This window comes from Saccoglossus kowalevskii, chromosome 11, assembly GCF_978046115.1.
Source record: "Saccoglossus kowalevskii chromosome 11, keSacKowa6.1, whole genome shotgun sequence".
Taxonomy (NCBI): Eukaryota; Metazoa; Hemichordata; class Enteropneusta; family Harrimaniidae; genus Saccoglossus; species Saccoglossus kowalevskii.
In genome coordinates this window covers 3,133,092-3,254,987 of record NC_140651.1, presented here as the reverse complement: position 1 = coordinate 3,254,987, position 121,896 = coordinate 3,133,092, and the positions used below count along the sequence as shown (strand labels likewise).

Genomic DNA, 121,896 nt, shown 5'->3' with positions numbered 1-121,896 from the left:
AAGCCAAACTAGTTTCCAGGGAAAAAAATTGTCATAGCTCTATGCCTAAATGGCGGCCATTATGTGCAAAATGGGTTCAAATATTTTAATTTGGAGAAGCTTCAGTTAAGAAACAGTACTGCAGACCTCACAATTTCACACACAAAATTTGAAATTTTTTTTTAAGCTAACCTGTATTAAAACTGCTACCTTACACATATATTCATGTATGCATGTGCAATATAACAAATTCAAAGAGTGTTCGGTAATATTTATTTTAAGTGTTTATTATCTTATTGCAAGATTCATGATAAACTTGTAATAACAATTCATGTGAGTATAATTTATTATGTATACTTCTGTTTACATATGCAGAATGCACGTCCATCAAATGGGGTGGGATCAAGTCCACTTACAAATATCAGCGCTGAGCGCTAAACTTACATGTAATCAAAAGCTGATTTGTCTAAAATCTAATACAGAGCTGTGATTGGCTGTTTGTTTGTTTTGCCTCATCAAAAATAAAGAATTGACAATGTGGTTATTTTCACTGGAATACAAGGCATTGACACCAGAAATCAAAATGGATGTGCTGGTTCTTATAATAATAATCAAAAATAAACACAAAGAACAGTTATGTTTGTCTTTCTTTCCCCTCCATACATATCACCAAAATGTTTTAGAGTAAGACGAAACAACCTGCATCAATGACCCATTACATTCTATGCATACAGGTACATTTTCATGGTAACACTATGTTTCAACAAAATAAGCAACATAAGAGGTTAACATTTAGAAGTAATTCTACGGAAAAAAAAAAAAAACGTTGGTGATAGTGCATTTTTAAAAAAAGCACCCCAAAATAAAGACACTTTGCCAGATTTTTCGGTCACAAACAAACCCAAAATGTCCTTTTGCCCCACGTCAGGGTAAGTGACAGCACCACTGGGTGATAATGACAACACCAGGATGACAGCGACAAGACCAGGGTGACACTGACATGACCAGTATGACAGTGACAACACCAGGGTGACAGTGACATGACCAGGATGACAGTGACAACACCAGGGTGACAGTGACATGACCAGGATGACAGTGTCTACACCAGGGTGACAGTGACAAGACCAGGTGATAGTGACAAGACAAGGGTGACAGTGACAACACCAGGTGATAGTGGCAAGACAAGGGTGACAGTGACAACACCAGGGTGACAGTGACAACACCAGGTGATAGTGGCAAGACAAGGGTGACAGTGACAACACCAGGGTGACAGTGACAACACCAGTGACAAAACCTGGCCATTTATGCTAGTGTTATCTTTATCAATGTGATAACACAGGGGATGAATGGTCTGATGGTATTACAAAACAATTTTTGTTTTGCTTATAATTACTCATACCTCATAATTACTTGTATGTAATAAAATGACATATGGCACAGTATGAACACAGTGGTTGCATGTTAAGAATGACAAAAGACAATTTTCCTAGCTACTCTGGAATTTACAAAATGAATACAATGTTTCACATGAATGTAGTAGATAGTAGATCTATGAAATATTAATCACTGAAGTGTTCATCAGAACTGGAATATTCAGGGCTACTGTTATCAAAATACTGTTGGAATGATGCATCTATTTCCATGATGGTGTCCTCCGGCAAGAGATCACTGAACTGTGCAAGAATGTCAATGTCTTCAAAACTTTCAGAACAAATAAAGAGTATTTCTCCGGCATGTTGTACGGAAAATACAGGAAGATTATCAATGACATAATCAAGTGTGAAAATGTACTGAGAGTGCTCAATAACACTATCAATTAAAATATCTGTGAATCCTGTACAAGCTCCGATTGTTGTAAATGTTGGTGTAGATTTGGACACTAATTTTAACTGATGCTCTTTTAAGCACAGTTTGAGTGCACATTTCTCATTATCACTTACAGTTCTAACTGTCTCCTTCTTTGCATTCTCAGGTGTAGTTCTTTCAAAGAAAGGTAGCTCAGTTGAACATTGCTCTCCTCCACATTTACAGTGCTGATGACAAAAACTGCAGCAATTGTGTCCAGGATTCATGGACTGTGTTGTACTTTCAAAATGGGTCAGAATGTTGGTACGAACACAACCAGGTTTCTTTAATAGTACCTTGATTGCCTCACTGCATCTTACTGTTTGTTGGCCTGAATAATAAACAATGGCATCCGCACTCTTACCATCTCTACCAGCTCGGCCAATTTGCTGTAATAACTCCTCTATTGAATTAGGGGGACCATAATTGACAACGCGTCTAATTCCTGGAAAGTTTAAACCCATTCCAAGAGCGGTGGTTGCTAAAACAACCCTGCAAACTCCATCACTTGACAATGAATCAATCACTCGTTGCTTTTGTTTGGGTTTTGTTTTACTGTGATAGATCCCGACCAAAGCTTTACAATGATCATCAGTTAAAGCCTTTCCCTTCAACAAACTCATGATGTATGCATACAGAAGACCAACACTTTTTATTGATTTGCAATATATCAAAGTAGTTGGAGTGTTCACACCAAACTGTTTTACCTCTTCTATAAGCCAATTAAAGAAGTTCATTCTGTCATTAGAAACTTTCATGACTGAAAGGCGAATATTAGGCCGATCTGGACTAGCATAGATTACAACCTTGTCAGAGCGTAGTTGAAAAATTTTATGTATTTTTCTCCTTGTTGTGCTATCAGCTGTCGCAGTTAAAGCTACAAGAGGTGTACCTATGAAAAATAGAAGAGATTCAGTCAATGAGAATCAAATGAAATTAATTATTTAAATTACTTTCTAAAATTGTGTTTAATTTTCTGTACTTTTCCTGATTTAAATACAAAAAATCAGAGTGATTCACCAATTACAAGTTGAGTAGTACTAAAAAAAAACAATAACAAAATTTGAACGATTTGGTTTTAGATTTGTGTTTATAGATTTTTAGATTTGACCATTTATATGTCTCAATTATGTTAATTCTGACTTGTAAAAATGGCCCGAAGGTCCACTACATTGAAGGTCTATATTACATTGAAAATACAGATGGGGGGGGGGGGTCATTAATGGAGTTATGATGCTCCATAGTACAGCTGAACATGAACACAATAAATATAACTATTTCAAATCAAAACTTGTTAATACATGGCTTCCTTTAAAATCTGTGTTGACCTGATTTTTGTATTACTGAAACAAGTGTTCAGTCAGTAAAAGTAAGAATACCATTAAAGTCAATAAGGACAAATTACCTTCTTTACAATGTGATCTGAGTTCTCCTAATCGACCAAATGCTTCTCTGAAAGCACTTTTACCAGGCTTATCAGCCTCACCCCTGGAAGGCAAGAAACGCATGATTAGTTGTCGTTTATGGAAAACTAGAATAATTTACCTGCAACAACCCAATCTACAATACTTACAATTTGACAAATCGTGATAATAACACTACTACTACTACACATTGTATTAACACTGTGTATTACAGCAGAATGATCTCACACAATCATTTTCAATACACACATCGGGTGAGAGAAGTGTTTATGACAACCTCAATAAATATCTGATTTTTTTAAAGAGTACATGCGCGAGAATTTTAACGCACCAGTTAACACACTAAAGAGGAATAATTATAACGTACCATTTTGGGACCTGGTGAACTTCGTCACTCACAATTGCGAAGACGCGGTCACGGAGTATCGAGATGACATCTAGCCATTTGGCGTCTAACCACGTTTCCGCATTGGCAAACAACAATGAGTAGTTCCCCTCAATAATTCTATGTTCGGCTTTCACTGTCAGTGTACTGGAAGTAACTCCAAGTTTCGTTGCCGCATTCACCTGATCCTCAATTAGCGCAACTAGCGGTGAAATTACCAGTATTATTGGGTTTGGATCTAACCCTAGTTCTTTGATGACAAGTGGAAGAATTTGGAAAATAAGCGATTTTCCGAAACCAGTCGGCAAAAAAGCGACAGTATCTTTCCTGTTACATATAGCTTCGATTGCGGACAATTGTTCTTCTTTGATAGAGTTGATGCCATCGATGTGTTTTAAGACACTGTCCACTGCTGACGCGACAATTTCCTTAGAAATCATTTTGATTTGATTTATGGATGGCGAGCACCGACACTCCGATCCGATGAACTAATCAAAACTAAAATGGCGCGTGTCACGTGACTTTGTTTACTAAAGATAGCGTGGGCGTTTGATTGACACTCAACTCATTAGTATTCCACCAATCACAGCTATATCTACTTTCTGGATGTGCGCAGTCAAATTGTATAGGAGACAAGCTGGAGTCTCGTGTGGCGATAGCGATAACACCGGGACGAATGGTCTGGGGTAGAAAATTGAAGATATCAACATGAAATGAACAAACCTAAGAGAGGTCTACCCAAGGTACATATACACCAAGTATCAAAGCATTCAGGCTTGTAGTTTTCAAGAAGAAGTCGAAAAAGTAAAACATTGACACGGACGACGACGGACAATCACTCATATGATAAGCTCCGCTTGACAAAGTGGACAGCGGAGCTAAAAAAACTGCCGAAAAAACGCCGGGCGATTTCATAGTCCGTTGCAGATTACTCGACCGACCGTCCATACACGTGTTGTCACTGTACATCCGCCATGTTGAATCGCAGAAGATCGGCAAAATCTTCGGCACAGATCTAGAAGCAGTACCTACACACGAATTGGTGACGTCATAAAATACATGACCTTCAATCGGGGTCGTTTCCTCGGTATATACGAATTGGTATATACAAATTACAATAAAGATACTTAAGACATTACACATAAGGTAAAACAAATCACGTGACAATATAATGATAATAACGGTAATAAATCCTAGCTTAACAGTTGAACAGAACGCTCATACAGTCAGTCGGGTGACGCCGAGGGTCACGAACTGTGTTGCAAAATGGCCGTGTGGTTGAAACTGGGTCATGGCGTTACGGGTGAGGAAGACATCATTAAACACTCAAAATCACAATAAAACGGGGAACTGGTTGCATATTACGGCGTAGCCAACATGGGAAATAAAAAAACGCCCAATACAAACGACATGGGTTCGAATCACACTAGATACACACTCACCAGAACCGAAGCAATCAGAAACCAGCAATCGTTTTGGCTTTTCCGTTCAACTCATCGGAACACTGGAGTAGTTAGAAAAATGAACACCACTTAACGACCAACGTCGTGGCGTGGTACACAAGCGTGCCATCAAAATAAAACAAAATTAGCTTGAAAAGACAGTGGGTTCGAGTCCCGCTCAGAGCTACCGTAAAAACGTAAATCAAATAAACTGAAATCTCTCAAACCGTAAACAAGTAAACAAAGAACGTCGCAAAAAAATAATAAACCTCACAAAACTCCACCATACAAAACTGAATGAATAAATAATAAAATAACTAACGTCTTAAACTGGACGACGCGCAATTTGTTCAACAGTTTCCAGATTGTGACAAGAGATAAACAAGACCCAAGTCAAGGTAAGTTTTGTTAAAATGTCGATGGCGTTCCCTATATTACGAAAACAATTCAGGCAACAGACGAATATCTTCTGTGGTGTTGTGGAATTTATACCGTGTCTGCGGAATTGTTGATTGAGGGTTCGAAGCCAGCAGTTAACATTTTGTTAGAAAGTTTCACAATTAAATCAAATATCCAATGATACCAGTATATTTATTTCATTATTTTAACAACTTGCAATGGTGGAAGTTGGTCAAACACGAGTTCTTACACCTAAATAAGTATCAAATATTTGTCGACACATTTATTCTCTCAACCTTGTAGAGGTGGAAATTAATTAAACAACAGGTATTTACTCACAAATATAATGGTCAATATTTGTCCATACATTCATTCTGTCAATTTAAGAACTTGTAATTGTTGGAATTAATCAAATGAGAGTTGTCTACACCAAAATAAGTTTCAAATACTTGTCCACACATTTATTCTCTCAATTTAACAACTTGTAATGGTGTAAAATAATTAAACGAGAGCTGTAGACACCAAAATAAGTCTAAAATATTTGTCCATACATTTATTCTCTCACGTTAACAACTTGTAATGGTGTAAAATAATTAAACGAGAGTTGTCTACACCAAAATAAGTCTAAAATATTTGTCCGCACATTTATTCTCTCAATTTAACAACTTGTAATGGTGTAAAATAATTAAACGATAGCTGTCTACACCAAAATAAGTCTAAAATATTTGTCCATACATTTATTCTCTCAATTTAACAACTTGGAATTGTGTAAAATAATTAAACGAGAGCTGTCTACACCAAAATAAGTCTAAAATATTTGTCCGCACATTTATTCTTTCAATTTAACAACCTGTAATTGTGGGAATTAATCAAACGTGAGTTGTTTACATCAAACTAAGTATTTAATATTTGTTGAGACATTTATTCTCTCAATTTAACAACTTGTAGTGGTGTAAAATAATTAAACGAGAGTTGTCTACACCAAAAGTAATCTCAAATATTTGTCCACACATTTATTGTCACAATTTAACCACTTGTTAATAGTGGAAATTACTTAAATGCGACTTGTTTAATCAGTTGACATCAATGCAACTTACTGTAAATGGGGTAATTATTCACTGGGTTTTAATTTAGCTTATTTCGCTGACTGGAAAATGCGCTAAATTAAAACACAGTGAATATGTACAATTTAGCATAGAACACATTATCTAAATGACGAAACCGTGAATTTAAAACCCACTTAATATGCCTGAAATGGTAAATCAGTGAAAATTAAACCCAATGAAAATTAGTCATTTTACAGTACCCGCAGACAGTGCACAACAGAGTATCATTATTGAGCAATTATAAACAGGAACGTGTCTTGGCATTAGGGTTAGGGTCGGGTCAGGTATGGGCAACGGAATTATTAACAGGAACGTGTCTTGACATTAGGGTTAGGGTCGGGTCAGGTATGGGCAACGCAAATGGCAAACACCCAATTGGCAAGATGTACACTAACGGGTTATGACATGCATATAGTTTACACAAGTAAAAACACAAAATTGGCAATTTTTTTGGACAATTGTAACTCAATAATAGAAATATGTTGTATTTCTATATATATACACACTATATAGTCTTATCAAATGCAAACACATCCAGTTAATCCATTGTGGTCTTGTGGGTCAGTTCTTTACATAGTGATCAGGAGGACCTGGGTTCAATTCCCTTGCCTGCCCATCTTTTTCTCGCAAACACCATTTGGCAATAAAGCTAAATATGACAACAAATTATTTAATTTGCATGACTACCCACATAGCTCAGTTGATTTGTACTATGTCAGCAATGTGAGCGATCGCTGGTTCGAATCCAGTATGTTTAGTTAGATTTTTGAATGCTAGTGAAGACAGTGCTCCTATGAGTAGGACTTAAATCCAAACTCCTGTGTGAAGACACTCGTGGTACAGTGGACAAGACAGTGCGCTGAGAACTCAAAGATCGCAAGTTCGAATCACGGATTGGACACTCCTACAAAAGACATGAAAGACGTTAAAAACATAAACAGCGGTTTCAAAAACTCAAGTCAGGAAAACAGAACACAAGAATACTACCCCACATGGAAGCCAGTCGAAGTCGTCGAAGAACGAACACAGTCGAAGAACGAACTCTGTTGACAGCTGTGGGTCACGTGCAACAACAGACACGAGGAGCATGGCTGCTCTCCAAATGGGTCCCTTCTTTTGTATTGACCCCCTAAGGATTGCTAATCCCCCTTTCTAACTCTTCCCCCAAAAATAATATATCGCCCCTTTTAAAATGTATTGAGCCACAAATTAATGAATATTCATGAGCACAGAAACTGCTACGTCATGAATAAATTAGCATAATTTTAAAAAATTTGCATAAAGTGTAGGTACTCCTTCTGGAGCTCTGCCAAATCTTCATTACAACTAACAGTTTAAGGTAGCGAGAAGGGAAATTTTCACTTTTTTCTTGATTTTTCACAAATTGATAAAACGGTTACTTTAGACCTTGATACATCACCCCAGGTTTACAAAAGATCGAAATTGCGAAATAACGTTGCTCAAATTAGTGTTTTAAAACACTAGCAGAAAAGACTGCAACTGGCTTTTCGTGGATATTTGCATAGTGTTTATCTTTGAAAGGGTTTAATTGATAACATCTTATCTGTATACTCTGTTGTTGACGATTCTGATATAACGGGTGATAAGCTTCTTGTCGCAAACAATGCGTGTTTATCTAACGTCCATTGTCAGCATCATTGTCAGTCGAGACTTCGTCGGAGAAACATAGTCATACAGTACTCATTTCGCCCAACCTTCCGCTTTTACATCGACCGCTTATCGCTTAATTTCCGACCACGCGGTCTTGTCCGACCGGAAACCGACCGCATTTTAATCGCGTTTTGTTTTCGCTCGCTCGCTCATTGAAAACATTGACCGCTCGCCCAAACACTGATCACTGGCACATAGGTGGTCGAAATGGTGGTTTTGATAGTAAAGTGTGAACATACAACTAGTATTAACTATTATTACATTCTGAACGACACTTCAAATCTAATAGTTGTATTACACCTGTATCGTGAAAGCAACTGAACTGGGACCTCTTGTTACGTGTTTTGAGTGCTTGTTCTAGATGTAATATTTTTTTTTAATGAGACAGTTACGTGAAAAAAGCCTAGGTAACTCCTTTTGAGAGAGCAGAGAAACGAGGAAATGTTAGTGATTAATTCCAAAAATAACGACACCGAATCCACATCGGTCCACGTCTGGTAAAATTTGACATTGAATTTTTAAAATTAAGTCACGATCATTGAACGAGTTCGGTCTATACCGTATACGTACCATAAAAGTGTTCCCACAACAAATATTTTCGACTAAAAACGGCCATATGCCCTGAAAGAATCGAACAGAGCTTGACATGTATGAATAATTTATTGGGCTTAAAAGAAAAACGTGTCAAATTTAGTTATAGCCATAACTTTTTTTAGCGCGGAAGTTGCCAACAAATGTAAAAAAAAATCGTGAATTTCATAGATTCGAATAAAATAAAGCAAGCGATTGATAAGGATGATTATTAATATTTTCCCCGATGCTCTTCGAATTTTTATTTTTATTTCAAGGTAAGAAATGGCTAGTTGAAGTTGCATTGTCTTCAATGCGGTTGTTTCACCGCGAACAACTCTAGCTCTGTTTTTGCATGGTTTAGTTTTGCGATGTAAAATAAAATATATATTAAAATAATAATACTTGTTTAATTATTTGGGGTTTCAGCCCACAAATTACGGACATGATCCCCATGAATTACGGTCAATGTTTTTCTTCTCTCGGCTGATTGTCACGGTGTTGATCGACGCTCTTCCTAAACTCAGCCTGAGTATGGAGAAACCAACGGGGATCGACATTCCAAACAAACAATCGAAATTATCAACGAAAGACGAGATTTTTCTAGATATTTACAAACATACTGTCATGACAAACATATGTAAAATTAACAAATACACAAAGAGGTGTAATATTAGGTTTTATTTTAGGCTTAGAAATATTTTCTTTCACTCGCCCATGCATGTAACTGCCATTTAGATTTACGGTCCTTCAGCATCGGGGGGAAACAACAATAGTTATACAAAACACATTGCGAAGACTCAACAATCAGGAAAGAAACCTCAGACAACCATGTCGTACTTGTGTTGAAATACATTTTGTATTTCACGTCAGAATATTGTTTAAAATAAAATATTCAGTCCAGGCCAAATCGAGGTCAAAGGGTCAGGTTGCGTGCATATAATTATAGATAGTTAAAACAAAAAGTATTTGAACTTTTGTCAGCTGTTCAACATCTATAAAAACAGAAAGACAATTATAAGACAATGTGAACCTCGGAAATTATTCTGTTAGTCCGAATTTTAAATGCGCGCGAGCGAGCAGGTGGGCGGTGATATTTCAGGGTTTGCGCGGTCGAAAATAAAGCGGAAATTGTCCGGTCGAATTCAACAAGCGGTCGCAAAAGCGAGAGAAAAAGGTGATTGGAAAGCGGAAGCGGGCGGGAGGTTGTGCGAAAGGAGTACTGTAACTTTGCACAACTTTCTTTTAAATCGTTTTATTTTCCAAGTCAATATTCTATTTTACTAATACATTTTGTTTCTAACGCAATGGCGAAGAAAAGAAAGAAAGCGTTGACAGACGAGGCAAAGAAAAATCTGCCACTCAGTGTCGCACTCTGACACAGCAATTTTTTTCAAACAACGGCCATTTTGTTTCACCATGAAAACCGTTTTATTAGATGTCTTATCAGAGACACTTGAAGGATTAGCTTGTTTGTAAACTGCCAGCGTGTACAGTGGGACAGTAATGTTTGTCAGAGGATTATCCTTCGTTGTTCGTTTGCATAACAATGGAAAACCCGAACGTTCCTGAGTACGGACTCAAATGCCAGCAGTTTTCTTCATTTTTCACGCTCGAGCTTGAAATTATTCATTATCTGACACTCTTTATGAGTTCTATGATATCAGTGGTTAATATGTTTGGCCATTTTTAGTGTATATTTATAATAATGCAGCAAATCTACAGTGTTTTATTAACCAAAACTGTTTTTCGCGTTTTTCTCGAGTTGAAGTTTTGATCGAGTACGACTCATTGGGACCGCCGCCAAATCAAGTGCGTTCGGACTAGGACATTCAAACTCGCAGTTATCGTTCAAAAGATAATGATGGTGCGAAATATGTCTGGGTTTTTAAAGAAAATGCTTTGTCACAGAATAATAGTCTGTTAAAGGTGCCAAGTATGAAATAATTTAAGGACAAAAAAACAAACCTGCATAGAAATCGGAATAATAGCTCTTTTGATTATCGGAGACGCATTTCAATGGGCTTGATTACGGACAATGCATGACGTAAATTTCACCAGGAAATTCCGCAGTGTGCTCTCGCAATCGCGTACTTAGTCATTTTTACAAGGTTCGCCATTTTTGATGTCACGTGGTAATTATGTAAACAATGACTGTCCAGTTTGTGCGAACGTGTACCTCTATACTTAGTCTTTTGATATATATAACCTAAATTACTGTTCTGAACGAGACAACAGACAGAGAATGTTTTATTTAAAAACGTCACAAAACCCTTCTCGCTACCTTAATGCTCACAACATAAAAAATACGAATACAATCATAGGCAACCTACTATTATATAATGAATAAATTGATCGATACAGGAACACCCCCCCCCCCGAGTTGTGGATATTTCGGAAATCGCGACACAAGCAACAGACCGGATAACGATTTACCGTAGTTGAAAACTATGTCCCCCATGTACAATAATTTGACAGTTTACTAACTAGTTTCGTAGATTGGAGACAATTGTTTGCTTTTTTGGCTTTTCACAAGAATATAAAGCTGGCAATCATAATATTCACGTCCGTATGTCACGGAATGTACACCAATCGTACCCCAATATACATTCAATTTTGTTGAAACTGGAGAACTTACCTTTGCAAACACGTCTCTTATGCCGCCTTCTTGAAGTTCTTGAAATCAAATAAAGTTACTAGTTCTTCTATTTGTAAAAACACTACAACACACCAGATTATTGCTGGGATTCGACTTTCTATTGAAAAAGTTAGGACACATGTCGGTGCTGTGTCCTGGGTCGTTGCAGGTATCGCATGTGACAGCAACACACCCTGAGATAATGGAACAATACAGTTGATTGTCACGTGGTGACCAATCGACTTTAATGTTATGATTGATCAAGAGAGCAGCGGCTCTAGCAGAGAACGCCCGGTGGTACTGGTAAAAAGCATAACCTTTGAAATGCGAGTTCATTTCAACAATATCCCGCTCATACGCGTCCAATTCGGGGCGTCGATCTTTATAGACAGAGCACATTATGTTCTTGTAAATTGAGAAAGCCAGAATAAACTCGGAGATTGTCAATGATCGGGAAAGTCTATTATCGTGTGCCGGTCTTAAGGTGAAGGCATCATCGCCGATGACAACATGACGTTGTGTATCGTTACTGCTGTATCCAGGAATTAGCAAGCATGCTAAATTAATATCCTTACCTTGGATAATATCTCATCGCACGGCCTGTGAGACTAACTCAACGTAGGGTAGATTCTCTGAGTAAACACCAGGGGTATGAAGCAAGTCATTTTCAAAACCACCGCTCGGTTGTTGTCTGTGTGTCGTTCCTGTGGGAGCTGCTGGTGACGTCACTGCTACTGATGGCGATGATGTTGGTGCGTGTGACGTCACTGCTACTGGTGCTTGCGTCGCTGTGGACGCTGTTAGGTTTGCAATCTGTTGACCTTGTGTTGCAACACTTCTAGCTAAGTCGGCTATGGACGATTGTAGACTTAAAAACATGTCAGCAGTGACCGCCTGGCAGTTTTGAGGCGATATACTAGTATTCTGTATGGTAGTTACTGGATTGACAGTGTCGGTCGCCGTATTGGATATTGGTATGATATCCAGTTGTTGTTGAACCGCTAGATCGTCTAGTGCAGAGCTTGTACTGTTGTTGGTCGACGCACGGGTGCTCGATCGCGTTGTCGGTGGAGTATACGGTGTGATGCGAGGTCTCCCTTTTCCTCTTGGCGCCATAGCGAAATACTTAGAAAGTAGATTGTCACTTACAGTCAATTAGACACGAAACAAAGGCCGGGTCACGAAGTTGTAAAACTTTCTTTGTTCACGCTCTCGCAAGCAATTAGTCCAAGTAATTGTATAAGCTAACCAGTTTCACAACCGTTCAGGCAAAACTGAATAGTCTCTAGCTTGTGTCGATCACAGTAACGAATTGTGATGTAAATAAAGTTGAAGTTACACAAAATATAGAATATATTAGCCGACAAGAACATTCACGCAAACGAGTTGCATCAAAGAATGAATGACACGATTATGAATGGGCTAAAACAAAGGAGAGACGCTATGCAAGATAGCGCTGATTGGCTAATAGAATTACAATGATTGGCTAAAAAAGGAGCCCTGTGAGTGGTCAAAATTAATGCAAACTGATTGGTTAACTCAAAAAGGTGTGAATCCTTGAATTGCATCAAGCGCAGGGGCCGTGTCTTTACAAACCAGGTCTGTGCCAACACAAACCAAAAAGTAACTAGTGAATGAGACCACTGAGCCGAACAGAATACATGTATGAACAGTACTATAATAAATTGCACGCAATGGAGAAATCACGTGTCGTATTAACAGCAGCGTTACTCACAGATCTAATCTACTGTAAAATATTTTATTTCAGCTGGATTATCATTCGCTGAAAAGACTTTTTCTGGGTGTTTTGAATTTATTTTCATTGATTTTCGACAAGTTGACTGTAAAATATAAGAAAAGGGTATATTCGCTGGATTTTATTTTAACTGAAACATTCCTTCAGCGAAAATAGCAAAAAAATGTTGCAAGCAAAAATAAAGTATTTTACAGTAATTAATTTATTCTGAGCATGCGCAGACGTTCTGTCAATGTTGCCGGGAGAGGTAATTTTTGATGAAAATCTTGAAAAAGACCCACTTGGGATTTTCAGATCTGGAAAAAAAATTACGTGCATACTCAGCAGAGACATGTTCATCAACCTGCCAAGTTTCACTGATATCTGCTGTAGAATTTCTGAGAAAATGTTGGAGACGGAAAAATGGACATACCGGTAACCTGAATTATAAAGTCCCCTTTTCAGGCTGTGCCTGAACAGGGACTAATAATTGTAATCAATATGTACCTTATTTACAGACTGTATGGGGGCACCTTTATTCAAGAGTAACCGTACTGTCTCTGTACGCCCAGCCATGGCTGCAAGATGTAATGGTGTGTCTTTATCCTGTGTGTAATTCAAAATAAATATATGTAATACAATATTAGTAGTTTATAAATGATTCAAGATAGACTATACATTTTAAATGTCATATTTCATACCTTATTGGTGGCCTCTATATTTGCAGATTCATCAAGTAACAACTGAATTGTTTTTGTACGTCCCCAAAAGGCAGCTTCATGCAGTGGTGTGCTGCCAGCCTACACACAAGAAAAGTAAATCAGTATTCATGTATACCATTATTAAAGACAATGATATGTAACCCAGAGACTTCATGTGTATGCACCTAACAATAAATAATGAAATTAGTATTCTGCCTTATCACTGAGCAAGTTTCATAGTATCAACTTACAACTCTTTATATATTGAATGAATGATAATTTATTGCATCACTTTGGAAAATACATTTCCATATGCATTACCTCATTGCAGGAATTGACACCGTTGCTTAGCAATGTATGAATAATCTTGGTACATCCTCCCAATGAAGCTCTATGTAGTGAAGTATCACCATGCTGGAATGTAAAAAACAACTTTCAAGACTGTAAACAGTTTTTGGTGATCAGCAGATAATATAGTCTTCTTGTCTACAATAGACAAGACATCAATCCCTTAATCTATCAAGTACAGTTGCGGAATTTGTTGTGTATTTTATCTAATCCAAAAATAATTAATATTTTAGATACACTCTAGTATAATCACTGCATATCCGAACAGCTAACACAATTATAGTTCAGTAACCTGTGATAATTGCAAGAATTTGTCACAACTAACTATTCTTGCAAATTTCAATTTGGAAACCTGTAACGAAATAAACTAATCTGATATTCTTACACCATTGATACTTTTCACTACCAAATAGATATACCCTGTATGTACCTTATTAATACAGTCAGTCCTTGCACCTTGATTCAGTAGTATCTGTGCTGTCTCTTCATATCCTCCCATTAAAGCTTTATTCAGTGGAGTATCACCAGCCTGCAACAAATACACACAAAATCTACAAAGACTTCTAAGCCAAAATCACCTGGTATCAAATTAAATCGGCATTCCTGAGAAAAGGGTTAATGTGGAGATGTTTTTTGGGACAATGTCAATCAATTATAAGTCATCAAATCATAAATATTTGGTTTCTCTTGACTTTCAAGTTTGAACAGAACAAGGCATGTCAAAGACAATGGAGACTATAACCTTGCATCTGACTTGGACTAAAAATACATATTAATTGACTCAACATGATCAAATAGATAAATAGAAATCTGCTCTAGGATATCAACAAATCAGTCCAAACACACTATAGTTCAGAAATACATAGTTGACACATACTAGTTACTAACCATGTTAACTGACTCCAAATCAGCAGTTCTCTCTAACAGTTTCTTCACAATAGTATTCAGTCCATATTGCGCTGCTACATGCAGTACAGTGTTGTGACGCTGTCAAAAAAATAATAATATTTTGTATAGCACGACATGGCACTGATTGCTAGCTTTGTATAATATAAAAAACAAAACTAAAATCAGTTAAACTTTGCAAAGCACATAATTATCCCAAAATCTGCTTTAAATTTTTCAGATTTTGCAAACAGCTTGACATGAGATAACAAATATGCAAATTAGCTACTTAATATACACTAATGCAATGTATTACCCTAAAACTAATCTTGTCTGTAAATTACCCCGAGGTACATATGTATTAAATTTGCACAAAATTCGGTCAGATGTTTTTGAGATTTTGCAGGCTGAATTCAGCTAATTAATATGCATGGACTTTGCTCCAAAACTAACCGCGTGCATTATCCCAATGTACATTGGTACCAAATTCAAACAAAATCTGAAATGATATAATTTATATTATTATTATTATTATTATTTTATTTCCATTTCTCTAAAGAAATATACCCCACTAACCTGGGGGAACAGGTTACAATGCGAAAGTTACAGGCGTGACTTTAATCGCCTCAATAAAATAAAGTATTATATATATACACATACACACACATATACAACTCATCTATTGGAGAACTCACACTAACAAATTATATCTAATCTGAAAAGCTGTGTATACAAATCTTGCATGGTTATCCTGAGAAAAAATATATGTAAGTTTACGGATAGGCGAAAGGAACTCGAATTGTGGTTCAATGTGGTTAATTTGATCAAAAAGCGGTTTTCGAATATGGTTATATGCTGGACATACTACCAGAAAGTGAGTTTCATCTTCAACAGCATCTATACATATTTGGCAGGTTCTATTTTCCACTGGAGTTCCATAATATCTATCGGTCTCAATGTGTAACTTATGATTAGAGCACCGGAGTTTAGTTAAAGCTTGTCTGTACAGGGGAACACGAACGATATCCAAATAACTCTCATAAAAAATATTTGTTTTAAATTGACGAAACGTTCGTAACTTATTTCTACTGTTTGGGGATCTACGAACATCGTCAAATAAAGCATCTTTCCAACTTTTGAAATAAAAATCTCTCTTTCTTTCCAATTAACAACGTTGTTTCATCGATAATTTGGGAGATAAACCTATTCTCCCAAACAGTATGCATATTGTGTTTAATTAATAATTTCTTAATAGCTAAAGCAAAACATGGTTTTCCTATCTGTGCCATTTTTTCAGACTCTCTATAGGCTTTGTAAACGAGTCGATTAGATGACATTTTCAGAATACGTTTCCAAAATTTGATACGGATTAGATTTCTGCCAATACTAAGTGGATATCGTCCGAGTTCACCCATAACTGCACTATTGGTTGTATTTTGCCCCACACCTAATATATATTTACACCACTTTAACTGAACATTTTCAATTGGTTTACAATACCGATTTCCTATAACTGCCGCTCCATAGTTTAAAATTGGTTTAATTTTTGAATCAAATATTTTTTGAAGTAATTTTGGTGAAATCTTGTTACCAATTCCTTTCCTGACCGCGTACGCTGCCTTTGAAGCTTTTCCGGCCAAAATTGCACATGCCAACTTAAATGAACCATTTTCGGCAAAGACAACGCCTAGATATGTATAATTTACAACAATATCAATTTGATTTCCAATGTCAAATGCTTTTTTATAGTCTACAAAACAAATGTATAATCTCTTTCTAGTGGCTCTATATTTCTCAATTAGCGTTGACAGAATAAAAATATTATCTTCAGTGCTGTGATTTGTCCGGAAGCCTGCCTGATTATCACTGAGAATATTATTTGTATCAAGCCATTTCACTATTCTTTCGTTAATAATAATTGTAAAAAGCTTACCGAAACAACTCAATAGGGATAAGATCTTGATTACTATTTATATGCAAATTAGCTACTTAATATGAATGAGGACATGGCCTAAACTTGACAGTCTGCATATTACCCCAAGGTACCTATGTACTTAATTTGATAAAAATCCGCTCAGTTTTTGAGATTTCGTTTACACAGACACATGGAAATACCAAACTCATTACCCCTTTTTGCACTTCACACATATGGGATATAATAAGTCAGAATTTGAAGCAAACGACAACGCGTGTGAATTATGAGGTTTAATGTAAATTTTGACTGCAATCAGTCAATGTATGTCAGAGATTAGAACATAAGATATCTATTAAAAAGTTGCCTATTGATAATCTAGATTAAATAACAAATGAATGAATGAATAGATGGATACAAACTAATGATGCACAATCTATTCATTGTAGGGCAAAAGTGATAGTCTGAAACAATACATATAAACAATAGTAATATATTTAAAGATTTTGCTGGAAAAATAGTGGCTACAAGCATTTTGAAATATGGTTCCACACATGTCAACATACCTGATTTTAGTCTTTCTCAATAACTAAATTTGCCAGCAGTTGGCCATGTTTGATCTCATGACAACATTATTGTGTGTGTATGTATGCCATAATGTACTGTCTATGTATAATGTTTGAAGTGAATTGCTCAAAATCTTCATAAATTGATTGTAACTGGCAGATGACCATCGACCATGAGTTTTAATCATATGACTGGAATATGCCAGCCTGCAGCCCCAATCCGAAATGAGTTACTAGAGTACTGTGCTGGATCAAGGCCAATTCTACCAAGCAAATGTCTCAATCCTGGTTATTGCAGTACCCACTGGTATAACTAAGAGAGGGTCACGTTTACTGGGTCTGATGCCCTGATGTGTGGCTAAATACCAGCTTGTTACTGCAACTGGACAAATATGCTTGTTATTTTATGCTCATTATTAAACAGTGACAACACAACACTTTTCCTGAAGGGTTCAACTTTTGAAGCTTTCAACTTTAACTGAACATGTATATCTGACATAAAAATGACATCTTCTATACAAAGCTGCACCTCCTGTGGGTCAAAATGACCCTTGCTGATAGTAAACTCTCCATAACTAAAAAAAACAAAGAAGGCCAGAATGATGGCTGCTTCCAACATTAAGTCAGTGAATTGTGAACAAAAAACCTGTTTCAATAATTGTGCAAGTCCTAATAAAATGTTTGCTGTGACTGGAAGTCTGGTTCTGGTAGCCACCACTTGTTGCTTTTTAATGGCTGAAAGCGTGACAGTGCGTCAGCTATGCCATTGTAAAATAGTGTTGCATGCAATGGACGGCAATGCAAGATCTGTGAACTAATAACAGTGACACTATAACAATTCTTTGCAAGTCATGAGATGTGATGCCAAATTTCATCTTCTCGGATACATAGTGCATATTTGTAGTCATCTCCAATTGTGCATTGTAGGCAATAACCATTGCACTATTTAATGGATTAGGCTTGCGTTAGTTGGTTGTTGAGGAATTTTGTTGACTGCATGAGACTGATTCCCTGATTACCAGTGATACATCCTCCATAGCATTGGAGGGTGTTTTGTTGTTATTTTTAAAGCAAGAAATTGTATCAGTCACGATGATTAAGGTCTTTCTTTTCATTGTTAGTGGTAGATTAATACCTGAAGAGTGTAGTTGTAAGTGATTGTTCAGTTGGCTGGGTTGTCAATATCTAACTCTGTGCCACGTTTTCAGTTTGCACATGTTATCAATACAGTCATGGCTAGTCTCCGTTGTATTAATTTGCTCACCCATTTTATTTTTTGCTGCAGTTGGTTTACAAGTTCTCTGTTGTCCAACTAGGTCTGACATCACAGAACATGGTATCGGCTCAAAAATTGTTATTGATTTTTTGATGGAAGCCGAGAAAGCAGTTTCTCCAGACCCGATAAATGGCGGCAACTGAAGTCTTTTAATATGTGCAAGTAAAACTGTCACATGCTCTATTAGAGCAAGACCTGGTATGATCGTGTCTGTTATAAATTTCATGCATTAAATACATGCCTTGCATAAAACATATACAACACAAGGACTAGTAGCACAATCCCTCTATGATATCTATGATCAAGAGATTTCGGCTGTACAATGCAATTAATTATTGAAACAAAAACATAGTTGACTTGCATGTATTAAATCATGTATTTAATGAGGTTTGAAAGAAATTGGTCAATACATGTCCAAGAAATAACTCTTGCACACATGGAGTCTGAAATGTAAATTACCATAAATGATTCTAAATTGTCGTTATTTTGTTACAACAATTAAACTGACGACAGGAAGTAACAATACTTACAATATCACGGCAATCTTTATCATATCCTTTTTCCACCATTAACTTCACAATACTAGTTTGTCCATTCTGGGCAGCCCAAGCAAGTATCTTAAGTTTGTACATATGGAATTGAGAAAAGGAGAATGGTAAGGTGTGCATTCTCATAATCTGTGCCGTTTATACTCTCAATACATTATATTTTCCTTTCTTCTGGTCAATGCAAAAAATTACAGTTATATTAAACTAACTTCATCTGCAAGTTGGATAATTATACAAAAGTAATCATATAATAAGAAGTAATTTTCCACTACTATCTCAAAAGCATTTCTGAATCAATGAATCTTAGTATATAGATGCTCTGGAACAATGTTTTGCTCTGGGACAGGTTTTGGGGTAAAATCTGTACATAGTAATTATCTAATTTGTATATAATTAGCCAATTTCCGGCTTTTTAATGATACCTCAAGAACCACTCAACAAAATTCAATAGAACATATATGATTTGAGTCAGTGCACAGACCTGATTGGTTGAAATTTGTGCACATTAATTGCCTAATTTGCATGATAATTACCAAATGTTTAGATTTCCCACCAATATTATGTAGAACCACTAATCAGATTACAGTGCAAATTGGTACATGATAGGCGACTGTGGGATAACTTTTGTACGGGTTTCGTTTAGGGTAAAATTTTGTGTTAATTACCTAATTTACATAAATTAAGCAATTTATAGAGGTCCCACTGATATCATTTATATGCATAACTAATATCTAGTAGTGCTATAATGAAGGAATTGCAAAAGAGATATTACTAACATATCACATATATGGTTATAAAACCTCATTATTATGCATGACTGTATTAAGTCCTACTGCAGAGAGTGACCAGCATGTAAATTGTAGGCATACGACAAGATGATAACTGAATAGTCATGTGACCTCGATATTATGCACAATTGTCATATCTTTATAAGTACTGTAATAGATAGGGACATGAAAATAGTGCTATACTTAAGATTGATCTTATCTTAATATGATGTATTAAAATATTATTACACGTTTGCTTGTAGTTATATTTGTAAATGCTGTATTTGTTCTAATAGAAGTAAATGTAAATGACAAAGCCAAGTCAATGATCCAAATAAGATACATTTCAATGATTCGATCTGTCTGCAATAAAGGAAATTTTTGCTTCATGTGTAATGAATTTTGCTTTGTGAACAATTGTTATGTTTTCCCTTCATGTAGACTATAAGGTGTAAAATATAATTTACTGATAAGTGGACACATGTAACTTACAACATCACAGATATCTTTTTTTTTTTTCTCTTTACACAATTTTATTTCATTTGATTACAAACAATACAGTAAACATTAATTACATAATACAAAACGACAAAGACAAGCAAACAAGAGTAAAAAAATAAAACAAAAACAAAATAATTGCTAATACACTGAAATCAAAAAAATTTACACACTATCAGAGATAATAGACCACTTCCGTAAATGTAATTCCAATTTGTTTTTAGATATAGCTATATGCTTTTCAATCTCGGATGCTTCAGTTACCACTTTATGAAAATATACATCACTCGGTAGACTCTTACTCATTTTACAATTATAAATATATTGCTTCCCTAAAAGTACCAAATAATTCGCCAACACTGAAAAATCAGTACAACCTAAAATTATCTGCCTGAGGGAAAGAGCATCTGGACCAAGGATGTTTTTAAATACATCACTAAAGGCAAACCAAAATTTTTTTGTATATTTACAATAATAAAAAAGATGGTAAGTAGTTTCCGTTTCCTGATGACAGAACGAACAATTCGGACTACTAACCTTTGATGATTTCATTTTAAAAAGATCATAATTAGTAAACAAAATTTTATGTAGTAACTTAAATTGAAATTCTCTTGATTTCGTGTCAATTGCTGTCCTAAATGGTAAAACATAATATTTAGACATTTCAGCAAAATTGAGTTTAAAATCTTTTATAAAATACTCTGAACTATTTGGATGAATAGTCTTTGCACGAAGAAAGTTATTTTTTATACAATTTTTACTTAGCACAGATGCCAGTATATTCTTACCATCAATACAAATATTTGGCACTGAATCGTACGAAAACCTTCGGATAGGATAGGAAACATGTGACCAAGCTTCCCTCGTGGTTTTTTTAATTGCATTAAAAACACAACCCACAAGATATATTTCAAGTCTGGTTAGGTTACATGTATGTTTAGCAGATAAGACAGCAATACTAACGGGTGTGTTATTTGGAAATAAATCACCAATGCAACTGATACCCTTATTGGCTATTGTAGGGAAAAACACAGATTTGTTATCAATTAGGATATCCTTGTTGTTCCAAATTATATGATGTGATATTTGATTTTTAATATCTAAATTTTGAAGAGTAGACCAAGCTACCAAGGCTTCACGATAAAATTCAGACAGGTTGATTTTCAAATATTCAAGTCCGTAGTTACAACTAAAGGCTTTAACCTTTTTAAGAATAATTTTTTCCATGCATGGGTCACTGAAGGGTCAAAGTACCTTTTCAACCACATTATACGAAATGTATCGTACATTGTAAAGATATCAGGGGCTTTCAAGCCACCTTCTCCTATGTCTGCAATCATAACATTGCGGGCCACCCGGTCATGACCTTGCCAAATAAAATTGAAACACTTTCTATTTACCTCAAGTAAAACTTTCTTTGGTACAGAGACCATTCTCATAAGATACACAAACTTTGATATAGCAAAGCTCTTCACAATCTGTATTCAACCAATTAAAGTTAAATTTCTTTGCTTCCACAGATTCAAGGTTAACTGTAAATTTTCCATTGGCTTGGCGTAATTTAAAGTAGCAGCCCAATTTGTATCATAGGAAACATAAACACCAACAATCTTGATTGGCTCCTTAGGCCATTTAATACCAAAAGGTGTGTCTTTTCGACCTTTCCAGGGCCCAAGCCAAAGGGCTTCAGTTTTTTCTGTGTTTACTTTTAACCCTGATACTTTTTGGAAGCAATTCAAAAGCTTAAACAAATGTATTACAGAACATTCATCTTGCAGGAAACATGATAGGTCATCAGCAAATGTTACATCTGTTACAAGTTCATCACCCAACTTAATACCTTGAATATTTGGATTTGCCCGCATGGAGATTAAAAACACTTCCAGCGCCAGAATAAACAATGTAGGGGACAAAGGGTCCCCCTGTCTGACCCCCTTCTGAACTTTAAAATAACCCGTGGTAAAACCATTATTGATAATCGAACTTTCCACGTTACAGTAATACGATTTCACCCAACGAATCAATGATGGACCAAAATTAAAAGTTTTCAGGCAATCAAACAAAAAAGGCCACTCTAAAGAATCGAAAGCCTTCTCAAAATCAATGGCAACTAAAATACCTGGGATATTATTCTCATCAGTACTAAGGAGTACCTCCTCAATTAACCTAATTAAATCAGTGACGTCCCTCCCCTTAACGAAAGCTGATTGTGTATAGTGAATAAGTTTTGGTAAAAACTTTTCCATCCGCTTTGCAATACAAAGAGAACCAATTTTAGCATCTACATTGATTAGCGATATTGGCCGCCAATTTTTAATATATTGTTTGTCTTTACCCTTTTTCTCGATCAAAGTGATTATACTCTGGCGCTGGGAGTTTGACAGACAGCCATGGTCATAGGCATAGTTAATGGAATTAAGTACATAAGAACTAATAATAGACCAAAAAGCAATATAAAATTCTACTGGGAGACCATCGTTTCCAGGTGTCCTGCCTTTTGACATGGACAACAGGGAACGGTGCGCCTCCCCGAGTGAAATATGACCTTCACACTCACTCATTTCATCATTCGAAAGTTTTGGTATGGTTAACCCCGAAAAGGAATTTACGTCCAAAGTTGTATTTGTGTGATTTGAACTGTAAAGGGTGGCATAATATTTTTTCAATTCGGCCAAAATTTCAGATTTAGATTGTTTTAAATTATTGTCGGAGCCTATAATTCTCGTTATATGAGATCTATGTTGATTTCGTTTTTCCAGTCCCAGAAAAAACTTTGTGCTCTTCTCTCCCTCTTCCACCCATTGGGCCCTTGACCGAACAATTAAACCCTTTACAGCATAATCATACAGTGAATCAAGTTCCGCTTTAATGTCGTTTAAATATTCAATATTTTTAGAGGTGGGATTCAAGCCACATAAAATATCAAGATCATTCAATTTATGTTCCAATTCTTCGATTTTTGAACGACGTTGTCGTGCTTTTTGTTTACTACATGTATATTGAATATAGTAAATTTGCGTATTTCATACTTCAAGAGATCCCAAAGAAGCCCCTTATCACCTATGTTACTATAATTTTTTTCCCATTCAACAAAACGTTCGCTAAATTGGTTATGATAATTGTTGTCATCTAAAAGACTGCAGTTGAATTTCCAAAAGGAAGGTCCACGTGGTGAATCATGTGGATCTAAAACAAGGGCAACAGCCGAATGGTTGCTAAATGAAACTGGGCTGAAGTCGACAGAGTCAACAATGTTTTGTATGTGGTCAGATATAAGAAAATAATCAATCCTACTGGCAATAGGTGTGGTCCCACCTCTCCTCCAAGTAAAACGTCGAGTATCCATATTGCGGATACGCCATATATCTACCAAGTCATGTTTTTCTAGCAAATTTGAAAATGATTTCTTAGATTTAACCCAAGTATGGGGGTTGCCTCCCTGACGGTCAATGTTAATATCGTATGTAAAATTAAAATCGCCCCCAATGATAATCTGAGTGTCGGGATCATAATCTAAGTTGTCGATACACGACTGAATATGTTCCAGAAAAGAACAGTGTGACTTTTCGTCATTTGGGGCGTAAATATTAAGCAACAAGAAAGGGCTATTTTCAATTAACGTATGTATAAGAACAAAATGACCATCGGGGTTGATGACAGTGTTTTTAACATCAAAGTCTATATCACGAATAACAGTAATACTACTATACTACTATTAGTACCATGTGAAAAGAAACCCTGACCTCTAAGTTGCGACGACCAACTATACTGATCTGTGGAGAAACTATGGGTCTCCTGGAGGAAAATAATATTCACTTGTTTTCTATTTAGCCAATTCCATACTTTCTTTCTTTTGACGAGATTTCTTATACCATTGACGTTTAACGTCACAATTTTAATTTTTGGTACCATGAGATAACTTGTAGTCTCTTATACAAAACAGTGCAAATAACATAATTAAAAATAAACTACAGTACATAAAACATATAAATATGACTATAAAATAGACGAAAGACAAAAACAACAAAACGTACGAACAAAAAAGCTTACATCTGCTTGCAAATCTTTCGATTTGTCTACCTCTATCACAAATATAATGCATCCAGTCGCCACGAACGGGCTTTCAAAACACAGACTGGAGGCCCAGTAAAACAATGCAAGAAAATATCAAAAGAAAAAAAAAACAGGTGCATAGAACCGAACAATGAAAAGATAACAGCAATGAAGCGAATGCTCTCAAAACAGCTAATTAGCATTTCGTCAACGGGAATTGATTTGCATATTAAATAAAAGACATGTTTGGGATATTTGTAACTGTGACATACTCAAAATACAACTCACAATATGATAATTACAAAAGGCAAAAAACAATATTTTAACTTTTATATTCCCTACCATTAATATATAAAGTTCCGTTTTTGAATACTGGCTTGTCACCGCGATTATATGCTTCTAACATAATCGGCCGTAGGGCTTTCTTTTTCACATAGTCCGCTTTGCACAAGTCATCAACGGCGAAAATTTGCGTTCCCTCCAAGGCTTTGCGAGACATTTTCTTCACTTTAAACTTCTGAGGTCTAAGTACAAATTTAGCAATGATATGACGAGGCTTCGAACCACCTGTACTGCCAACGCGATGTGCATTTTCAATTGCAGGCTCACTAATTTGAAAGTGATCCTTTAGTAACTCAGTAATTACGTTCACACAATTTTCATGTTGATTTTCCCTAATACCACCGAAATGCAAATTGTACGATCTTGAATATCTCTCACCTTTAAGAAGCTCGTCTTGTAATTCCGATATAGTAGCCAAACTTTGTTGGTGTTGTTCCTCTAATCGCTGTACTCTCTCCAATAAGGCATTAACTTGGTCAGTCGTGCATTTCACCGATTCTTCATTAAATTCCAAGGCCTTTTCTAAATCCTTACATCTATTTTCAACCAAGTTGACTCGTTCTAATTGCGCATGTTGCTCGTTTGCAAAATCGTCAATTTTCTTTTCTAAACGCAGCATTGTCTGACGCACGAATTGTTCAAATGTGCTTTTCTGCCCACCTGCACTAGTGTCGTCTTCATTCCTCTCCATTGTAGTTACGTAATCGTCCATGCTGACAATGTCGCCTTGCTTACCGGATTTCTTTCTTGAACCTCTTGTGCTTCGCCCAGTCATAATTAAAGTTTACGAATGATGTTATTAAGTCGTACTGCATTTAACCGTGAAATAATTTGTGTATTGCGGGACTTAAGCCGTCTTACTCCGTGTAGAAAGTGATTGCTGTTGAGAGCAAGTAACTGCGTGCTACTCCATGTTCTATGTCACTCATTAACATAACTACCCGGTCACAGTAATCTTTACGGCAGCCTTTTTTAATTAGAAATTTCAGAATGTAAACAATCTGAGATACAACTCCACTATTCTCATCATCAGCAAAATTAAGTATCTTTGTGTAAAACAAAAAGGGAATAGATAAGACTAAAAAATATAACTTCAGTTTGAATCAAATTCACTTCTGGCTGATCACAATGTAGTACAATACTTGGATTAACAAGCCATGTATGGCACAGTCCTAGTTAGTTATTAAATTTAAGATATATAGTTTTGTTTATAGTAACATAGTTGGAACATAAACATGTCAGAGATATGGATCCAGAAGCTGATGCTCGATTATGATGATTTTTTAACATTCAGTCAGCGAGTACTGAGAAATACAATGTATTGCTCTGGAACAGTTTAATTAAAACAAAATAGCCACCGATCGACCATTTTGAATACATCAAACATGATTTATATTGAATATATAAAATTTGAACTTAATCAGTGAAAGCATGTCAGAGAAATGGTATTCACTAAAACAAAATGGCCGCCAGTTGGCCATTTTGAATCCGATCTGAAAAATAAAATGACATGCATCAAGGTCCTATAATGACCAATGTATGTACCAAGTTTGAACAAAATCCATCCATAAACGCTAATAAGATCCAGTTCTGGAATGCCAGAAATGCTTGATTTTTGATGATTTTTTAGCACAAAAATGGCTGCCATTTGGCCATTTTGATGTACATATGTATAATATTATGTATGTGTGAAGTTTTATTAAGATTGGTCCAGATATGTCTAAGATACAGGTCTGGACGGACGGACGGACGCACGCACGCACGCATGAACGGACGGACGGATGCACAAAGGTCAAAACATAAGTCCCTGTTTTCGGACTGTGTCCGAACAGGGACTAACAAAATAGTAAGAGGTATGAAACCATGCAAATTACATGAGCTCGTCTGTTTTTGTAAAATACTAGACAGTGCAAAGACACGCAAGTGTGATGAAGTTGGATTTTGTTGGCATCTGATGATGAAATCAAAAGGAAATGGCTGGTGAAATGAGTACAATGAAGTGAAACATTGTTTCAAACAAGTAGCGTTAGACCAAGAATCTCAAAGATGGAGCTACTTCACAATGCCTTGAATATTGCCTGTGCCAATCACAAACGAGAATAGATAATGAACACTTCTGTACCCCTCGCTAATGAAAAAAATCTTTTGTCTTCTATTGACTTCCTTTTCAGTCCGTCTTTGAGAATAGCGTCATATATAAAACATTGTACTGCATTTCGATGGCGCAGAATGACAGCCCAACTAGAGGGCAATTTCAATAAAAAAAAACTGTAAAATTAATAGAACAAGAATGGAAACATTGTTTAAACTTCGTAAAAATTGATCTGGATTGTGTCCTGAAAAAAATAGTTTGTACGCGAATTAAGAGAGCGGAATGGTTTGTTTCCAATATTTTGTATTTTTATCCTGATTGAGTTGATAAACAGGTTTGAAAATCATTGCTGTAACTTCTTTTTGAACCCAGAATGGGTCACAGTATGAATTTTCTCAATGGTGCAGAATGAGGGGCGCAGAAGACAGCTCTGAATGATGGCACAACTAGGGGGCGCACAATGCTCATTTTGGGAAATGTGCCAGTGCATTCTGGTGGTATAGATTTCAAGTGTCACGCATAAATCTTTTATTCTATTCTCTTACAATCTCATTATTCTATCCATTTTGAGTGTTTTTAAATTAAGTAAATAGAATCAACTCAATATGGTACTGTGGGGAGTTCATTATTGTCATTATGATATACCATCAGTTTGTATTAAATGTTTACTATCATCGCCATATTGTTCGGAACACCAAAACAACAACCGTGTCAGCTAAGTTGCTGACTTAGGCAGAGGGTTTTCAACCCGCCTATTCACATAGTTCATACATTTTGTACTCACCATAAACTCCGTAGACTATAGGCATTATTCTGTGATTCAGCCAATGACGGAAAGACAAATCTAGGTCAGGGGAAGCTCCATCCTCCGGGGCGGCAATGTTGCCAGCCGGGGGATGACAATTGTTGTGGATCGTGTCCTGGGATTTGATTAATGGCGAGGAACCAGATTTGTGTCTTTAGCATGACTTGATTTCCCATAAAGGTGGCACACCGGTCTGAGAAGGACAGGGCCCCTAGTTCAGTCCGATGCCTACCTGAGGCACAGGCTAGTAGGAAGACTGTTTTCCACATCAAATATTTGAGTGGTGCTAATTGGAGAGGCACAAAGGGCGGTCCTGCTTAGAGCGGACAACACAACTGACAAGTCCCAAATGGGTGGCTCTCTTGTTCGGGGTCCAAACCTCTGATTATAGACAGCAGTAAACAGTCTCCTTAATAGTAGGACAACCTGCTAGCCTTGTCCCCGGAGAATTCTCAATGGTGGGTGACAAGGCTGACCTAAAGCCAACGATCCCTGAATAGGACAAGCCCATTTCGTCAAACAAATGGACGAAGAGTCAGCAACCTATTCAACAGAGGGATGGTATGGATCAATCTCTCTTCCACTACACCAATCGGTGTACGCTCGCCATTTCTAGTCGTAGGCTGTGTTGATGGGATCCCTGTTCGCCCTGACCAGGACGTTGGCAGCCAGCTCAGAAAAAAACTGAGTGCGAGGAAGGGTCCACAAAGAGACCCGCAACGGGCCCCATAGGAGGAAAGCCTTCAGGGGCACAGCCTCGCTGCAGCCGGTAAAATTGGGTAAAAACACCCCTGAAAAAACTGACTGTGAGGATGCCCTCCGATCAGCGGGGGAGACCGAGAAAAATATTGGTACCTCCACCGTCGGGCCTCTTACTCGACGTCCTGGTACATGAAGTACCGGTAGCCGAGCGCGAGGACTTTCCACTCATGCCAAACACGCAACTCACTTTAACCGATTTGTTTACTGGACGCGCGACCTTGCTGCGACGCGGTCAGTCTCAGCGATTTTGATGGCTCTGAAAGAAAATCTCAGGCCTCAGAACTCCAGTGAAAAAAGACGCTTTCACGCAAAAACCCCGAAACCCGCACGTAGCTACGATAAAGTATCTCGGATGCGGGTTCTATGTTGGTAACTTCTGAATATAACCACTGCACGATCGACTCGAAACACGAGGAGACCGGAAAGAAAACGGCAGCGAGCCCTGGTGCTGTCATTACATCTATATATTGCTAAAAACATTGAAAATAAAAGACGACTTGCATGAGGGAAACGAATTACAGTTGTAAAAGGTGCCGCCATGAAAACCAACTGGTTACAAAGTGGCGCCGGATTTTGATTTCTTTGCTGTGAAAAATACTACACACAAAGGGGAAAACGACACGAGGGTAAAAAAGACAAGTAAAACTTATCCTACCAGCTACCATGTCAGATGCCGAGCAGCGGCAACAACCCAAGCTATATATCCGGACAGGAAAAAAGCAGGCGATCCAGCAGAGCTCGCTAGATTTCATCTACACTCGAGGCGGAGAGAAATTAAGAGTGAAGGACGGCTACCTGTGGAGCTGCCAGGTGGCCTCTGTCACGTGGGTTTGTGATGTAAGGGGTAAAAGAATCTTGAGGTCATGGGGCTTCCCCTGACCTGGATTCTACCTCTCCGTCACCGGCAGAATCGCTGATTAATGCCTACAGTTCAAAATAGTCATTTTGACTGAGTGGAGTCTATGATGGGTATGAACTATGTGAATAGGCGGGTTCGGAGAACCCTCGCCTAAATCTGTACCAGTACCTACAGATACAATTTTATTGCTAGAGCACTTGTCAGGCCAACCCATTAGCGCTGATCATATTAGAAAATGGACAGCTAGTGATCCATTTCATTCCAGAGTGCTGTCATTTGTTAAAAGGGGTTGGTCAAATGAATTTAAAATCGCTGATTAATGCCTACAGTTCAAAATAGTCATTTTGACTGACCGGAGTCTATGGTAGGTAATTGAACGTGGTGAATTTTGGTTTATTAGGCAATGGTAACCTACTCAATGCATCAGCATTACCATTATCTAGGCCTCTACGGAATTCCAAATTATAATCGTACGCTGCAAGAGCAATTGCCCAACGCTGCACTCTAGCACTGGCCATACTAGGCAAGGCTTTGTGTTCATGAAACAATGAAACTAAAGGCTTATGGTCAGTGACCAATGTAAAATGTAATCCAAAAACATAATTATGAAAATGTTTAACTCCAAACATGATAGCTAAACTCTCTCTATCAATCTGAGCATAGTTTTTTTCAGCATCATTCAAGGTTCTAGAGGCAAAAGCAATAGGATGCTCAGAACCATCATCATTTCGATGTGCTAAAACCGCACCAATGCCATAAGGCGAAGCATCACATGACAATACAATATGTTTATATGGGTCATAGTGTACAAGAACACCACTTGAAATCAGTAATTTCTTAGCATTTTTAAATGATTGCTCTTGTGGCTGCGACCAATGCCATGACACACCCTTACGTAGTAATTTATATAAGGGCGCCAACACTGAGGACAAATTCTTTAGGAATTTCCCATAAAAATTGATTCCACCGAAGAAAGACTTCAATGTGTGGACGTCAGTTGGTCTTGGTGCATCCACAAAAGCCCTAACCTTATCCTTAGAAGGATGGATACCCGTTGAGTCTATCTCATGACCCAAATAGGTTACACTTGGTTTAAAAAATAACATTTATCAAACTTAATCTTAAGACCCTTATCATGCAATCTTTTCAAAATTTTCTCAAGGTTTTCTTTGTGCTCTTGATCAGAGACAGCTGTAATGAGTATATCATCTATATATACAGTAACATGTGGTATATCTCTTAACAAATTATACATATGTCGTTGAAAAATTCCGGGAGCCATTTTCACTCCATAAGGAACTCTATTATACATGAACAAACCACGATGAGTGTTGATGACACAATATTTCTTGGAGTCATCTTCCAGCAGCATTTGCTGATAGGCATTATTCAAATCCAATTTTGTAAAGGTTTTACCACCAGCCAAATTTGCAAGTAAGCTATCAATTTTGGGTAATGGGAATGTGTAAGATTCAGCTACCGGATTAATAGTAACTTTATAATCCCCACAAATGCGAACACCCCCAGATGGTTATGACACTACAACAATAGGTGTTGCCCACTCAGAATTCTGTACTGGTGTGAGAGTACCATTCTCTACAAGCCTGTCTAACTCTGAATCAGTGGCTTCTCTCAGCGCAAAAGCTAAGGGACGTGCCTTAAAAAATTTAGGTTTCACATCACTCTTTACATAAATCTTGGCACTATCTCCATTATAACTACCCAAACCTGGTGTAAAAACATCATTATAAATGTACTTCTGTTTTACTCTATGCAAGTAACTATCATGATCACTAAACTCTACCTTGACTTGGTGTACCAATTTTTTCCAGTCTAACTGAATAATTTGAAGCCAATTTCTACCTAGCAAATTCTGCCCTGTACCTGATACAACAATCACCGGTAATGTGAAGTGTTGACCATTATAATCAACCTCCACCTTAACGACACCATCGACATCCAGTGTTTCACCAGTGTAAGTCTTTAAAATTACATCAACTTTCTGCAACCCCTGCCTTAATTCAGGGTTAAATCTACATATAATTTTTTAAATTCCTGTGCATTTAACAAAGTAAAGCTTGCACCTGTATCAATTTCTAAATCAACTGATTGACCTTCAATATTCATTTTACACATAAAAGGATCAACTCTACCCAGATTAGCTCTATTGAGATTTCCTTCACAATAATTGATCTCATTAAAACTATAATAGTCATCTTCATCAAAATCATTTCCCTCCAAAACCTCATTGTCAATGTTTTCAACTTGGTGAGTACTACCACTTTTAGTTGTTGACTTGACTTGTTTTCTGCTGCCAGTATAGCTTCGTCCACGACCTCTCCCACGAAATGTTTTTGTAGTGTCTGCTTCTTGATTTGGACGCTTTTCATTCCTGCACTTACGCGAAATATGTCCTTTCTGTTGACAATTGTAGCAAGTCTTGTCCTTATAGGTACAGTTGTATGGTTGGTGATTACCATCACACCTCCAACATGGTTTTGCTATTGTTGTATAGGTTTTATGTATGGTAGGGGAGTCCTTCATATCGGACACATCTTTCTTTGCGCATTCTGCAGCTATTGCCACTTCATAAACTCTTTTGAATGACAAAATTTCTCCTGTTTTTGGCTCAATGGACAGCAGTTTAGATTGTATGCGCTCATCATTAATACCAACTATTAATTGATCACGTAGCATCTGATCCTGGGGTTCTTCAGACAGAGAGTTAAAATTACAGTGTTCTGTTAACGATTTCAAGGAAGCCACATAATCAGCTATACTTTCACCATTTCGTCGGTTGCGTTTGTGAAATTTCAGTCGTGCAACAGTTTCTGACGGTTTTGGGTCGTGATGCTTGGTTAACAGCTTGCACAACTCGGTGAACGATAACTTGCCTGGTTCTTTTGGTTTGCACAAATTTCGCAAAAGTTTGTACGCCTTAGGACCTATTATGGCAATTAACACAGATCTCTTCACATCTGGCTCTACTATTTTGTTAGCTACGAAATAATGTTCCAATCTTTCACTGTATTCCGTCCATGATTCAAGTTCTAGGTTGAATTCGCTAACGTTTCCGATTAGCGCCATTCTGAATACGTAATTAGGTATATCGTTTTAGCAACGGAAGTTCACGTGAATAATTCTTAGATACTCACTTACTATTTTAACTCACACAGAGTTGTAGTTATAAGGTCACGAAGTCCGATACCTCCTGTTGTAGTATTTCACACAGAAAATGCAGTAACCATCAAATTTACGAAGCACACAGCTTGGCCTTTTTGACACACAGTCTGCAGTACAACAACCGTCCGTGGAAATTTTTTTTCGATTTTTCACCTTAAGGTCATTCCTGTTATCCTCGTCACCATTTATGTAGTAACCGAGTGTTTGCCTATCCACCACCGCAAAGATCCACACAGGAAAAACGGCAATTAACACGTTAAATCAGTTTTATTCTGTGGAACTGCAGACTACAACTTGGCAAGCTTTGCCACCATTACAAACTCAAAGGTGGTCATGTGACCACTAACAAAAGAACATCTAGCCTACTAAATATAGATACGAAGTTATCACAATCACAACAATTGCAGGAAAGTTGGAACTCTGCATCAACATCCCAAAGACGAAACTCATGAAGATAAATCCAAAAAACATCCAGCCACTCACCGTCAACAACTAACTAGTGGAAGAGGTATCTAAGTTCATCTACTTGGGCAAAAAGATGTCTGCTAATGGAGACAGTGAGGAAGATGTCGATGCCAAGGTGTCCAAGGCCAACCAAGTATTTGGAATGCTCTGGAGTGCCTGAAGGTCCAGAAAACTGAGCCACATCACTCAGCTATGGATCTTCAGAAATAATGTCTTGAGTGTGCTGCTTTATGGGTGCGAGTCTTGGAAGATGACCACAGTCACTTGGGGGCTGAAAATCAATAAATACTAATTTTCAAAAAAAAAATCATCCGCTATACGTATATAAATATTTATATACGTATAGCGGATGATTTTTATTGAAAATTAGCATTTATTGATTTTCAGCACCCAAGTGACTGTGAAGATGACCCAGAGGATCTCCAAGAAATTGGACACCTTCCAAACAAAGTGTCTGAGGAGCTTCGAGACCTAGGCGTCATATGGGCGACTGCAAGACAGAAGACAGCAGACCGGAACTCCTGGAGGACCCTAGCGACAGCCCCATGTGCCAGCCAGGGTGCTAAGTAGTAAGTACAGTACAGTTCTCGCGGAAGCTTTGGCTTTTGTGGCATCATTGTCGCCTACGCATGGCTTCATTGTCGCATCAGCTTCACGTCATTGAAAATTGAAGCTGTGTTCGCCTCTCTTATTTTGTGGCATCATCGTGGCCTCAGCTTCGCAGTCTCATGGCATCAACATGGCATCAGCTTCAAAGTATTGTGACATGAGTATGACCTCATTATTTTCACATGGAAAGGCAGTAGAGAAAAACACATGTACAGAAGTTCGATATGTAATCTATTTGAAATTCAAAGCGGTAAGGGGAATAAAATAATATGACCAAGATTAAAATGAAATTTTAAACAGATATCTTGTTTAATTATTTAATGTGGCGAGTATTGGGTACCAAAAACTATGTGAAGTACATTGCAATCTGCAAGGTGACGAGTGTCATATTGACAGCAAGGAAAATCGTGATAAATCACACTTTGCAATCGTCGTTCGGAAACAACACAATTTGCTATACGAAATGAAACTGTTCTTGTTATAAAATTACCTTATTTTCGTTCATTTTATTTGCTGATAAGAGAACAGATTCAGATTCCTCGTTTTGGTGGTATTTTTCTGTGTTTCGTTTAGTTTTAGTCAAGTCCGATCCCATGCCCGGACTACTAATACATGCAAAACACACGTACGCCGCCTGGTGCATCGGCGTTGTCGCCTGCCATCTTGATACAAAGTTCCAAAACAAGTGCGTACATTTCCAACTATGATTGGATGGTTGTGGTGGCGTCGGTCTGGTAAAATTGTACATCCAATTTTCAAAATTAAGTGACCTGAGTAAAGTATTCTCACAAAAAATATTTTCGAATAAAAACGAGCCACAGGCCTGGTAAAAAATCGAATAGCACTTGACATGCAGAAATAATTTATTGGGCTTCAGAAAAAAAGTGTTCATTTAGTTGTAGCCGTAAATATTTGGTGACCAGTCGAACAATTTGAAACTCATTATACACACGGAAGTCCTTCGATACTGAATATCATCGACCCCCAATCTGGTTTACCTTATTTCCCAACTTGCAAAACTGATTTGTATCTCAGCCCAGTTTTTCTTTTTTTGAACTGAGGTCAAATCCCAGCCGTTTGTCAAAATATACCGATGTTTTTCAGTGAATGATTGTGAAGCCTGTCACAGCACAGTGAATCGACCCTGGAGATTGGACGGTACGACGACCCTTCAATTAGCGTCAAATATGCTTTGTTACAACATCATTGATTTGCTGAAAGTCACCTGATCGGAGCACGACCTGGGTCACAGGACCATATTTGTCCGTATTATCAACGGGACTTTGCGAGAGAAACACACCCACATTTTCAACCATTTTTAGCGCGGAAGTTGCCAACAAATGTCGAAAAACTTGTGATTTTATGGATTTGAATAAAATAAAGCTAGCATGAGAAGTCAACAGTACTGTTGCCTCCTGAGAAACTTCATCTTCAAACACTGCAATCTCTGAAGTGCGTTTTTAAACTAGTATTATAAAAACTCTATCATTCTGTTCTAATAGCTGAAACATATTCCTGTGAGTTTTCATTTGTCGAATGAACTGTTTGTCAAATACAGAATACATATATTTTGGAATAATTTTCTTTTTAAAATGTGGATGAAATGTTTTGCTTTTAATGTATTTTTTATGTATTGTTTTTGATTTGATAACTTTTGACTAAACAGATTTTCTATTAGCTTCAGATCTTGATCAAAGTTTGGCACCCAGTTCATAGCAGTGCTTACCGGTATATTGATTTTCTGACATCTTGTTTTCTGTAAAGATTTTATTGGTAGGTTTGCAAATGTGTATCAGACTGTGCAATCTCTCCATGAGTTGGTTTTGAAACCCAGTATGGGATTCTGAGATACATTACCAAGGATATTATTACAAGATAAATCATTTGCTTCATTGAACACATACAACAATGCATATTTCCACTGAGATCAGTGACCTTTGATGTGTATCACCAGTGATCAGTCAAGTAGAAACAGTCAAAATATTTTATCAGATTTTCTCAATTTTTGCATGATATTTTCATACAGGACATCTGTTGTTCAAACTCAGGGAAGACTTTATACTGATGAATAAGGTGACCAAGTTTGATAAAGTTTGGAATAGAATTAGTAAAGTTATTATGCACACAATAACAATTATTAACGACGACGACGACAACGACGACGACGACGACAACGCCGGACAAAATTTTCCCCTTAATATACCTTTCCCTTCCATCTTTGATGGTACGGGCAAGGTAATAATAAAAACTGCAATCTTTTACTTGTCTTATTACAAATATACTACTAAGAATATGAAGGCTTAGCAGCATACATCGGAGGCGACAGTAGGCTGAATCCCGGCTGTTTATTGTATCACATTTTGCAGTACGTTGATCGTCGAACTTCAGTCTACTCAGATCTAAAAATCGGGATATATTCATATTACAAGATTATAGTGTATAATTGTTTTGTATTTTTTATGACAGATCGTCGTCTACTCAGATCTAAAAATCGGGAGTCAGACCCGTTTTCTTGAGTAAATAAATGGTCGCGATGACGGATTGAAAGGAAAAGTAAACTATAAGACTTGAAACAGAAGTCAGAGTTAAATCTGGATTAAAAGTTGTCCTCTCTTCCCCTACTATCTTACGTGCACTGAACTTCCATGGACGTTTCGGCAACATATACATCTTATATCTTATCGTTCACGTCCTTGGAGTATGTAATTATTTATAAGTTAACAAAATGTCATATTAAAACAAATAACACCAAAGTTCTCAGATATATTCGAACATGAGAATAAAATAAATATGAAAGTTACAAGCAAAGTTACATCCGAATATTCATCACGTAAACAATACATTATTAATATTACCTGTTAAAGTGTGCAAGTAACAACTATTTACTATGATGTTCGATGTCATGATTGACAGTCAACGCGTGAACGTACAGCTAATAATTCAGCAAGATCAATCAAACACACCTTTGACAATAACATGTTAGTGAGAAGTAGCGAATGGTGGGGTGTTTAAAAGTTACATGCGAGTATTCATCACCAAGTACATTGAAACTATTGTGATAGGGGAATTATCGTCTTGTCTCTCTATCGCGTCCCCTTGAGGTACGGGATCGGAAAGTCACTTAAACCTTACAGTCAAATAGACACACACAACGAAATACGCATCAACTCTCGTCTTTAGTCGGTCAGTCGAGTACTCGAGTAACGGTGATCTCTTACCGGTTTGCAACGCAGCCAAAATGAAAAAGCATGATCATTTGAACACTGCTATTACAAGACTGGTAGGAGGTAATAAATTTAGGGCGAAAGTGTTCACAATTAGTGAAGGTATGACCTGCCTGTCAAGTATGTACAAAATCACAGGAGTTAAAAACCGTTGCTGGTGAAATTATCTCGCAAATGAAAATAGACATAAAAAACAGTAAATTTATGCCCACACTCAAGCTGAGTAGAATTAGCTATGTCTGAGGTGTTGTGTTGGAGGTGATACATTTGGCGCGTAGCTATCCAAAAAACAACATTTTTGGCTGTTACTATGGCAACGGTGGCCCAATAATTTTTTCCTAATAACTATGGTGAAGCGAAATCGACCAAGCCAAAAGAATCACTGAAGAATTAATGCGTGAAAACACTGGAAATCGCGATTTAAGAGCAATCCTAGCGGAGCGGATCGCATAGATGATGTAGATGTATTTTCCATGCATTATTTTGTGTCAAATAAAATATACTATACTATACTATGTCTCACTTGCAACGCACGAGTTATTATTGAATAAATATAAATACACCATACATGCAATGTAGAATAGTTATTGTTATTTTGATATTACAACTTGGATACGCAGAAATGGACCTCCATCCTTGATTACTCGAAGTTCCCTTTACGTTTGTCGTCAATTACCACGAATTGGATGTAACGTGCATGAATAAATAGGCCGCCGATATGTGTTAATGTATATGATAAGCACCTGGAATGCGTCAGTGAAGATATTTGATGAGTATACACAATAGGACGTCATGTCTTGTATTATAATTGACAAATACACCAATAAATGGGGACTGGATGTGAACACGATGAAATCAAAAATTCTAATATTCTCAAAAAACAGCCACAAAACAGATGTATCATCATTCAGATATGGTGACACTACAATGGACAAAACTGACAAATTCACGTACCTGGGTGCAACTTTTAGCTCAAATGGATCCTTAATCAACACCATGGACAGACTCTCGGATAAAGCAAGGAAAACAGAGTATATGCTATCAAACATTTACAAGAACAATACAAACAACGTTAAGCTTAAGACAAAACTATTTGAAACAGTCCAACTGCCAATACTTCTCTATGCATCTGAAATATGGGGAATAACAATTAAACCAGACAAGTGGGACAAAACTGAAACTGAAAAATACCACATAAAATACTGTAGACACATTCTAAATGTCAACAATAGAACAAGCACAATTGGTTGTAGACTTGAACTCGGGAGATTACCATTAATCTCAAATACAGCTACAATCTGTTAAATATTACCAAAGTATTAGGAACAATGGTCCTATCAGTTACACATACCATGCAGTTAGGGAACTTGAACAACATTGTTATAAAGACTCGTGGATTGAAGGCATACACAAAATTAGGGACATTTACAATATAGACCCTATTACCATATCAAAAGTCATTCTTAGAGAAAACTAAGAACCACTACACAGATTCATGGATTAGTGATATTAATAGAACAGATTCTAAGCTTAGAACATAGAGCCTCCTTAAAAATGATATCAGTACATCACCCTATCTGCATTTATTACATAATAGAGAAGACATCAAAGTAATGTCACACTTGAGATTGAGCTGCCATAAACTTCAAATTGAAGTTGGCAGACATAAAAGGCCGAAAATACCAGCAGAAAAAAGAATCTGTAAAAAATGCACTTCATCAGAAATTGAAGATGAAATACATTTTGTAACAGGGTGTGATTTTTATAATACTGAAAGAGAAATACTTTATACAGAATTCACAAATGTACTCCCCACTTTTCAATCAGAAAACATTATAAACAAATTCAAAACTGTTATTAATACAAAAGAACATAAATTAATTAAGCATGTGACTAAATGCTTAAAACTTTGTTTCAAGAAACATGACACATAGACATGTACTTATCATACATAATTGTATATCACCACACTATCTCAGGCTAATTTGCCATTTTAAACTGGATTTATCTTAATTTTCTTTAACTTTTAAATTTATTACATAACAGCCTAAATGATTTGTTAACTTTCATTATGGTGTAATAAATGAAATTATTATTATTATTATTATATAAACAGGTTGAAGTTTTATCCATGTAGCGCTAGTAAACCTTATAAAATGGGTGACACCTTTGCCATGTTTAAGTATGAAAGCCATATCGATTAAAGTTACTTTGTGAAAAAATCTCCTCAGCTTGGATGTTAGACTGTTACGATGTTATATGGAATTGATCTAAAACTTATCAACATACACTTAATTGACACTAATGACACAGGAGATGTTTTATTAAAAATAACAATGAGAGAAAAAAGATTGCTAGTTACAGAAATATTCAATACGATGGTACATATGTATCACAGGAATTGTTCCCCGAACCAACCAGTGCCGTCCCATCAGTTCGTCTTATTGGCCACGTAAAATCTATTGTTTACAGAGGTGTGAATATTTCATTTCTTGTGAGTGGTTACTATTATGCAAACTGATATGCTGTATTAGCATATCAGAACGGATAAAATAACCCTCTGTAGGGAACAGAGTCATCACTTTGATCGATTTATCGACAAGAGAGCCTCGCAACGCAACTGACCAGCCGTACATTACTCTATCAAGAGCATATCTATCAAGAATACTTTTATATCTCTGCACCGGTTTTTTATTCTATTTATTTATAATTACAGTGTTTTGATCTCAGTATATTACTGTACTAAATTTTCAATTCCACATTATTTATAGGATATCGCATTACTGCATCACTGTTTTTATATATTATTATTGGACGGTACTGCACTACTTGTATCTAGTCCATTTCACAGGTTGCTATACTTGACAAGATGAATACTAGACACCAAAGAACACGTCGTCCTGTGATTATTAAATGTCCATGTGTCAAATGTGGGCAGGAAGTTACAGCTAGGCAACAAGCGATGGAGTGCGATTGTGGTCGCTGGCAACATCGAAAGTGTGCAACTGGTAAGTTTTGTTATTGTCTCCTCATATCAGTTCTAGTCTTGTATACTAGTATATCAGTTACATGTGAATGTATATTTGAATGTATATATGTAATTTTTGGTTATTGTATATATTTATGCTTTATTCTAGGCATTACAGCAGCTTTTTACTCAGAAGCTATGAGACAAGGTACCAGTTTTGATTGGAAATGCACTCCTTGCATGATATCTGAAATACCACAGCCCGATAATGACGAGAGATCGATGATTGCATCGCCAACAAGCAATTCAGGAGATGATGTAAGTGTACTATTTTTAAATTGTTAATTTTCTTTTCTGTCTACTATGTTGTATTGATATATCTAACACTGTAACAGACGTGTTCCAACCACCACATATAACCATCTCATTTTTTTGCAGAATGAAGTAATGGAGTCTACAAGACTAACAAATACTAGTTCGCCCCAACATCATGAACCAATGATGGTATCCATACATGTAGATGCGGATAACTACGCAGTCGGTAACGTTGAGCCTGTGAATGAACTGTCAACGGGAGACCCGCCCACTGAATCATACAGGTCTGACTATGCCGATGTACCAATCGCATATACTAATGATGTAAGTGTATTATTTAAATTGTTAACTTTATTACCACCGTTTACAACATTGTATGGATATATCTGACACTATAACAATAGTGTTCACATATACCACATATAACCAACTTATAATCATATTTTTTGCAGAATGAAGTACTCGAGTCCACAAGACTGACAAATGTAAGCTCGCCCCAACAACATGGACCAGTCAACATATCTCTGTATGCGAATAATTATGCAATGGATAACGTTGAACGTGTAGAAGAGTTGTCAATTGGAGAGTCACCAATCAAATCCGACATATCAGACTGCACTGATGCACCCGTCACGTATGCTATTGTTGAAGGTTAAACAAAAAGAATGAAACCAAAGCTATATAGACTCTAGTGGTTACACATACACAATGAAAAGAAAGACAAACAAAGGAATAATGTGGACGTAAGTTATAAAATATATTTGTGAGCCAAGTTTAATACTATTATAATATAGTGATTATGTCGGCTAACTATAATTCTTTTTTTCTTATTTATAGTTGTCCTAAGCGAAATAAACAAATGTATTGTTTGGCATCAGTGGTTCAGCGAGGAGGAGATTTTAAACGTGGTGCACACGACCACCTTCACCCAGGACTTCCCGGTCAAGCAACTGAGGCAAAGGTATATTCGAGTATCAAATCCAACGTTTCAGAAAAAGTGTTTGAACCAGCGGGCGAAATTGTGGAGGATGCAATTAGAGAATTCGTAGGAGAAGAACCAGTGCCAACATTACCGTCGTTTGATTATCTAACAAGAACTACAAATAGATTCAGACAGAAGATGCGCCCAGACGAGCCATCACATCTCATGGATTTCGAAATAAACGAGGATTTCCTTCCGCCAGGTAATATACACAAACTTGTCATAAAACAACGATTCACATTATTATATATAAATATACATTTTAATAGTGCTTAATCACGAAGACCACTTACTCATTTTTCTTATGCTTTACAGATTTCATCCACAAAGATGTCGTGAGGAGGAACTCCGGGAAACGTCATTTTGTATTTGCAACGCAACAGCAATTAGATTTTTTGGCAAGGGGTAAAAGATGGTACATCGATGGAACTTTTAAACTGGTGAAGGCGCCGTTCACCCAGCTAGTCAGTATTCCTTGTTTTATGAAAAAAGACGAAGTAACTAAACAGATTCGTGTCATCTTGCATCAAAACCTAGCACACATGTGTTTGACATTGACCATAAATGTCACAACGCTATACATGTATGTATATTCACACTTCTCCTATTTGTTATCTTTTGTAGATTCCTCTATGCTTTGCACTCATGTCGGGCAAAAGCAAATCAGACTATAAGGCTGTCATGAGAGCAGTCAAAGAATTATTGCCGGCGGACATCTTATTAAAAGAAATTATGGCCGACTATGAAGAGGCAATATGGAAGGCAGCCAGGGATGTGTTTGATGGAGTCAAAATAAAAGGTTGTTCTTTCCACTGGAGACAGGCTTTATACCGCAAAGTTCAAGCAGTTGGGCTCCACCAGAGCTACATGAAAAAGGATGCTACTTACAAATTGTTAAGACAGGTGCTTGCACTGCCATACCTACCAGAAGAACTAATCCTCGATATGTTTGAGAAGCTCAAGGAGAAAGCCACCACGGACAAACTTAAAGAGGTGAGAATAAATACAATACAATATATCCAGCTAGTATATAGAATTGTTAATAATTACATTCACAGTATAGCCGATCCTATGTTCATCTATTAATAAATATTTCCAATCTCTTTCACAGGTATTCAATTACGTTGATCGACAATGGATTCGTTCATCTGTGATGCCTCCCTCCACATGGAATTGTTACCTTCAAACTGTAAGAACTAACAATGATTTGGAGGGCTGGCACTCGCGTTTGAACAAACGAGGAAAGAAAGCCAATTTACCATTCTATCTGCTTGTGTCACTTCTACACAAAGAGGCCACGTACATCACAATTCAAGCGAAATTGGTATCAGAGAAGAAACTACAAAGACATCAGAAAAAAAAATATGTGGAGGTAGAAGCAAAAATATTCAAAGCGTGGGGAGAATTTAAAGACAACGAAATTTCAGCCGATAAACTTCTCCGAACAGCGGCTTCATTATACGGCAATGCACCAGTCACCAACTGACTTGGAACGATAAGTACATATTTGGGATGAATTGACTTTGAAACGAATCGATAATATCCAATAAAACCGGAAAGCCTTGAACAAACTGTTTTAAAATTCATTGAAACACAAATACCATATAATACCGTACGATTCACGATCTAATTATAATAACACAGTGACAATCAAAGGTTAATACACGTGTCGGTATCACTTTTTTGAAGAATTAGTTGACCATTACCCACAATCTTTTTAAACATTTCACAAAAAATTTAACCGCAGAACCCCATAGTATAATTGTAGATGTATTGTAATGTATTTCCGTATGTTAATGGACAGTGAATCTTTGTAATTTGTAAATGTATCTTTTACTGTTATTTACTGTCTTGTACAAGTTTTAGTGACTTCAATATTTTGTCTGTGTTGTGTTAATAAATAAACTATTGTCTCAAATCAACCTCAAGTAATCCTTTTATGGTTTGCACCGGCATGTGACATCCCATTAGCACACTTTCCTAGGTGCGTCTACATATAAAGACGTCGTTTCAACGGTTCTTACCTTCAGTGCCTATTCAAATCGTCACTTAGATGTGAACAATAAAATCAAGCTCGGATTTCCCGTCTTTATATATTTAACATAAACTATTACACTATGGGCGCGAATGACCCTATTGACGCTGCAGGCCGGCATTCTTTCAACACAGTCTGTGCTTCGGACAGCGCTTCTTGTGACGACACAACGAATTGACCTACAAGCTCGGTGAAACAATATTGGAGGCGATGTTTGTGAGCATATCTCAATTTAAACCGTAGATCAGTAGGTTGAGGTTGTTTCATTACAATATACAAATAAGTATGGTGGTGCTGGGACGAATCGACTTGTGGGACGAATGTGAATTGGGACGAATCGACTTGTGGGACGAATGTGAATTGGGACGAATCGACTTGTGGGACGAATGTGAATTGGGACGAATTGACTGGGAATCTTATAGATAGTTAAAACAAAAAATATTTGAACTTTTGACGGTTGTTCAACATCTATGCACGGTTACTAAACCAGTAACCGTGATCTATGAAAACCAGAAAATTGTTAGTAGTCCGAATTTTTGCACAGTCGGAAATTCAACAAGCGATCACAAAAGCGAGTGATTGAAAAGCGGAAGCGGGCTAGAGGTTGGGCGAAATGAGTTCTGTACTTCTTTGTTTGATGAAGCGATGCTGATGCCACATTGTCGCCATAATGAGGCCACAGTGAAGCGAAGCGATAACTGCCTAACTTTTTAATGTCGCGACATCGATGCGATGCTGAAGCCATAACAATGCCATAATGATGCGATGCTGAAGCGAAGGTGAAGCTGAAGTGAAGCCAAAGCTTCCGCGAGAACTGTATCGGGGGAAATAGCATTATTATAAATTGTTGATTACATGTAGATTGTTAATAGTGTAAGGGTCAGTACTTCCAATAGGACATTATCATATCTATGGGAATGGTTCATAGGCTAATATTACCACATAAATGTGTCTGCATTGACTGTGGTATTTACTATGTTCACATGACCAATGCCAATTCTCAGTCACAGTATTGCAAGAAATTAGGACTCACAGCAGGAATGGATTCAGCTGGACATGCAGTTCAATATTAAAAGCATGCAAATTTGTGTTTTGTTTAGTAATTTCAGTGATAAAACAATAACAAATATTATTGAAGACATGCACTGTAATAATGAACTGATGACTTGAATTAGAAACTTACAATATCACGGACATCTTTATCGAAACTATTTTCTACTAGTAATGATACAATACCAGTGTATCCATTCTGGAAAGCCCTCGTCATTATCTGTGCAAAAAAAACAACGTAAGAATAAACATTTTGTCAATTACTTGAATTACTGTCCTTCAACAGACGGCGTAAAATAACAATAGTCCAGACATGTTTTGCAAATGCAAATGAAGAGAGAGAACTCAAATCAATTGTCCTCACATTGGCATTTGGGGACTACATAATATAGAAAGCCCAAGGTTATCAAGGAAATTTCATTTAAACAAAAAACAAACTGGCATGCATATAAAAAATAATTTTCTTGCCATTAAACCCAAAACTAATCAGGTCTGTGCATTGTCGCATAGAACATCTATGTACCAAGATTCATTGAAATGGGATAATTAGTACTTATGATATCAGTGTAAATGCCAAAAATTAACTAATTATGCAAATTAGTTGATTAATATGCACACATTTTTACCTACAATTAATCAGGTTGGATTGTTCTAGAGCATTTATAACCCAAGTTTCATCAAAATCCAATGAATGTTTGTCTAGATACATGTATCAGTGGAGCAGTCATGTAACAGCTAATAATTAGCTAATTAACATGCAAACCAGGTAATTAAAATTGGATTTCAAGCAAAACCTAATCAAATCTGCACATTAGCTTAGAGCATCTATAAAACCAAGTTTCATTAAAAACCAACATATGGTTCTTGAGATATCAGTGGAATGGACAGACAGACACACACACACACACACACACACACATACTCACATTTCTATATGCTCCGAGGACTTCATGGGATTAACTTTTAATATAGTTGCGATATGAACTCAATTAAAACGGGAATCAAAAACAAAAGGCCAACATATATCTATGAAATTATGTATAATGAATATATACAAGCAGCCTATCGGCTGAGATAGCTCCGCTGTTAGCAATGCACATTTCAATTAAAGAACTGAAGACATCATTAGAAAATGAACAATATGTATAGTATCAAAGCAATCTGACTTACAGTTTTTAACAAGAAGTCAAAAATATCACTTTCTACCAAAAATGACAAAAATATTCACCAAAATTAGAGAATTAAAGATATCATTATGAAATGAACAAATCTGAGAAAGGTCTACATGTAGTACCTATATATGTAATATCAAAGCAATTGAACTTTTGGTTTTTAAGAAGAAGTCGAAAATATCACTTTTTACCAAAAATTACAAAAATATTCACCAAAATCAGAGAATTGAAGATATCATCACAAAATGAACAAATCTGAGAGTGGTCCACATGTAGTACCTATATATGTAATATCAAAGCAATCGGACTTGCGGTTTTTAACAAGAAGTCGAAAATATCACTTTTTACCAAAAATGACAAAAATAATCACCAAAATTAGAGAATTGAAGATATCATCACGAAATGAACAAATCTGAGAGAGGTCCACATGTAGTACCTATATATGTAGTATCAAAGCAATTGGACTTGCGGTTTTTAACAAGAAGTCGAAAATATCACTTTTTACCAAAAATGACAAAATATTCACCAAAATTAGAGAATTGAAGATATAAAGATGAAATGAACAAACCTCAGAGAGGTCTACCCAAGGTACATATACACCAAGTATCAAAGCATTCAGGCTAGTAGTTTTCAAGAAGAAGTCGAAAAAGTAAAACATTGACACGGACGACGACGGATGATGACGGACAATCACTCATATGATAAGCTCCACTCGACAAAGTCGACAGCGGAGCTAAAAATCTGAACATAATTGGTCAAAGAATGTCAGAGATATGACCCAAGAACTGCATTTATTAAAACAAGATGTCTGCCAGTCAGCCATTTTGAATTTGATCTGAAAAACAAAATGACATGCACCAGACAGCCATGTCTCAAGTATGTACCGAGTTTGAACACAATACATCCATAAATGACCAAGATTTGGTTCCGGAATGCCAAAAATGCTTGATTCTTTATTTTTTAGCATAAAAATGGCCACCGCATTCATTTGGCCATCTTGAATCAGATTGTGAAAGAAATTGATATGCATAATGCATGATGTACGTGTGAAGTTTGAATTTAATTGGTCCAGGTTTGTCTAAGATATAGGTCCAGACATGCATAAATAGGTCAATCCATAAGTCCTCGTTTTCAGACTGCATCTGAACGAGAACTAACAAGCAGTCTATCTCTTGATAGAGCTCTGCTGTTTACAATGCTCTATCAAATTTTAGGTCAAGTATGTCAAAGAAATAGATGAAGACAGAAAGCGATCAAAGAAAACTAATTAAAACTGTGTGCCAAGAGCATTGGAAAAACATTAAGTTAATTCAAAATTTAAGATTAGCCCTTCAAACAAGAAGCCTGGCTACTAACATCTGTCTTCTATTTGAGATGCACAACATGAAAACAATGAGATCCACACTATCAAATTTCATAAATTTAAGCTTACATCTGTGGTTCATAATCTAATTCCAGAGCACCTCTGACAAATTCAATTCAAATCTGATTTTTTGAAAAATCAGAAATGGGCTAATAATAATTAGATAAACAATAAACTAATCATGTCTTTGGATTAACCCAACGAACCAAATAAGTTATTATGCAAATTAATGAATTATTATGCATAAATTCAGGTCTGTGCATTGTTTCAGTGCGCACATGTACAATGCATCATTATAATCATTATAATGCATCATTATAATGTGATGATTAAGCCGAAAAAAAAGTGTTGGAAAGCTGAAAAGTAAATTATTAATTATTCAGGTCTGTACATATTCCTAGAGCACCTATGTACAAAGTTGCATTGTAATGTAATGATTAGTACTTGAAATCAATCAGTCAAAGCTTGTCAGAAATATGGAATTGGATATGACAAACTATTCGGGTTGTACAAACCCGTTTGTTTAGCACAAACATGTGCTTCTTACTGCCTTGAGACACCAACTTGCGATCGTAGTACCAGCTCAGAGCTCAGACAGGACATACATGTAGAATCCGTTTCTGACGATCTTTTGTGCCCACTGAGTTAGTGAGGCGAGGGATGACGACCGATTACGAGTCACACCCTGGGATTTGATTCTTGGCAAGAAGCCCATCCGAGTCTACAAAATAACTTGTGAGTTCATGAAGAAGGAACATCTGTTACTGAAAGACAGTGCCTCTATCTCTGAACGCCGCCTATCTGACGCCAGAGCCAAAAGTAAAATGTTTTCATAATGACATACTTCATGTCCGCCTTATCCATAGGCTCAAAGGGGGGGGCGGTGTCGTAACGCTGCCAGGACCAACAACAAGTCCCAGTCTGGAGGATATGTTAGCCCCTTGGCGTACGGCCTCTTCGAGCAGAAAGGCAAACAGTAGTAGCCTAACTGAACTCAAGGCCAGTTTCAGTTCAGCAGACAAAATAGGAACAAAACTGACCAATATCCAAGAATCATCGATATTGATTTTCTCTGATCAAATAAATACAAGGAAAAATTGGCTACCTCGCTAATAGAGAGACGAAGATGATCAATCTCCCTTCCATTACACCAATTGATGTAGAGTCTCTAACTGGGCTCATACAACTGTCTGGTGCCGTCCGACTGTGCTGAAAGTGAGGAACTTTGATAACTCTGCCGAAAAGCCTTGTGCTTGCATGAGTTTGTCGACAACCTCTACGCGTGAAGATGGAACATGGGGCTGATCGGGAGAATACCGTCCGGCTGGAACAACAGATCTGGAAAACCGTGCACAGTTTCTGCAACACTTGGTGCACTAGTAGGAAGGATGGAAAGGTGCAAGCGTCCAGGGGACACGTACGTCAGAAGCTTCGCATTCCGGTGAATGGCAAACAGGGGACAATCCCAGAGACGAATAAAAAGCGTTCACTACCCACTGGGGGATCTGCCACTCAGTGTTCTAAAACTGAATACGTCTCGAGAGGGCGTCTGCGGCACTGTTGCATATCCTCGGAAGGTGGCGAGTCATAGCTTCACTTGGTTCCAGGCACCAAAAAAGATCTGCAACTCCAACCAATAGATGTGGCCGACCATGTATGCGGGCCGCCACGTCATTTGGACTACAAGATCCATCAGATGGCTGCCCCACCCTTGGAGCGACGCATCCGTAATGAGAGTGAGAGTAGTCAGATCTAGGGGCACTCCCCTCTCCAAGTTCCAAGCGTCCTTCCACTAAGGGAGGGCCACCAGGACAAGTGAACTCTGAACATCAGGTTTCGCATGTGGGACTAGCGGTCCAACAAGCACGTCTGAATCAAATGAGGCTGGAGAGCTGCTGGCGAAACTAGATGACAAACTGAAGTCATACTGCCAATAAGGCGTATCAGCTCGCGCATAGATGCTGATCCGTTGACCGGAGTTGGCTGTCGAGCTCCACAAAGGAATTGGTCCGCGTCTGAGAGGGGAGAACAAGCCCTTATTCAGTTTCAAACTGCATACCCAGAAAAAAGCTATGTTGTAATATTTATTGCACTTGCTTCGCTGACACCTTCCTGTCTCGGTTGTGCCCTAACCCGCCAAGAAGGCTGTGGACCCATTGTTGGTTTGCGTAGCCCCGATGGGGTATCATCCCCAAATGAAAGGCATGGGCCAGGACCGACCCAATCCAGGATCAGAGGTCAAGAAACTGAGAGAAATCTAAAACTACTCACTAACGAGGAGTCTTGTCCTGGGATACAACCAATCAGGTGACTCTTTAGGGACTAGCTGCCAGAGAGTAGACCCCCCCAAATTTAGGGAGGCTTACTAAAGCCGGTCGCCTGAACAATAAAATAGCACAGACAGAAGCCAGGCTCTGGTGCCGGTTAAATGACCCTGCAACATGGCCTTCCCGATGCAGGTAACCCACCTAAACAAAGGCATGAGTACCAGGATCGGGCGGGGAACCCTTCAAGAAGGCTGTGGCACTGCACGAGTAACCCAAATCAGGGATCTGTTGACGGTTTCCATAGCCCTGATGGGGTATCACCCCCCAACGGGAGACATGGGACAGGACCGAACCGAACCAATTTCTTAAAGGGGAACGTACCGCTCAATCCCTTGGATTGCACCAAAGAATCATGGGACACTATTGTTTATGTTGTTTACAATGTTAATCTATCTTTTGTTATCCATTGTTATTTTAATCCAGAAAGTAAATTTGTTGTAAAATTAATCTTAACTGGAAGGTGCCCCTTTAACCGTATAATGGTAAGGGTCAGCTGGGTTCCGGCTGGTTGGATAGCCTGTGCTTGTCCCAACAAAGAAGGGGCAAGAGATGAGGCACCGGCACATAGAACGACACATACCAGCTTTTTTTTGCAATCGCTTGCCCTCAGTTTCAACCATACTCAAAGTGCTACCCCGACCGAAAATGCCACATATCGCAAATTCCGTCAAGGCAAAATCCTGATTCCTGTTTGCGACTATAACAGAAATGACAACACATACATGTATGTTTTGGGTCCCAAACTTGCAGCTCTAAGTGGCAAGATGAACGTATTTTGTGTGCCGATTTTAGTCGGCACGATCTTAGTCTTTTAATGATTAAAGCATAAAGCAATAAAAAAAAAGACAAGAAATGAGAATGTGAAAAAAAAAAAAAAAGAGTAAATTCACCCCGCCAAAAAAGGAATCAAAGCGAATTCAATGTGAGCTGACTATCGCCAAACACTAGATTTCCAGGAAAGCGCAGTTACCAAACTGTAATCTGCGACTTTTGTTCATTACATGTTTGCGGAGATAAAATATTCCGAACCACGCGAAAAAAAAGAAGAAGAATTGGAAACTGGCAGGCCTCAGGTGAGTGATCGCCCTGAGGGTGACCACTATGGCAAAGCCTTTTTCTTAGAGAATGCTACTCTAGGGTGTTTCCTTTGGACCCGGGTATATTCTCTTGTAGTTTCCGTTTGAGGCTGTAATCTGTCATTAAGCCTAACAAGTAATAAATGAAATTCATTATTTATACGAATTTTCTGGTTGGTGAAGTAGTAAACTGCCTGGTGCCTTTTTTAAATCTGAATTCAAAAACTCTAATTATGACATGGCATAGCCCTGAATCATTAGTTGGTCATTTTGATTAAATTAAATCACAAAAGAAACTATGTTGTGTGGTTAGGCACATTGGTTTTCCTGTTTGGCAGGTTTGAAAAAAATTGCAGGTCATGCAGGTTAGGTACACTAGTTTTCCACATTATCCAAGTTTGAAAACCATGCTTTCTAGGACATGGTTGTAAGTTAGGCAGGTTACACCCATATTAGCTTTTAGTGTTTGACAGGTTTGAAAAAATGTATATCTGAAAAAAGTATCACACATGAAACAGCACCATCTTGGTAACTACAGTTGACAATTAATGTGACAAGTTTTCTTAACCAGGGTAAACACATGTATATATGCCATAAGTTTACTTTGAAATAAAACACACATGTACATATGCCATAAGTTTACTTTGAAATTATACAACTAATTTTGTGTCCATACAGACAAAATATAAACAAGTTCCTCTCACAGTTAAACCCATATCTTTATGTGGCCATTTCTGGACAAGTACTGACAAACACATTTCATGGTAGACTTATGTTTATGGTTACAACTATTTGCATATTCACAACCATCTTACAGTAGTTACATCAACAGTGTGTTCAAGTGGTGTACAGTTTCAGCAGCATTTTCTGACTTGTCATACTATATAAATCTTTTTTCTAAAATGGCCAAATCATCCACTACTAGAGGCAGAGGTCATAAACACCATATGCTCCTTAAACTGTACAGAGTCCAGAGAGAGGAAATGCAACTACAAGACCACCTCAGAGATATGGAAAGAGCCATGGTCAAATAATTTCATCATTGAATATGCTACATGTACATGTACATGTACTCTGGAAAATGCAATTTCAGCCACAGGAATTCTGAATTCGTGAGCTGTGCACACTACAAATCTAATGAACTGGACAGTTCAGGAAAATCACCAAAAACTATTAGATAATAGCATAATCTTACCGCCAACTCTGAGCAAGAAAGTGGCGATAAATTTGGACAAGCTGAACAGTCAACTACCAAGGGGAGCTGAACTTGGCAATGCTACCATGACCTCCAATACTGCAGAGGAAGTACCCTTAAGATTTCAATCTCGGAGCTGTTGTGTCATAAATGTGACCTCACAGGTTGTCTCCGTCTTACCATCCAAAACATGGATTTGCGAAATAGGGTACATGTGTGCATGCATCCGTCTCTTGTCATTATCAAATATACCTGGGCCTGATGTTACTTAAAATTGGTACAAAGATATTTTAAGACAATAAAACATACAAGTTACATCAATTTGTTTTTTGGGTGATAATTAACCAACTGGAAGCCATTTTTGCCTCACAAAATATGTCGCTACAAGTGGGTAATGACATTAGCCATAGTGCATGTGTTACTGATAAAACATCACTTTGTTTTAATTATGTCACCAAGAAGACATGTGTGACGGTAATACCAAGTATAAATGAACAAGAAATGGAAGACAAGTTGACAATTTATGGTGTTTTAGAAGAACAGTCAGTTAAACTTTCCAAACCAATTTTAAATCAAATCACAGCAGAAACCACCCGATTATTGATGATATACAGTGTAATGTTAAAATTCAGCACTTTCATTGAAATGCTAAAATAATATGTCTGATTTTATCACTGTACCTATCTAAAGAAAATTATTCTAGGAATGTATGAGAGATGATGTTGGAAACAGACACATAGACAAGACAAAATTAATACACAAGACCCTGATTATAGAATTGACCAATTCAATACAATTGGATGCACCAGTACAAATAAACAACTTGGTACACATGCAATATAATACAGTTGTAATCAATATGTACCTTATTTACAGAGTGTATGCAGGCACCTTTATTCAAGAGTATCTGTACTGTCACTGTACGCCCAGCCATGGCTGCAAGATGTAATGGTGTGTCTTCATCCTGTGTGTAATTCAAAATAAACAATACACATTATTGTCATGATTGTCTTGAATTTATGTATGAATAGCTCTGATACTTGGTTAGTAAAAGCTCTTTAAATACCTTTGCTGACTTGGTTGCAGAATGGTTTCAACAGTGGTAGCAAAACGACTTTGCTACTTGGTTAGCTAGCAGCAAATTCTGTTTCATTCGTTGTTTTGAGGCATTCATACATAAATGCAATAGTTGTTTATAAATGATTCAAGTTACAATACATATTTCTAATAAAATTCATGTACATGTACTAACCTTGTTAATAGATTCCAAATCATTATCAGTTCTCTCCAATAGTTTTTGCACAATACTGGTCAGTCCCCTTTGTGCTGCCAAATGCAATACTGTATTCTGATGCTGTAATGAGAAAATATTTTACAATTTTAGTTCATTAGACATGACATAGCTGCAGTAATGGAGGACAAGATCAGAAAGGAACAGGAAGGTTTCAGAAAAGGCACGTCTTGCACTGACCAGATATTTGTATTGAGACAGATCCTTGAACAGACAATAGAATGGAAAGCATGCCTCTACATTGACTTTGAAAAAGCCATTGATAGCATACACAGAGAAGCATTGTGAAAAATTCTACGAAGGTATGAAATCTCTGCCAAGATGGTCAACATCATCAAGATCCTGTACGAAGGTTTCAAGTGTCGGGTGATCTGTGGAAACAAACTGACAGACGATCTCTCTGTGGAAACTGTGGATCTCCAAGAAAATTGGACATCTTCAAAACAAAGTGTCTGAGGAGGATTAAAGGTGTATATTGGCCAAACACCATCAACAATATGGACTTGCTGGAATGGGCTGAGCAGACAAGACTTTCAAAAGTTGTTGGGGAGAGAAGATGGCGCTGGTTAGGACATGTGCTAAGAATGCCCCCGGATGCCCTTCCCATAATGGCCCTTACCTGGAATCCCCAAGGAAAGAGGAGACGAGGACGACCCCAAGGAGACCTGGAGAAGTTTTACAGAAAAGGAGCTTCGAGACCTAGGCCTCACGTGGGCGACAGAAGACTGGAACTCCTGGAGGACCCTAGCGACAGCCCCATGTGCCAGCCAGGGTGCTAAGTAGTAAGTAGTAGTAGTAGTATCGGGGGAAATAGCATTATTATAAAATTGTTGATTACATGTAGATTATAAATAGTGTAAGGGCCAGTACATCCCATAGGACATTATCATATCTTTGGAAATGGTACATAGGCTAATATTACTACATAACTGTGTCTGCATTGACTGTGGTATTTACTATGTTCACATGACCAATGCCAATTCTCAGTCACAGTATTGCAAGAAAGTAGGACTCACAGCAGGAATGGATTCAGCTGGACATGCAGTTCAATAATAAAAGCATGCAAATTTGTGTTTTGTTTAGTAATTTCAGTGATAAAACAATAACAAATATTATTGAAGGCATGCACTGTAATAATGAACTGATGACTTGAATTAGAAACTTACACTATCACGAATATCTTTATCGAAACCATTTTCTACTAGTAATAATACAATACCAGTGTACCCATTCTGGAAAGCCCTCGACATTATCTGTGCAAGAAAAAAAACACGCAAGAATAAACATTTTGTCAATTACTTGAATTACTGTCCTTCAACAGACGGCGTGAAATAACAATAGTCCAGACATGTTTACAAAAGCAAATGAATGGAGAGAACATAATTTGGGGACTACATAATATAGAAAGCCCAAGGTAATCAAGGAAATTTCATTTAAACAAAAAACAAACTGGCATGCATATGAAAATCATTTTCTTGCCTTGTACCAAATTTAAACCAAATTGCAATGTGAACAAGCCATGCATGGCACAGTCCTCGTTACTTATCACATTTAAGAGATATACATGTAGTTTTGTTTATAGTAATATAGTTGGAACATAAACATATCAGAGATATGGATCCAGTAGCTGATGCTTGATTATGATGTTTTTTTTAACATAAAAATGTTTCACATTCAGTCATCTTGTATCTGATTATTTGTCCATAATGAGATATTGTTCAGGAAAACCATTAATAAAAACAAAAGGCCACCGGACGGCCATTTTATATACATCTGTATATGACATTATGTATAATGAATTCATAAAATATGAACATACCGGTAATTGGTCAAAGAATGTCATAGATATGACCCTAGAACTGCATTCATTAAAACAAGATGGCTGCCAGTCAGCAATTTTGAATCCGAAGAACAAAATGAAATGCTCCAGAAAGCCATAATGTCTCATGTATGTACCAAGTTTGAACACAATACATCCATAAATGACCAAGATTTGGTTCCGGAATGCCAGATTTTTTTATTTTTTAGCATAAAAATGACCACCGCATTCATTAAAACAAAATGGCTGCCATTTGGCCATCTTGAATCAGATTGTGAAAGAAATTGATATGCATAATGCATGATGTACGTGTGAAGTTTGAATTTAATTGGTCCAGGTTTGTCTAAGATATAGGTCCAGACATGCATAAATAGGTCAATCCATAAGTCCTCGTTTTCAGACTGCGTCTGAACGAGAACTAACAAGCAGTCTATCTCTTGATAGAGCTCTGCTGTTTACAATGCTCTATCAAATTTTAGGTCAAGTATGTCAAAGAAATAGATGAAGACAGAAAGCGATCAAAGAAAACTAATTAAAACTGTGTGCCAAGAGCATTGGAAAAACATTAAAGTTAATTCAAAATTTAAGTTTAGCCCTTCAAACAAGAAGCTTAGCTACTAATATTTGTCTGCTATTTAAGATGTACAACATGAAAACAATGAGATCCACACTATCAAATTTCATAAATTTAAGCTTACATCTGTGGTTCATAATCTAATTCCAGAGCACCTCTGACAAATTCAATTCAAATCTGATTTTTTGAAAAATCAGAAATAGGCTAATAATAATTAGATAAACAATAAACTAATCATGTCTTTGGATTAACCCAACGAACCAAATAAGTTATTATGCAAATTAATGAATTATTATGCATAAATTCAGGTCTGTGCATTGTTTCAGTGCGCACATGTACAATGCATCATTATAATGTGATGATTAAGCCGAAAAAAAAGTGTTGGAAAGCTGAAAAGTAAATTATTAATTATTCAGGTCTGTACATATTCCTAGAGCACCTATGTACAAAGTTTCATTGTAATGTAATGATTAGTACTTGAAATCAATCAGTCAAAGCATGTCAGAAATATGGAATTGGATATGACAAACTATTCGGGTTGTACAAACCCGTTTGTTTAGCACAAACATGTGCTTCTTGCTGCCTTGAGACACCAACTTGCGATCGTAGTACCAGCTCAGAGCTCAGACAGGACATACATGTAGAATCCGTTTCTGACGATCTTTTGTGCCCACTGAGTTAGTGAGGCGAGGGATGACGACCGGTTACGAGTCACACCCTGGGATTTGATTCTTGGCAAGAAGCCCATCCGAGTCTACAAAATAACTTGTGAGTTCATGAAGAAGGAACATCTGTTACTGAAAGACAGAGCCTCTATCTCTGAACGCCGCCTATCTGACGCCAGAGCCAAAAGTAAAATGTTTTCATAATGACATACTTCATGTCTGCCTTATCCATAGGCTCAAGGGGGGGTGTCGTAACGCTGCCAGGACCAACGACAAGTCCCAGTCTGGAGGATATGTTAGCCCCTTGGCGTACGGCCTCTTCGAGCAGAAAGGCAAACAGTAGTAGCCTAACTGAACTCAAGGCCAGTTTCAGTTCAGCAGACAAAATAGGAACAAAACAGACCAATATTCAAGAATCATCGATATTGATTTTCTCTGATCAAATAAATACAAGGAAAAATTGGCTACCTCGCTAATAGAGAGACGAAGATGATCAATCTCCCTTCCATTACACCAATTGATGTAGAGTCTCTAACTGGGCTCATACAACTGTCTGGTGCCGTCCGATTGTGCTGAAAGCGAGGAACTTTGATAACTCTGCCGAAAAGCCTTGTGCTTGCATGAGTTTGTCGACAGCCTCTACGCGTGAAGATGGAACATGGGGCTGATCGGGAGAGTACCGTCCGGCTGGAACAACAGATCTGGAAAACCGTGCACAGTTTCTGCAACACTTGGTGCACTAGTAGGAAGGATGGAAAGGTGCAAGCGTCCAGGGGACACGTACGTCAGAAGCTTCGCATTCCGGTGAATGGCAAACAGATCTATCCGGGGACAATCCCAGAGACGAATAAAAAGCGTTCACTACCCACTGGGGGATCTGCCACTCAGTGTTCTAAAACTGAATACGTCTCGAGAGGGCGTCTGCGGCACTGTTGCATATCCTCGGAAGGTGGCGAGTCATAGCTTCACTTGGTTCCAGGCACCAAAAAAGATCTGCAACTCCAACCAATAGATGTGGCCGACCATGTATGCGGGCCGCCACGTCATTTGGACTACAAGATCCATCAGATGGCTGCCCCACCCTTGGAGCGACGCATCCGTAATGAGAGTGAAAGTAGTCAGATCTAGGGGCACTCCCCTCTCCAAGTTCCAAGCGTCCTTCCACTAAGGGAGGGCCACCAGGACAAGTGAACTCTGAACATCAGGTTTCGCATGTGGGACTAGCGGTCCAACAAGCATGTCTGAATCAAATGAGGCTGGAGAGCTGCTGACGAAACTAGATGACAAACTGAAGTCATACTGCCAATAAGGCATATCAGCTCGCGCATAGATGCTGATCCGTTGACCGGAGTTGGCTGTCGAGCTCCACAAAGGAATTGGTCCGCGCCTGAGAGGGGAGAACAAGCCCTTAGGGGTGATCTCATATTCAAACATGCGGGTCAAACCTACAAAAACCCAAACCGCCCTAAACTGCCCGAACAAAACCCAGTTTTGCGGTTCGTAAGTTTAAACAATAGACAGTGCGGTTCAGGACGATCGCACGAATTTGCATAAAAACTGCGGTTCGAACCGATCTCATTCACACCTCATTCAAGCTGTTGTTTATTTTTAGGATTGACAGAGTTTACATTGCTTTTTGAAGACTAGATAGTTGTCTCTAAAATGTGTCGATTTATTGGTGTATAGTAGTCATTTTACCGTGTGCCTTGCCTAAAAAAACACTCTTGTATATCGGTGAACAGCATGCTGAATAAATTATTTTGTTTTGATAAACTGTTAAGCTCGAGTCGCAAGTTGAGCAGAGGATGTGAATCAGACTTTTCATTGGGCTGGACAATTGATATGTGTCTCTGACAGCTAATAAGTATCAAAAGACGAACATTTGTTGATACAAAGTTGCACTTGAGACTTACGCTACTGTGTTCAAGCCTTTACTACTGTTGCGCGTTCAATTTTCAAACAGTTCTTTCAGGAGTGCGGCATCGCAAAATCCGAAAAAACAAATGCAGCGTACGCCATGAAAATTTATTTTGATTTGCTGCACATCGGTTATTTGCAGTTTTTCTTATTCAATTTCCAGTGACACGAAGTATCAAAACAGAAAATTAAATTAAATGGACTCGCGCTGATTATTTACGGCTATTCATCTGCAGACGAACCCCGACCTCTGAAAATACCTTATTCATAGAGTGCTTTGTACCTAAGACAGTCGCCCAAGGCGACACAGTGCACGTTGCGATATCGCAATCGATGCATGCTGGGTGACAAGGGGGAATTCTGATTGAGGTAACCTAGATGGCTGCGTTGAGTGCATGATTTTCTGCGGGGTTTAAAACAATATCTCGCTGCCTACTTCGCCCACAGCCCCTCAAGGCACTGTGCTTCGATGTATTTTCTAAAATAATCGTTTATTTTTAATTAATCGGGGGTTCGAAATGTGTGCATTTTGTCACAAAAAAGTAAGATATCGGCAGCGGTAAATACCCGTGTTACGGTGGTCGTAGCGCCGGAGTCGTAGCATTAGCCCCGACTTTAGTTTTGACACAGTGATAGAGGGACTGTGGTTTTGAGATGCCTTCGTAGAAAACAATGTTGCCATTATCGATTTAATACTTTCATCATATTTTGATAACTGGCAGTCTCACAGACTTTACAAACTTAACCACAAAATGTGTTCTATGAATTTATGAACTGACATGGACACAAAACTGACCATACTTGTTGCGGACAAAATGTACAAGTTCGCTCCATGGATAAACATATTTTACTGACTATGCCAAATATATATATAACGTAAGTAATTTATATAACGTAAGAAGCTGCTCATTAAAATTCTAGTGCATCTTTTCCCTGTTCTGTTTCAAACATTAATTTACCATATATATCACAATAGAGAGAGAGGGTTTATGGTATCACTTGATTCACATTTAATGACAAAATATAACAAACCATCACGTCTGTAATTAATTCCAGATAAATTGAATAACAATTGTAGTGACTTGTACCAAAATGTAAGTTGTGGGAAACTGATTATTATTACCAATCACAGAAATAAATGAATATAATTTTCATCACACTTATAAATGACATGATGTAAATAGATTTGTGAAACAAATGCAAGTTTGTTTTTATTAGCATTTACATGTACAAGTATTGCAAAGAAAAAAAATCGCTGCTCTAATTCTTAACACTTCACCATAGTATACATCTTATTTTTTTTCCTACTGAAACCAGGCTCCTTAGCATGGACAAAGAGGTCAAATTCCTTAGCCCGTGCTAAGAAAACGTGTGTGAGCACTTAGCACGGGCTAAGGAATGCTAAGTACGGGTTAAATCTGACCCGAATTTAAGACGCGGTCTAGACCTTAGCACGGGCTAACTAAGTATGCGCGAACGCTTAGCCCAGGGCTAAGCGCCCTCTGCGGCGACCTTTGGGTGTAAAAATTGTCCCATGTTCGTATAACGACACTATTCCACCAGTCATTACTCCGCGCTCGCTTCCACACTAATCGGGTCACTGTAGTAGAGCGTACAGCATGCAGCAGCTCCAATCGTAGACAAAATAAATTTGGTTCGCTGTCTATGACATGCATTAATAAAACTCTGTATTCTGTTACGCCCGTTGTATACTGTTTATGTGCATCCAAATAAGTTGGGTCCGTCTCCTCTCGTGTTCCTGTGCACGTCGCTTCAAAATTAGAACGAAACCCGGGAACGAAACATGCCAGCAGCAGAAATAGAACCTCGCGCATGTCATCCATTTTTCGTTCGTAAATAGCGGCTTACCAAAGGTCACCGACTAATGGCACCCCTTAGCCCGTGCTAACGACTGGCCCTCCCTGTGCGTGGACGCAATTGGGTCTAGCCAAATATGCTAGATAAGCCTAAATCAGCTTAAATCTTAGCCCGTACTTCGTGTAACGTGAACACAACTATTATTGTAAGAAAAACCTAGGTTTCCCTAGGTGTGTCTTCTTTGTTCTCTGTTGTTTGTTTTCAGTGGGGGCGTTAATGGGCAGTTAATCCTGAGGTTAGGTTCAAACCTACTACTAATTTGCATATTTTAGGTCTAGTAGGTCTGAATAGGGCAGGTCGGGTAAACCCAGGTTTGACCCAGGTGTTTGAATATGAGATCACCCCTTATTCAGTTTCAAACTGCATACCCAGAAAAAAGCTATGTTGTGGGACAGTATGGGATTGGACTTATTTAATATTTATTGCACTTGCTTCGCTGACACCTTCCTGTCTCGGTTGTGCCCTAACCCGCCAAGAAGGCAGTGGACCCATTGTTGGTTTGCGTAGCTCCGATGGGGTATCATCCCCAAACGAAAGGCATGGGACAGGACCGACCCAATCCAGGATCAGGGGTCAAGAAACTGAGAGAAGTCTAAACTACTCACTAACGAGGAGTCTTGTCCTGGGATACAACCAATCAGGTGACTCTTTAGGGACTAGCTGCCAGAGAGTAGACCCCCCCAAATTTAGGGAGGCTTACTAAAGCCGGTCGCCTGAACAATAAAATAGCCCAGACCGAAGCCAGGCTCTGGTGCCGGTCAAATGACCCTGCAACATGGCCTTCCCGATCCAGGTAACCCACCTAAACAAAGGCATGAGTACCAGGATCGGGCAGGGGACCCATCAAGAAGGCTGTGGCACTGCACGAGTAACCCAAATCAGGGACCTGTTGACAGTTTGCATAGTCCTGATGGGGTATCACCCCCAAACGGGAGACATGGGACAGGACCGAACCAATTTCTTAACCGTATAATGGTAAGGGTCAGCTGGGTTCTCGCTGGTTGGATAGCCTGTGCTTGTCCCAACAAAGAAGAGATGAGGCACCGGCACATAGAACGACACATACCAGCTTTTTTTTGCTATCGCTTGTCCTCAGTTTCAACCCTACTCAAAGTGCTACCCCGACTGAGAATGCCACATATCGCAAATTCTGTTGAGGCAAAATCCGGAGTCCTGTTTGCAACTATAAGAATCAAAGAAAGCTTAGAAAGAACTCCCATGTGCTGAAAGTATTGGAGACACATTAAATATAATTTGAAATTACTTTGCTGAAAATTATGCAAATCAGAAAATTAACATGAACAGATTTGATTGTAAAACTAATGAGGTCTGCGCAATGTAACAAAAACTCTATGTACCAAGTTTAATTGAAATGTGATTAGAACCAAAAAATTATGAATTATTATGCTAATTGGGGAAATAATATGAACAGAGTTTTACCCCAAACTAATTAGGTTTGTACATTGTCCTAGAGCATCTTTGTACTAAGTTTCATTAAAATGGAAATTAGTACTTTAGATATCAGTGTGAAAGCTTAAAATTGGTTAATTATGCAAATTGGGTAATTAATATGTACAGATTTTAACCCACAATTATCCAGGTCTGTCTATTGTCCTACAGCATCCATGTATAAACATTCATTGATATGTGATGATTACCGTAAAGACCCGCAAATAAGCGCCACCCTCAATTAAGAGCCACTCAGTGAAAATTTGTTACATTTGACCCTCCATTAAGAGCCACCAAGAGTTGAGTGGTTTTGTCAATAAGAACCCAGAACTAAGTGCCAGCCACCCGGTTGTTTACAATCAGGCAGACACCGAGCTTATCGTGCCTCACTTCCACCTGCATTGTTTATTGCCGCACAGAAGGTGTGAGACAAATAAAGATTATCCCCATAACTTGCCTGATGTCCTGTGTAATTGAGAACGGAAGAATGATAGACGAAAGAAATGCACTGAGAGCGTGAATGTGACTGTCAACTTGTCCATTTTATATTTCTGACACACAATCGACCAATTCACAAACTATTCATAGTAACTACTAGTATGTTTTTTGCCAAAACACCGAAGGACACGTTGAGATATTCAATATCAATGTTGTCTTTATAACCAAGTAAAGAACGTCACGATTTTAGAACGCCTTTATCGGAAAATCGGAGGTATCGAAAATACATTCTCACAGACGGACCGGAACAGGAAGTCGGCAGAAAACAAAAGATTTTTTCCTTAGTGTGGGGGGAATTTGGTTAGCGTGGGGGAAAACAGAGGTGTTAATCCGGTCATGGCAACGTTTGACGGATCGTGACGTAGCTCCGACTGTGAGAATGTAATGATTACGCAGCCCACTTTCGCTGATCGTGATTTTTGGTTATTTTTTGCATTTTATTTGAGACGTTCATTTTTGGATGATTCGAGACAAAATGTTCAGGGAAGTAACAAAATAACTGGCATTAGTTTGGAGAGGACTCTTGCCGAAAATAATCAAAATTGAAGTCGAATGGATTAGTTCCACAAACTTGTGCCATCAACTTGTATTACAGCAAAGTGAAGTCTACGTGACCCGCCTGACCCAAATATTTAAATTAGCTATTTGTGAGAATTGAAAATAATCTGAACTTGTACCAATCAGAAAATGCCTTGTAACAGGCCTGGGCTTTCGTGAATGATTTCGTCTCTCCGATTGGTCACAGGAAATTATTTTTAATACATGTAATTGTTACTTTCTCGGTATTGTTTCGTATTTGGTTATATAGGGGTGGGGCTATAGTTTGACCGTGTTTGCGTGGACTGTGAAGTACGTGAATATCATTATAAGCTGGCTTGATTATGAAACGGGAAATATAAACCAAAGCTGTACTGTCAGACGTCTAGCGCAATTAAAACAATGCCCAAGTACCCAAGCTGTACAAATCTATAGAAAAACGTGTTTTTATTTATTGTTTTTGCCATAAATACAAGTAATTGGGCATCATTTTTATCATTCGTTCCATGCTTCCTTTGCAAGTATGTCCTCTCCTGTCGCTGCTGCTCAGATCAATTCTATCCGAAACTATTTTATATTGTCACCAAATCAACCACCACGCCAGCCACAGCCACGCAAGTTATTCCCAGTTTTCAAGAAAAAAGTTTGCCGTACCAAACTTGGTAAACAATTGTACAAGTGATTCGAGTGTTGGGTCAGACACTGAGAGAGCTACCAAATCCGACTTCAGGCATCGCTACGCATTGTCAGTGAAACGTGACTTCAGGCATTGCTACACATTGTCGATGAAACGTCGAATCGTTGTATTTATTTGACATTTGTTATTCCCATAACAGTATTTTTACAGAATAAATTAATTGCAATGATACATCATTAATAATTACTTGTCTGTTTTGGTTGTGTGTGTGTTTGCCTATCCCCTTCCCTATTTCACAATGAAAAAGTTTGATGACCCTGGTTTAAGAGCCACTGGCTACAGGGTTGTCAACATGTTACCTCAAATAAGCACCACCCAGAAATGAAAGTGTTACAAAGTGGCTCTTATTTGAGGGTTTTTACGGGAGTACCTGAGATATCAGTGTGAAATTTGGAAATTGGTTAATTATGCAAATTAGGTGATTAATATGCACAAATATTTACCAAAAACTAATTGGGTCTCTGCATAATTTTAGATTCATTGAAATGTGATGATTAGTACTTTAGATATCAGTAGAAAAGCTGAAAATTAATTATGCAAATTAGGTAATTAATATGCACAATTATTTACCCTGAAACTAATCAGGTCTCTGCATAGTCCTAAAGGATCTATGTACCAAGTTTCATTGATATGCAATGATTAGTACTTGAGATACCCGTGGAAAAGCTGAAAATTAACTAATTATGCAAATTAGGTGATTAATATGCACAAATATTTATCTGAAACAATCAATCTCTGCATAGTCCTTGAGTATGTAAGTACCAAGTTTCATTAAAATGTAATGCTCACTACTTATATCAAAAGCTGAAAATTAATTAATTATGCAAATTAGGTAATTACATGTACTGATATTACCATAAAAACTATCAGGTCTGTGCAGTGTCATATGACATTTATGTACCAAGTTTCATTGAAATGTGATGATTAGTACTTGAGATATCAGTGGAAAAACCGAAAATTGACTAATCATTATGCAAATTAGGTAATTAGTATCCACGGATTATTACCAAAAACTAATCAAAACCTAGCATTAGTTCAGAAAATCTATGTACCAAGTTTCATCAAAATCCAATGAGTGGTTGTTTAGATATCAGTGGAACAGTCATGGAACCACTAAAAAATAGCTAATTATCATGCAAATTAGGTAATTAATATGCACGAATTTTTACCAAAAACTAATCAAATCTGCGCATATGTTCAGAGCATCTATGTACTAAGTTTCATCAAAATCCAATGAGTGGTTCTTTAGATATCAGTGGAACAGTCATAGAACAGCTAAAAATTAGCTAATTATCATGCAAATTAGGTAATTAACGAGCATGGATTTTAACCAAAACCTAATCAAAACCTAGCATTAGTTCAGAGCATCTATGTACCAAGTTTCATCAAAATCCAATGAGTGGTTTTTTAGATATCAGTGGAACAGTCATGGAACAGCTAAAAATTAGCTAATTATCATGCAAATTAGGTAATTAACGAGCATGGATTTTTTCCCATTTTGTGCTTCGCACATGGGAGTCAAAAATGACAACACATATGTTTTGGGTCCCAAACTTGCAGCTCTAAGTGGCAAGATGAAAGTATCTTATGTGCTGATTTTAGTTGGCACGATCTTAGTCTTTTAATGATTACAGCATAAAGCAATCAAAAAAAAGACAAGAAATGAGAACGTGAAAAAAAAAGAGTAAATTCACCCCGCCAAAAAAGGAATCAAAGCGAATTCAAACAAAGCTGGCGATCGCCAAACACTAGATTTCTAGGAAAGCCCAGTTACCAAACTGTAATCTGCCTCTTTTGTCCATTACATGTTTGCAGAGAAAAAATATTCCGAACCACGCGAAAAAAAAAAAAGAATTGGAAACTGGCAGGCCTCAGGTGCGTGATCGCCCTGGGGGTGACCACTATGGCGAAGCCTTTTTCTTAGAGAATGCTACTCTAGGGTGTTTCCTTTGGACCCGGGTATATTCTCTTGTAGTTTCCGTTTGAGGCTGTAATCTGTAATTAAGCCTAACGAGTAATAAATGAAATTTATTATTTATACAAATTTTCTGGTTGGTGAAGTAGTAAACTGCCTGGTGCCTTTTTTTAATCTGAATTCAAAAACTCTAATTATGACATGGCATAGCCCTGAATCACCAGTTGGTCATTTTGATTAAATTAAATCACAAAAGAAACTATCTTATGTGGTTAGGCACATTGGTTTTCCTGTTTGGCAGGTTTGAAAAAAATTGCAGGTCATGCAGGTTAGGCACACTAGTTTTCAACATTTTCCAAGTTTGAAAACCATGCTTTCTGGGACATGGTTGTAAGTTAGGCAGGTTACACCCATATTAGCTTTTAGTGTTTGGCAGGTTTGAAAAAATGTACGTCTGACAAAAGTATTACACATGAAACAGCACCATCTTGGTAACTACAGTGACAATTAATGTGACAAGTTAACCAGGGTACACACATGTATATATGCCATAAGTTTACTTTGAAATTATACAACTAATTTTGTGTCCATACAGACAAAATATAAACAAGTTCCTCTAACAGTTAAACTCATATCTTTATCTGGCCATTTCTGGACAAGTAGTGGACAAGCATATTTCATGAGAGTCTAATGTTTATGGTTACAACTATTTGCATATTCACAACCATCTTACAGTAGCTACATCAACTGTGTCTTCAAGTGGTGTACAGTTTCAGCAGCATTTTCTGACTTGTCATACTATATAAATATTCTTTCTAAAATGGCCAAATCATCCACTACTAGAGGCAGAGGTCATAAACACCATATGCTCCTTAAACTGTACAGAGTCCAGAGAGAGGAAATGCAACTACAAGACCACCTCAGAGATATGGAAAGAGCCATGGTCAAATAATTTCATCATTGAATATGCTACATGTACATGTACATGTACTCTGGAAAATGCAATTTCAGCCACAGGAATTCTGAATTCGTGAGCTGTGGACACTACAAATCTAATGAACTGGACAGTTCAGGAAATTCACCAAAAACTATTAGATATTGGCATAATCTTACCGCCAACTCTGAGCAAGAAAGAGGCAATAAATTTGGACAAGCTGAGCAGTCAACTACCAAGGGGCACTGAACTTGGCAATGCTACCATGACCTCCAATACTGCAGAGGAAGTACCCTTAGATTTCAAAATCAGAGCTGTTGTGCCATAAATGTGACCTCACAGGTAGTCTCCGTCTTACCATTCAAAACATGGATTTGCGAAACAGGGTACATCTGTGCATGCATCAGTCTCCTGTCATTCTCAAATATACCTGGGCCTGATGTTACTCAAAATTGGTACAAAGACATTTTAAGACAATAAAACATACCAGTTACATCAATTTGTTTTTCCATTCGGTGATAATTAACCAACTGGAAGCCATTTTTGTCTCACAAAATATGTCGCTACAAGTGGGTAATGACATTAGCCATAGTGCATGTGTTACTGATAAAACATTTTGTTTTAATTATGCCACCAAGAAGACATACGTGACGGTAATACCAAGTATAAATGAACAAGAAATGGAAGACATGTTGACAATTTATGATGTTTTTAGAAGAACAGTCAGTTAAACTTTCCAAACCAATTTTAAATCAAATCACAGCAGGAACCAACCACAAGAAAGTTGTTGATGATATAATGTTGAAATTGAGCAATTTCATAGAAATGCTAAAATAAAGCGTCTGATCTTGTCACCTATCTAAAGAAAATTATTCTAGGAATGTATGAGAGATGATGTTGGAAACAGACACATAGACAAGACAAAATTAATACACAAGACCCTGATTATAGAATTGACCAATTCAATATAATTGGATGCACCAGTACAAATAAATAACTTGGTACACATGCAATATAATACAGTTGTAATCAATATGTACCTTATTTACAGAGTGTATGCAGGCACCTTTATTCAAGAGTATCTGTACTGTCACTGTACGCCCAGCCATGGCTGCAAGATGTAATGGTGTGTCTTCATCCTGTGTGTAATTCAAAATAAACAATGCACATTATTGTCATGATTGTCTTGAATTTATGTACGAATAGCTCCGATACTTGGTTTGAAAAAGCTCTTTAAATACCTTTGCTGACTTGGTTGCAGAATGGTTTCCACAGTGGTGGCAAAACAACTTTGCTACTTGGTTAGCTAGCAACAAATTCGGTTTCATTCGTTGTTTTGAGGCATTCATACATAAATGCAATAGTTGTCAATAAATGATTGAAGTTACAATACATATTTCTAATATAATTCATGTATATGTACTAACCTTGTTAATAGATTCCAAATCATTATCAGTTCTCTCCAATAGTTTTTGCACAATACTGGTCAGTCCACTTTGTGCTGCCAAATGCAATACTGTATTCTGATGCTGTAATGAGAAAACATTTTACATTTTAGTTCATTAGACATGACATAGCTGCAGTAATGGAGGACAAGACCAGAAAGGAACAGGCAGGTTTCAGAAAAGGCACGTCTTGCACTGACCAGATATTTGTACTGAGACAGATCCTTGAACAGACCATAGAATGGAAAGCAAGCCTCGGCATCTGTTCATTGACTTTAAAAAAGCCTTTGATAGCATACACAGAGAAGCATTGTTGACAATTCTAAGAAGATATGGAATCCCTGCCAAGATGGTCAACATCATCAAGATCCCGTACGAAGGTTTCAAGTGTCAGGTGATCTATGGAAACCAACTGACAAATGATCTCTCTATGGAAACTGGTGTCAAGCAAGGCTGCGTCCTTTTGCCATTCCTGTTTAAACTGGCAATGGATTGGCTAATGAAGGCAACAACAGATGGGCAGAGAACTAGAATCAAATGGACGCTAACATTGACGTGAGAGGACCTTGACTTCTCTCTTGCCGACACATCAACCAGCAGGAGAAGGCAAACAAGATCACAACAATTGCAGGAAAGTTGGGACTCTGCATCAACATCCCAAAGACGAAACTCAAAAATCCAAAAAACATCCAGCCAATCACCGTCAACAACTAACTAGTGAAAGAGGTATCTGAGTTCATCTACTTGAGCAAAAAGATGTCTGCTAATGGAGACAGTGAGGTAGATGTCGATGCCAAGGTGTCCAAGGCCAACCAAGTATTTGGAATGCTCTGGAGTGCCTGAAGGTCCAGAAAGCTGAGCAACATCACTCAGCTACGGATCTTCAGAAATAATGTCTTGAGTGTGCTGCTTTATGGGTGCGAGTCTTGGAAGATGACCCAGAGGATCTCCAAGAAATTGGACACCTTCCAAACAAAGTGTCTGAGAAGCTTTGAGACCTAGGCCTCACATGGGCGACTGCAAGACCGGAACTCCTGGAGGACCCTAGCGACAGCCCCATGTGCCAGCCAGGGCGCTAAGTAGTAAGTTGTAGTAGTAGTATCGGGGGGAAATAGCATTATTATAAATTGTTGATTACATGTAGATTGTTAATGGTGTAAGGGTCAGTACATCCTATAGAACATTATATCTATGGGAATGGTTCATAGGCTAATATTACCACATAAATGTGTCTGCATTGACTGTGGTATTTACTATGTTCACATGACCATTTCCAATTCTCAGTCACAGTATTGCAAGAAATTAGGACTCACAGCAGGAATGGATTCAGCTGGACATGCAATTCAATATTAAAAGCATGCAAATTTGTGTTTTGTTTAGTAATTTCAGTGATAAAACAATAACAAATGCCTATGCAAATTAGTTGATTATTATGCACACATTTTTACCTACAATTAATCAGGTTGGATTGTTCTAGAGCATCTATAACCCAAGTTTCATCAAAATCCAATGAATGTTTGTCTAGATACATGTATCAGTGGAGCAGTCATGAAACAGCTAAAAATTAGCTAATTAGCATGCAAACCAGGTAATTAAAATTGGATTTCAAGCAAAACCTAATCAAATCTGCACATTAGCCTAGAGCATCTATAAAACCAAGTTTCATTAAAAACCAACATATGGTTCTTGAGATATCAGTAGAACGGACAGACGCGTGCACACACACACACACACACACACACACACACACACACACACCCACACCCACATCCACACCCACACATTTCTATATGCTCCGAGGACTTCATGGGATTGACTTTTAATATAGTTGCGATATGAACTCAATTAAAAGGCATTCCTCTATAGGGTTGCGTTTTAATTGAAGTTTAATTAAACTCAATTACAATGCAATACAATGTAGAATTGCATTTTAATTAAACAAGACTTGAATATCCCATGACTGAACATAGAATGTTTGCGAAGATTATGTTTAGTATCGGGGGAAGGTATGGTACAATTATATTAGTATTAATATAAACTGAATCATATCTTCCCCCAATACTAAACCTAAGCTACGCAAAACGTATTAATAATCGAATTAACTATAAATATAAATTATGTTTTCCGAGGACTATGAAAAAGGTCCTCTGAAGGTGTGCATGTCCTCGGACGTTGGTATATATCTTCATTTTGGTCCTTGGAAGATATAGCAATGCACACACACTCATACGCACACACACACACACACACAGGGTAACTGCAAAGGCTCCCATTCGCACACGGGAGTCAAAAACAAAAGGCCAACATATATCTATGAAATTATGTATAATGAATATATAAAATCTGAACATAATTGGTCAAAGAATGTCAGAGATATGACCCAAGAACTGCATTTATTAAAACAAGATGGCTGCCAGTCAACCATTTTGAATTTGATCTGAAAAACAAAATGACATGCACCAGACAGCCATGTCTCAAGTATGTACCAAGTTTGAACACAATACATCCATAAATGACCAAGATTTGGTTCCGGAATGCCAAAAATGCTTGATTCTTTATTTTTTAGCATAAAAATGGCCACCGCATTCATTTGGCCATCTTGAATCAGATTGTGAAAGAAATTGATATGCATAATGCATGATGTACGTGTGAAGTTTGAATTTAATTGGTCCAGGTTTGTCTAAGATATAGGTCCAGACACACATAAATAGGTCAATCCATAAGTCCCCGTTTTCAGACTGCGTCTGAACGGGAACTAACAAGCAGTCTATCTCTTGATAGAGTTCTGCTGTTTACAATGCTCTATCAAATTTTAGGTCAAGTATGTCAAAGAAATAGATGAAGACAGAAAGCATTAAAAGAAAGCTTTAAAATGAATTCTCGTTTGCCGAGAGCATTGGAAAAACATTTGTGTGACATTTGTATCTGATCGTCAAACAAGTACTTGTTCATGTTGAGAGCGAGATATTGCTCTGGCACAGCATTCAAAATCAGCCATTTTGAATATATAAAATTTGAACATAATCAGTCAAAGCATGTCAGAGATATGGGTCTAGAAGCCCATGCATTAAAACAAAATGGCCGCCATTGGTCAGCCATTTTGAATCCGATCTGAAAAGTAAAATGTGATGTGCATCAGGAACCAGTGATGTCTAATGTACGAACAAATCCATCTATAAATGCCAGAAATTTTTGATATTGGATGATTTTAGCACAAAAATGGCCACTATTCGGCCATTTTGGATCTTTTCTGAAAAACTAAATTATTTGCATCAAAGTCCCATAATGTCTAATGTATATACCAAGTTTGAACAAAATCCATCTGTAAACAGCCGAAAAATGCTCGATTTTGATGATTTTTTAGCACAAAAAAGGCCGCCATTTGGCCATCTTGAATAAAATCGTGAAACAAATTGATGTGCATACATGTATGTATAATATCATGTATCATGTATGTGTGCAGTCTGATCATGATTGGTCCAGGTATTTCTAAGATACATGTCTGGATGCACGCATGCACGGACGGACGTACAAGGGTCAAAACATAAGTCCCTGTTTCCGGACTGCATTCGAACAGGGACTAATTAATGTTACAAGTTTTCTTAACCAGGGAACACACATGTACATATGCAATAAGTTTACTTTGAAATTATACAACTAATTTTGTGTGTATACAGACAAAATATAAACAAGTTCCTCTAACAGATGAACCCATATCTTTATGTGGCCATTTGTACAATGATTTCTAAGTAGTGGACAAGCATATTTCATGAGAGTCTAATGTTTATGGTTACAACTATTTGCATATTCACAACCATCTTACAGTCGCTACATCAACAGTGTCTTCAAGTGGTGTACAGTTTCAGCAGCATTTTCTGACTTGTCATACTATATAAATCTTTTTTCTAAAATGGCCAAATCATCCACTACTAGAGGCAGAGACCATAAACACCATATGCTCCATCAACTGTACAGAGTCCAGAGAGAGGAAATGCAACTACAAGACCACCTCAGAGATATGGAAAGAGCCATGGTCAAATAATTTCATCATTGAATATGCTACATGTACATGTACATGTACTCTGGAAAATGCAATTTCAGCCACAGGAATTCTGAATTCGTGAGCTGTGGACACTACAAATCTAATGAACTGGACAGTTCAGGAAATTCACCAAAAACTATTAGATATTGGCATAATCTTACCGCCAACTCTGAGCAAGAAAGAGGCAATAAATTTGGACAAGCTGAGCAGTCAACTACCAAGGGGTGCTGAACTTGGCAATGCTACCATGACCTCCAATACTGCAGAGGAAGTACCCTTAGATTTCAAAATCAGAGCTGTTGTGTCATAAATGTGACCTCACAGGTAGTCTCCGTCTTACCATTCAAAACATGGATTTGCGAAACAGGGTACATCTGTGCATGCATCAGTCTCCTGTCATTCTCAAATATACCTGGGCCTGATGTTACTCAAAATTGGTACAAAGACATTTTAAGACAATAAAACATACAAGTTACATCAATTTGTTTTTCCATTCGGTGATAATTAACCAACTGGAAGCCGTTTTTGCCTCACAAAATATGTCGCTACAAGTGGGTAATGACATTAGCCATAGTGCATGTGTTACTGATAAAACATTTTGTTTTAATTATGCCACCAAGAAGACATACGTGACGGTAATACCAAGTATAAATGAACAAGAAATGGAAGACATGTTGACAATTTATGATGTTTTTAGAAGAACAGTCAGTTAAACTTTCCAAACCAATTTTAAATCAAATCACAGCAGGAACCAACCACAAGAAAGTTGTTGATGATATAATGTTGAAATTGAGCAATTTCATAGAAATGCTAAAATAAAGCGTCTGATCTTGTCACCTAACTAAAGAAAATTATTCTAGGAATGTATGAGAGATGATGTTGGAAACAGACACATAGACAAGACAAAATTAATACACAAGACCCTGATTATAGAATTGACCAATTCAATATAATTGGATGCACCAGTACAAATAAATAACTTGGTACACATGCAATATAATACAGTTGTAATCAATATGTACCTTATTTACAGAGTGTATGCAGGCACCTTTATTCAAGAGTATCTGTACTGTCACTGTACGCCCAGCCATGGCTGCAAGATGTAATGGTGTGTCTTCATCCTGTGTGTAATTCAAAATAAACAATGCACATTATTGTCATGATTGTCTTGAATTTATGTACGAATAGCTCCGATACTTGGTTTGAAAAAGCTCTTTAAATACCTTTGCTGACTTGGTTGCAGAATGGTTTCCACAGTGGTGGCAAAACAACTTTGCTACTTGGTTAGCTAGCAACAAATTCGGTTTCATTCGTTGTTTTGAGGCATTCATACATAAATGCAATTATAGTTGTTTATAAATGATTCAAGTTACAATACATATTTCTAATATAATTCATGTATGTACTAACCATGTTAATAGATTCCAAATCATTATCAGTTCTCTCTAATAGTTTTTGCACAATACTGGTCAGTCCACTTTGTGCTGCCAAATGCAATACTGTATTCTGATGCTGTAATGAGAAAATATTTTACAATTTTAGTTTATTAGACATGACATAGCTGCAGTAATGGAGGACAAGATCAGAAAGGAACAGGAAGGTTTCAGAAAAGGCAAGTCTTGCACTGACCAGATATTTGAACAGACCATAGAATGGAAAGCAAGCCTCTACAATGACTTTGAAAAAGCCATTGATAGCATACACAGAGAAGCATTGTGAAAAATTCTAAGAAGATATGAAATCTCTGCCAAGATGGTCAACATCATTAAGATCCTGTACGAAGGTTTCAAGTGTCGGGTGATCTGTGGAAACAAACTGACAGACCATCTCTCTGTGGAAACTGTGGATCTCCAAGAAAATTGGACACCTTCAAAACAAAGTGTCTGAGGAGGATTAAAGGTGTATATTGGCCAAACACTATCAACAATATGGACTTGCTGGAATGGGCTGAGCAGACAAGACTTTCAAAAGTTGTTAGGGAGAGAAGATGGCGCTGGTTAGGACATGTGCTAAGAATGCCCCCGGATACCCTCCCCATAATGGCCCTTACCTGGAATCCCCAAGGAAAGAGGAGACAAGGACGACCCAAGGAGACCTGGAGAAGTTTTACAGAAAAGGAGCTTTGAGACCTAGGCCTCACATGGGCGACAGAAGACAGCAGACCGGAACTCCCGGAGGACCCTATATAACGACAGCCCCATGTGCCAGCCAGGGTGCTAAGTAGTAAGTAGTAGTAGTATCGGGGGAAATAGCATTATTATAAAATTGTTGATTACATGTAGATTATTAATAGTGTATGGGTCAGTACATCCCATAGGACATTATCATATCTATGGGAATGGTTCATAGGCTAATATTACCACATAACTGTGTCTGCATTGACTGTGGTATTTACTACGTTCACATGACCAATGCCAATTCTCAGTCACAGTATTGCAAGAAATTAGGACTCACAGCAGGAATGGATTCAGCTGGACATGCAGTTCAATAATAAAAGCATGCAAATTTGTGTTTTGTTTAGTAATTTCAGTGATAAAACAATAACAAATATTATTGAAGGCATGCACTGTAATAATGAACTGATGACTTGAATTAGAAACTTACAATATCACGGACATCTTTATCGAAACTATTTTCTACGAGTAATGATACAATACCAGTGTATCCATTCTGGAAAGCCCTCGTCATTATCTGTGCAAAAAAAAAAACGTAAGAATAAACATTTTGTCAATTACTTGAATTACTGTCCTTCAACAGACGGCGTGAAATAACAATAGTCCAGACATGTTTACAAATGTAAATGAATGGAGAGAACTCAAATCAATTGTCCTCACATTGGCATTTGGGGATTACATAATATAGAAAGCCAAGGTTATCAAGGAAATTTCATTTAAACAAAAAACAAACATGCATATGAAAATAATTTTCTTGCCATTAAACCCAAAACTAATCAGGTCTGTGCATTGTCGCATAGAACATCTATGTACCAAGATTCATCGAAATGGGATAATTAGTACTTATGATATCAGTGTAAATGCCAAAAATTAACTAATTATGCAAATTAGTTGATTAATATGCACACATTTTTACCTACAATTAATCAGGTTGGATTGTTCTAGAGCATCTATAACCCAAGTTTCATCAAAATCCAATGAATGTTTGGTTAGATACATGTATCAGTGGAGCAGTAATGTAACAGCTAAAAATTAGCTAATTAGCATGCAAACCAGGTAATTAAAATTGGATTTCAAGCAAAACCTAATCAAATCTGCACATTAGCCTAGAGCATCTATAAAACCAAGTTTCATTAAAAACCAACATATGGTTCTTGAGATATCAGTGGAATGGACAGACACACACACACACACACATACTTGTATTGCAATATGTTCCGAGGACTTCATTGGATTAACTTTTAATATAGTTGAATTAACTTTTAATATAGTTGCGATATGAACTCAATTAAAACGCGTTCCTATATAGGGTTGCGTTTTAATTGGAGTTTAATTAAACTCAATTACAATGCAATACAATGGAGAATTGCATTTTAATTAAGTTTAATTAAACAAGAGTTGAATATCCGGTGACTGAACATAGAAATGTTTGCGAAGCTTAGGTTTAGTATCGGGGTAAGGTATGGTACAATTATATTAATATTAATATAACGTGAACCATACCTTCCCCCGATACTAAACCTAAGCTACGCAAAACGTATTAATAATCGAATTAACTATTAATATAAATTATGTTTTCCGAGGACTATGAAAAAGGTCCTCGGAAGGTGTGTATGTCCTCGGAAGTAGGTATATATCTGTATTTTTGTCCTCGCAACATATAGCAATCCAAATACACACACACACACACACACACACACACACACACACACACACACACACACACACACACACACACACACACACACACACACACACACACACACACACAATATAGTTGTGATATGAACTCAATTAAAACGGGAATCAAAAACAAAAGGCCAACATATATCTATGAAATTATGTATAATGAATATATACAAGCAGCCTATCGGCTGAGATAGCTCCGCTGTTAGCAATGCACATTTCAATTAAAGAACTGAAGACATCATTAGAAAATGAACAATATGTATAGTATCAAAGCAATCGGACTTACAGTTTTTAACAAGAAGTCGAAAATATCACTTTCTACCAAAAATGACAAAAATATTCACCAAAATTAGAGAATTGAAGATATCATCACGAAATGAACAAATCTGAGAAAGGTCTACATGTAGAATCTATATATGTAATATCAAAGCAATTGAACTTTTGGTTTTTAAGAAGAAGTCGAAAATATCACTTTTTACCAAAAATTACAAAAATATTCACCAAAATCAGAGAATTGAAGATATCATCACAAAATGAACAAATCTGAGAGAGGTCCACATGTAGTACCTATATATGTAATATCAAAGCAATCGGACTTGCGGTTTTTATCAAGAAGTCAAAAATATCACTTTTTACCAAAAATGACAAAAATATTCACCAAAATTAGAGAATTGAAGATATCATCACAAAATGAACAAGTCTGAGAGAGGTCCACATGTAGTACCTATATATGTAATATCAAAGCAATCGAACTTGCGGTTTTTAACAAGAAGTCGAAAATATCACTTTTTACCAAAAATGACAAAAATATTCACCAAAATTAGAGAATTGAAGATATCATCACGAAATGAACAAATCTGAGAGAGGTGCACATGTAGTACCTATATATGTAGTATCAAAGCAATTGGAATTGCGGTTTTTAACAAGAAGTCGAAAATATCACTTTTTACCAAAAATAACAAAAATATTCACCAAAATTAGAGAATTGAAGATATAAAGATGAAATGAACAAACCTCAGAGAGGTCTACCCAAGGTACATATACACCAAGTATCAAAGCATTCAGGCTTGTAGTTTTCAAGAAGAAGTCGAAAAAGTAAAACATTGACACGAATGGCGACGACGGACGACGACGACGATGGACAATCACTCATATGATAAGCTCCGCTCGACAAAGTTGACAACGGAGCTAAAAATCTGAACATAATTGGTCAAAGAATGTCAGAGATATGACCCAAGAACTGCATTTATTAAAACAAGATGGCTGCCAGTCAGCCATTTTGAATTTGATAATAATAATAATAATAATATTTTATTAGCCTTTGGAGCGGCAAACAAAGAGAAGAAAACAACCAAATCATACATATTTGAAAAAGGAAAGAAGAAAAATCACATTAAATTCAAACTTTCTTTTCTATACTTATACAATTGAGTAATAAATACTCTAACTTCCTTGGATACAATATTCCCCAAATTATTGTTGACTTTCCACAATATGTCGCTAAAAAGTACATTAAACTTAAAATTAATTCCTCCAGAAAGAAAGTTATTAATAAGTGTTGGGTCTACTTCAAGGTTTTGAACTTTGTACATGAAATCTCCATAAAATTTGTGTCTTAAATGATAAGTTGCTTTGCATAAAAATAGAAAATGATAAATATCTTCTTTGTCGTCATTACATAGCTTGCACATTCCATTCCCTTTATATTTGTCCCATGTTATTTTATTACCCTCTAAATCCAGTGAGTTAGATCTGACTTTAAAATACAGTGATATGCCATGATGATCAAGGGGATCATTTATATAGTTTTCTTTTTCCTTATTTCTTTTAACCCAACTGTAATGTTCCAGTGATTTCATATTAGATATTTGATCTGCAAACGTTTTTACTTCATTTTGTTCACTTATTTTATAAAAGCTTTTGAGCCAGTTTATATTGTTAGGTATGTTTAACCCATAGACATGGTCTAATCCGTTAGTTTCAAGTACTTTGTGCACATATGTTGGCCAATTCCAAGTAAGCTTACGGTTGTTTACATACGACTTGTGCAATTCTGTGAAAACAATTTTGGTCCATCTGGTGTTATTCATTTCTTGTAATCTGTTCAAATATTTAATTCGAAAAGTATCAAGGGTGTAGCTCAAATCAGCCCATCCTAAATCCCCTAATACAGCAGAGCAAGCAACATTTCTGTTGACTTTAAAAAGGAATTTGCCAAACTGATATTGCAGACTTTTTAACTTTTTCCTATCATCGTTATTTTCTAAAAACCATACACCACATCCATAGCTAATAAATGGTAAAATTATACTCTTCCACAATACATCACCATACTCAAACCTATTGTAACTATTGTGTTGATTGATGATGGCTTTACAATATGCTATTAATTTCATCCCCTTCTTGTAAATTTCAGTAAATTGTGCATGGTCCTTTATAGTTTTAGAAATAACTATTCCCAAGTATTTATATGTGTTAGTCTCTTCTAGTAACAGATTTCCTAATTTCCAGAGTGTACCAGACAGCCATGTCTCAAGTATGTACCGAGTTTGAACACAATACATCCATAAATGACCAAGATTTGGTTCCGGAATGCCAGAAATGCTTGATTCTTTATTTTTTAGCATAAAAATGGCCAACGCATTCATTTGGCCATCTTGAATCAGATTGTGAAAGAAATTGATATGCATAAAACAAATTTAATTGGCCCAGGTTTGTCTAAGATATAGGTCTAGACACACATAAATAGGTGAATCCATAAGTCCCTGTTTTCACACTGCGTCTGAACGGGAACTAACAAGCAGTCTATCTCTTGATAGAGTTCTGCTGTTTACAATGCTTTATCAAATTTTAGGTCAAGTATGTCAAAGAAATAGATGAAGACAGAAAGCATTAAAAGAAAGCTTTAAAATGAATTCTTGTTTGCCGAGAGCATTGGAAAAACATTTGTGTGACATTTGTATCTGATCTTCAAACAAGTACTTGTTCATATTGAGAGCGAGATATTGCTCTGGCACAGCATTCAAAATCAGCCATTTTGAATATATAAAATTTGAACATAATCAGTCAAAGCATGTCAGAGATATGGGTCTAGAAGCCCATGCATTAAAACAAAATGGCCGCCATTGGTCAGCCATTTTGAATCCGATCTGAAAAGTAAAATGTGATGTGCATCAGGAACCAGTGATGTCTAATGTATGTACCAAGTTTGAACAAATCCATCTATAATTGCCTGAAATTCTTGATATTGGATGATTTTAGCACAAAAATGGCCACTATTCTGCCATTTTGGATCTTTTCTGAAAAACTAAATTATTTGCATCAAAGTCCCATAATGTCTAATGTATATACCAAGTTTGAACAAAATCCATCTGTAAACAGCCGAAAAATGCTCGATTTTGATGATTTTTTAGCACAAAAAAGGCCGCCATTCGGCCATCTTGAATAAAATCGTGAAACAAATTGATGTGCATACATGTATGTATAATATCATGTATCATGTATGTGTGCAGTCTGATCATGATTGGTCCAGGTATTTCTAAGATACATGTCTGGATGCACGCATGCACGGACGTACAAGGGTCAAAACATAAGTCCCCGTTTCCGGACTGCATTCGAACAGGGACTAATTAATGTTACAAGTTTTCTTAACCAGGGAACACACATGTACATATGCAATAAGTTTACTTTGAAATTATACAACTAATTTTGTGTGTATACAGACAAAATATAAACAAGTTCCTCTAACAGATGAACCCATATCTTTATGTGGCCATTTGTACAATTGATTTCTAAGTAGTGGACAAGCATATTTCATGAGAGTCTAATGTTTATGGTTACAACTATTTGCATATTCACAACCATCTTACAGTCGCTACATCAACAGTGTCTTCAAGTGGTGTACAGTTTCAGCAGCATTTTCTGACTTGTCATACTATATAAATCTTTTTTCTAAAATGGCCAAATCTTCCACTACTAGAGGCACAGGCCATAAAAACCATATGCTCCTTCAACTGTACAGAGTCCAGAAAGCATTGGAAATGCAACGACAAGACCATCTCCAAGACATGGGAAGAGCCATGGTCAAATGATTTCATCATCAAATATTTACTCTGGGAAATGCAATTTCAGCCACAGGAATTCTGAATTCGTGAGCTGTGGACACTACAAATCTAATGAACTGGACAGTTCAGGAAATTCACCAAAAACTATTAGATATTGGCATAATCTTACCGCCAACTCTGAGCAAGAAAGAGGCAATAAATTTGGACAAGCTGAACAGTCAACTACCAAGGGGTGCTGAACTTGGCAATGCTACCATGACCTCCAATACTGCAGAGGAAGTACCCTAGAATTTCAATATCAGAGCTGTTGTGTCATAAATGTGACCTCACAGGTAGTCTCCGTCTTACCATCCAAAATATGGATTTGCGAAATAGGGTACATCTGTGCATGCATCCGTCTCCTGTCATTATCAAATATACCTGGGCCTGATGTTACTCAAAATTGGTACAAAGATATTTTAAGACAATAAAACATACAAGTTACATCAATTTGTTTTTCCATTCGGTGATAATTAACCAACTGAAAGCCATTTTTGTCTCACAAAATATGTCGCTACAAGTGGGTAATGACATTAGCCATAGTGCATGTGTTACTGATAAAACATTTTGTTTTAATTATGCCACCAAGAAGACATGTGTGACGGTAATACCAAGTATAAATGAACAAGAAATGGAAGACATGTTGACAATTTATGATATTTTAGAAGAACACTCTTCACCAGTCAGTTAAACTTTCCAAACCAATTTTAAATCAAATCCCAGCAGGAACCAACCAATTGTTGATGATATAATGTTGAAATTGAGCAATTTCATTGAAATGCTAAAATAATGCATCTAAAGAAAATTATTCTAGCAATAGACACATAGACAAGACAAAATTAATACAAAAGACCCTGATTTGGATTATAGAATGGACCAATTCAATATAATTGGATGCACCAGTACAAATAAACAACTTGGGACACATGCAATATAACACAGTTGTAATTAATATGTACCTTATTTACAGAGTGTATGCAGGCACCTTTATTCAAGAGTATCCGTACTGTCTCTGCACGCCCAGCAATGGCTGCAAGATGTAATGGTGTGTCTTTATCCTGTGTGTAATTCAAAATAAACAATACACATTATTGTCATGATTGTCTTGAATTTATGTATGAATAGCTCCGATATTTGGTTTGAAAACGCTCTTTAAATAGCTTTGCTGACTTGGTTGCAGAATGGTTTCAACAGTGGTTGCAAAATGACTTTGTTACTTGGTTAGCTAGCAGCAAATTCTGTTTCATTTGTTGTTTTGAGGCATTCATACATAAATGCAATAGTTGTCTATAAATAATTCAAGTTACAGTACATATTTCTAATATAATTCATGTATGTACTAACCTTGTTATTAGATTCCAAATCATTATCAGTTCTCTCCAATAGTTTTTGCACAATACTGGTGAGTCCACTTCGTGCTGCCAAATGTAATACTGTATTCTGATGCTGTAATGAGAAAACATTTTACAATTTTAGTTCATTAGACATGACATAGCTGCAGTAATGAAGGACAAGATCAGAAAGGAACAGGAAGGTTTCAGAAAAGGCACATCTTGCACTGACCAGATATTCGTATTGAGGCAGATCCTTGAACAGACCATGGAACGCAATCTTCTACATACTGTTCATTGACTTTGAAAAAGCCTTTGACAGAATACACAGAGAAGCATTGTGGACAATTCTAAGAAGATATGGAATCCCTGCCAAGATGGTCAACATCATCAAGATCCCGTACGAAGGTTTCAAGTGTCAGGTGATCTATGGAAACCAACTGACAAATGATCTCTCTATGGAAACTGGTGTCAAGCAAGGCTGCGTCCTGTTGCCATTCCTGTTTAAACTGGCAATGGATTGGCTAATGAAGGCAACAACAGATGGGCAGAGAACTAGAATCAAATGGACGCTAACATTGACGTGAGAGGACCTTGACTTCTCTCTTGCCGACACATCAACCAGCAGGAGAAGGCAAACAGGATCACAACAATTGCAGGAAAGTTGGGACTCTGCATCAACATCCCAAAGACGAAACTCAAAAATCCAAAAAACATCCAGCCACTCACCGTCAACAACTAACCAGTGGAAGAGGTATCTGAGTTCATCTACTTAGACAGCAAGATGTCCACTGATGGAGACAGTGAGGTAGATGTCGATGCCAAGGTGTCCAAGGCCAACCAAGTATTTGGAATGCTCTGGAGTGCCTGAAGGTCCAGAAAGCTGAGCAACATCACTCAGCTACGGATCTTCAGAAATAATGTCTTGAGTGTGCTGTTTTATGGGTGCGAGTCTTGGAAGATGACCCAGAGGATCTCCAAGAAATTGAACACCTTCCAAACAAAGTGTCTGAGGAGCTTCGAGACCTAGGCGTCACATGGGCGACAGAAGACCGAAACTCCTGGAGGACCCTAGCGACAGCCCCATGTGCCAGCCAGGGTGCTAAGTAGTAAGTAGTAGTATCGGGGGGAAATAGCATTATTATAAATTGTTGATTACATGTAGATTGTTAATGGTGTAAGGGTCAGTACATCCCATAGAACATTATATCTATGGGAATGGTTCATAGGCTAATATTACCACATAAATGTGTCTGCATTGACTGTGGTATTTACTATGTTCACATGACCATTTCCAATTCTCAGTCACAGTACATGTATTGCAAGAAATTAGGACTCACAGCAGGAATGGATTCAGCTGGACATGCAGTTCAATATTAAAAGCATGCAAATTTGTGTTTTGTTTAGTAATTTCAGTGATAAAACAATAACAAATGCCTATGCAAATTAGTTGATTAATATGCACACATTTTTACCTACAATTAATCAGGTTGGATTGTTCTAGAGCATCTATAACCCAAGTTTCATCAAAATCCAATGAATGTTTGTCTAGATACATGTATCAGTGGAGCAGTCATGTAACAGCTAAAAATTAGCTAATTAGCATGCAAACCAGGTAATTAAAATTGGATTTCAAGCAAAACCTAATCAAATCTGCACATTAGCCTAGAGCATCTATAAAACCAAGTTTCATTAAAAACCAACATATGGTTCTTGAGATATCAGTAGAACACACGCACACACGCACACGCACACATGCACACACCCCCACCCCCCCCCCCCCCCCACACACACATACAGGTGTCCCATGAATTGTGGAGCCACCATACACGTGTCCCATGAATTGTGGAGCCACCATTAAATTAACTTAATATAGTTGAATTAACTTTTAATATAGTTGCGATATGAACTCGATTAAAACGCGTTCCTATATAGGGTTGCGTTTTAATTGGAGTTTAATTAAACTCAATTACAATGCAATACAATGGAGAATTGCACTTTAATTAAGTTTAATTAAACTAGAGTTGAATATCCCGTGACTGAACATAGAAATGTTTGCGAAGCTTAGGTTTAGTATCGGGGTAAGGTATGGTATAGTTATATTAATATTAATATAACGTGAACCATACCTTCCCTGATACTAAACCTAAGCTTCGCAGACCTGACTTAATATTTAATCGAATTTAATATAAATTATGAAACATTGTGGAGCCACCAATTTGTACACAAAGGGCTCCACTTTGTTTGTGTGTGTCTGGTCTACTGGCTTTACTTCTACGTCTACACTTTGTTTTAAACAGCAAACAATGTGGAGCCCGAGTGTAAGGCTCCACTTTCAGGAGGGGCTTCACATCGTTGGTGTGTAAACAGGCCAATGGCTACACCTACACACCTTCACCCACCTACACCCACCTACACCCACCCACCTACACACACCCACCCACCCCACCCACCCCCAATTACAATTACAATGCAATACAATGTAATACAATGTAGAATTGCATTTTAATTAAACAAGACTTGAATATCCCATGACTCAACATAGAATGTTTGCGAAGATTAGGTTTAGTATCGGGGGAAGGTATGGTACAATTATATTAGTATTAATATAAACTGAATCATACCTTCCCCCAATACTAAACCTAAGCTACGCAAAACGTATTAATAATCGAATTAACTATAAATATAAATTATGTTTTCCGAGGACTACGAAAAAGGTCCTCTGAAGGTGTGCATGTCCTCGGACGTTGGTATATATCTTCATTTTGGTCCTTGGAAGATATAGCAATGCACACACACACACACACACATACTTGTATTGCAATATGTTCCGAGGACTCCATTGGATTAACTTTTAATATAGTTGAATTAAATTTTAATATAGTTGCGATATGAACTCGATTAAAACGCGTTCCTATATAGGGTTGCGTTTTAATTGGAGTTTAATTATACTCAATTACAATGCAATACAATGGAGAATTGCATTTTAATTAAGTTTAATTAAACAAGAGTTGAATATCCCGTGACTGAACATAGAAATGTTTGCGAAGCTTAGGTTTAGTATCGGGGTAAGGTATGGTATAATTAATATTAATATAACGTGAACCATACCTTCCCCCGATACTAAACCTAAGCTACGCAAAACGTATTAATAATCGAATTAACTATTAATATAAATTATGTTTTCCGAGGACTATGAAAAAGGTCCTCGGAAGGTGTGTATGTCCTCGGAAGTAGCTATATATCTGTATTTTTGTCCTCGCAACATATAGCAATCCAAGTACACACACACACACAGGGTAACTGCAAAGGCTCCCATTCGCACACGGGAGTCAAAAACAAAAGGCCAACATATATCTAAGAAATTATGTATAATGAATATATAAAATCTGAACATAATTGGTCAAAGAATGTCAGAGATATGACCCAAGAACTGCATTTATTAAAACAAGATGGCTGCCAGTCAGCCATTTTGAATTAGATCTGAAAAATAAAATGACATGCACCAGACAGCCATGTCTCAATTATGTACCAAGTTTGAACACAATACATCCATAAATGACCAAGATTTGGTTCCGGAATGCCAAAAATGCTTGATTCTTTATTTTTTAGCATAAAAATGGCCACCGCATTCATTTGGCCATCTTGAATCAGATTGTGAAAGAAATTGATATGCATAATGCATGATGTACGTGTGAAGTTTGAATTTAATTGGTCCAGGTTTGTCTAAGATATAGGTCCAGACATGCATTAATAGGTCAATCCATAAGTCCCCGTTTTCAGACTGCGTCTGAACGGGAACTAACAAGCAGTCTATCTCTTGATAGAGCTCTGCTGTTTACAATGCTCTATCAAATTTTAGGTCAAGTATGTCAAAGAAATTGATGAAGACAGAAAGCGTTAAAAGAAAGCTTTAAAATGAATTCTCTTTGCCGAGAGCATTGGAAAAACATTAAGTTAATTCAAAATTTAAGATTAGCCCTTCAAACAAGAAGCCTGGCTACTAACATCTGTCTTCTATTTGAGATGCACAACATGAAAACAATGAGATCCACACTATCAAATTTCATAAATTTAAGCTTACATCTGTGGTTCATAATCTAATTCCAGAGCACCTCTGACAAATCCAATTCAAATCAGATTTTTTGAAAAATCAGAAATGGGCTAATAATAATTAGATAAACAAACTAATCATGTCCTTGGATTAACCCAACGAACCAAATAAGTTATTATGCAAATTAATGAATTATTATGCATAAATTCAGGTCTGTGCATTGTTTCAGTGCGCATATGTACAATGCATCATTATAATGTGATGATTAAGCCGAAAAAAAAGTGTTGGAAAGCTGAAAAGTAAATTATTAAGTATTAAGGTCTGTACATATTCCTAGAGCACCTATGTACAAAGTTTCATTGTAATGTAATGATTAGTACTTGAAATCAATCAGTCAAAGCATGTCAGAAATATGGAATTAGATATGACAAACTATTCGGGTTGTACAAACGGCAGAATTTGGTCCCTCAAATAAGGGACACGTGAGCTTTGATTCTAACTGGATACATTGCACTGGGTCGGGGAGATAGTTTGCTAAACTTCCATGTATCTTTTGTCCAATGGGTACCTGTACTTCGAACATTCGCAAGTTTTCCTAGGTAGTGCGAGACAGCTTTGTCTTTTGACCTATTAGTTTTGTGCTGACCTCTTCTCCGCGTCTTGATGTTTTGTTTTGCTTGTCATAATACTGATTGATGACTTTGTTTAGATTTTGAGTTACAACTCGGCCACGACCTTTGCTTTTACCGTGAAACATGAGGAAGTTTACGTCAATTGACGAACATTGCATTTTTTAAAAACTAATGAAGCACACTGTCTATCATCCCCATTTTTTCATTTGCTGATTTCTATTCTGAAAAACTCGACCGTCCGAAAATGCACCTTATTTTTGACTCTAAAAACACGTCACATTTCTAACACCAATTATTTAAAACCGGTCGAAATTTTGGAGTTTTTACGGTACTTTAGATATCAGTGTGAAAGCTTAAAATTGGTTAATTATGCAAATTAGGTAATTAATATGTACAGATTTTAACCCACAATTATTCAGGTCTGTCTATTGTCCTACAGCATCCATGTACATTCATTGATATGTGATGTATAGTACCTGAGATATCAGTGTGAAAGTTGGTTAATTATGCAAATTAGGTGATTAATATGCACAAATATTTACCGGAAACTAATTGGGTCTGCATAATTCTAGATTCATTGAAATGTGATGATTAGTACTTTAGATATCAGTAGAAAAGCTGAAAATTAATTATGCAAATTAGGTAATTAATATGCACAATTATTTACCCTAAAACTAATCAGGTCTCTGCATAGTCCTAAAGGATCTATGTACCAAGTTTCATTGAAATGCGATGATTAGTACTTGAGATACCAGTGGAAAAGCTGAAAATTAACTAATTATGCAAATTAGGTGATTAATATGCACAAATATTTATCGAAAACAATCAATCTCTGCATAGTCCTTGAGTATGTAAGTACCAAGTTTCATTGAAATGTAATGCTAACTACTTATATCAAATGCTGAAAATTAATTAATTATGCAAATTAGGTAATTAATATGTACTGATATTACCATAAAAACTATCAGGTCTGTGCAGTGTCGTATGACATCTATGTACCAAGTTTCATTGAAATGTGATGATTAGTACTTGAGATATCAGTGGAAAAACCGAAAATTGACTAATCATTATGCAAATTAGGTAATTAGTATCCACGGATTATTACCAAAAACTAATCAAAACCTAGCATTAGTTCAGAGCATCTATGTACCAAGTTTCATCAAAATCCAATGAGTGGTTGTTTAGATATCAGTGGAACAGTCATGGAACCACTAAAAAATAGCTAATTATCATGCAAATTAGGTAATTAATATGCACGGATTTTTACCAAAAATTAATCAAATCTGTGCATATGTTCAGAGCATCTATGTACCAAGTTTCATCAAAATCCAATGAGTGGTTCTTTAGATATCAGTGGAACAGTCATAGAACAGCTAAAAATTAGCTAATTATCATGCAAATTAGGTAATTAACGAGCATGGATTTTTCCCAAAACCTAATCAAATCTGCGCATTGGCCCAGAGCATCTATGCACCAAGTTTCATCAAAAACCGATGTATGGTTCTTGAGATAGCAGTGGAATAGTCGGACACACATACACACATACACACATACACACATACAGACACACTAACTGCAAAGACTCCCATTTTGTGCTTCGCACATGGGAGTCAAAAACATACAAGTTACATCAATTTGTTTTTCCATTGGGTGATAATTAACCAACTGGAAGCCATTTTTGTCTCACAAAATATGTCGCTACAAGTGGGTAATGACATTAGCCATAGTGCATGTGTTACTGATAAAACATTTTGTTTTAATTATGCCACCAAGAAGACATGTGTGACGGTAATACCAAGTATAAATGAACAAGAAATGGAAGACATGTTGACAATTTATGATGTTTTTAGAAGAACAGTCAGTTAAACTTTCCAAACCAATTTTAAATCAAATCACAGCAGGAACCAACCACAAGAGAAATTGTTGATGATATAATGTTCAAATTGAGCAATTTCATAGAAATGCTAAAATAACGCATCTGATCTTGTCACCTATCTAAAGAAAATTATTCTAGGAATGTACGAGAGATGATGTTAGAAACAGACACACAAAGACAAAACAAAATTGATACACAAGACCCCAATTTGGATTATAGAATTGACCAATTCAATACAATTGGATGCACCAGTACAAATAAATAACTTGGTACACATGCAATATAATACAGTTGTAATCAATATGTACATGTACCTTATTTACAGAGTGTATGCAGGCACCTTTATTCAAGAGTATCTGTACTGTCTCTGTATGCCCAGCCATGGCTGCAAGATGTAATGGTGTGTCTTCATCCTGTGTGTAATTCAAAATAAACAATGCACATTATTGTCATGATTGTCTTGAATTTATGTACGAATAGCTTCGATACTTGGTTTGAAAAAGCTCTTTAAATACCATTGCTGACTTGGTTGCACAGAATGGTTTCCACAGTGGTGGCAAAACAACTTTGCTACTTGGTTAGCTAGCAGCAAATTCGGTTTCATTCGTTGTTTTGAGGCATTCATACATAAATGCAATAGTTGTCAATAAATGATTGAAGTTACAATACATATTTCTAATATAATTCATGTATATGTACTAACCTTGTTAATAGATTCCAAATCGTTATCAGTTCTCTCCAATAGTTTATGCACAATACTGGTGAGTCCTCTTTGTGCTGCCAAATGTAATACTGTATTCTGATGCTGTAATGAGAAAATATTTTACAATTTTAGTTCATTAGACATGACATAGCTGCAGTAATGAAGGACAAGACCAGAAAGGAATGGGTAGGTTTCACTGACCAGATATTTGTACTGAGACAGATTCTTGAACAGACCATAGAATGGAAAGCAAGCCTCTCCATACTGTTCATTGACTTTGAAAAAGCCTTTGATAGCATACACAGAGAAGCATTGTGGACAATTCTAAGAAGATATGGAATCCCTGCCAAGATGGTCAACATCATCAAGATCCCGTACGAAGGTTTCAAGTGTCAGGTGATCTATGGAAACCAACTGACAAATGATCTCTCTATGGAAACTGGTGTCAAGCAAGGCTGCGTCCTGTTGCCATTCCTGTTTAAACTGGCAATGGATTGGCTAATGAAGGCAACAACAGATGGGCAGAGAACTAGAATCAAATGGACGCTAACATTGACGTGAGAGGACCTTGACTTCTCTCTTGCCGACACATCAACCAGCAGGAGAAGGCAAACAGGATCACAACAATTGCAGGAAAGTTGGGACTCTGCATCAACATCCCAAAGACGAAACTCAAAAATCCAAAAAACATCCAGCCACTCACCGTCAACAACTAACCAGTGGAAGAGGTATCTGAGTTCATCTACTTAGACAGCAAGATGTCCACTGATGGAGACAGTGAGGTAGATGTCGATGCCAAGGTGTCCAAGGCCAACCAAGTATTTGGAATGCTCTGGAGTGCCTGAAGGTCCAGAAAGCTGAGCAACATCACTCAGCTACGGATCTTCAGAAATAATGTCTTGAGTGTGCTGCTTTATGGGTGCGAGTCTTGGAAGATGACCCAGAGGATCTCCAAGAAATTGAACACCTTCCAAACAAAGTGTCTGAGGAGCTTCGAGACCTAGGCGTCACATGGGCGACTGCAAGACCGGAACTCCTGGAGGACCCTAGCGACAGCCCCATGTGCCAGCCAGGGTGCTAAGTAGTAAGTAGTAGTATCGGGGGGAAATAGCATTATTATAAATTGTTGATTACATGTAGATTGTTAATGGTGTAAGGGTCAGTACATCCCATAGAACATTATATCTATGGGAATGGTTCATAGGCTAATATTACCACATAAATGTGTCTGCATTGACTGTGGTATTTACTATGTTCACATGACCATTTCCAATTCTCAGTCACAGTATTGCAAGAAATTAGGACTCACAGCAGGAATGGATTCAGCTGGACATGCAGTTCAATATTAAAAGCATGCAAATTTGTGTTTTGTTTAGTAATTTCAGTGATAAAACAATAACAAATGCCTATGCAAATTAGTTGATTAATATGCACACATTTTTACCTACAATTAATCAGGTTGGATTGTTCTAGTAGAGCATCTATAACCCAAGTTTCATCAAAATCCAATGAATGTTTGTCTAGATACATGTATCAGTGGAGCAGTCATGTAACAGCTAAAAATTAGCTAACTAGCATGCAAACCAGGTAATTAAAATTGGATTTCAAGCAAAACCTAATCAAATCTGCACATTAGCCTAGAGCATCTATAAAACCAAGTTTCATTAAAAACCAACATATGGTTCTTGAGATATCAGTAGAACACACGCACACACGCACACACGCACACACGCACACATGCACACCCCCCCCCCCCACACACACACATACAGGTGTCCCATGAATTGTGGAGCCACCATACACGTGTCCCATGAATTGTGGAGCCACCATTGAATTAACTTTTAATATAGTTGAATTAACTTTTAATATAGTTGCGATATGAACTCGATTAAAACGCGTTCCTATATAGGGTTGCGTTTTAATTGGAGTTTAATTAAACTCAATTACAATGCAATACAATGGAGAATTGCACTTTAATTAAGTTTAATTAAACTAGAGTTGAATATCCCGTGACTGAACATAGAAATGTTTGCGAAGCTTAGGTTTAGTATCGGGGTAAGGTATGGTATAGTTATATTAATATTAATATAACGTGAACCATACCTTCCCTGATACTAAACCTAAGCTTCGCAGACCTGACTTAATATTTAATTGAATTTAATATAAATTATGAAACATTGTGGAGCCACCAATTTGTACACAAAGGGCTCCACTTTGTTTGTGTGTGTCTGGTCTACTGGCTCTACTTCTATGTCTACACTTTGTTTTAAACAGCAAACAATGTGGAGCCCGAGTGTAAGGCTCCACTTTCAGGAGGGGCTTCACATCGTTGGTGTGTAAACAGGCCAATGGCTACACCTACACACCTTCACCCACCTACACCCACCTACACCCACCCACACCCACCCACCCACCCCCAATTACAATTACAATGCAATACAATGTAATACAATGTAGAATTGCATTTTAATTAAACAAGACTTGAATATCCCATGACTCAACACAGAATGTTTGCGAAGATTAGGTTTAGTATCGGGGGAAGGTATGGTACAATTATATTAGTATTAATATAAACTGAATCATACCTTCCCCCAATACTAAACCTAAGCTACGCAAAACGTATTAATAATCGAATTAACTATAAATATAAATTATGTTTTCCGAGGACTATGAAAAAGGTCCTCTGAAGGTGTGCATGTCCTCGGACGTTGGTATATATCTTCATTTTGGTCCTTGGAAGATATAGCAATGCACACACACACACACACACACACACACAGGGTAACTGCAAAGGCTCCCATTCGCACACGGGAGTCAAAAACAAAAGGCCAACATATATCTAAGAAATTATGTATAATGAATATATAAAATCTGAACATAATTGGTCAAAGAATGTCAGAGATATGACCCAAGAACTGCATTTATTAAAACAAGATGGCTGCCAGTCAGCCATTTTGAATTAGATCTGAAAAATAAAATGACATGCACCAGACAGCCATGTCTCAATTATGTACCAAGTTTGAACACAATACATCCATAAATGACCAAGATTTGGTTCCGGAATGCCAAAAATGCTTGATTCTTTATTTTTTAGCATAAAAATGACCACCGCATTCATTTGGCCATCTTGAATCAGATTGTGAAAGAAATTGATATGCATAATGCATGATGTACGTGTGAAGTTTGAATTTAATTGGTCCAGGTTTGTCTAAGATATAGGTCCAGACATGCATAAATAGGTCAATCCATAAGTCCCAGTTTTCAGACTGCGTCTGAACGGGAACTACATGTAACAAGCAGTCTATCTCTTGATAGAGCTCTGCTGTTTACAATGCTCTATCAAATTTTAGGTCAAGTATGTCAAAGAAATAGATGAAGACAGAAAGCATTAAAAGAAAGCTTTAAAATGAATTCTCTTTGCCGAGAGCATTGGAAAAACATTAAGTTAATTCAAAATTTAAGATTAGCCCTTCAAACAAGAAGCCTGGCTACTAACATCTGTCTGCTATTTGAGATGCACAACATGAAAACAATGAGATCCACACTATCAAATTTCATAAATTTAAGCTTACATCTGTGGTTCATAATCTAATTCCAGAGCACCTCTGACAAATCCAATTCAAATCAGATTTTTTGAAAAATCAGAAATGGGCTAATAATAATTAGATAAACAAACTAATCATGTCCTTGGATTAACCCAACGAACCAAATAAGTTATTATGCAAATTAATGAATTATTATGCATAAATTCAGGTCTGTGCATTGTTTCAGTGCGCATATGTACAATGCATCATTATAATGTGATGATTAAGCCGAAAAAAAAGTGTTGGAAAGCTGAAAAGTAAATTATTAAGTATTAAGGTCTGTACATATTCCTAGAGCACCTATGTACAAAGTTTCATTGTAATGTAATGATTAGTACTTGAAATCAATCAGTCAAAGCATGTCAGAAATATGGAATTGGATATGACAAACTATTCGGGTTGTACAAACCCGTTTGTTTACCTTATCATACCTACCAGAAAATCTTCAATGACAATCCACCGTGAAACAGTGATAATCGAGGCAGAGTGGATTTTTACTTGCCCCACCCATAACAGACAAACATGTGCTTCTTGCTGCCTTGAGACACCAACTTGCGATCGTAGTACCAGCTCAGAGCTGGGACAGGACATAGAATCCGTTTCTGACGATCTTTTGTGCCAACTGAGTTAGTGAGGCGAGGGATGACGACCGGTTACGAGTCACACCTTGGGATTTGATTCTTGGCAAGAAGCCCATCCGAGTCTACAAAATAACTTGTGAGTTCATGAAGGAGGAACATCCGTTACTGAAAGACAGTGCCTCTATCTCTGAACGCCACCTATCTGACACCAGAGCCAAAAGTAAAATGTTTTCATAATGACATACTTCATGTCCGCCTTATCCATAGGCTCAAGGTGGGGGGGGGGGGGGTGTCGTTATGCTGCCAGGACCAACGACAAGTCCCAGTCTGGAGGATATGTTAGCCCCTTGGCGTGCGGCCTCTTCGAGCAGAAAGACAAACAGTAGAAGCCTAACTGATCTCAAGGCCAGTTTCAGTTCAGCAGACAAAATAGGAACAAAACTGACCAATATCCAAGAATCATCGATATTGATTTTCTCTGATCAAATAAATACAAGGAAAAATTGACTACCTCGCTAATAGAGAGACAAAGATGATCAATCTCCCTTCCATTACACCAATTGATGTAGAGTCTCTAACTGGGCTCATACAACTGTCTGGTGCTGTCCGACTGTGCTGAAAGCGAGGAACTTTGATAACTCTCCCGAAAAGCCTTGTACTTGCATGAGTTTGTCGACAGCCTCTACGTGTGAAGATGGAACATGGGGCTGATCGGAAGAGTACCGTCCGGCTGGAACAACAGATCTGGAAAACCATGCACAGTTTCTGCAACACTTGGTGCACTAGTAGGAAGGATGGAAAGGCGCAAGCGTCCAGGGGACACGTACGTCAGAAGCTTCGCATTCCGGTGAATGGCAAACAGATCTATCCGGGGACAATCCCAGAGACGAATAAAAAGCGTTCACTACCCACTGGGGGATCTGCCACTCAGTGTTCTAAAACCGAATACGTCTCGAGAGGGCATCTGCGGCACTGTTGCATATCCTCGGAAGGTGGCGAGTCATAGCTTCACTTGGTTCCAGGCACCAAAAAGGATCTGCAACTCCAACCAATAGATCTGGCGGCCCGCATACATGGTCGGCCACGTCATTTGGACTACAAGGTCCATCAGATGGCTGCCCCACCCTTGGAGCGACGCATCCGTAATGAGAGTGAGAGAGGGAGTAGTCAGATCTAGGGGCACTCCCCTCTCCAAGTTCCAAGCGTCCTTCCATTAAGGGAGGGCCACCAGGACAAGTGAACTCTGAACATCAGGTTTCGTATGTGGGACTAGCGGTCCAACAAGCACGTCTGAATCAAATGAGGCTGGAGAGCTGCTGACGAAACTAGATGACAAACTGAAGTCATACTGCCAATAAGGCACATCAGCTCGCGCATAGATGCTGATCCGTTGACCGGAGTTGGCTGTCGAGCTCCACAAAGGAATTGGTCCGCGCCTGAGAGGGGAGAACAAGCCCTTATTCAGTTTCAAACTGCATACCCAGAAAAAAGCTATGTTGTGGGACAGTATGGGGTTGGACTTGTTTAATATTTATTGCACTTGCTTCGCTGACACCTTCCTGTCTCAGTTGTGCCCTAACCCGCCAAGAAGGCTGTGGACCCATTGTTGGTTTGCGTAGCCCCGATGGGGTATCATCCCCAATCCAGGATCAGAGGTCAAGAAACTGAGAGAAATCTAAAACTACTCACTAACGAGGAGTCTTGTCCTGGGATACAACCAATCAGGTGACTCTTTAGGGACTAGCTGCCAGAGAGTAGACCCCCCCCCCCCCCCAAATTTAGGGAGGCTTACTAAAGCCGGTCGCCTGAACAATAAAATAGCCCAGACCGAAGCCAGGCTCTGGTGCCGGTCAAATGATCCTGCAACATGGCCTTCCCGATCCAGGTAACCCACCTAAACAAAGGCATGAGTACCAGGATCGGGCAGGGGACCCGTCAAGAAGGCTGTGGCACTGCACAAGTAACCCAAATCAGGGACCTGTTGACGGTTTGCATAGTCCTGATGGGGTATCACCCCCAAACGGGAGACATGGGACAGGACCGAACCAATTTCTTAACCGTATAATGGTAAGGGTCAGCTGGGTTCCCGGTGGTTGGATAGCCTGTGCTTGTCCCAACAAAGAAGGGGCAAGAGATGAGGCACTGGTACATAGAACGACACATACCAGCTTTTTTTTTGCAATTGCTTGCCCTCAGTTTCAACCCTACTCAAAGTGCTACCCCGACTGAGAATGCCACATATCGCAAATTCTGTTGAGGCAAAATCCGGAGTCCTGTTTGCAACTATAACAAAAATGACAACACATATGTTTTGGGTCCCAAACTTGCAGCTCTAAGTGGCAAGATGAACGTACTTATGTGCCAATTTTAGTCGGCACGATCTTAGTCTTTTAATGATTACAGCATAAAGCAATCAAAAACAAGACAAGAAATGAGAACGTGAAAAAAAAAGAAAAAAGGAGTAAATTCACTCCGCCAAAAAAGGAATCAAAGCGAATTCAAACAAAGCTGGCAATCGCCAAACACTAGATTTCTAGGAAAGCCCAGTTACCAAACTGTAATCTGCCTCTTTTGTCCATTACATGTTTGCAGAGAAAAAATATTCCGAACCACGCGAAAAAAAAAAAAAGAATTGGAAACTGGCAGGCCTCAGGTGAGTGATCGCCCTGGGGGTGACCACTATGGCAAAGCCTTTTTCCTAGAGAATACTACTCTAGGGTGTTTCCTTTGGACCTGGGTATATTCTCTAGTAGTTTCCATTTGAGGCTGTAATCTGTCATTAAGCCTAACGAGTAATAAATGAAATTTATTATTTATACGAATTTTCTGGTTGGTGAAGTAGTAAACTGCCTGGTGCCTTTTTTTAATCTGAATTCAAAAACTCTAATTATGACATGGCATAGACCTAAATCACCAGTTGGTCATTTTGATTAAATTAAATCACAAAAGAAACTATCTTATGTGGTTAAGCACATTGGTTTTCCTGTTTGGCAGGTTTGAAAAAAATTGCAGGTCATGCAGGTTAGGCACACTAGTTTTCCACATTTTCCAAGTTTGAAAACCATGCTTTCTGGGACATGGTTGTAAGTTAGACAGGTTACACCCATATTAGCTTTTAGTGTTTGGCAGGTTTGAAAAAATGTATGTCTGACAAAAGTATTACACATGAAACAGCACCATCTTGGTAACTACAGTGACAATTAATGTGACAAGTTTTCTTAACCAGGGTACACACATGTATATATGCCATAAGTTTACTTTGAAATTATACAACTAATTTTGTGTCCATACAGACAAAATATAAACAAGTTCCTCTAACAGTTAAACCCATATCTTTATCTGGCCATTTCTGGACAAGTAGTGGACAAGCATATTTCATGAAGGTCTAATGTTTATGGTTACAATTATTTGCATATTCACAACCATCTTACAGTAGTTGCATCAACAGTGTCTTCAAGTGGTGTACAGTTTCAGCAGCATTTTCTGACTTGTCATACTATATAAATATTCTTTCTAAAATGGCCAAATCTTCCACTACTAGAGGCAGAGGTCATAAACACCATATGCTCCTTGAACTGTACAGAGAGTCCAGAGAGTGGAAATGCAACTACAAGACCACCTCAGAGACGTGGAAAGAGCCATGGTCAAATGATTTCATCATCACATATTTACTCTGGGAAATGCAATTTCAGCCACAGGAATTCTGAATTCGTGAGCTGTGGACACTACAAATCTAATGAACTGGACAGTTCAGGAAATTCACCAAAAACTATTAGATATTGGCATAATCTTACCGCCAACTCTGAGCAAGGAAAGAGGCGATAAATTTGGACAAGCTGAACAGTCAACTACCAAGGGGCGCTAAACTTGGCAATGCTACCATGACGTCCAATACTGCAGAGGAAGTACCCTTGGATTTCAATATCAGAGCTGTTGTGTCATAAATGTGACCTCACAGGTAGTCTCCGTCTTACCATTCAAAACATGGATTTGCGAAATAGGGTACATCTGTGCATGCATCCGTCTCTTGTCATTCTCAAATATACCTGGGCCTGATGTTACTCAAAATTGGTACAAAGACATTTTAAGACAATATCAAAGAAAGCTTAGAAAGAACTCCCATGTGCTGAGAGTATTGGAGACACATTAAATATAATTCGAAATTACTTAGCTGAAAACTAATTATGCAAATCAGAAAATTAATATGACCAGATTTGAGTGTAAAACTAATGAGGTCTGCGCAATGTAACAGAAAATCTATGTCTCCAAGTTTAATTGAAATGTGATTAGAACCAAAAAATTATGAATTATTATACTTATTAGGGAATTAATATGAACAGATTTTTACCCCAAACTAATTAGGTTTGTACATTGTCCTAGAGCATCTTTGTACTAAGTTTCATTGAAATGGAATAATTAGTACCGTGAAAACTCCAAAATTTCGACCCCTCTAAAAATTCAAACGCCTATTTATTTGCCGGGTTTTGGTGTTTTATTTACCTCCAAATTTTCAACTCCACTAAAAATTGCCGACTCATTCTTATTCGAAAATTGCGACCAGTTTTAGTTTTCCCCCAAGCGAAAAAAAAAAACGATGTGAGCGTTCATACGGGACCTTCCTCGAAGGCATGAATCCGGGTTTTTGAATGACTGAGAGATTTTTATTTATTGGTAACGAAAATATATTCTAAATAAACGAAGTTTCAAATAAAAACGAACACAAAAATCTCGGCATGCTGCGTTTCTGAATTGTTGATTATTACTGTACTCAGTAGTGATTATAATAATGTACAAAAAATAAATTTGTTGAATGGTTATGAAATACAAATAAAAGTCAACTTAGTTTCATCGTAAGCGAATGATTCCGGTCTCGTATAAACGTTTGATGCTGTAGGATATCCGCCATGTTCTCTTAGGTCAAATAGGTCAAATCGCTAATTAACCAATCAAAAAGCTGGATGATGCCAACGTGTTCAAATTACCATAGCTTATTTAAATATGTTAATGTTATTGAACGCAATGCGGAAGAGATTGATGTTGTAGTACGATATTTTGGCTTGGATTTTGATGCGAAAACGGCATGATTTTCTTTAAATAAAAAAATTAGTTGTTTTTAAAAAATAAACTGGTCATCTGAAGAATAATTTAACATTGTTCACAGTGATAACAGCTCATTCTCGAAAGGAAGCTTACCCGCTCACGCTAGTCACGATAAAAATCATACACGTGTACTCTTGAATAGACAGACGTCAATGACTATGGTAAAACTTAGACTATTTTAGCCGGCAGGATTGATTGAAATGTCCGGAAAATGACGCCAAAATACACCTTAAAAGTCCCATTTTATTTTCTTAAATCCCATTTTATTTATCCAAGGGCGAATTTACGGCAGAATTTGGTCCCTCAAATAAGGGACACGTGAGCTTTGATTCTAACTGGATACATTGCACTGGGTCGGGGAGATAGTTTGCTAAACTTCCATGTATCTTTTGTCCAATGGGTACCTGTACTTCGAACATTCGCAAGTTTTCCTAGGTAGTGCGAGACAGCTTTGTCTTTTGACCTATTAGTTTTGTGCTGACCTCTTCTCCGCGTCTTGATGTTTTGTTTTGCTTGTCATAATACTGATTGATGACTTTGTTTAGATTTTGAGTTACAACTCGGCCACGACCTTTGCTTTTACCGTGAAACATGAGGAAGTTTACGTCAATTGACGAACATTGCATTTTTTAAAAACTAATGAAGCACACTGTCTATCATCCCCATTTTTTCATTTGCTGATTTCTATTCTGAAAAATTCGACCGTCCGAAAATGCACCTTAATTTTGACTCTAAAAACACGTCACATTTCTAACACCAATTATTTAAAACCGGTCGAAATTTTGGAGTTTTTACGGTACTTTAGATATCAGTGTGAAAGCTTAAAATTGGTTAATTATGCAAATTAGGTAATTAATATGTACAGATTTTAACCCACAATTATTCAGGTCTGTCTATTGTCCTACAGCATCCATGTACATTCATTGATATGTGATGTATAGTACCTGAGATATCAGTGTGAAAGTTGGTTAATTATGCAAATTAGGTGATTAATATGCACAAATATTTACCGGAAACTAATTGGGTCTGCATAATTCTAGATTCATTGAAATGTGATGATTAGTACTTTAGATATCAGTAGAAAAGCTGAAAATTAATTATGCAAATTAGGTAATTAATATGCACAATTATTTACCCTAAAACTAATCAGGTCTCTGCATAGTCCTAAAGGATCTATGTACCAAGTTTCATTGAAATGCGATGATTAGTACTTGAGATACCCGTGGAAAAGCTGAAAATTAACTAATTATGCAAATTAGGTGATTAATATGCACAAATATTTATCGAAAACAATCAATCTCTGCATAGTCTTGAGTATGTAAGTACCAAGTTTCATTGAAATGTAATGCTAACTACTTATATCAAATGCTGAAAATTAATTAATTATGCAAATTAGGTAATTAATATGTACTGATATTACCATAAAAACTATCAGGTCTGTGCAGTGTCGTATGACATCTATGTACCAAGTTTCATTGAAATGTGATGATTAGTACTTGAGATATCAGTGGAAAAACCGAAAATTGACTAATCATTATGCAAATTAGGTAATTAGTATCCACGGATTATTACCAAAAACTAATCAAAACCTAGCATTAGTTCAGAGCATCTATGTACCAAGTTTCATCAAAATCCAATGAGTGGTTGTTTAGATATCAGTGGAACAGTCATGGAACCACTAAAAAATAGCTAATTATCATGCAAATTAGGTAATTAATATGCACGGATTTTTACCAAAAATTAATCAAATCTGCGCATATGTTCAGAGCATCTATGTACCAAGTTTCATCAAAATCCAATGAGTGGTTCTTTAGATATCAGTGGAACAGTCATAGAACAGCTAAAAATTAGCTAATTATCATGCAAATTAGGTAATTAACGAGCATGGATTTTTCCCAAAACCTAATCAAATCTGCGCATTGGCCCAGAGCATCTATGCACCAAGTTTCATCAAAAACCGATGTATGGTTCTTGAGATAGCAGTGGAATAGTCGGACACACATACACACATACACACATACAGACACACTAACTGCAAAGACTCCCATTTTGTGCTTCGCACATGGGAGTCAAAAACATACAAGTTACATCAATTTGTTTTTCCATTGGGTGATAATTAACCAACTGGAAGCCATTTTTGTCTCACAAAATATGTTGCTACAAGTGGGTAATGACATTAGCCATAGTGCATGTGTTACTGATAAAACATTTTGTTTTAATTATGCCACCAAGAAGACATGTGTGACGGTAATACCAAGTATAAATGAACAAGAAATGGAAGACATGTTGACAATTTATGATGTTTTTAGAAGAACAGTCAGTTAAACTTTCCAAACCAATTTTAAATCAAATCACAGCAGGAACCAACCACAAGAGAAATTGTTGATGATATAATGTTCAAATTGAGCAATTTCATTGAAATGCTAAAATAAAGCATCTGATCTTGTCACCTATCTAAAGAAAATTATTCTAGGAATGTACGAGAGATGATGTTGGAAACAGACACATAGACAAGACAAAATTAATACACAAGACCCTGATTATAGAATTGACCAATTCAATACAATTGGATGCACCAGTACAAATAAATAACTTGGGACACATGCAATATAACAGTTGTAATCAATATGTACCTTATTTACAGAGTGTATGCGGGCACCTTTATTCAAGAGTATCTGTACTGTCTCTGTATGCCCAGCCATGGCTGCAAGATGTAATGGTGTGTCTTCATCCTGTGTGTAATTCAAAATAAACAATGCACATTATTGTCATGATTGTCTTGAATTTATGTACGAATAGCTTCGATACTTGGTTTGAAAAAGCTTTTTAAATACCATTGCTGACTTGGTTGCACAGAATGGTTTCCACAGTGGTGGCAAAACAACTTTGCTACTTGGTTAGCTAGCAGCAAATTCGGTTTCATTCGTTGTTTTGAGGCATTCATACATAAATGCAATAGTTGTCAATAAATGATTGAAGTTACAATACATATTTCTAAAATAATTCATGTATATGTACTAACCTTGTTAATAGATTCCAAATCGTTATCAGTTCTCTCCAATAGTTTATGCACAATACTGGTCAGTCCACTTTGTGCTGCCAAATGTAATACTGTATTCTGATGCTGTAATGAGAAAATATTTTACAATTTTAGTTCATTAGACATGACATAGCTGCAGTAATGAAGGACAAGACCTGAAAGGAATGGGTAGGTTTCAGAAAAGGCAAGTCTTGCACTGACCAGATATTTGTACTGAGACAGATTCTTGAACAGACCATAGAATGGAAAGCAAGCCTCTCCATACTGTTCATTGACTTTGAAAAAGCCTTTGATAGCATACACAGAGAAGCATTGTGGACAATTCTAAGAAGATATGGAATCCCTGCCAAGATGGTCAACATCATCAAGATCCCGTACGAAGGTTTCAAGTGTCAGGTGATCTATGGAAACCAACTGACAAATGATCTCTCTATGGAAACTGGTGTCAAGCAAAGCTGCGTCCTGTTGCCATTCCTGTTTAAACTGGCAATGGATTGGCTAATGAAGGCAACAACAGATGGGCAGAGAACTAGAATCAAATGGACGCTAACATTGACGTGAGAGGACCTTGACTTCTCTCTTGCCGACACATCAACCAGCAGGAGAAGGCAAACAGGATCACAACAATTGCAGGAAAGTTGGGACTCTGCATCAACATCCCAAAGACGAAACTCATGAAGATAAACCAAAAAACATCCAGCCACTCACCGTCAACAACTAACTAGTGAAAGAGGTATCTGAGTTCATCTACTTGGGCAAAAAGATGTCTGCTGATGGAGACAGTCAGGAAGATGTCGATGCCAAGGTGTCCAAGGCCAACCAAGTATTTGGAATGCTCTGGAGTGCCTGAAGGTCCAGAAAGCTGAGCAACATCACTCAGCTACGGATCTTCAGAAATAATGTCTTGAGTGTGCTGCTTTATGGGTGCGAGTCTTGGAAGATGACCCAGAGGATCTCCAAGAAATTGAACACCTTCCAAACAAAGTGTCTGAGGAGCTTCGAGACCTAGGCGTCACATGGGCGACAGAAGACCGGAACTCCTGGAGGACCCTAGCGACAGCCCCATGTGCCAGCCAGGGTGCTAAGTAGTAAGTAGTAATATCGGGGGGAAATAGCATTATTATAAATTGTTGATTACATGTAGATTGTTAATGGTGTAAGGGTCAGTACATCCCATAGAACATTATATCTATGGGAATGGTTCATAGGCTAATATTACCACATAAATGTGTCTGCATTGACTGTGGTATTTACTATGTTCACATGACCATTTCCAATTCTCAGTCGCAGTATTGCAAGAAATTAGGACTCACAGCAGGAATGGATTCAGCTGGACATGCAGTTCAATATTAAAAGCATGCAAATTTGTGTTTTGTTTAGTAATTTCAGTGATAAAACAATAACAAATGCCTATGCAAATTAGTTGATTAATATGCACACATTTTTACCTACAATTAATCAGGTTGGATTGTTCTAGAGCATCTATAACCCAAGTTTCATCAAAATCCAATGAATGTTTGTCTAGATACATGTATCAGTGGAGCAGTCATGTAACAGCTAAAAATTAGCTAATTAGCATGCAAACCAGGTAATTAAAATTGGATTTCAAGCAAAACCTAATCAAATCTGCACATTAGCCTAGAGCATCTATAAAACCAAGTTTCATTAAAAACCAACATATGGTTCTTGAGATATCAGTAGAACACACGCACACGCACACACGCACACCCCCACACATACACACCCCGCCCCCCCCCCACACACACACACCCACACACACATACACATACACATACAGGTGTCCCATGAATTGTGGAGCCACCATACACGTGTCCCATGAATTGTGGAGCCACCATTGAATTAACTTTTAATATAGTTGAATTAACTTTTAATATAGTTGCGATATGAACTCGATTAAAACGCGTTCCTATATAGGGTTGCGTTTTAATTGGAGTTTAATTAAACTCAATTACAATGCAATACAATGGAGAATTGCACTTTAATTAAGTTTAATTAAACTAGAGTTGAATATCCCGTGACTGAACATAGAAATGTTTGCGAAGCTTAGGTTTAGTATCGGGGTAAGGTATGGTATAGTTATATTAATATTAATATAACGTGAACCATACCTTCCCTGATACTAAACCTAAGCTTCGCAGACCTGACTTAATATTTAATCGAATTTAATATAAATTATGAAACATTGTGGAGCCACCAATTTGTACACAAAGGGCTCCACTTTGTTTGTGTGTGTCTGGTCTACTGGCTCTACTTCTACGTCTACACTTTGTTTTAAACAGCAAACAATGTGGAGCCCGAGTGTAAGGCTCCACTTTCAGGAGGGGCTTCACATCGTTGGTGTGTAAACAGGCCAATGGCTACACCCACCCACAATCACCCACCCACCCCACCCACCCCCAATTACAATTACAATGCAATACAATGTAATACAATGTAGAATTGCATTTTAATTAAACAAGACTTGAATATCCCATGACTCAACATAGAATGTTTGCGAAGATTAGGTTTAGTATCGGGGGAAGGTATGGTACAATTATATTAGTATTAATATAAACTGAATCATACCTTCCCCCAATACTAAACCTAAGCTACGCAAAACGTATTAATAATCAAATTAACTATAAATATAAATTATGTTTTCCGAGGACTATGAAAAAGGTCCTCTGAAGGTGTGCATGTCCTCGGACGTTGGTATATATCTTCATTTTGGTCTTTGGAAGATATAGCAATGCACACACACACACACACACACACACAGGGTAACTGCAAAGGCTCCCATTCGCACACGGGAGTCAAAAACAAAAGGCCAACATATATCTAAGAAATTATGTATAATTAATATATAAAATCTGAACATAATTGGTCAAAGAATGTCAGAGATATGACCCAAGAACTGCATTTATTAAAACAAGATGGCTGCCAGTCAGCCATTTTGAATTAGATCTGAAAAATAAAATGACATGCACCAGACAGCCAAGTCTCAATTATGTACCAAGTTTGAACACAATACATCCATAAATGACCAAGATTTGGTTCCGAAATGCCAAAAATGCTTGATTCTTTATTTTTTAGCATAAAAATGGCCACCGCATTCATTTGGCCATCTTGAATCAGATTGTGAAAGAAATTGATATGCATAATGCATGATGTACGTGTGAAGTTTGAATTTAATTGGTCCAGGTTTGTCTAAGATATAGGTCCAGACATGCATAAATAGGTCAATCTATAAGTCCCCGTTTTCAGACTGCGTCTGAACGGGAACTAACAAGCAGTCTATCTCTTGATAGAGCTCTGCTGTTTACAATGCTCTAACAATTTTTGGTTAAGTATGTCAAAGAAATAGATGAAGACAGAAAGCGTTAAAAGAAAGCTTTAAAATGAATTCTCTTTGCCGAGAGCATTGGAAAAACATTAAGTTAATTCAAAATTTAAGATTAGCCCTTCAAACAAGAAGCCTGGCTACTAACATCTGTCTTCTATTTGAGATGCACAACATGAAAACAATGAGATCCACACTATCAAATTTCATAAATTTAAGCTTACATCTGTGGTTCATAATCTAATTCCAGAGCACCTCTGACAAATTCAATTCAAATCAGATTTTTTGAAAAATCAGAAATGGGCTAATAATAATTAGATAAACAATAAACTTGGATTAACCCAACGAACCAAATAAGTTATTATGCAAATTAATGAATTATTATGCATAAATTCAGGTCTGTGCATTGTTTCAGTGCGCATATGTACAATGCATCATTATAATGTGATGATTAAGCCGAAAAAAAAGTGTTGGAAAGCTGAAAAGTAAATTATTAAGTATTAAGGTCTGTACATATTCCTAGAGCACCTATGTACAAAGTTGCATTGTAATGTAATGATTAGTACTTGAAATCAATCAGTCAAAGCATGTCAGAAATATGGAATTGGATATGACAAACTATTCGGGTTGTACAAACCCGTTTGTTTAGCACTAAACATGTGCTTCCTGCTGCCTTGAGACACCAACTTGCGATCGTAGTACCAGCTCAGAGCTGGGACAGGACATAGAATCCGTTTCTGACGATCTTTTGTGCCAACTGAGTTAGTGAGGCGAGGGATGACGACCGGTTACGAGTCACACCTTGGGATTTGATTCTTGGCAAGAAGCCCATCCGAGTCTACAAAATAACTTGTGAGTTCATGAAGGAGGAACATCCGTTACTGAAGGACAGTGCCTCTATCTCTGAACGCCACCTATCTGACGCCAGAGCCAAAAGTAAAATGTTTTCGTAATGACATACTTCATGTCCGCCTTATCCATAGGCTCAAGGTGGGGGGGGGGGGGTGTCGTTACGCTGCCAGGACCAACGACATATATTTTTATTAGACGCATAAAATCCTTAGAAAAGGATAAAAAGGGTCTTACAGAAAGAAATTAAAAAAAAACAACTACAATCTAAAAAAGAAAACAAAAACATTTCTAAAAAAAAACAAAAAAAACAAGTCAAAAACAAAAAAATACAATTTGCAGCCAATGGTGAATACAGAATATAGAATGAACACAGAATGTGGCCTAATACACTGATAGTTGTTGCTGTTTTGTCCCATAGCTGTTTTTTAAGAAGACAGCTAAGGCTGGTGCTAGAGTATGGTTTGCCATAATCAAAATGAATTTATTCTGACTATTTTCTTTATCAAAATTTGGAATTTTATTTTGTGCAGTCAGGAATAATTTGTCCCTATGGTGACTGTAAGCTGGACATTTCATTACAATGTTGCTCATCCTCAACTATATTTTGGCTGCACATATCACATGTTCTTTTATCCAGCCGCACATTATTATGTCTGCCTTTCTCAATTTTAAGGTCATGGTTGCTTGTCCTGAATTTTGCAATTAACCTTCTAAGACCATGGTTCTGCATATTAATTAGGTAATTTTCAATTTTTAAATCTTGTTTGAAAAGTCTGTATGTTCTTAGTTTGTTTTTAGCCAAGGTTAGTTTTCTATTATCATTATGCATGTCTAAGATCCATTGGTTCTCAAATGATTTGTTTATTTTTTTATGAATAAAGTCTAAATTTTTCTTAATTATTTTTTCACTTGAAACAGCGTCCGGATTACTTTCGGAAATTCAGTCGCGTTTCGGAAAGTTTTAATTTTCAAAATTTTTGAATATTTATTCATACTTTTAGGTTAGTGAGGAGGTTATAATAATTTTTCATTTCACTTTAACTCTGTTTTTTTCACCCCTCAGACCCCTTTAAAAAGTCACTTCTGGCCATTGTAATGGCCACTATTTTTTTAATGGCCAGAATACCAACCAGAGATTTTTTAACAGTCAAAATATTGGCCAGTATTTTCAAACTGGTAGTTATAATGTCCACTATTTTTACACTGGTCAGAATAATAGTAATTTAATGATGGAGTGGGTGACAATCTATTTTTTTAATGGGTATTATAATGATCATTTTATTTTTCATTACATGAATAAAATGGTCATTTTTAATGTAATGGCACATGTGGATTGACAGCTCTCCTCTTTTTCCTCCCTCGCTTCAGTTTGCTTCATTTTTAAGCCAGTACAATTGTAGGTAAATGTAAAATACAAGATTTTGAAAAATTTGAAATATGGAATTATATATCTTGAAAACATATGTAATATCTATGGTGCAGAATGAGGGGCTTAGAATACGGTTCCGAATGATGGCACAACTAGGGGGCGAACAATGCGCAGGTGGCGCAGAGTATCGATTTCAAGCCTCACATATAAATCTTTCTTTGTTTCTTTTTGAGTGCTATTATATCTATTTTGAGTGTTTTTAAATAAGTATTATGAGTTTACAATGGTGACAACATCTAAATCTTGCATGAGGGTTTCTACACTTGTAAACCATTTACTTTTTACATTCTTGTTTACTAAGTAGGCTTCTCTTAGTAATGTGTTATCAGAGTTTGTTACCCGGTTGAAATATTTAAGTTGTTGTTTCTTGATAAAACAGTCAATGGGGTACCTTCCTAGCTCACCATAAACAGCCATTTATGGTGTGAATTTTGAGAGACCAAGAATGAACCGACAAAATGAAAGATGGACATCCTCAATTGCAGACTTAGTTGTGATTTCATCACCCCAAACATCACTACCATATACAATAATTGGTCTTATCAGTTTGTCAAATAAAGATAGTTGGAGGGGTATGTTTAGTGAGTTGTCATAACCGAGTTTGCATTTCAAAGCAAAGAGAGCTTTATTTTTTAAATTATTGATACCCTCTTTATGTTTGCCATTAGCACTTATAGTTATACCCAGGTAATTAATTTGCTTAACTATGGCAATTTCTTTTTCAGCGAAGAAGAATATATTATTGCTCAGGGCTCTGTTTGATTTATTGAATACAATAACCTTTGTTTTCTCTGTATTAACAGCCAGGCGCCATTTTGACGTATATATTTTTAAGTTGTCTAAACAGTTTTGTAGCCCCCTAGCAGATTTAGATAAAATGACAACATCATCTGCATATAGGAGACAACTTACTTTTAAATTATCAAGAACCGGGGAGTCACAGTTTTCAGAGTTGAAACAGTTAGGTAGATCATTTAAGAAAATGTTAAAAAGAGTAGGGCTAAGATTGCACCCTTGTCTGACTCCAACTGTTGATTTAAAGCTCTCAGTTAAACCCTCTTTTGTTTTAATTCTGTACCTGTTGTTTTCGTACATGTTTTTTATTATTTCAAACATTTTACCTGATATGCCATTTTTATGGAGTTTGAAATAGAGACCATTATGCCACACACTGTCAAACGCCTTTCTAAAATCTATGAAGCAAGCATAGATTTTGTTAGACTTGGAGGTTATGATATCTTTTGAATGGCTATTATTATAGAGATATTTTTGTACAATTGTTTTTAATATAAAGAGATTGTCTGTGGTCCTGCAGTTTTTCCTAAAACCGAATTGATGCTTTGAAATAATATTTTGTTTGTCCAAGTATGCTATTAGCCTAGTGTTCAGGATACTGGTAAACAGTTTTCCTAAGCAGCTAGATACTGCAATCCCTCTGTAGTTATTAGGAATTGTCTTGAACCCTGACTTGTGAATAGGAACGACTAAGCTCATGTTCCAACTGGCTGGAAAAATGCCTGAATTATATATATGACTAAACAATTTTTGAAGCCCTTCAAGAATGTAGAATTCACCATATTTAAACATTTCATTACAGAGCTCGTCCTCCCCTGATGTTTTATTTAGTTTAAGTTGATTAATTGCTTTTTTAATTTCAGGTATAGTGATTTGGGCATTTAAATCATTTTTGCTGTTTGTTTTGTTTTCAACAGTCCAATCAGTTTGACTAGTTTCATTTAAATTGTTTTTATTAAGGCGATTTGTTTCTAAATCAGTTGATAGACTGTTATTGTTTAAAAGCTTTTTAAAGTAAGACAGCCATTCATTGGGCTCAATTGAATTGTTGTTGTTATCTAAACAATCTGAGTTTAAGTCTCGTAACAGCTTCCAAAATTTTGATGGTTCACCTTCCGAATCAATTAGCTTTGATAACTGGTGCTGTTTTAAGTCATATTTTTTCCTTTTAATTAATTTTTTATATTTTTTTTTTATGACAAAGTATTTTCCCCTGGTGAAGGGGATATTGCTGAAACAATTTGCTAGCAGATTTAAGTTCATTTCGAATTTCCCAGCATTCTCTATCAAACCATAATTTGGTTTCTCTTTTTTTCTTTTTTCTAATTTATTAGTGTTATTTTTTTGACAGTTTTGTCCGCGACTGATGACAGCAAAGCACTAAATTCTGTAACAACATCATCACAAATGTTTGAATCAATTTTGTTTATAATGTCGCTAATTTCGTTTTCTTTAGCAATTTCAAGAAGTTGCCTATATTTTAGTTTTGCTTCACTGTCCCAGATGTATTTTGCTGGTAGTGGTTTCATGTTCATTTTGACTTCACGTTTTTTTATGTTAATATTGTTAATATCAATTTTAAAAGACAGAGACAGTGATATGGGGCAGTGGTCTGAGATGCAGGTTAGGTCATGCACTTTGAGATACTGAACATTTTCAAAAATAAAAGTAGATGTGATTGCATAATCAGCGGTACTGCACCCATTTGCTGTGTAGCAGGTGTATTTACCAGATGAATCACCAATGGTGCGCCCATTGAGAATAATCAAGTTACTGTCCATGCAAAGCTCAATTAATTTTCTACCAAATTTGTTAGTGTTTGTTTTTGCTTTGTTATCCATGCTACGTCTTTCTCTAAAGTTGTCAGCGATATAGTTAAGAGGGAGGGGAATATGTTTATTATTTTCTTCATTTACTAAATCATTAATTAAGCCAACTCTAGAGTTGAAATCACCTAACAGGATAACATCTCCTTTAGCAGAGACATGTGCTATATCCCTCTCAAGCAGTAAGAATTTATCACTTTCATTATTTTTATAAATAGAAGAATTTTCTGGAGGTATATATATGCAGCCAATATATAAATCACTGCTACGGTTAAATAGCTTTTTACCAATTTTACACCAGAGAATATCATTAATATTATTTTCTGTGTTAATTCTAGTGATGAAATGTTTAAATTTGTCCTTGAACAAAACAGCAACTCCACCTCTCCTACATTTTGATGTGTTATTTCCAGACTGTCTATCTTTACGGATTATTTCATAATTATCTAAGACAGCTGGGAGAGAAACTTGGGTTATATCACTATTCAACCAGGTCTCCTGAATACAAATAAAATCTAATGGAGAAATAAAGTTAATAAACTCATGATCCTGGCTCTTATTTTGGATGCCATTTACATTCCAACTACCTAACTTAAAGTAGGGCAGTGCGTTGCTATGAAAATTTCTCATACTTTTTAAATCAAATTCAGGGGGACTAAAAGGAAAAAAAGCTTTAGTATATATATAAAAAAAAAAAATATTTCGGAAAACAATATTCAATGAGTGTTAGTATAGATATCAAAAAAACTAGAAAATACTAATAAAAAAAAAACGCTAAGGACACAAGAGTATGTGAACTTGTCGTAGCAGTCAATAAAAAACCAAAGTGCAATCAAATGCATAAAAAAAAAAAAAAAAAAAAAAACTATTGGCGTGACAACTACACAGTCAGTTAGTTACCAACAGTACTTGTGTACTATTATGAAAAGAAAACAAAAACAAAACAAAAACGGTTCTGTTGAAAGTACACCCTTGTATGATTGCAAGAGTGGAAAGACAACAATTACTAATCAAACGTTTTCAACGGTAACTTTGGATGTAAAACGGAAATTAAAATTCAAAATCAACTGGTTCTACCAGTTGGAAATTTACTTTGTAAAACGGTGAAGTACCTGTTTTATATTCAAAATGAGTTCATAAAGTTCATGAATTTCAGGAACTGTGAGAACAAGGCTGGGTTGTCGTTATTTTCTATAGGCATGTTATTCCACGAGTTGCTATGACCAGACTTTCTTGGAAGTGTTGGTTGAGGGCGTCCTTCATTATGGTTTCTCTGCTGTCTATACCCGGGTCTTCCAAGGTTTTCCCCGATACCGGTTTGGACTATTCCCATTAAATCTATCATACTTCGTCTTGGTAGTGTTGTCATGAGATTTAGCAACGTGATACTTCTGTATCTTTCTCGGGCGAATCACAAGTTTTCATGTCACAAACTAGACGAGCGACTCCGCTGCTGTTAATGTGTACGCCATCTTCTTCATACAAATTACGCGACTTTGAGAGAATGTCGTGTTCAATAACAGTTATAGCGTGAATCTCTTTGAGTAGTGAATTGAAGTGTGCAATTTTCCTATTCAGAATAGTGTTGTTGTCCTGGCGGTGTAATATTTCCGAAAAAATAATCTTGGCGTTTGGCAAATTTGTGTTGACTATTTTGATTATTTCCATGACGAAATTACGGCAATTTTCAGGCGAGGTACCGTCTTTCAAGTCATTAGTACCTAGGTGTATTATAATTTCATCTACCGTAGTCGATTGTACTTTGTTTAAATCATGGCTAGCCTTTCTCAGAGTAGATATGCGTAGATGGTCAGCCTGTGTGCGGGGAAAAAAACGGCGAATTGAAATGTCACGAGTTAACGAGTCACCAATGAGTAGTTTCTTTACTTCTGTGCTATTATTATTCAATGGCTTATTTTTTAGGTATATGTCCTTTGATTTATTTTCCTGGTTGCTAGGGGTATTGATGTCTTTGTGTTCTTCAGTTACGATATGGTTATCTGTGTCGCTGGTGGTGGCTATGTTAGTAAGATTACTTTGTTCTTCAGTCTCATTCGCAAGTTCGGCTGGAAAACTGTTGGATGTAATTAAAACAAAATCACCACGACTTTGTTGTTTACTGGCCAAGTGTTTACGTTTTGGTGAAACGTAATCTGAATCGGCCATCGAAACAGCGTAAGATTTGTCGGACTCACCATGTGGTTCCGGTTCTTTATCTTTATCGTGTACGGTCAAGTATTCAGTGTCGATGTTGTCAGCCTTTGTGTTTAATTTCCTTTCAACTTCTACCAACCTCTCTTCAAACATTTTTTTCATTCTGTCTTCTGTGCAACTAGCTTGTTCTTTTATCCTTTCTTCTACTTTGGTAGAAAGATCCCTCATCTCTTTATCAACGGCGGTATGTAGTGCAAGCAATTTGTTGTCAATAAGTTCGTAGACCATGGCGAATGATTTGTTCAGCTTATCGATTTCCGCTGCCATATTTGCATTTTCCGATCGCATCAAATCCATTGTTTCTTTCACTTCATTCATGGTCTGCGTATTGATACGTTTTCCTTCATTACATTGGTCTACAACCTCAGTAAATTTCTCTTCTAAAAGATGTATACTCTCATCATAGTTTCTATTTTTTTCGTCAACTGCTTTGAGATGTTCAGCGATGATAGACTGGGGAGAAATACATTGTCGTCGTGGAGGGGTAAGTTCGACAACGTCGTGTAGAGTTTGAGCAAATATGTTTTTTTCGTTGTCTTTATCGTTATTTACCTTACTACTGTGGCTGACATCGTTGTTTGAAACTATTTCAGTATCAAAACGTTTCAGTTCTGTCTCTGAATGATCGCTGTCACTGTCGCATTGTTGAATTTGGTTCTGGCAGTCTTCATTTCTTTTCTTTGTAAGTACAGGACTGATCGCGGCTAAAAATCTCTCGGCATCTTCCCTTGACTAGTCCCAGTCGGAGGATATGTTAGCCCCTTGGCGTGCGGCCTCTTCGAGCAGAAAGACAAACAGTAGAAGCCTAACTGATCTCAAGGCCAGTTTCAGTTCAGCAGACAAAATAGGAACAAAACTGACCAATATCCAAGAATCATCGATACTGATTTTCTCTGATCAAATAAATACAAGGAAAAATTGGCTACCTCGCTAATAGAGAGACGAAGATGATCAATCTCCCTTCCATTACACCAATTGATGTAGAGTCTCTAACTTGGCTCATACAACTGTCTGGTGCCGTCCGACTGTGCTGAAAGCGAGGAACTTTGATAACTCTCCCGAAAAGCCTTGTACTTGCATGAGTTTGTCGACAGCCTCTACGCCTGAAGATGGAACATGGGGCTGATCGGAAGAGTACCGTCCGGCTGGAACAACAGATCTGGAAAACCATGCACAGTTTCTGCAACACTTGGGGCACTAGTAGGAAGGATGGAAAGGCGCAAGCGTCCAGGGGACACGTACGTCAGAAGCTTCGCATTCCGGTGAATGGCAAACAGATCTATCCGGGGACAATCCCAGAGACGAATAAAAAGCGTTCACTATCCACTGGGGGATCTGCCACTCAGTGTTCTAAAACCGAATACATCTCGAGAGGGCATCTGCGGCACTGTTGCATATCCTCGGAAGGTGGCGAGTCATAGCTTCACTTGGTTCCAGGCAACAAAAAAGATCTGCAACTCCAACCAATAGATCTGGCGGCCCTCATACATGGTCGGCCACGTCATTTGGACTACAAGGTCCATCAGATGGCTGCCCCACCCTTGGAGCGACGCATCCGTAATGAGAGTGAGAGAGGGAGTAGTCAGATCTAGGGGCACTCCCCTCTCCAAGTTCCAAGCGTCCTTCCACTTAGGGAGGGCCACCAGGACAAGTGAACTCTGAACATCAGGTTTCGCATGTGGGACTAGCGGTCCAACAAGCACATCTGAATCAAATGAGGCTGGAGAGCTGCTGACGAAACTAGATGACAAACTGAAGTCATACTGCCAATAAGGCGCATCAGCTCGCGCATAGATGCTGATCCGTTGACCGGAGTTGGCTGTCGAGCTCCACAAAGGAATTGGTCCGCGCCTGAGAGGGGAGAACAAGCCCTTATTCAGTTTCAAACTGTATACCCAGAAAAAAGCTATGTTGTGGGACAGTATGGGGTTGGACTTATTTAATATTTATTGCACTTGCTTCGCTGACACCTTCCTGTCTCAGTTGTGCCCTAACCCGCCAAGAAGGCTGTGGACCCATTGTTAGTTTGCGTAGCCCCGATGGGGTATCATCCCCAAACGAAAGGCATGGGACAGGACCGACCCAATCCAGGATCAGAGGTCAAGAAACTGAGAGAAATCTAAAACTACTCACTAACGAGGAGTCTTGTCCTGGGATACAACCAATCAGCTGACTCTTTAGGGACTAGCTGCCAGAGAGTAGACCCCCCCCCCCCAAATTTAGGGAGGCTTACTAAAGCCGGTCGCCTGAACAATAAAATAGCCCAGACCGAAGCCAGGCTCTGGTGCCGGTCAAATGACCCTGCAACATGGCCTTCCCGATCCAGGTAACCCACCTAAACAAAGGCATGAGTACCAGGATCGGGCAGGGGACCCGTCAAGAAGGCTGTGGCACTGCACGAGTAACCCAAATCAGGAACCTGTTGACGGTTTGCATAGTAATGATGGGGTATCACCCCCAAACGGGAGACATGGGACAGGACCGAACCAATTTCTTAACCGTATAATGGTAAGGGTCAGCTGGGTTCCCGGTGGTTGGATAGCCTGTGCTTGTCCCAACAAAGAAGGGGCAAGAGATGAGGCACTGGTACATAGAACGACACATACCAGCTTTTTTTTTGCAATCGCTTGCCCTCAGTTTCAACCCTACTTAAAGTGCTACCCCGACCGAGAATGTCACACATCGCAAATTCCGTCGAGGCAAAATCCTGAGTCCTGTTTGCGACTATAACAAAAATTACAACACATATGTTTTGGGTCCCAAACTTGCAGCTCTAAGTGGCAAGATGAACGTATCTTATGTGCCGATTTTAGTCGGCACAATCTTAGTCTTTTAATGATTAAAGCATAAAGCAATCAAAAAAAAGACAAGAAATGAGAACGTGAAAAAAAAAGAAAAAAGGAGTAAATTCACCCCGCCAAAAAAGGAATCAAAGCGAATTCAAACTGAGCTGGCGATCGCCAAACACTAGATTTCTAGGAAAGCCCAGTTACCAAACTGTAATCTGCCTCTTTTGTCCATTACACGTTTGCAGAGAAAAAATATTCCAAACCACGCAAAGAAAAACAAGCAGCCTATCGGCTGAGATAGCTCCGCTGTTAGCAATGCACATTTCAATTAAAGAACTGAAGACATCATCAGAAAATGAACAATATGTATTGTATCAAAGCAATCGGACTTACAGTTTTTAACAAGAAGTCGAAAATATCACTTTCTACCAAAAATGACTAAAATATTCACCAAAATTAGAGAATTGAAGATATCATCACGAAATGAACAAATCTGAGAAAGGTCTACATGTAGTATCTATATATGTAATATCAAAGCAATTGAACTTTTGGTTTTTAACAAGAAGTCGAAAATATCACTTTTTACCAAAAATTACAAAAATATTCACCAAAATTAGAGAATTGAAGATATCATCACAAAATGAACAAATCTGAGAGAGGTCCACATGTAGTACCTATATATATGTAGTATCAAAGCAATTGGACTTGTGGTTTTTAACAAGAAGTCGAAAATATCACTTTTTACCAAAAATGACTAAAATATTCACCAAAATTAGAGAATTGAAGATATCATCACAAAATGAACAAATCTGAGAGAGGTCCACATGTAGTACCTATATATGTAGTATCAAAGCAATTGGACTTGTGGTTTTTAACAAGAAGTCGAAAATATCACTTTTTACCAAAAATTACAAAAATATTCACCAAAATTAGAGAATTGAAGATATCATCACAAAATGAACAAATCTGAGAGAGGTCCACATGTAGTACCTATATATGTAATATCAAAGCAATTGCACTTGCGGTTTTTAACAAGAAACCGAAAATATCACTTTTTACCAAAAATGACAAAAATATTCACCAAAATTAGAGAATTGAAGATATCAACATGAAATGAACAAACCCAAGAGAGGTCTACCCAAGGTACATATACACCAAGTATCAAAGCATTCAGGCTTGTAGTTTTCAAGAAGAAGTCGAAAAAGTAAAACATTGACACGGACGACGGACGACGACGACGGACGACGACGACGGACAATCACTCATATGATAAGCTCCGCTCGACAAAGTCGACAGCGGAGCTAAAAAAGAAGAATTGGAAACTGGCAGGCCTCAGGTGTTTCCTTTGGACCTGGGTACTAGTATATTCTCTAGTAGTTTCCATTTGAGGCTGTAATCTGTAATTAAGCCTAACAAGTAATAAATGAAATTTATTATTTATACGAATTTTCTGGTTGGAAGTAGTAAACTGCCTGGTGCCTTTTTTTAATCTGAATTCAAAAACTCTAATTATGACATGGCATAGCCCTGAATCACTAGTTGGTCATTTCGATTAAATTAAATCACAAAAGAAACTATCTTATGTGGTTAGACACATTGGTTTTCCTGTTTGGCAGGTTTGAAAAAAATTGCAGGTCATGCAGGTTAGGCACACTAGTTTTCCACATTTTCCAGGTTTGAAAACCATGTTTTCTGGGACATGGTTGTAAGTTAGGCAGGTTACACCCATATTAGCTTTTAGTGTTTGGCAGGTTTGAAAAAATGTATGTCTGACAAAAGTATTACACATGAAACAGCACCATCTTGGTAACTACAGTGACAATTAATGTGACAAGTTTTCTTAAACAGGATACACACATGTATATATGCCATAAGTTTACTTAGGCAACTAATTTTCTGTCCATACAGACAAAATATAAACAAGTTCCTCTAACAGTTAAACCCATATCTTTATCTGGCCATTTCTGGACAAGTAGTGGACAAGCATATTTCATGAGAGTCTAATGTTTATGGTTACAATTATTTGCATATTCACAACCATCTTACAGTAGTTACATCAACAGTGTCTTCAAGTGGTGTACAGTTTCAGCAGCATTTTCTGACTTGTCATACTATATAAATATTCTTTCTAAAATGGCCAAATCTTCCACTACTAGAGGCAGAGGTCATAAACACCATATGCTCCTTCAACTGTACAGAGAGTCCAGAGAGTGGAAATGCAACTACAAGACCACCTCAGAGACGTGGAAAGAGCCATGGTCAAATGATTTCATCATCACATATTTACTCTGGGAAATGCAATTTCAGCCACAGGAATTCTGAATTCGTGAGCTGTGGACACTACAAATCTAATGAACTGGACAGTTCAGGAAATTCACCAAAAACTATTGGATATTGGCATAATCTTACAGCCAACTCTGAGCAAGGAAAGAGGCGATAAATTTGGACAAGCTGAACAGTCAACTACCAAGGGGCGCTAAACTTGGCAATGCTACCATGACGTCCAATACTGCAGAGGAAGTACCCTTGGATTTCAATATCAGAGCTGTTGTGTCATAAATGTGACCTCACAGGTAGTCTCCGTCTTACCATTCAAAACATGGATTTGCGAAATAGGGTACATCTGTGCATGCATCCGTCTCTTGTCATTCTCAAATATACCTGGGCCTGATGTTACTCAAAATTGGTACAAAGACATTTTAAGACAATAAAACATACAAGTTACATCAATTTGTTTTTCCATTGGGTGATAATTAACCAACTGGAAGCCATTTTTGTCTCACAAAATATGTTGCTACAAGTGGGTAATGACATTAGCCATAGTGCATGTGTTACTGATAAAACATTTTGTTTTAATTATGCCACCAAGAAGACATGTGTGACGGTAATACCAAGTATAAATGAACAAGAAATGGAAGACATGTTGACAATTTATGATGTTTTTAGAAGAACAGTCTTCACCAGTCAGTTAAACTTTCCAAACCAATTTTAAATCAAATCACAGCAGAAACCACCCGATTATTGATGATATAATGTTGAAATTGAGCAATTTCATTGAAATGCTAAAATAAAGCATCTGATCTTGTCACTGTACTTAACAAAAGAAAATTAGTCTAGGAATGTACGAGAGATGATGTTAGAAACAGACACACAAAGACAAAACAAAATTGATACACAAGACCCCAATTTGGATTATAGAATTGACCAATTCAATACAATTGGATGCACCAGTACAAATAAATAACTTGGTACACATGCAATATAATACAGTTGTAATCAATATGTACCTTATTTACAGAGTGTATGCAGGCACCTTTATTCAAGAGTATCTGTACTGTCTCTGTATGCCCAGCCATGGCTGCAAGATGTAATGGTGTGTCTTTATCCTGTGTGTAATTCAAAATAAACAATACACATTATTGTCATGATTGTCTTGAATTTATGTATGAATAGCTTCAATACTTGGTTAATAAACGCTCTTTAAATACCTTTGCTGACTTGGTTGCAGAATGGTTTCCACAGTGGTGGCAAAACGACTTTGCTACTTGGTTAGCTAGCAGCAAATTCTGTTTCATGGCATTCATACATAAATGCAATAGTTGTCTATAAATGATTCAAGTTACAATACATATTTCTAATATAATTCATGTATGTACTAACCATGTTAATAGATTCCAAATCATTATCAGTTCTCTCCAATAGTTTTTGCACAATACTGGTCAGTCCACTTTGTGCTGCCAAATGCAATACTGTATTCTGACACTGTAATGAGAAAATGTTTTACAATTTTAAGTTCATTAGACATGACAAGAAACAGTACAAAACTATAGTTTCAACAATGACATTCAAAAATTTAGTTTTTCCAATAAACTGGATGCATTTTTCAAATGAAACATTTAAACAATTCAATTTGTCAAACTCATGAAAAATAACAAAATCTTATCAAAGTTCTCCATTTACCGGTGGTTGTTTTACGTCTAGTAATGTACTGCCATTTTTTTCAATAAGAAGTTCACCTCTGAAAGAATTTCACATAAACCAAAATTATATGTTTTGTAGTTTACTGAATCATTAAACTATTTCTCTATCATTTGACCATACAAATACCATAATTTACTCAGATTTGCTGTTCACTCTGGGTGATTACTTTTTTTTACTTTGGGGGATTTGTAAGATTTGTAATTCCGCAACAACTACAAACACGATGGCCATAACCATACAAATAAATTGCTATGTTTGCGATATGGCAAGAACATCGATAACCATATTTATTTGTAATGTTCACCATCTACATTTTGGTAAAATAGGTAGATTTCAGATACACATGCATGTTCATTTTAAGGCAGAAAATGCTATTTGACTTTATATTGGAGATGGCTCGCCTGATTGCTTTCATATTTTATGTAAACTCTTTGCCTGAATGCTTGCCACTCAAAATTTAGGGTTTTCAACCCGCCTATTCACATAGTTCATACCCACCATACATGTATACTCTCGTCAGTCAAAATTACTATTTTGAGCAGTAGACATTAATCTGTGATTCGGTCAATGACTGAGAGAGAAATCTACGTCAGGGAAAGCCCCATGACCTCATGATTTCATTTAAGTCATGAACCACGTGACAGAGGCCATGAGGCGCAGCCATCTTGTCCTCTTAATCACTCTGGTTCCTTTTTTCTCCGCATCGAGGATTAAGCCAATGCTACAGAAACAAGCAGCCTGTCGGCTGAGATAGCTCCGCTGTTAACAATGCACATTGCAATTAAAGAACAGAAGATATCATTAGAAAATGAACAATATGTATAGTATCAAAGCAACAGGACTTGCTGTTTTCAACAAGAATTCAAAAATATCACTTTTCACCAAAAATAATCATCAAAATTAGATAATTGAAGATATCAGCACGAAATGAACAAATCTGAGAGAGGACCACATGTAGTACCTATATACGTAATATCAAAGCAATCAGACTTGCGGTTTTCAACAAGAAGTCGAAAATATCACTTTTTACCAAAAATGACAAAAATATTCAGTAAAATTAGAGAATTAAAGATATCATCATGAAATGAACAAATCTGAGAGAGGTCTACCCAAGGTACATATATACCAAGTATCAAAGCATTCAGGCTTGTAGTTTTCAAGAAGAAGTCGAAAAAGTAAAACATTGACACAGACGACGACAGACAATCACTCATACGATAAGCTCCGCTCGACAAAGTCGATAGCGAAGCTAAAAAGTGGGGTGGTCGGGGGAGTCTATGGTGGGTATGAACTATGTGAATAGGCGGGTTGAAAACCATCTGCCTAAATTCACTACTTTCAATTACCTACCATAGACTCCAGTCCGTCAAAATGACCATTTTGAACTGTAGGCAGAGTCAGACGCCGATGGGTGGCGGGTTTTCCCGAGCAAGCAGAAAACGATGAAAAGGGTGTCCCCAGATGGGGATAAAACTCTCAACTAATATGACTACCACCTAGTTAAGACCAATGAAGGAATGGTGTCTTACCTTGCCAGTGTTGTCCCCGGACGAAAAGCAAATGGCGACAGGGTTCGTTATGCCCAAGAACGCTGGACTCAAACCCTAATTTCAAAAGAAAGACCAAAAAAGTTCTGCATGATGACATAGGGCGAAAGCGAGACCTGGAAGGTTCCACTGAACACTTGCGGGAGAAACTTCTGTGCACAAATCTGTAGCACAGAATACTCTATCTCCTATGCGCAGGGATACCTGAGGTCATCTGAACTGGGTCAGTAACCAAAGCCTGATCCATTAAGACAGGACCCTCTCTAAAAAAAACCTTCAATGAATTGGGTATCTCTCAGGTAGAAGCGGTAAAGACATTTTGCGTTCTCCAGAAGCCTGCCCTCAGCACATGCTTGAGGGGGCACCTGACGCAAGAGCTAATGAGTTAGCAATCGCACGAACCTCGTGCGCTCGTACTTGTCTCGGCTTCGTGTTGACAAAGCCAAAAGGTTATTGACTTCCAACACGGTTGCTATGATCCACCTGGCAATGGAAGTCGAGGAGGCTGGCTGATCTTGCTTGCCCAAGCCATAAAACAAAAACATGTGCTTGCTGCCATGCCTCAACTCCTTAGTACGGCTCACATAGCAACTCGGGCTCGAACCTGGCAAAGAAGCAACTACTCCTGGTCCTCCAGAACGACAATGTTTCCCAACTTGATGATAACAATCGGCTGTGGATAGAGTCCTGGGATTTGATTCTTGGCCAGGAACCTGATTTGTGTTGATTTGTTTGGGTTGCATAGCAACCAGTCATCTAATTACAGGTTGATGTGTACTGACGCCTGGTGCAGCAGCAGCACCACCTGTTTCATCAAAGTGTAGCACCCTGAATTTGAATACTTGGCCCAGATGGGAGAATCCAAGGAGTCGGTGACTCGCTGGGTGCAGTATATGCAAGTAGGCATCGCATCACTTAAGTCTAGGGAGGCTAACCAGTTGAAACAGAGTAAGGAGAGCAAGACAGTGTTTGGCGTCTCCATGTGAAATCTATTGAGCAGCACATACTGATTTAGTCTGCTTAAGTCCAACCCTGGATGCTAGCCACCTGTAGCTTTTGGGACTATGAACACATTTGAGTAGAAGCCCAGACTTATCGTCAGATGCTCTATCCTGCGTATGGCGCCCTTTGCAAGCAGACTGTCTACCTCCTGTCTGATTGCTTTTCTGTCAGATTACCCCAGCCAGGTGCCTTTGGCATTACCTCCTCTGCAGCCGACCAACGCCCGCACATCAACACTTTGGATCCCGGTGCCTGGGATCCCATAAGCGTCAAAGCTACTGTAAGCAACTGCTTCAAGATCAATGGCGGGGATATGTACATCTCATCCTTGGGCTTGAGGATACTCATCACCCCAAAGACATGGCTCACCAATTCATTACGAATAGATGACTCCAAGGGGCCGTCCGAAGTAGTACCCAGCAAGTCTCACACGGCCGAACTGCCTCCCCTCATCTTAAAACTGAGAGCGAGAGCGTGCTCGATTGATTGCTGGGTCGGTCCCCACTGGGAACGCCTGTGGGTCGGAAAGAAGGGAGTCGATACCCACAGTGGAGGCTGGACTCGAGGGTAAGTTCCTGATACCGGCTGCACACGATGAACCCTGGCTGGTTCTTTGCAGGGGGGAGGCGCAATGTGTGTCCTGCCCTGGTTGTTCAGCTCCACAGATCAGAGACCTGACTGCCAGCACTCCCGTCAACCATCTGTGAACTAAATCTCGGCGGAGACCGGCACCACTAGGGCGTGTCTCGCATTCATCCCAATTAATTGGGAGGTTGGGATCAGGAAAAGGCATGCCTTGAATGTGAATGACACATCTTAGAGTGCTTCTTCCTGCTTGCCGACCGAGGGGTCGCAGTGGAGACCACCCAATCCGCCTGCATTTGGTCTATCCGGCAAGAGACACAATTTGTCCTGACAGGCCCTCAACCAAAGCCCTCATCTCATGTGAGAATAAGTCCAAGTTGACACAAAGAGAACCAACGACGTGGTCATGTGTCGCCGAGTTTTTATTCTTTGTTGTATATATATATACACACAAAAAGGGCGACAGGGGTAAAAAATAAGAAAGACTTATCCTACCAGCCACAGCGTCAGCTGCCACGGAGAGGGCAGCAAGCCAGAGCGAAAACCGGGACTGGAATAACAAAACTGGCAGACTGAAGCGCACCGTTTCCATCAATCCACAAGGGGCAGAGAAAAAAAGGAACCAGAGTGATTAAGAGGACAAGATGGCTGCACCTCATGGCCTCTGTCACATGGTCCATGACGCAAGGGAAAATCTTGAGGTCATGGGGCTTCCCCTGACCTAGATTTCTCTCTCTCTCGGTCATTGGCTGAATTGCAGATTAATGCCTACTGCTCAAAATAGTCATTTTGACAGAGTCTATGGTGGGTGATTGAACGTAGTGAATTTGTTCATTTTGTGGCAACTTCATTTTTACAATTATTGTGAATATTTATGACATTTTGGTCCAAAAATGTATTAGCCACACACACCACACCCACACCCCCCATCACCCCCCCCACACACACACACACACACAACACCACACCCCCCCACCCCACACACCCCCACTTGTGGCGTTGAATGCACGTTCATTGTCAGTATTGTTATGCAAATTCAAACTAGCTAATCATGTGCAACCTTCTGAGCCAGTGCAGATTAGCCCCAGTTACACGTACCAGTGACTCAATCGAGAATCGCGAGACTTTAGAACTCACTTCACAGACTATTGAATTAGCGGATGTTACAGCCAACAACTCATACAATGTTAACGCTGCAACTAATATGGAAAGTCTTATTCAGGAGGTCAGAGAGTTGCGAGAAACGGTACACTGATGGAGTCGTTCACCCGATGATAGGGTTGAAAACATGGCCGCTGTTTTATCGATTCACAGTCAATTCGTCCCAAATCACATTCGTCCCACAAGTCGATTCGTCCCAATTCACATTCGTCCATTTTTTTTAATTTGTTGTCAGCATTACGATCTTGAGCAGGGTCAATTTCTATGCCCTCTTT

General features: G+C 37.6%; 5 protein-coding genes across 5 annotated transcripts; 3 read left to right on the top strand and 2 right to left on the bottom strand.

The window, feature by feature from the left end:
* Positions 1 to 240: 240 nt before the first annotated feature.
* Positions 241 to 4,556, bottom strand: LOC146735872 (uncharacterized). The gene is made up of 3 exons (XM_085505379.1): positions 3,616 to 4,556; positions 3,230 to 3,312; positions 241 to 2,716 (listed from the first exon to the last, which is right to left on the bottom strand). Exons 1-3 carry the CDS (start codon positions 4,071 to 4,073, stop codon positions 1,539 to 1,541), a joined length of 1,719 nt encoding a protein of 572 aa, XP_085361505.1. The 5' UTR covers positions 4,074 to 4,556; the 3' UTR covers positions 241 to 1,538.
* Positions 4,557 to 13,677: 9,121 nt separating this feature from the next.
* Positions 13,678 to 88,836, bottom strand: LOC146735869 (uncharacterized). The gene is made up of 20 exons (XM_085505573.1): positions 88,499 to 88,836; positions 87,796 to 87,897; positions 87,407 to 87,505; positions 80,544 to 80,645; positions 80,159 to 80,257; positions 73,838 to 73,924; positions 72,644 to 72,745; positions 72,256 to 72,354; positions 67,174 to 67,275; positions 66,787 to 66,885; positions 54,030 to 54,116; positions 52,825 to 52,926; positions 52,438 to 52,536; positions 44,573 to 44,659; positions 19,413 to 19,499; positions 15,132 to 15,230; positions 14,674 to 14,772; positions 14,217 to 14,309; positions 13,896 to 13,994; positions 13,678 to 13,800 (listed from the first exon to the last, which is right to left on the bottom strand). The coding sequence occupies exons 3-20, from the start codon at positions 87,473 to 87,475 to the stop codon at positions 13,678 to 13,680; spliced, it is 1,734 nt and encodes a 577-aa protein (XP_085361699.1). The 5' UTR covers positions 87,476 to 87,505; positions 87,796 to 87,897; positions 88,499 to 88,836.
* LOC100374672 (uncharacterized) lies at positions 39,957 to 41,028 on the top strand. Its single transcript, XM_002733094.4, has 4 exons — positions 39,957 to 40,097; positions 40,227 to 40,375; positions 40,496 to 40,696; positions 40,825 to 41,028. The coding sequence occupies exons 1-4, from the start codon at positions 39,959 to 39,961 to the stop codon at positions 41,026 to 41,028; spliced, it is 693 nt and encodes a 230-aa protein (XP_002733140.3). The 5' UTR covers positions 39,957 to 39,958.
* On the top strand, positions 41,216 to 42,840 carry LOC146735871 (uncharacterized). The gene is made up of 4 exons (XM_085505542.1): positions 41,216 to 41,556; positions 41,670 to 41,869; positions 41,979 to 42,347; positions 42,466 to 42,840. Exons 1-4 carry the CDS (start codon positions 41,232 to 41,234, stop codon positions 42,838 to 42,840), a joined length of 1,269 nt encoding a protein of 422 aa, XP_085361668.1. The 5' UTR covers positions 41,216 to 41,231.
* LOC146735870 (uncharacterized) lies at positions 87,955 to 88,356 on the top strand. Its single transcript, XM_085505572.1, has one exon. The coding sequence runs from the start codon at positions 87,955 to 87,957 to the stop codon at positions 88,354 to 88,356; it is 402 nt and encodes a 133-aa protein (XP_085361698.1).
* Positions 88,837 to 121,896: the final 33,060 nt, after the last annotated feature.

Bases quoted from the DNA above. Each gene is read 5' to 3' on its own strand.
- LOC146735872 (XM_085505379.1), bottom strand. From the start codon at position 4,073: ATGATTTCTAAGGAAATTGTCGCGTCAGCAGTGGACAGTGTCTTAAAA. The intron at 3,313-3,615 runs GTACGTTATAAT...CTTGCCTTCCAG, and splicing joins GTTCACCAGGTCCCAAAATG to GGGTGAGGCTGATAAGCCTG. The intron at 2,717-3,229 runs GTAATTTGTCCT...TATTTTTCATAG, and splicing joins CAGATCACATTGTAAAGAAG to GTACACCTCTTGTAGCTTTA.
- LOC100374672 (XM_002733094.4), top strand. From the start codon at position 39,959: ATGAATACTAGACACCAAAGAACACGTCGTCCTGTGATTATTAAATGT. The intron at 40,098-40,226 runs GTAAGTTTTGTT...GCTTTATTCTAG, and splicing joins ACATCGAAAGTGTGCAACTG to GCATTACAGCAGCTTTTTAC. The intron at 40,697-40,824 runs GTAAGTGTATTA...TATTTTTTGCAG, and splicing joins CAATCGCATATACTAATGAT to AATGAAGTACTCGAGTCCAC.
- LOC146735871 (XM_085505542.1), top strand. From the start codon at position 41,232: ATGTATTGTTTGGCATCAGTGGTTCAGCGAGGAGGAGATTTTAAACGT. The intron at 41,870-41,978 runs GTCATCTTGCAT...TATCTTTTGTAG, and splicing joins AAGTAACTAAACAGATTCGT to ATTCCTCTATGCTTTGCACT. The intron at 42,348-42,465 runs GTGAGAATAAAT...TCTCTTTCACAG, and splicing joins CCACGGACAAACTTAAAGAG to GTATTCAATTACGTTGATCG.
- LOC146735869 (XM_085505573.1), bottom strand. From the start codon at position 87,475: ATGGCTGGGCATACAGAGACAGTACAGATACTCTTGAATAAAGGTGCC. The intron at 73,925-80,158 runs GTACATATTAAT...TTTTTTGCACAG, and splicing joins GCATACACTCTGTAAATAAG to ATAATGACGAGGGCTTTCCA. The intron at 72,746-73,837 runs GTAAGTTTCTAA...TTCTCATTACAG, and splicing joins ATAAAGATGTCCGTGATATT to CATCAGAATACAGTATTGCA.
- LOC146735870 (XM_085505572.1), top strand. From the start codon at position 87,955: ATGAAGGACAAGACCAGAAAGGAATGGGTAGGTTTCACTGACCAGATA.